Source organism: Mya arenaria, chromosome 5 (assembly GCF_026914265.1).
Source record: "Mya arenaria isolate MELC-2E11 chromosome 5, ASM2691426v1".
Classification (NCBI taxonomy): Eukaryota; Metazoa; Mollusca; class Bivalvia; order Myida; family Myidae; genus Mya; species Mya arenaria.
This window is the reverse complement of record NC_069126.1, coordinates 21558322-21687054: the sequence shown is the minus strand read 5'-3', so window position 1 is coordinate 21687054 and position 128733 is coordinate 21558322. Positions and strand designations below refer to the sequence as shown.

Genomic DNA, 128733 nt, shown 5'->3' with positions numbered 1-128733 from the left:
CGGCGTACCATGTATACATGTTGGACAGGCCAATATAAATGCCATTAAGGAAATAGTCAAAGCTCTATCAGACATCGTCCTTGAAAAATTCATCGCCTCTATAGATATCAAATACATCTGGGTTATATCTTCAAGGAATGTTGCCGGAAATTAAAGACGAGGTCCAACATCGTTAGAGTGCCTAAAAGTTATTTCATCCGTATAATAACCGTGATGTCCGGTGAATTATCAGTTTGAAGCATTATTTTGGTCTCAGATATTCTTTGCTTTAATAAAAATTAAAATATGACTGTTGTTTCGGCGCACCTACCGACTCCACTAAATACACAAGGACATAAAGAGGAACGCTTAGTGCCTATGCAGTCCACCCATGAGAACCATGTACCAAACATGCTAAAACAGAACACCAGACCTCAAAAATCTTCTGGAATAACATAAGGATAGTTTCGGTGTGTTTATCATCAAGAAAGACGAGTTGACCTACAGCGATAGCAAACAGAAAGTTTAACTACTTAATGGCCTGTTTACCTCTGTTTTCACATCAGAAGAGTTGGCTCGAAGTCCAACTATTCCAAAAAGTTGCATAAAAACTCTCCACCCTATATGTGTTACGATCCAGAGCGTCTGAAACTTGCCTCAGTAGAGTTGTCTCCTAGCCTAGCCAAGTTGTTCCAACTGTCACTGTACCAAGGTCATGTCCCACTCACATGTCTTCAAAGAAAAGCTCGTCACCATCAAACTAAAGACCCTCCTCTTTAACATCAGTCTCCGGCAAGGTTTTAGAACACATTATCTTCAGAAACATCGTGTGTTACTTCGATTCACACAACATTCTCTTAGACTACCTGAGACACTCAGCTCTTCATAAGCATTAATGATCAAGTTATAGGTATCGAAAACAATTATTTAAACGACGCAAACCGGATCACCATGGAATTAGGGGTACAACCCACTCCTGGATTGATTACATTCTCTCTCTTCATGCTCTCAACATGTTGTGTAAGAGGGCTCCTTCTCGGCTACCTCGCCTGTAACCTCCAACAGCGGAGCGTCCTTCGACCCCTTCTCTTTCTGGACTACGGCAATTTTCTATCAGCCGAAGCTCGACTTTTCGTTGGTGATTGCCTCCTATATCGTATCATCAATAGCCGAGAAGATTTAGGCTAACTACAACATGACTTTGATAGTCTCCAATCACGGGGAATCATATGGCCGACGACGTTTAACCAAAACAGATTTGAAGTCATCCACAACTTCACAAAGAACAAACATCATCACCTACACCATTCATGGCACGGAACTTCAAACAATTGTTTATTATAAATATTTTGGTGTCACCATTTTTACAGATATCTCATGAAGTCCACCATGTCCTTCATCAGGCGTTAAAAAGTATCCATTCCCCCGAATGCCAAAGCCAATCTCTTCAAGACGTATGTTCGCCCTTCTGTTGAATACGCATCCTGCTTGTCACACCAACCAACTAGAAATGAGTTAACGCCGTGCTGTGAGATTCGTGAAATCCGACTGCACCGGAACTTGCAGCATGTTCCACTCATTACGGCAGTAATGCTAAATCCACCACTGGGTACAATCAAAACCAATGTTCAAGGGGAGATCACTGTGATTACAGCATTGGAGATTTCTTCGTTCTGAAAACAACTTTGGCCATTTAAAGTGTTTTGAGGTGTCAAGTAGGGCCAATGGTCGGAAGTTGACATAATTGCCAAGGTTTCTGCACAAAATAATTTAAAAAGAAATTATTGGTTAATCCCAAAACGAGTAGCATTGAAAATTTTAGTAATTGTTATATTTTTAAACAAATGAACCCATAGTTGATTAATAGAAATTGAAAATTACATTATGTTATACATTTTCGTGACAACTCGTTCTGAGCACCCTTTTTAAATTTCACATATCTGCATCGTTCATGAACTAAGCGCGAGACCATAGGAACTTACATTATGATAGAAAAAAGACTGAAAAGGTTGACATATAAAGGAAGGAAGAACATTCTGATGACTGTTGTTGAAATATAAATGATGCATATGTAACGTCAAAGACGCGACAGATCCCTTCAGAGAAAAGCATGCCCGACCCTGAAGGGGTCCACTGGTCTTTATATACAGTAAATTCTCAATTCACACGGAATCTGGGCTTTGCTAATTTGCATATTACCAACCAAGCACATCAGCGTACTATGAACTGCTTCTGTCTATAACGGAATGTTATACTATGAACGCACATCCGCCTACAGCGGACCGTTACACATAAAAATGAAAATTTAAAGGGACTCGCCCTTGTATCATAAATGCACATTTTTATGAAGAAATATTTTGTCCCTAATCATTGGGATTGTTAAAACTACATTACACACAGCTGGAACCCTTCAACAAATGTTTATATACATGTATATGATCAAATATTGTCTTTAAAGTCAATGATTTTGAATAGCATTAGAAACACTTGTCAAAAATGGTTTTTAAGGTTAAATTATCGCTTGGTTTATGTAAGAGTCCTTTTGGACCAGCACTTTTGTTGTCAGTTTTCATTTTTTACTTGAATGTACAGGCATGGGTTCGTTTCCCACTAAAACTAGTTGGGGTGTTTATTATACTATAATTGTGATTTTTTCTGCAGTTTCATAGAGTAAAATTATTATAATATTAATTAATTTCTGTTTTCAGATGCATTATCTTAAAAAAAAAAATTGGTCCAAAGACATGAGCGATCCCTTTAAACTTTCATATGTAATTGTTTTGGCACTTCATCCTTATCAGTAGATTAAAAACAATCATAGAAAGGTAGTGCCGTCACTGTCATACACTGTTTAACGACAGCCTGTCGTTAAGAGGCAAAACTAATGAAGTTGATAGAATTAAAAACATGACATAAACATACAAGTATGAACATAAAAGTATTATGGATCATAAGTGATTCAGAAGCATATTATAAATTCTATAATATTTCATAGTAATAAGCAAACAAAGTGAACTATGAAAAATATTTGACTGTATTAAATATCATATAGAAGTATATTATTGAGAGTTTTCAGAATTAGATGTTTAGTTCATGTGTAGTTCTCACTAGGCTTCCATAACTTTAAAAGTCGGGACATAAATAGGTCCAAATAAGTTGAAGAGAACAGAAGTTTATTTCGACATATATGCAACAAGGCATCTTGTCATACAAATATATACAAGTTAACAAAATACATGTATTCATGCGTGTGATCATCAGGACAAAATAGACAATGTTGATAACAAGTAAAAAATTTAAGTATAGCTCTGATAGGAATATAAAGGAAGTTCATCTTTGGCAATATTGTGAATAATAACAGATATCAGCAAGCTGTATTGATAGTTAATTAGATATATTATGAAAATGTCAGTGGTTAATGCTTCTAACAATGATTATATAATTGAAACATTAAAAATTTAAACAATGTCATTGATTAACAGATTTCTTAAAAAACAGGTCCAAATTAGCACTATAAAACTTGTTGCTGAAGTTCTTTAGCTAGTTTAAGTGTTGAAAATGTTTCCTTGTATAAACTGTTATTAACAACATCTATGGAAAGAAAAGAAAAATCAGATATTCAACATAAATTACCTAATTACCTGAAAAGTGTAAAAAAAAAATAACAAATATATGTGAATTCATTCTATGGGAATATTTTCATTTATATTATTATTATTTATTTTTTCTTTGTTAGATGGGCAGTGGGCCAAGCAAACCAAAGACAAGTGGAGCTCCAAATAAATCTAACAACAGTGGAGGGGAGACTTTAGCAGACACACAGAAAACCTCGAAGGTTCCTCCAGCAGACGAGAAAATGTCAAAGGTTCCTTCAGCAGCGGAGAAAAACCCACAAGTTCCTCCAGCAGAAGAAAAAATCCCCCATAGTACAGGTACACCTATCTCTTCTAGAAATACATTATTCCAATAAACTCACTTACTTAAAGCCTGGGACAAGTAAATACATGTAATCAATGGAATAGTAGCAATTCCAATCAAAATTCCTGAATGAACAAGTCAACTTTAACTTTGGGCTTCATCGCAAATATTGCCAGATGGCGAATTAATAAAGATCTTACAATAGCCATAGATTTAAATTTTGAAAAATCGTCTTCCTTGATTCTATTATTTTTGCATTATTCTCATATTAGTTTTCTGTATGTCATTCAAAAGTGTCTTGTATTCTTCAATTACCAGAGCAACTGGCTGGATTCTTGTTTTGATGTCTTTATTGGATGCATTTTTCCTGAACCTCTGGCATAAAATTTATGCATATTGTAGTATAATGCTCTTGACCAACATGCACCATTTTTTCTGTTTTCATTCATCTTAATGTTCATCCAATTAATTTATGTTTGTTGTATTACCCATCCCTTGTTGTTTTAGCTCATCTGTTTTTGGAAGAAAAAAAGTCAATGTATTGTGTAAGCCTTTGTGTCCATGTCAGTTGTGTTGCCCGCAATGGTGGAAAAACATTAACCTTGGCTATTACTCCAAAAAATGATATTCAACTGCTAATGATGTAAGAAACAATATGCACATTTAGTGATCATGTACAGCTACTCTGGCTTAAATAATTGCTGTGTTATGCCCCCTTTTCTACTGTCAAACAATAACAGACCAGTATTTGTATTTGCTCTGCAGCCCTTTGTTAGCAAGTTGGTATAAATAAATATAATACCCGGTACTTTGTTTTCAGATGAGAAAACCAGTACAAAGGCACCAGTAGCAGTCACTTCCTCAACAGCTACTCCTATTGAACCGAAGTTAAACCAAAAGCCAGAGCCAAGCACAAACACTTCAGAGAAGCTCACTGAGAGCCAGGCAGAAGTTCCTGTAGAAGAAAAGCTTATTGATGAAGGACCAAAGGAGCAACTGAAGTTTGATTGTGCTCTCAAGTCTGCGTGTTTGCTGGTAAGAATTGTGATATATATAAGTTTCTTAACTTTTGCTTGTATTTTTAGGACTGATTCTGCTTCTATTGACCTGAATGCCTTGAACTAAATAGTTATGGTAGATAAGTATCGCATAGGACTGCAAGATTTCATTTTTAAAGAATGAAATCTTAATTGCCATTATTTTTATTGTTTTTCTTTTGTAAAAGTTTTTATTGGTCCAGCTTAAATTTTACCAGACTTGGCTGATTGGTCAGGCATTTTAATAAAACCTGTGTTGTCTGTTTCTTCAACATGTAAGAACTTGCTGGTAATCACATATGGCTATCTTTCTAGTGAAATTTTGGATGGTTCCAATCCCTACCCTAAAAAATTCATTTTCTTTACCAGATCCTCTCAAAATTTACCAGATTGGACTGGCAGAAAGGTTTTACATATTATAAACATGTCCTTACTGTGGCTTACAGATGAAGCCTGAGAGCGTGTATAAACATGTGACCAGGAATGTGACCAAGTTGCACCTCCCCAGGGCCCTGCCTCGACACTTTGACCTCATGACCTTGCTCAACAAGTTTGAGAATCTTAAGGTAAGGTTGTTTTTTAAATGCTGCTTTCAGGTTGGGATTGAAAACAAGAACATTTCTGTGTTCAATAATAAAGACAATGGTGTGTTAGATTAAAACATAAAAAGTATAACATTCAAATTAAAAAAATAAATAAAAAGTTAATGAATAACCTTTGAATAATCCTAAAGTGGTGATTACATCTTTATTATTTGTTGTCCTACCTGAAAAAAAAATATAAAATACATTCTCCCCCTTTTGAGTTAAACAAAATTTGATTTCAATTATATGTAACACATGTCATTTTCATTTTGGTTTATAGTTTTGTTTTTACAATAATGAGCATGTTATGCTTTATCAATGCTGATCAATGTTCTGTTGTGTTTTTACAGGACCTTGACCTGTCCTTCAACCAAATGGGTCCCCAGTGTTTGCGAGCCCTGTGTTTGGCCATGTGTTACAATACCTCCATTCTCAGTCTGAATCTGGCCGATAACAAATCAGACACAGACACTGCAGTAAGATTTTAGAACTGTGAACAATTTTCAGTTATTTTACTCTGTGACTGAGGGAAAACATTTTGATTTTACAATTTTGTAGTAATTTTGAAACAAGTACTTACAGCCTAATAATAATTTTATTATTCTCGTGAACAAATGTTGTTGGAGAGTTATGACAGTGGTTGTGCCTTTTGGGGGGTAAACAGGAGTACCCAAAGGAAACTTATATTTCTGGCTTGCAAAACTCACATGTGCCCTTCATGGAGCTTGAAGCCAAGTATGCCTTGTATATCAACTGCACTTTGCTATTCTAACAACACTAGCCTACCACTTGCTATCTTGTATTATTTTTACAACAATTCCTATTTCTGCCTTTCACTGTTGATTGTAAAGATATTGTGTAAACATCATAGGAGTGTATTGGTAAGCTGTTGACGGAGAACAAGACATTACAGTACCTAGATGTGTCCAGTAACTATCTGGGGAAGGACTTCTTCTCAAGAAAAGTTGGGCCTGCCTTAAAAGCAAACAACGCTCTCAAAACGTTAAGGTACTGTCATTTTGTATAAACAAAGTTACTATGTTTCTTTTTAATATAATCAGTCATGGTATTTGGATGGCCTTTGTGTCATTGACATCAGCTTCCGAGTGCAAACACTTTAACCTTGGCCATTACCGTTCAGTATATTCAAAAGAAACTTATGTATGTGTTATGGATTTTGGGTCCGAAATACAAGAATCACATTAAGGCAAAATATCTGGTGATACAAATCAGGTTTCTTCTAGAGTGTTGCATGATGGTTATAAAAATGGATGTGTATATCTGTGTGAGGGTAGAGGAATGACAGACATTGCACCTACTTCAGGTGTGAGAGTAGAGGAATGACAGACATTGCACCTACTTCAGGTGTGAGAGTAGAGTAATGACAGACATTGCTCATAGACATTGCTCCTGTTTTAGGTAGGAGATAACCGAAATGGCAGACAAGGCTCCTGTTTAAGGTGTGGAGTAGAGGAATGACATACATTGCCCATAGACATTGCATTGTTTTATGGATGGGATTATAATAACAGACATGGCTCCTGTTTCTGACCAGTGCAAATGTATAGGAATGACAGACATTGCTCCTGTTTCCCATGCAAGATTATAGGAATGCTTCTGTTTGGGTTTGAGCGTATAGGAATGAAAGACATGGCTCCTGGATTAGGTTTGAGAGTACAGGAATTACAGACATTTCTCCTGTTTTAGGTTTGAGAGTACCGGAATTACAGACATTTCCCCTGTTTTAGGTTTGAGAGTACAGGAGTGACAGACATGGCTCCTGTTTTAGGTTTGAGGGTATAGGAATTACAGAAATTTCTCCTGTTTTAAGTTTGAGAGTACAGGAATTACAGACATTTCCCCTGTTTTAGGTTTGAGAGTACAGGAGTGACAGACATGGCTCCTGTTTTAGGTTTGAGAGTACCGGAATTACAGACATTTCTCCTGTTTTAGGTTTGAGAGTACAGGAATTACAGACATTTCTCCTGTTTTAGGTTTGAGAGTGCAGGAATTACAGACATTTCTCCTGTTTTAGGTTTGAGAGTACAGGAATTACAGACATTTCTCCTGTTTTAGGTTTGAGAGTACCGGAATTACAGACATTTCTCCTGTTTTAGGTTTGAGAGTACAGGAATTACAGACATTTCTCCTGTTTTAGGTTTGAGAGTACAGGAATTACAGACATTTCTCCTGTTTTAGGTTTGAGAGTACCGGAATTACAGACATTTCTCCTGTTTTAGGTTTGAGAGTACAGGAATTACAGACATTTCTCCTGTTTTAGGTTTGAGAGTACAGGAATTACAGACATTTCTCCTGTTTTAAGTGGGAGAATATAGGAATGAAATGCAGTCCTCCTGATTTAGGTGCGAGAGTATAGGAATGACAGACATTTCTTCTGTTTCAGGTGGGATAGTATAGGAATGACAGACATTTCTCCTGTTTTAGGTGCAAAGTATAGGAATGACAGACATGGCTCCTGTTTTAGTTGCAAGAGTATAGGAATGACAGACATTTCTCCTGTTTTAGGTGCAAAGTATAGGAATGACAGACATGGCTCCCGTTTTATGTGCGAGAGTATAGGAATGACAGACATGGCTCCTGTTTTATGTGCGAGAGTATAGGAATGACAGACATTTCTCCAGTTTTAGGTGCTAGAGTATAGGAATGGCAGACATTTCTCCAGTTTTAGGTGCGAGAGTATAGGAATGACAGACATTTCTCCTGTTTTACGTGCATAGTATAGGAATGACAGACATGGCTCCTGTTTTAGTTGCAAGAGTATAGGAATGACAGACATTTCTCCTGTTTTATGTGCGAGAGTATAGGAATGACAGACATGGCTCCCGTTTTATGTGCGAGAGTATAGGAATGACAGACATTTCTCCAGTTTTAGGTGCTAGAGTATAGGAATGGCAGACATTTTTCCTGTTTTAGGTGCAAAGTATAGGAATGACAGACATGGCTCCTGTTTTAGGTGCAAAGTATAGGAATGACAGACATGGCTCCTGTTTTAGGTGCGAGAGTATAGGAATGACAGACTGTCGACTGCTGATAGAAGGATTGCTGGAGAATTCCAGTATTACTGACTTTGATATGAGCAGGAATGATGTCTCAGATAAGGCTGGCTTTGGAAAGGCAATGGCGCAATGCTTGCTTAAGGTATTATCAAATAAGTTTTACTGGTAAAAAATATCTGGCTATTTCTGTGTTGAAAAAAAGAGTGTTAGGCTGTTAAAGGTTCAAATTTCAAACAGTTTCAATGAAAGCATAAATTTAACATCAGTCATCACATTAATCATGACATATTGTATATACATACATTAATCATGACATATTGTATATACATACATTAATCATGACATATTGTATATACATACATTAATCATGACATATTGTATATACATACATTAATCATGACATATTGTATATACATGTATATGTACTGGCCTCAATTTAAGAATTTTGTTAAAATTCATTGAAGAAGTTTCATTCGTTGAAATTGTTAAGTTTGCTGCAAAAGACTTAATCAATGAGATTCATTAGTTCAGCATACAGAATCTAATTTAACATTATTATGAACTGTGACTTCTCTTTAGACTGATTGCTGCCTGTCAAGTGTTTGTCTGAGTCGATGTGAGCTGACTGGAACAACAATCTCTGAGTTACAGAAAGGACTATATGGCAATACTTCACTGTGTGAGCTCAACCTCACAGGAGCACAGGTTAGCTTTATTATTTGTGGCAAACCATTTCTTTATAAGCTCACCCTCATAGGAGCACAGGTTAGCTTTATTATTAGTGGCAAAAACTTCCTGTTCTAGCTCAACCACTGTACACGCTCAAATTCACTGTAGCACAGGTGATATTTCTGTCTTGCTTCCATTGTTTTGTTGTATAAGAACCATCCTAACCAGCCGGGATGCCATATCAGCAATTCACCATATCAGACCAATCTAATCTTCACTCTTGGCAATGTTTGCTGCAAAGCTGCTAGTGTTGTCACTGGCCAGTCTAACTGTAATAGTCTATTGTGCATTGCAGATGGACAGTTTGGGTCAGTTGGCAGGCTTTGTTATCATGGCAGCTTCCCATCCATGCCTGACCAATCTAAGTCTGGACAGTGTCCGCTGCAAGTCTTCATCCCTTACTGGTGGTCAGTAACATTTTTTCTTAACATCTGAAGCTGTATATTAATAATATTTAGCTTCAAGTACAATGAAAAAAACTGTGATTTATATAACGATGGAACAAATAGATGTAAAAAATACAGTCATATCCTGTTCTGTTACATCTTTTTCTCTATCTTTTAGATTTTACATCATGTGCTTCCCCATCCAAGCTTCAAGTATTGAGCCTGAATGACTCCAACCTTATGGATGGTTTTCTTACCTCCTTGGAGAAGAGTTGCAGAGGGAAACTACTCAACCTGGTGGAGATTGACTTGACATCCAACAAGGATCTTACAACAGACTGTTTGGACTGTGTGGCTAGCATTACCTCAGGTTTGTCAGTTTTTATGCCCCCTCGAAGAAGAGGGGGTATATTGCTTTGCACATGTCAGTCGGTCCGACAGAAGACCAAAGCTTGTTCAAAAATTCCTGGACCTATGGTCATCAAATTTGACATGAAGTTTGGGCATGACCAGTATATGACCCCTCGTTTTTATCACTTTTAAATGAACTTGTTTAATAAATTTGATACAAAATAAACACTCATTTGAGATCCTCTATATAATGCATGGAATCAAATGCTATCAAATCAAATCATGTAGTTTGGCATCATTTCAGGTGTAAAAATGTCAAGAACCTTTAAGTATTGTTTAAGCAATGGGAAGCAATGAATTGCTACTTTCCATTGCATTTTATATATATGGAAAATTATTCAATATTTAACATATACTTTTTCCATAGATGGAGACACCCCTAGCAACCTTAGAAAGCTTTGTTATGGCCTGAATGAAGGAGATGGACTATCACCTAAAGTAAAGTTGTTCCCAAATCTTCATTACCTGAACATTAGACTCTGTCCAATACTACACGAGGAAGTGGCTGAAATAGGTAACTTTGATTAAGATATAAATCACAGCATTTTATTTAAATCAAAATTTTCCTGAATATATTTGATTTATACATATTTTATTCAACATATACAAACAAACTACACTGAATATACACACACACACAAGTTGTCTATAATATTGAAATGGATTGGAACGAAAGCATAGCTTATAGAGTTCTTCTCTTTTTCAGTTCACATTGTTTAACAATAGCTTTAGTTCTTGACTGAGTAAAATAATAGGCTGAACAATATTTTTCATTTACGTTATCTGTAATTCTGTTTTTTGCAGGCCAGTATATCTCAGGAGCGAGTTCCAGTATCACAACTGTTGTTCTAGATGGCTTGAAACTGTCTTCTGTTGATGTCATCAAACATGTTGTTGGTATGTTTCCTATTTTGGTTTTAAGTTACTTAAAGAGCCTCATTTCTGCAAATAAAATACAATGTTGTACAGTTAATAAGAGCTCCGCAAAATGTTGTGGGTGCCCTATAGTAACTGAATGACTGTGTGTCTGTCCCCATTTTTGTATGATTTTTGTTAATAACTTATAAGTCATTCATGATTTTAAGTATCTTCCATTGCCGAGAGTGTAAGATAGGTTCATCCTTCCCTGAGCGTATGGTGTTTTGTGGAAACGAGGTTTACCGAGTTTCCGCAAAACACCCTGCACAAGGGTTGGGATGAACCTAACTTACACGAGCGGCCATGATAGATGCTTTTTCTTTCACCTCAGATAAACAAAATAAAGAAAAAATGTAATTTTTTTGCTGGGACTCTTTTGTGTGTAGTGAAAATAATTGCGTATGGATATTTCATAATTCGTGGTTGTCATTGATATGCACACAGTGATTGAGATTATATGTTAACTGTCAAATCGGTCTTTAAATAGTTCTGATAGAGTGCAGCATTATTTCTTGAATGGTGCTTGAAAACTTTTTTGCGGTGTCATTTGAAGTGAGAAATAATTAATTAGCGTTCTAAATATTGCCACAAGACAAGGTTTCCATAATGTTACAGACGACAGTCTTCAACAAGGGAGGTAATTGTGTGATGACAATAAAAAAAGGAGTTCCATACAGGTACTTGTTCTATCTTTGCCCGTGGACAAGATAAGAATTTCTAGCATGGTTAAATTTTGGTATCTACATATCTGAGGTGGGAGAAATAAAATTCATACTTTCTAAACTTCCTCACAGTATCAATTTCTCTTCTGTAAAATGTTATGTTACTTATGCTTAAATATTGTCAGATTTATATTTGTATACTAAGAAACAATGACAATTGTAATGGTTTTGTTAACAACTTAAACACTGTTTAAGATATTAAGTTCAAACTTTCTTTACTTGCTTACAGTATATACTTTAATAATAACATGCCTTCAAATTGCAACCCTTTCAAATATGCTATCATTCAAGGTCAAGGTCACACTTAGAGATTAATCATAATGGAATGTTGTTTATATATTTACATACAGCATATTCCCTTATCTTCCTGTGATGGCTCTAGTTTTTAACATAATTGTGTGTTTTGGAGTTTTTTAGTTGCATTCATCTATCATATGCTATTCTCCCCTTATATTTAAAATGCATTAAAGTAACTATCATTCAAGGTCAAGGTCACACTTAGAGATTAATCATAATGGAATGTTGTTTATATATTTACATACAGCATATTCCCTTATCTTCCTGTGATGGCTCTAGTTTTTAACATAATTGTGTGTTTTGGAGTTTTTAGTTGCATTCATCTATCATATGCTATTTCTCCCCTTACATTAAAAATGCATTAAAGTAACTATCATTCAAGGTCAAGGTCACACTTAGAGATTAATCATAATGAAATGTTTTTTTTTATATTTACATACAGCATATTCCCTTATCTTCCTGTGATGGCTCTAGTTTTTAACATAATTGTGTGTTTTTGAGATTTTTAGTTGCATTCATCTATCATATGCTATTCTCCCCTTACATTTAAAATGCATTAAAGTAACTATCATTCAAGGTCAAGGTCACACTTAGAGAGTAATCATAATGGAATGTTGTTTATATATTTACATACAGCATATTCCCTTATCTTCCTGTGATGGCTCTAGTTTTTAATATAATTGTGTGTTTTGGAGTTTTTTAGTTGCATTCAACTATCATATGCTATTCTCCCCTTACATTTAAAATGCATTAAAATAACTATCATTCAAGGTCAAGGTCACACTTAGAGATTAATCATAATGGAATGTTGTTTATATTTACATACAGCATATTCCCTTATCTTCCTGTGATGGCTCTAGTTTTTAACATAATTGTGTGTTTTTGAGATTTTTAGTTGCATTCATCTATCATATGCTATTCTCCCCTTACATTTAAAATGCATTAAAGTAACTGTACAACAATAATGTTTTTCCTATCATTTCAGCAAATCCAAAGACAAACAAGTTGCAAACCTTAAGTATAGGTGGCTGCTCTCTAGATGACTCTGACCTGATCCCCCTCTGTGACGCATTCAGGAATGGCCTACCACTGAGCATGCTCAAACTGTCAGCCAATCGGATTACAGATGCAGGGGTCACAACCTTGGTGGAGGCCATTTTGAAATGCAAGTCACAGACACTGGGTGTCTTAGATCTATCAAATAATAGGGTGAGGCATAGGTCTGAATTTTATGTTAGAAAAGTTTTAAAAGCCCCAAAAGGTGGTTATATTAAAATCATCTGTCTGTGCATCTATCCATTCTTCTGTCATTTTTTGTGTGTCTGGGTTGTTACTTTTTCAGGGACGTCACAAAGGTCAAGGTCACTTTTAGAGGTTAATCATAATGATATATTGTATATAATTATACACACACAGTAAAGGTGGTCTTGGCTGTAAGTTTGTCTTGCATAGGTGGATTTTAAATAACATGCTGTATTTGTTGACTTGTTGCCTGCAATATCCATGTCCCTACGTCCAAGGTCAAGCTCACACCTAAAGGTTAATCACTGCATATATGCACATACAGTATAGGTGTCATGTCTGGGATGTGACATTGTCATGCACTGGGGGAGTTTTAAATAACATGATAAAGATGTTCAGCACATATTGACAAAGAACATGGAGTATGAAAATAAATCATGTCTGATTAAAATATTTGTATGTGTTGTTCTATTGACTACGTTCCGTTCTCCAATTTCCAACACCATGGGTTCTTATGGGGATGGAGAGCTTTTAACTTTGTCTTATTGTACATTTGTAAATTTTGTTTTTGCTTCGACATGTGCAAAAACAGTAGGAAATACCTTGAAATTATTACAAATGACTTTGGGTACAATTTTCAAAGGGGTTTTAGTCCCATTACCCTGCTTTGGCCATTCTGTTTGCAGAACTGAAGGTTGTCTAAAATATTGTTTATTTCTGTTCTGTTTTTAGCTAGGAGATGATGGAGCTAAGACCCTAGCAAAGCTATTCACTTCCAAGTCCAAATTACACAGTCTCAACATCAGTGCAAACAACATTGGTAAGTATGTAATACTGTAATTTTAAACTGACTAACTGACTTCCATTGGTAAGTATGGCATAGAATGTCTCATGTTTGGAAAAAAACTCACAACAATACTGCCACTTTTGCTGTGAGTATTGGTAAGGTTTTGTTATTTGAATATTTATAAAACTCATGTTGTTTCAAACCCATATAAAAAATTTAGCAGACATTTATTTTATCGATATGTCCTTACCCATCTGGTTAAATAGCTTATTGATAATTTAAGACATTCCAACCAGAAATTATGTATTAAAAATTTGACCAAAAACATGAGAATTTATATACTACCAATATTAGCTTTCTTTTTTCAGAATTTTAGTTTCATGTACAAAAAGACTCTGAGAAACAATGAACGTAATATTCCTTGTATTCTAGGCTAGAAAGGGCTGATAACAGTTTTAAGCTTACCGGTATCTCTTCTCACAACTCTGCACATCTACAACCAGCCTGAAAATTGCACCATATAAATGTTTTTTTATAGGCAAGATTGGGCTGATGTCAGTGTGTGGGTTGGTGGCAGGCAAGTCTCCTCTCACAACTCTACACATCTACAACCAGACTGAAAAGCTGGATGAGGGCCCCATCAACGAAATATACTCACAGCTGGCTAAGAGTTTAGGTAATGTTGTGATATTGTTCGAGAAACTAGTATAACTGGCCTTAAGGGTTTGAAACATGAACATATAATTATCTCAGGTATCATGGCAGACATGCAGAGATCATGTTGTCAGGCTGCGGCAGTCACCGCAGTGTCATACTTTCATGTCCGCAGTCTAACTCATGCATTTGTAATTCTATCTTTACCAAACTTGGTAACAATGTTCATTGGCATAATATATTGACTGAATATGATCAACAGCCAAATCTCACGATTCACTGTTGAGTAATGGTCCTTGAATTGTGGAATTTGACCAAATTGTCTTTCTCTGCTCTCTAACTTAAACACTTCTATCCAATTTTATTGAAACTTGTTTTCAGTATTTATGAGCATTATATCTCAACCAACTTCATCACACTCTTAATTCAAGTGTGACAGCCCTTTAATTTAAAACTAATAACAACCAAGTTCACCTTGTATTATACTCTATCATTTCTTAATCAGTTATCAGTTATGTGCTTAAGCACACTTTATTAAATACAATTGTGGAAGATAATAATCTGTGTATATCAGTCCTACTTGTATTATTTCCCATTTAAAAATGGGTCTTATAACATATTTATTTAAATCTACAGAATTCTAGATATCCTATGAACTAGAGATGTGACTGATTTATTTGTTTCTTTTAGAAGAATATCCCAAAGGTACAGTTTGAGTACAAGTTACAATAGTTCACCCATGCTAAGATCTAACATATGACCTCCTGTCAAAATGGTCTTCACCTGTTAAATGTCCTCTTGCCATTTTACAAATGCCAGCCAGGTGTTGTTTCTTTTTATTTTGTATAGACTTGAATGGCTTGATTTGCAGCTTTGGCCTTTCTAGATGGCAGCAAAATAAGGTATGGACCAGGACTTGACATTCCAAACATTATTCCTTTTACATTCATGCAGGTTACAAGGTGCAGTTTGAGTTTGACAAGGTGAAGGTTGGCTGTTGTGATTTTCCTGCCAACCTTCCTGATGGACTTCTAGTCAACCTGACAGACATGGGAGGACATACTGGTGAGATCACTAAATTTTTAGGGGGAAAAATAAGCTTATTTTTCTGTAGGGAAGAGGCCGTTAAATGTCCATTAAAAAAACCCTGCTTCTGTACCTGTATCTATTCAAGGCTAAACTACATTATAACTGACAGGATTCCAAAACCTTGTTTAAAGGAACTCGCATACAGATTTATGTCAGCAATGATTATCATAACTTTGTTCATATTGAGTTATGTTACTAAATTTTATGAATAAATACCATTGAAACAACTACTGGCAGATACTCAACAAAATAATACAAGTCTAAAAAGTTCTTAATACAACTATTTTCATTCATTATTCATAGAGTTTTATCCATTGTGACAAATCCATATGTTTCTAACAACTTCATGTTGTGTTTCTCTCAGGATGTGTTGGCCAGGCCATGGATAGCCGATGTATACAGACAGATTTTATACAGGACCGCTTGCCCTACCTCGACTTCAATAACATTATGAAGATTTCCTGCTTTCTCAAAGGCCATAGTAAGTGACACAGAGTAGCAACAATGATCAGTTACAAGCCTCTCCTTCAATAATATCAGGCAAATGGCCTGCTTTCCCAAAGGCCATAGTAAGTGACACAGAGTAGCAACAATGATCAGTTACAAGCCTCTCCTTCAATAATATCAGGCAAATGGCCTGCTTTCCCAAAGGACATAGTAAGTGACACAGAGTAGCAACAATGATCAGTTACAAGCCTCTCCTTCAATAATATCAGGCAAATGGCCTGCTTTCCCAAAGGACATAGTAAGTGACACAGAGTAGCAACAATGATCAGTTACAAGCCTCTGCTTCAATAATATCAGGCAAATGGCCTGCTTTCCCAAAGGACATAGTAAGTGAAACAAAGTAGCAACAATGATCAGTTACAAGCCTCTCCTTCAATAATATCAGGCAAATGGCCTGCTTTCCCAAAGGACATAGTAAGTGACACAGAGTAGCAACAATGATCAGTTACAAGCCTCTCCTTCAAATAATATCAGGCAAATGGCCTGCTTTCCCAAAGGCCATAGTAAGTGACACAGAGTAGCAACAATAATCAGTTACAAGCCTCTCCTTCAATAATATCAGGCAAATGGCCTGCTTTCCCAAAGGACATAGTAAGTGACACAGAGTAGCAACAATGATCAGTTACAAGCCTCTCCTTCAATAATATCAGGCAAATGGCCTGCTTTCCCAAAGGACATAGTAAGTGACACAGAGTAGCAACAATGATCAGTTACAAGCCTCTCCTTCAATAATATCAGGCAAATGGTCTGCTTTCCCAAAGGCCATAGTAAGTGACACAGAGTAGCAACAATAATCAGTTACAAGCCTCTCCTTCAATAATATCAGGCAAATGGCCTGCTTTCCCAAAGGCCATAGTAAGTGACACAGAGTAGCAACAATGATCAGTTACAAGCCTCTCCTTCAATAATATCAGGCAAATGGCCTGCTTTCCCAAAGGCCATAGTAAGTGACACAGAGTAGCAACAATGATCAGTTACAAGCCTCTGCTTCAATAATATCAGGCAAATGGCCTGCTTTCCCAAAGGACATAGTAAGTGACACAGAGTAGCAACAATGATCAGTTTCAAGCCTCTCCTTCAATAATATCAGGCAAATGGCCTGCTTTCCCAAAGGACATAGTAAGTGACACAGAGTAGCAACAATGATCAGTTACAAGCCTCTCCTTCAATAATATCAATATCAGGCAAATGGCCTGCTTTCCCAAAGGACATAGTAAGTGACACAGAGTAGCAACAATGATCAGTTACAAGCCTCTCCTTCAATAATATCAGGCAAATGGCCTGCTTTCCCAAAGGACATAGTAAGTGAAACAAAGTAGCAACAATGATCAGTTACAAGCCTCTCCTTCAATAATATCAGGCAAATGGCCTGCTTTCCCAAAGGACATAGTAAGTGACACAGAGTAGCAACAATGATCAGTTACAAGCCTCTCCTTCAATAATATCAGGCAAATGGCCTGCTTTCCCAAAGGACATAGTAAGTGACACAGAGTAGCAACAATGATCAGTTACAAGCCTCTCCTTCAATAATATCAGGCAAATGGCCTGCTTTCCCAAAGGCCATAGTAAGTGACACAGAGTAGCAACAATGATCAGTTACAAGCCTCTCCTTCAATAATATCAGGCAAATGGCCTGCTTTCCCAAAGGACATAGTAAGTGACACAAAGTAGCAACAATAATCAGTTACAAGCCTCTCCTTCAATAATATCAGGCAAATGGCCTGCTTTCCCAAAGGACATAGTAAGTGACACAGAGTAGCAACAATGATCAGTTACAAGCCTCTGCTTCAATAATATCAGGCAAATGGCCTGCTTTCCCAAAGGACATAGTAAGTGACACAAAGTAGCAACAATGATCAGTTACAAGCCTCTCCTTCAATAATATCAATATCAGGCAAATGGCCTGCTTTCCCAAAGGCCATAGTAAGTGACACAGAGTAGCAACAATAATCAGTTACAAGCCTCTCCTTCAATAATATCAGGCAAATGGCCTGCTTTCCCAAAGGACATAGTAAGTGACACAGAGTAGCAACAATGATCAGTTACAAGCCTCTCCTTCAATAATATCAGGCAAATGGCCTGCTTTCCCAAAGGACATAGTAAGTGACACAGAGTAGCAACAATGATCAGTTACAAGCCTCTCCTTCAATAATATCAGGCAAATGGTCTGCTTTCCCAAAGGCCATAGTAAGTGACACAGAGTAGCAACAATAATCAGTTACAAGCCTCTCCTTCAATAATATCAGGCAAATGGTCTGCTTTCCCAAAGGCCATAGTAAGTGACACAGAGTAGCAACAATAATCAGTTACAAGCCTCTCCTTCAATAATATCAGGCAAATGGCCTGCTTTCCCAAAGGCCATAGTAAGTGACACAGAGTAGCAACAATGATCAGTTACAAGCCTCTCCTTCAATAATATCAGGCAAATGGCCTGCTTTCCCAAAGGCCATAGTAAGTGACACAGAGTAGCAACAATGATCAGTTACAAGCCTCTGCTTCAATAATATCAGGCAAATGGCCTGCTTTCCCAAAGGCCATAGTAAGTGACACAGAGTAGCAACAATGATCAGTTACAAGCCTCTGCTTCAATAATATCAGGCAAATGGCCTGCTTTCCCAAAGGACATAGTAAGTGACACAGAGTAGCAACAATGATCAGTTACAAGCCTCTCCTTCAATAATATCAGGCAAATGGCCTGCTTTCCCAAAGGACATAGTAAGTGACACAGAGTAGCAACAATGATCAGTTACAAGCCTCTGCTTCAATAATATCAGGCAAATGGCCTGCTTTCCCAAAGGCCATAGTAAGTGACACAGAGTAGCAACAATGATCAGTTACAAGCCTCTCCTTCAATTATATCAGGCAAATGGCCTGCTTTCCCAAAAGACATAGTAAGTGACACAGAGTAGCAACAATGATCAGTTACAAGCCTCTCCTTCAATAATATCAGGCAAATGGCCTGCTTTCCCAAAGGACATAGTAAGTGACACAGAGTAGCAACAATGATCAGTTACAAGCCTCTCCTTCAATAATATCAGGCAAATGGCCTGCTTTCCCAAAGGCCATAGTAAGTGACACAGAGTAGCAACAATGATCAGTTACAAGCCTCTCCTTCAATAATATCAGGCAAATGGCCTGCTTTCCCAAAGGACATAGTAAGTGACACAGAGTAGCAACAATGATCAGTTACAAGCCTCTGCTTCAATAATATCAGGCAAATGGCCTGCTTTCCCAAAGGACATAGTAAGTGACACAGAGTAGCAACAATGATCAGTTACAAGCCTCTCCTTCAATAATATCAGGCAAATGGCCTGCTTTCCCAAAGGACATAGTAAGTGACACAGAGTAGCAACAATGATCAGTTACAAGCCTCTCCTTCAATAATATCAGGCAAATGGCCTGCTTTCCCAAAGGACATAGTAAGTGACACAGAGTAGCAACAATGATCAGTTACAAGCCTCTCCTTCAATAATATCAGGCAAATGGCCTGCTTTCCCAAAGGCCATAGTAAGTGACACAGAGTAGCAACAATGATCAGTTACAAGCCTCTCCTTCAATAATATCAGGCAAATGGCCTGCTTTCCCAAAGGACATAGTAAGTGAAACAAAGTAGCAACAATGATCAGTTACAAGCCTCTCCTTCAATAATATCAGGCAAATGGCCTGCTTTCCCAAAGGACATAGTAAGTGACACAGAGTAGCAACAATGATCAGTTACAAGCCTCTCCTTCAATAATATCAGGCAAATGGCCTGCTTTCCCAAAGGACATAGTAAGTGACACAGAGTAGCAACAATGATCAGTTACAAGCCTCTCCTTCAATAATATCAGGCAAATGGCCTGCTTTCCCAAAGGACATAGTAAGTGACACAGAGTAGCAACAATGATCAGTTACAAGCCTCTCCTTCAATAATATCAGGCAAATGGCCTGCTTTCCCAAAGGACATAGTAAGTGACACAGAGTAGCAACAATGATCAGTTACAAGCCTCTCCTTCAATTATATCAGGCAAATGGCCTGCTTTCCCAAAGGACATAGTAAGTGACACAGAGTAGCAACAATGATCAGTTACAAGCCTCTCCTTCAATAATATCAGGCAAATGGCCTGCTTTCCCAAAGGCCATAGTAAGTGACACAGAGTAGCAACAATGATCAGTTACAAGCCTCTCCTTCAATAATATCAGGCAAATGGTCTGCTTTCCCAAAGGCCATAGTAAGTGACACAGAGTAGCAACAATGATCAGTTACAAGCCTCTCCTTCAATTATATCAGGCAAATGGCCTGCTCTCCCAAAGGCCATAGTAAGTGACACAGAGTAGCAACAATGATCAGTTACAAGCCTCTCCTTCAATTATATCAGGCAAATGGCCTGCTTTCCCAAAGGACATAGTAAGTGACACAAAGTAGCAACAATGATCAGTTACAAGCCTCTCCTTCAATAATATCAATATCAGGCAAATGGCCTGCTTTCCCAAAGGACATAGTAAGTGACACAGAGTAGCAACAATGATCAGTTACAAGCCTCTGCTTCAATAATATCAGGCAAATGGCCTGCTTTCCCAAAGGACATAGTAAGTGACACAGAGTAGCAACAATGATCAGTTACAAGCCTCTCCTTCAATAATATCAGGCAAATGGCCTGCTTTCCCAAAGGACATAGTAAGTGACACAGAGTAGCAACAATGATCAGTTACAAGCCTCTCCTTCAATAATATCAGGCAAATGGCCTGCTTTCCCAAAGGACATAGTAAGTGACACAGAGTAGCAACAATGATCAGTTACAAGCCTCTCCTTCAATAATATCAGGCAAATGGCCTGCTTTCCCAAAGGACATAGTAAGTGACACAGAGTAGCAACAATGATCAGTTACAAGCCTCTCCTTCAATAATATCAGGCAAATGGCCTGCTTTCCCAAAGGCCATAGTAAGTGACACAGAGTAGCAACAATGATCAGTTACAAGCCTCTCCTTCAATAATATCAGGCAAATGGCCTGCTTTCCCAAAGGACATAGTAAGTGACACAGAGTAGCAACAATGATCAGTTACAAGCCTCTCCTTCAATAATATCAGGCAAATGGCCTGCTTTCCCAAAGGACATAGTAAGTGACACAGAGTAGCAACAATGATCAGTTACAAGCCTCTCCTTCAATAATATCAGGCAAATGGTCTGCTTTCCCAAAGGACATAGTAAGTGACACAAAGTAGCAACAATGATCAGTTACAAGCCTCTCCTTCAATTATATCAGGCAAATGGCCTGCTTTCCCAAAGGACATAGTAAGTGACACAGAGTAGCAACAATGATCAGTTACAAGCCTCTCCTTCAATAATATCAGGCAAATGGCCTGCTTTCCCAAAGGACATAGTAAGTGACACAGAGTAGCAACAATGATCAGTTACAAGCCTCTCCTTCAATAATATCAGGCAAATGGCCTGCTTTCCCAAAGGACATAGTAAGTGACACAGAGTAGCAACAATGATCAGTTACAAGCCTCTCCTTCAATAATATCAGGCAAATGGCCTGCTTTCCCAAAGGCCATAGTAAGTGACACAGAGTAGCAACAATGATCAGTTACAAGCCTCTCCTTCAATTATATCAGGCAAATGGCCTGCTTTCCCAAAGGACATAGTAAGTGACACAAAGTAGCAACAATGATCAGTTACAAGCCTCTCCTTCAATAATATCAGGCAAATGGCCTGCTTTCCCAAAGGCCATAGTAAGTGACACAGAGTAGCAACAATGATCAGTTACAAGCCTCTCCTTCAATAATATCAGGCAAATGGTCTGCTTTCCCAAAGGACATAGTAAGTGACACAGAGTAGCAACAATGATCAGTTACAAGCCTCTCCTTCAATAATATCAGGCAAATGGCCTGCTTTCCCAAAGGCCATAGTAAGTGACACAGAGTAGCAACAATGATCAGTTACAAGCCTCTCCTTCAATTATATCAGGCAAATGGCCTGCTTTCCCAAAGGACATAGTAAGTGACACAAAGTAGCAACAATGATCAGTTACAAGCCTCTCCTTCAATAATATCAGGCAAATGGCCTGCTTTCCCAAAGGACATAGTAAGTGACACAGAGTAGCAACAATGATCAGTTACAAGCCTCTCCTTCAATAATATCAATATCAGGCAAATGGCCTGCTTTCCCAAAGGACATAGTAAGTGACACAGAGTAGCAACAATGATCAGTTTCAAGCCTCTCCTTCAATAATATCAGGCAAATGGCCTGCTTTCCCAAAGGCCATAGTAAGTGACACAGAGTAGCAACAATGATCAGTTACAAGCCTCTGCTTCAATAATATCAGGCAAATGGCCTGCTTTCCCAAAGGACATAGTAAGTGACACAGAGTAGCAACAATGATCAGTTACAAGCCTCTGCTTCAATAATATCAGGCAAATGGCCTGCTTTCCCAAAGGACATAGTAAGTGACACAGAGTAGCAACAATGATCAGTTACAAGCCTCTCCTTCAATAATATCAGGCAAATGGCCTGCTTTCCCAAAGGACATAGTAAGTGACACAGAGTAGCAACAATGATCAGTTACAAGCCTCTCCTTCAATAATATCAGGCAAATGGCCTGCTTTCCCAAAGGCCATAGTTAGTGACACAGAGTAGCAACAATGATCAGTTACAAGCCTCTGCTTCAATAATATCAGGCAAATGGTCTGCTTTCCCAAAGGCCATAGTAAGTGACACAGAGTAGCAACAATGATCAGTTACAAGCCTCTCCTTCAATAATATCAGGCAAATGGTCTGCTTTCCCAAAGGACATAGTAAGTGACACAGAGTAGCAACAATGATCAGTTACAAGCCTCTCCTTCAATAATATCAGGCAAATGGCCTGCTTTCCCAAAGGACATAGTAAGTGACACAGAGTAGCAACAATGATCAGTTACAAGCCTCTCCTTCAATAATATCAGGCAAATGGCCTGCTTTCCCAAAGGACATAGTAAGTGACACAGAGTAGCAACAATGATCAGTTACAAGCCTCTCCTTCAATAATATCAGGCAAATGGCCTGCTTTCCCAAAGGCCATAGTAAGTGACACAGAGTAGCAACAATGATCAGTTACAAGCCTCTGCTTCAATAATATCAGGCAAATGGCCTGCTTTCCCAAAGGACATAGTAAGTGACACAGAGTAGCAACAATGATCAGTTACAAGCCTCTCCTTCAATAATATCAGGCAAATGGCCTGCTTTCCCAAAGGACATAGTAAGTGACACAGAGTAGCAACAATGATCAGTTACAAGCCTCTCCTTCAATAATATCAGGCAAATGGCCTGCTTTCCCAAAGGACATAGTAAGTGACACAGAGTAGCAACAATGATCAGTTACAAGCCTCTGCTTCAATAATATCAGGCAAATGGCCTGCTTTCCCAAAGGACATAGTAAGTGACACAGAGTAGCAACAATGATCAGTTACAAGCCTCTCCTTCAATAATATCAGGCAAATGGCCTGCTTTCCCAAAGGACATAGTAAGTGACACAGAGTAGCAACAATGATCAGTTACAAGCCTCTCCTTCAATAATATCAGGCAAATGTCCTGCTTTCTCTAGTGTGTTTTTTAAGGGTAAGCTGTATCTGAATGTCATTTTCAAACAAAGAACTGTCATCATTTAGTCATGGACAGTATTAACTAAAAGCTTTTTAAAACAATCATGGGTCTTGCCTAATTAAGAAACTACCAAAAAGAAACTCCCTAAAGGAAAAAAAAGGTTGAAGAAAGTTTGACGCCAGGCAATAAAAAAAATAGTGTCGGGTGCCAAAAAAGTTTTAGGACTGAAAAATGGAATTATTGTTTTTTGTAATGCCTTAACCTTTTAAAATGCCACATTATCAGTTCCCTACAAATTCATCCTTGTGAAAAGTTAATGGTCTGAAGTGAACCAATATAATGAGATAAATGCATGACAATTAACATAATATGAGATGATTGTTCATTTTCAGGCAGTGGTGAGTGTGTATGGTCTGAGACTGAGTGGAAGATGATCACCGGTGCAGACAGACCCACTACTGATGCTCCATCATGGCTACAGGTATCAGAATGCATGTTTGTTGGACAGGTGGTTTAACGGAGGGAAAGCCCGTGGGGATGTGTAAATAATGGTGTTAAAGACATGAGGGAGTGTATGATCTAAGATTGAATTGAAAATAATAACTAGAACAGACATAGAAGATTCTCCTTCCTGGTTACAGGTTTAGTTCAGCTTGTTGAGTTTGATGTATAGGGTATTGCCAGTGTTGAGTGAGTGGTGTAGGATGGGTTTCTGATGGGAGATGTTGGCATTGAATGGTGTTGAGGGTTTGCAGGAGAGAGGAAAATGATAGCTGATGGACCCTCTACAGGAGCCTCTTTCTGCCTACAGGTACTGGATTGCTTATTGAGCTGGGTGGGTGTGGAAAAAAAAGTTGTTTATGGCATTTGGTGGTGTAGGGGATGGAAAGCGTTTATGGTATGAGACTGAGTAGAAAATGATCACTGGGGCTGATAAACCTTTACATATAATACCCGCAGAAAGCTTGTTGTATTGAATGGGTAGGGTAGTTGGATGGAATTGAGGGGTATGATTAATGATTGGAGATTCAGGTACTGGCGAGTGTTAATGGTTGGTTTGTGATCTGAATCATGGAATAAAGTTGCTCCAAGGTTCCTAGTTAAGAAAGGGTCATTTTGCAATCCAGTGCTACAATTACGTGTGATACAATGTATGATGTGTTAAGTGCTTTTATAATCCATAGGTGCCCAGTCAACATGACAGATGTGGGTATATGGACTGTCAATGGGAAATCTTACACCAGAAGCTGTTTATAATAATATAGGCTCATTTTGCAATTACGTGTGAAAAATCATGTTTTATTCTCAATAAAGTATCAATTTTCAGGTTCCCAATATGCGTGATCGGTGTTTGTATATCAGTAACTTGCCGGGGACTGCCACCCTACAGAAGTTTGAGGCCATGTTGGAGATGGACGCTGACTGCAATGTGGAGGAAACCAACCTTATGAAGGTAGGAGGTCTTCCACATAAGATCAAATAGATTCTCATCCTGATTTTGAAACAGAATATAAGGCGGTCGAGCAGATGTTATTTTTTTATTTAAAAAAGATTGCGGTGCGTATAATTTTTTTCACTGTTTATCAGATTTATCACCACTTTTTGTCAAAGCCAAATCTTTTAAATGTTGAGTGTATTCGACTCTGAGTCAGAGAGTACATCATTTGAACCTTTGTTGAAGATAAGAACTGATTATCATCCAGGAATGATAAGTGTTCTCAATCACTTGTACAATGCTGATAATTCAATGTACTATTAAAGTTCTTAGAGAGATATTACCTATGTTTATCACTGCTCATAAAATAAGGCTTGGCTTTTAACAGGGGACGGTGAGATGAAAATTTTCAATAAATTTTTCGCTTGCCAAAACCTCATATGTGTAATTATAAGCTCATCTATGATGTTTTATTACAGCCTTGATTGGCATCATTCTCTTTCAAAACATTCAAATTTAGCGTTATTCTGAAACTGTTCAAGATGTTCTCGTGAAAGTTTTTCATAAATCAATACATTTCTGTAATGCATGCTGTATAATCCAGGACCCAGTGACTCGAAATATCAATGGTGTGGGCTGGACAGTGATGGGTGACCAGGGGTCAGTTCAGAAGGCCATGGACTACTTTAACAGTGGAGAGGTTAATATTCAGTATATAATATAGTATATACAGGTATGAAACAACAGCGTGGGCTTGTCAGTGATGGCAGACAAGGAATCAGTTCATAAGGTCATCATGTACTTTAAAGGTGCATTGTTAACTGACAACTTTCATGTTCTTTTTTATCTCATTAGACACAAATTTAAAATAGTCAATGTCTGGGCCCTTTTTATTCATGTCCATAAAGATTGATTGATGAAATGATTAATGTATTGATTATGATATGAATGACTGTTTTCAGGCAAAGATTTTTGGGCAGGCCATAATGTTATCAGAGGTCAAGGTCAAGGTGGACAATGAAGCCAGTGCTGAACTGGAAAAACTGGCGCAGTATGTATCCTCTACTATTGTAGTCCATGTATACATACTTCATTCAATTATTCATTTTCAGAAATAATCAAACTAAAGTGTAAACACTTATTTAATACTTATTTTCATAGTGGCCTTATGATAAGGCCTCTGTTCTTGCTGACTCTTGTTTTGCCAATACATTTGTATATAAAAATATACTAGACAATTGATTGCCTCAAAAAAAAATTGCCACCACATGTTCATGATTGTGCACTCTTAAGTCATGGATAAATGTTATTATACCCCCGACAAACGAAGTTTTAAGGGGGTATATTGGAGTCACCCTGTGGTCGGTATGTCGGTCAGTCCGTTGCAATTTACATTGTCCGGAGCATAACTTAAAAACTACTGGATGGAATTGGATTAAACTTCATACAATGGTAGAGCATAATGAGAGGATGTGCAGTGTACAATAACCATAACTCTATTCTTGCTTATTACTGAGTTATTGCCCTTTGTTACTTTTTTGTCCGGAGTATAACTTGAAAAGTAGTGGATGGAATTCATTGGAGCTTCATACAATGGTAAAGCACAATGAGAGGAAGTGCAGTGCACAAGAATCATTACACTATTTTAGCAAACTACCGAGTTATTGCCTTTTTCTGTGTTTTGTTTTTGTCAAACTTTTGTCCGGACGATAACTTGAAAAATACTGGATGGAATTTCATAAAACTTTATACAATGCAATGCACAACAATTATAAAAGCGTTATTTTCTAATTTTAACAATAACAATCCGAAATTGTACAAAACAAAAATAACCCCATCCATAACATTTTATGTGTTTTCCTTTCTAACTATGTTTATATAAACCATTACTTTTAAACTACTGGTATAAAAAAAGTAACTTAACTCATTTATAGAATGGTCATAGGCAATCGTATATTCTTGTGCTTTAGAACATCAAATATATCAGTAATAACATCTCAGTATTAGCATCACTGATATTGTTTAAAGCCTTTTTTCTAACTTTTAAAAACATAATCAAAAAATGAATAACTGACGATAGTCCATAAAATAAAGTTGTCATTTATAGGTTGGCTTTCCAAATAGTTGACTGCAATTTCATATCAGGGCAGCAAGGCTTGTCTGTGTTTTTTATTCAAACATGGAGATTAACTGCAGAATTATTTAAGCCAGAGATGTGGGCCTTGCTGTACATGTGCCTCTTGTCTCCAGCAACATGTGTACCAAGTTTCAGTACCAAGACAACACCAAGACTATCACAATTCCACAACTTTCTTCTTTGCGAAGCAGACAGGCTAAAAAGCTGAGAAAAAAAAAAAAGTGCAGATTATTTACTGACTATTTGGAAAATGATGATATTTATGACAATTCAATCGCCCATTGTTGGAAGAAGCAGCAAAAAATAGCAGTTCAAAAATCTGTTTTATTAAAGCAAACATTTTTTTAATTATGGCCTTAACTTTTTAATCCTTTTCTTTGAAGGGCTGACAGAGAGAAGCGTCAAAAGTTACGAGACAAGGAGGAATCTGAGCATCGAACACTGATCATCAACACAACTGAAGCCTCGTGGAAACGTCACGCGTACCGACTGGCACACCCAGCATACGCTGACGGAAGAATCTGGTGAATAGCATGTTCCATTGGACGGGCCGTGCTTCAGAGGAATGAAAATATGCTTGAAGTTATTACCTCCCCTTGTCAGACACAGCTCTTGTCTATTTCAGTATGTTTAAGGTATTCCATACTTTATTCAGATTCCTGGTAACCCACATAAACTTGGCCACATTTGGAAGTCATTTGTGAACAGAATAAAAATGTATTTAATATGTGATTACAATAAAAAAAAACAAGTGCACAAGTATGTACCCTGATTGACTGAATATAGAATGTTTTTCTAGCCATGTATTTGATATTTTCATAACCTTGACGATTGTAAATGAAACAGACATGATAGTGAGTGATCAAAATCTAACCTTTCAGCCAATGGAAATATGGAAAACATTCCATTAATGATGGATGAAATGCCTTAAAGTATACCATGTACAATTAAATGAATTGTGGTTTTCTGGTGACCATTGATATTAAAAACAAGCTTATTTGTTATTGAAATATGAAAAACAGGCCATTTCAAGTCAGAGTTTTGTTAAAATAAATAACCAAAATACTAACTGCCATAAGTTTATCTGTAGTGTATTTTTAGTACTTTAGGTAACATATAAGTTTTCAGCAGGCTGTACAGTTTTAGATTATACCGGAAGTATATTTGGTCACCAGGAATCCAACTAGAGCATTATTGTCAATGGCTGGATTAGATGACAAACTCATCTTACATCTGATACCTCAATGTGTTATTTAGGTGATTCTTTTATGATAATGTTGACAACTTAATTTGTAAGACAATTTTATTTGTCACGATTTGTGGTCAACCTGTAAACATAAATCTATTTAATTTGTAAGCAGTACATTCCGCTTCAAATAACGACATTACTTATGTAGATGTATACTGTATGAAAGATGCATGGTATGCATTATAACAAATTCGTAACACTATCATATTGTCAATGATCGTACATGACAGTGTTGAATAGAGTTCTCAAATTGAAAGACAAGAGTACTTTCTTTACATGTGACTGTGATAAAATTGAAACCAAAGTATTATGCTAGTATTATACTTAACAAGTTGATGATTATTATTGACATTGTGTGTGTTGTTGTTAATTCTGCATTTGCTTTTTCCATTTATTTAATTATTTAGTGCGTCCATCTTAAATACTCAATTTGTATTTCTACTAGTGTCTTGACACTGAAGTGCCTTTGATCATTTGTGACATTAATATGACAGTTATCTGTTTATTTATGAAAATGAAATATTAATGAAGCATATTTTTAAGGTATCGTATGACATTGATTTAATTAGCAACTGAGAATTTGTAGGTATTCGGCCGTAAAATGACACTTAAACTTGTGCTAATAGTTTATACGAAGTGGTAATGGTAACTTGTGAGGTCCAGTGCTATTTCATTCATTCCTCATCTAGTTGTTTTGATCGCTTTTTACTGTGACAGAACTTGTCCTTTCTGGACTTCTATTTCATAAACACCAACCATACAAGTGTACATGTCTTTGTTATTTTAAAAACCTGTACTAACAAGAATGTAAACCATATGTTTACCTGACACGAGACAAGATTTCTTGTTTATTTATGGGTGTAGCTGACTGGTTGTTTTAGATATGTACTGTTATTTTAAAGTTCAATTTTAAAATATACATGTATAACTACTTGTTACTCTTGAATTTCCATTTAGATGACATAGTGTTACAACTAAAAAAAACATGTTTATCTCGCGTTATCGTTCTTATTTTGTTATAGAAAATAAATAAATATCATGTTTTGAAATGTTCAAATTTCGGATTATTAAACGCCACTTCACAAAGTGAAGTGGGGGCTATATAGAGGAATCACGCTCGTCCTCATGTCCGTCCGTCCGTTCACAAAGTGAAGTGCGGGCTATATAGAGGAATCACGCTCGTCCGCATGTCCGTCCGTCCGTTCACAAAGTGAAGTGGGGGCTACTGTGAAATCATTAATGTTCGTGGGGCATTAATGTTCGTGGTTTTCGTGGGTTGGGTGATCCACGAATTCAAGATCCCACGAAATATAAACCCTTTATTCACTTTTTCAATTGCCTTGTTACGTACATACTCTAGTATATTATTTACAGAGGCCGCAGTATACAGTGTTAAAACCTGTCTCACTGTATAACTTACGATCATTATTCTGTTAATATATTATAACTGCCTTTAACAAATAATGAACGAAATCAATTAAATGTGTTTTATGCAGCAAATGACAGTTATAAGCACGTGTTTAAACGTGTGCTGTAAATAAAAAACTCCAAGTTTACAAGATGTGCGTGATGAGTGTCTGTACTCGATTTTTTTTATTTAATGAAATAATTAATCGATTACTAGTACATTGAAGGTTACTAAGCACCGAACGTGACAATATACGCACCTTTTCGGTGTTTTCACAGTTTGCAAAATTCTTAATTGGCATTCAATGGCTTCCCCTATCTGTATTTATGATCAGGGTACATCCTCTTTTATTACCTTTATTTCCAATTAAATCGATAAGTGACATGGGTATATGCACTAATTGGCATGTCGTACCACATTGGCGAGTGTCATAAACCGAGTGACGTAGAAGACGGAAATCACGGGCCAGCCCGTGGATATTATGCAGACGATCTAGGACGATCGCATCTTCGATTTTTTTTTTTCAAAAATGAAAATCCACGAATTCAAGTACCCACGAAATTGTTTTTTTTCGGCAAACCACGAAATTTCATGCCCACGAACATTAATGATTTCACAGTATATAGAGGAATCACGCTCGTCCGCATGTCCGTCCGTCCGTTCACAAAGTGAAGTGCGGGCTATATAGAGGAATCACGCTCGTCCTCATGTCCGTCCGTCCGTTCACAAAGTGAAGTGGGGGCTATATAGAGGAATCACGCCCGTCCTCATGTCCGTCCGTTCCGTTTTTGCCCGGTTCATATCTTTATCATTCATGGTCGGATTTTAAAATTATTTGGCAAGTTCTCACCGTAGCATGACGATGTGTCGCATACAAGACCCGTGTCCCTACCTTCAATGTCTAGGTCACAGCAACCAGTCTTACTGGTAATTGTTCGAGTCCGGTCCATATCTTTTGCATTCATTGCCTGATTTTAAAATTGTTTGGCAGAAGTGATTGCCACAGCATTTGCACGTGTTGCGCACAAGTCTAATGCCCCTACCTTCAAGGTCAAGATCACGGAAGCCTTCTGAACAAGGTAGAGGTCCGTCGGTACATTCTGTTTTTGTCCGGTCCATATCTTTCTCATTCATGGTCTGATTATAAGATTTTATGGCAGATGAGACCACCATAGTATGAAGACGTGTCACACACCAGAAACGTGTCCCTACCTTCGAGGTCAAGGTCACAGCAACCTTCTGAACGTAGTATGTTTTGAGACTTGCTTGTGATCAACAATATTTTCACATCTTCCTTATGTCTCTGCATTATTGACAATTGCGTGGCATGTTTACCTTGAGTGAAACCCGTTTCACCTGATATTTATTCGATCCAGGAAGTACATGTATCTCCGACCCTTGGGCTTGCGGGGGTATTAATCACATTCTGTGATAGCTCCGTGTTTTGAATAATGTATCATTTATATATGAGGGGTGTACACTTTTTATGTATATGAATTTAAATCAAATATTATATCATATGTGTCAGTGATATGCAATAATTATTTTTGGTACATTGACCTTCCATAACAAGAATCATATAATCAATACCTAGTAGGGTTCATCCTCGATGAAGCACCCCCAGTAAGGTCAAATCGTACATGCTTTGATGACGCAAAGCAACTTTTAAATTTAACGGAATCCGACTTTCGAGTAAGCTTGTTTCCTAAAAGTTCCATTAAAGCTGCACTCTCACGGATATACCATTTTTACAACTTTTTTTTATTTTTTGTCTGAATGAACAAATTTTTGCAAACCAATGACAAAAAAAATCAGATCGCAGATTTTCATATTTCCGTTCGAAAAATAATGTTTTATGGCTTAAACCGTTAACAAAAATGCATAAAACATCAATTTTAGAACTTAAATATAAAAATCTGCGATGTCATGTTTTGTCAGCAGTCATAACTGGTTTCCATAGATTTTCCCAAAAATTGGCTCGTTTCAAGGCAAACAAAAAAAAAAGTTGTCAAAAAGTTCAATCTGTGAGAGTGCAGCTTTAACCTTTGATGGTATATATTGACGCCTGGTGTCCCCAGCTGACATTGGTTTCATTTTTAAGGTGTTTGCGTACTGATTATTTAAATAATTTTTTTTGACAGAATGTAAATGTTAACAAACATAATGTTACAACAGTTTGTAATTATGCACTTTATTTCAACTGAAATCCGATGTAAACGCCATCTTGATTGATGTATGATTCCCGGTAGAAAAACCCAGAGATTATCTTTGTCTGCACTCATCTACCTTTCAAAAAACACCAAGATAATATGGGGTCATTGCGGGCATCTATAAGTCACATACTTGTGACTCAGATATTAATAGTGAATAATAGTTTACGTTCATATTTTCGAATAAAAAGATGACTGGGCTAATTGAAAGTTGCACAACAAAAAAATAATCTATTCGGTCCTATTTTGAAATGGACCAATTGAAAGCTGCACATCAAAAGAAAATGAATCTACTCCTACCTATTTTGTAATTATTCCATGTTCGAATCTCGCTTAAAGAGCTATGTTGAACATTATAATACCTGTTTGTATGCTTTCCACAGAACAATCAAATAATTCTTCGTGACACCTGTCAATGATTATATTGCATATATTATATTTTAAACAAGCGGTCAATCGTTCAGGACAATGCTAAAGTTAACAAAGTTGTTAACTGGATCATCGTGAACTTCGAAATCTTTATGAGAGTTGCATTGACACACGCGTGATCTGTGGTACTTTACACAAAAATATTGAGAAATCTGATTTAGCTATGCACGCAATAAAGTATTTCGACTTTAAAAGTTAAAAGATCTGAGTAATCGGCCTTAGTTAGAATTAAATATCATCTGGCCTTAATTATTATATATCTTAAAAAGATAAGTGCACTATTTTTTTTATTGCAGTCCTGTTTGGTGATAGATAACACTTTAGTGAATATCTAAATGCGTCAACCAAACAAGACGTACCGAAACACGTCTACGAACTTCTTGAACTGCTCTCGTATAAAGATAGAAAAAGTTAATAAATACACCGAAATCTTCTCTAGACAAAAATACAAGGGTATTGTAACAGCAATACAACACTGTTCGACAATTATAATATGATTTATCATCTGTTCATTGGTAACAAACTCACCCCTATAAGTGAAAATATGGATAATATACCCATATAATAACATAATATATATACAATATAAACATGCAACTTGTATGTACATATACAGTTAAAAAGTGAACATTTAGCACCAGGATCAACCACTGTTGGTTACCCTATTGCCATTACAAAATGTATATAAGATAATAATTGCCACTCCCCACCCAAGCCAACCCCCCCCCCCTACACCCCCCCCCCCAAAAAAAAAGAAAAAAAGAAGAGGGGACAGGAAGTATATAATTTTAAATATCCTTTGACTACTTAAAGAAACTTAAGGTTGTAAGTTTGTTCTCGTTGGTTTATCTTGTATCAGGCTCTCCAGCCGTTACTAGTTTTTTTAAGTACTCCTAGTTTTTCTAAAATGCTCCTAGTATTCCTAGTTTTTCATTTGCAGCATTATGACTGAATGTTTCAATTTTGTGTTTTCATTGTGTAATGAAGATTTTCTTGCAGACAGCAATGTAGAGATGTTCAGCTGACTTGCCTATATAGATGCTACTGGCAGTAGTGGTCTCGTGTCACTTACACATAGTTTGGCCTTCACCCATGGTGATTTAAGGTTGGACTATGCTAAAGTGACGCCAAACAGAAGCAAATTTACAATCAGCTGAACACTTATATGTAAGGTAATTGGACTGTACAGCAGAAGTAAGGTAATACTTTATCTAAAAATACCTCCTAGTTTTGTCTCAGTATTCCTATTTTTTTCCTAGTTTTCTGCTTGAAACACTCCTAAATTTCTCCTAGCTTTTTCCCAGATATATGGCCGGAGAGCCTGTTATGTAGAACGTGGTTTAATTTGATAACCCATTCGCCGTAAATCTTTCAAATGCTGGTCTTTCCCATTTGGTCCATTTTAAAATGTGTGTTTAATGTTGTATTTGTTCCTGACGTCCGAGACTGCTGTGTAATGAAATATCCAAGTGAGGTAATATCAGTGTTTAGCACCTTGTCTGATTTCACTTCCCGTTTCCCGCACTCACAACATGTGCTCGGCCTCTTGGTCTTTCCGGTCCTGCTTTCTGGGCGCCCTACGGCGTCTCTTCCGGCAGAGACTGAATGAGCAGCCGTTCATTGCTCGGGCAGAGAACAACTGGGTGTATGTCAGGGATCCTGCAGCGCCCCCTAGTAGTGGACCCACCCAGTACAGCTGAAAATATACACATACTATGATCAAACATACAACTAGGACTATTATTAAAGAGATGATAAGCATTCAGGATAGCGGCCTTTCCCTGCACGGACGGGGAGCAGCTGGGTGTACTGACACCAGTAGTTCTGCAGCGCACCTGAAAGCGGGCCTACCAAGTATTTCAAACTTCACTTAGTCACAAGAAAAGAAACACTGGTCTAGTAGTTTGTATGTTTTTGGTAATTGTGTGTATATATGTACCCGAACTACTTACTGACAATCTGCCCCTGGATAAATCACACATGCGCGATTATTTACAAGTATGTATCAATCAATTGCCTGTTTTGAGAACAAACGCCTATTATTTAATACTAAAGAAATGTACGGTTACTGAACCTGCCACTGTAGTTTATCACTGGAGCCACATGGATCAGACCAATACCATATTACCATTTACGCAAGTTGATCCCACACATATGCAGTTTATTCAACCTTCTCCGAATGCAATTTATTCTTAATTGCATAAAAATGAATACCGCAACGTTTTTGGTCAGTGAAGTGTATGGATTGGTGAGACATTTAGAGCCTGAAAGGTACTGGTGGAGAAGTCATGGGTTTGTATTCAACATTAGTCTTAAATGGATCTAAGAACGATGTAGCTAACCGGATTACTTGTTATCAATAACTGACCAATAGAGTGAATGAAGTCAATGATGCATGACCATACTATTTACTTCAGTTAAATATTTACAACCACCCCAGGACTCATAATTCGTTACAAGAATGCATTCCTATAACATCAGGGCATCCACCAATATGATTTTAGGCATTAAGGTGCTTAATCGCTCACCTATACTCAATCCACGGGTTTTTTGGGGGTCGTGATATAAAAAGCATCCTCTGGTATGGAACTGATTCAAATATATTTAACACAGAAAGAAGCTGAAAGTCTTAACTTACCCACTGAAGGTGAAAGTCTGCGTTTACGATTGCTGGGCCAAAGTTTCTGGCGGGGTTCATGCATGCACCAGATATTCGGGCCTGAAAGAAACAACGTGAAAGTTGCATCCAAACAGATACAGTTTAGATATTAAAAATACATAATATCCAACAAAGAGGTGGTTAAAGATTGTTACTAGTATGAACTTAAAAAATAGATAGCTTGATGCGACTCATGATGTAAGTATATACATACTAACAATCTAGTGTTTATTTATATACATTATATGGTGTAAACTATCCACTAACTGGTTCAACCACTGTTTATATGTACGGCTTCACCTGATTAAAGTCAATAACGAATGACTGCTGATTAACTGGGAAAAAAATGGAAAACTTGAGAAATACTGCATTCTCATTGGACAAAATATAATGCTGACCAATAAGCTCAGGTTGTCTGCACTAATTGAAATCAACAATGACATCATAAAGCCGATCAGTTCATGCAAACTGCTCTAGATAGAAACAAGTAAGGTAAAAGTATTCTGATATCTATATAATTTGAAAATAATCGTCTACATTAAAATGATTTGTGTAATCATTATAGAGTATTAGGTTAATGTGTTTCATGTGCTCTTAATTTCAGACGAACTTGGAATTATGGTTCAGTCATCGAAGCATTCATATGAACACTAGTTGATATTTGCTTTGTAAATCACACCATTAAGCTGGTTCTGTCAGGTTGTATTCCATACCAGATTAATAAAACATGAAACACGTGTTAAAATAACAATGGGGTTTAGATACGTTAAATCAAGTATGCTAGTATTTCTATTTTATACATATATGAACTACTAGTGACCGACCTCGGATTATCTAACTACATGCCTGAATTAAGACCAAACATCTCGGTGAAATACATGAATTATTTTATTTTTCGGTTAAGGTAAATGGTATTCATAACCCTAGGCCGGAAACTCGTATCCTATATCAGCTAATATGGCCTTGATGACGAACGTTTCTCGTTTGTATTTTAGAAATATGAGAATGTCTTGTGAATATTAATGTCCATGAATATAGTACAAGGATCTATACCATACATAACAGCATGTTGTCGCCTGAAACCCGAACCCTTCGCCTTTGACTTAAAAGTCTTGAGGGTTATCTTAAGTATTTTTTAAATAATTTAATACTATAAATGTACAGATATTGCACAATTTTGATTGAAAACATAGAAGCGTGTACGTGACCGTGATATTCTAAAAGCTGTCATATTATCAACAATAGCATCCTTCGATTGTTCATAATAGTTTTCGAATCATTTATTCTTGGTTTTAAAGACCACAGCGATTCCACACCTCACATTATTAATTGCCTAAAAAACTGCGACATTTGAGCCTTACATTTTCGCATCTGTTTTTCAAATTTGTAGTATTTTGTGCAGGAAAGCTAAATTATTATTTTTTCATTTAAAATTCGAATGTCATTTCACATTTACTTTGGTGCATCTTTTTTAATAAGTCTGCCTGGAGAAGAAACGCGATATTTAATATTGCATCGGCGCTTCTTTTTCATTGACTACCTATGTATTATTATATAAAGTACTGTATAAAAAGAGACAAAAATAATGGGACATTTCAGCAAACAATTTTTCTTGAACATTTTCGAAAGGTGAGGGCGGGACTTTTTAAATAAAAAAAGATACTCTTGACTTTTCAGATTTATGAGTTATTTTTTTTAATTTTATTTTTGGCAACCTCTAAGCATTAAAAGCCGTGCTGTTGCGATATTGTGTCGTTCACCCGTGGATAAGATGGTACCATCTTTAATGAAACGGGTCCTATAACCACAGACCCGAGACGGGCGCGGGTCCCTGACACCTACAACCTCAGACCGGAGCCGGGCCTGGGCCCCTTATACCTACAACCTCAGACCATCGACGGTCCCGGTCCCTAATACCTACAATCTTAGACCAGAGACGGGCCCGTGTCCCTAATGCCTACAACCTCAGACCAGAGACGGGCCCGTGCCCCTTATACCTACAACCTTAGACCATAGACGGGCCCGTGTCCCTGATTTCTACAACCTCAGACCATAGACGGGCCCGGGTCCCTGATACCTACAACCTCGGACCAGAGACGGGCCCGGTTCCCTAATACCTACAACCTCGGACCAGAGACGGGCCCGGGTCCCTAATACCTACAACCTCGGACCAGAGACGGACCCGGGTCCCTAATACCTACAACCTCGGACCAGAGACGGGCCCGTGCCCCTGATTCCTAGAACCTTAGACCAGAGACGGGCCCGGTTCCTTAATGCCTACAACCCCAGACCAGAGAGGTGCCCTGGTCCCTGATACCAACAACCACAGACCAGAGACGGGCCCGGGTCCCTGATACATACAACTTCAGACCAGATACGACCTCGGGTCCCTGATGCCTACAACCCGGGCAACACTGATCATGCAAATCTGTATATGTATTTTCACTCGCATGTATTATATTTATTTACATGATTGTATGGATACATGTTTCAAAAAACAAATGTAAAATTATTTCAATTATATTTAATCATTTAAAAAAATGAACTGAGGCACGGGCCCATGAGTGGACATTTTCCCTCCAGCAGACCTTTATTTGCTGAATATATTACAAATAGAAAGCGTTTATTTTTACTAATAAATACACATGTTTTAGCCTGGGACTTTTGCAACAATATGCACAGGCACATGCAGTTTCGCGACTTCTGATTGATTCTAAATCCTACGTATATTGTAAATGAAAAGCAAATAGGTTCTGAATATTTCGAGTTATTTTCGAGTTAAGTATGTTTAGCGTTTTAGCCATGTTTTTAAACCGGACAGGCTACCGCAAAAGAGGGACAGGGTGATATGGGAGTAAAGGACACATTATATCGGAATGCGAAGTTTTTGGACATTATGAACTTGACATAAAATGGAAGCCATTGAGTTTTAATGGGATATTCGCTTAATAGGTTTTAACAGCCAATTATGTTAAAGCTGGTCTGTGTTTATAATCCTAGTATAAGTTTTAATACAAAAGATTGATAGTCTTAAGCCCCTGGTTCTATTAAGGCTAAGGATCTCCATACGGGAAAAAGGGTGCTTCCAAAAAGGGATAGGATGCAGCGCCCTTCCATAACCCTTTAACTTAAACCCTGAGTGATTGATGCATGAGTGATTGAGCAAGTATTTTCAAGTATTTTCGAGAAACTTCCTTAATTAAGGTATTAATCTTAATCTTGATTTAGCGAAATGTATCGTGATTATCATGAGCATATTTGCTAAAGAAGACACAGAACTCAAGATAATTAATGAAACACAAATTTAACCAAAACAAAAAAGGGTTGTTAGCCTGGTATGGTAGTCTAGAATAAGTTCAGCTTTATTACCTATTAAAGGTGGCCAATGTAGGCTGATGCAAAAAAGTACATTTTTCCCTTAAATTTTAATGCATAATCATGTTTTACTCATTTGACTTTGATGATCAAAACAAACAAAAATAGTCAGGTTTGGTTTACAGATACACAAAAACATATAAGCGATATTTTGGCGTTTTTTTTTACGGAAGAGTTTGAAGCCTGGCACGTAGCTATTAATTAAAAACAAATATTTATAAAGGATTATGTTTGTTTCATTTGTAAACAAATAGTTTTTTTTATATAATTAACGTCGAATCTGTTAAACATGTTAATGCATCAAAAATGCATCAACTTCGCGGTATACTGTGTTCTTTTAAAGCTGCACTCGCACTTATTGACCGGTTTGACAACTTTTTTCTTTTGTTTCTTCGAACTCGCTGACTTTTTGGCATCAATGCTTTCAATTCAGCCATATGGGATAACTCACCATAACACAGATATTAATTGTTTGATTTTTTTTTCATTTTTTCTTAAGGCATTAATACTCTGTTAGCGATAAAACACCAATTTTCGAACTTAACTATTAAAAACTGTATTTTGATCTTTTATCAGCAGTCTTATATCACCGGTTTTCAGACATAAACGCAAAATTTGGCTTCTTCCAAGACAATAAAAAATAAAAAGTTGTCAAGTGAAAGTGTAGCTTTAAGGTTGTACGAGAATTTGGAGCTAGATGCAGTTGAACTAAATCTTACCCCACAAAGTATATTCGAAGCAACAATCATGCCGACATAAATTGGCACAGGCGTCGTATTGTCCGTTCGCTCTTCATCTATAAACGCAAACGTCCCAAACAAAAGCATGAACGAAATAAAGAACTCCATCACGAGCGCCTGACCGGAAGTGATTCCTTCCCCAGGAAGAATAAGCCCAAGATTCCCGTGCATCTCTGCGGGCACAAGCTCCCGGATGACAAGTACGGCTGTGATACTCGCGCAGCATTGGGAGACAACGTAACACAGGAAGCGGATCAGTGTGAGCTGCCCGGCCGCCAGAAAACCGATCGATAGAACGGGGTTGATGTGTCCGCCGCTCACGTTGACAAGAGAGTTGATTAAACATCCCACAATGAACGCGGTTCCGATGGCACCGGCGAGGAGCGTCGTCGGATCGTGGGTGTCGGGGTTGTAGAGTCCATATAAGATCGTATAAAAACACAACAAAAACGTTCCGACGTACTCTGCAAAAAAAGCTCTCCAGAAATTTAAACTTTTTACATCCTTTAATTCTCGACTTGCAAACGTTTCCACGTCCGACGTGTCATTGCGCTCATATTCCGGCAATGGATTTTTTTCGTTGTCTGTCATTATGTCATACAACTAACAGCTATTTAAAATGTTTCCAAATAGTTACGACGTAAATGTTAAATTATATGAATTAATTATAAGAGGCGGTGTACTTCCAACTGTCACGGTGTATTCAACGCCAACTTGGAGTGATGTTAGTTTAAAACTCCGCGTCAATGCATGGTTGAATTTATTCTTCTTATTGCAAAGATTGATCCGCCGCTTTTAAAGTTCATAAGTGTATTACATATAATGCCGAAATTAAATCTACCTTGTACGATATAACCAGACTCAAGCTTTCTTGATCAGCAAGCCAATAAATGCCAATTGCGTTTCAAGTCAATTAACTTGGGCAACAAGCAGCAAAGCCTGTTGCAGAAATATAAACATTTTACTAGTCATTTAAAGCTGCACTCTCACTCATTGAACGTTTTGACAACTTTTTAATATTTTTTTGTCTTGGAACGAGCCGATTTATGCGAAAATGCATGTAAACCAGTCATATAAAACTGATGACAAAAATAGATCGCAGTTTTTTTTATTTAAGTTTAAAAAATTATGTTTTATGCATTATTCTTGAACCATTAATAACGTTTTTACCCATAAAACATTAATTTTTGAACGGAAACATGAAAAACTGCGATCTGATCTTTTGTCAGCAGTCTTAAATCACTGTTTTGCAGATCTTTACGCAAAAAGTTGCTCATTCCAAGACAAAAAAAAATAAAAAAAAAGTTTTGAAAACGGTAAATCTGTGAAAGTGCAGCTTTAAAGATATATTTATAAAATAAGGTAAAAGCCCGATTGTAACTTTTTATATAACTGATAAATGAATTTCATCCTGAACAGTTGGGAACGTCAAACATAAGATATGCTATCTGTCCAGTTTTTTACTATTACTATCTTTCAGCCGTTAGGCTGTCTTAAATCACCCTGACTTCCTCTCAAATTCACAGAAATGAATTGAATAAAATTAAGATTGACATTGTTCATTAATTATTAAATATGAATTATAAAAAAAACCATTGTTCAATTTAAATGAGTCAAATAAACATGGCCGCTAAACGCCAGCTCCACAACTTATCGGTGGTAAAAAGATAATGAGCTGTCGACACTTCCGTGGTGCAGGTTGTGTTTACTTCTCACTTGCGCATGATTTATGATTTATTTGACAATTTTAAACGGACATATTTCAAATATCAGAGAATGTGGTACCGTATAAGAATACTTTAACTGCAGGTTGGCTACGATTTCGTTTCAATTATACCGTGTTTGAAATTACCTGCCCTTTAATGACGTCACGAGGGGATAGCCGATTACAGAGCGTTTTTAATGCGAGATGATCAATTGATATGTTTTCTAGCAACATGTGTTCCAAGTTTGATATGGATATCTTGACCTGTTTTTGAGTGTGTAATAAGTATCTCATTAGCTTGATTTTCTTTAATAAGAGACAAGCTAAAAGGACAGAATAAATAAGCTTGGCTTTCTTCAATCATGACGAGACAAGCTAAAAAAAGGTTCGGGGGGGGGGGGTAAATTTGCTATTTTTAACGCAAGAGTTACGCGCGTTATTAGTCATGTTATATGGAACCGGTATACTTAGTTAAAATTGAAAAACCTCAGCACTATGGGTTTTTTTTAATGGAAATTAGGTTGATATTTAGCAAGAACTAAAAGGAAAGGTACATGAAAATGAGTTTATTGCACAGCATGGAGTAGTAAAACATCATTACGATGCATAATATTGATTAACAGTACATATGCATGTTCGTGTATGTTATCACAAGTTAAAAGAAAGACAATTTGATAATTGTGATACAAATACATAAATATATATTTTAAATGCAGGATCGTATATTTTTAACTTGAAAACAAGAATATGAAAGGAGCAAATACGAGCACTGACAGTTAAATAATAATTAAACATACCGAGTTCAGAAAAATTAGAACAAAACGATTTTCAATAAAACTAATATAGAACATAAACATTCACTAAAATAATAACCACACATAGAAATTCCAGTTCCAGTACAATAATAACAGTACATTAGATTTCAGTGAACGTTTTACAGCACATACAGATCAAACATTCCTAAGCAAGAACACCAGAAGTGCTCATCTTTTAAATCAGCTATTCATCATTATATTTAAATAACTTCTTAGCTGGAATAGCTGAACGGAACAAGTTCCATTTCTTATATACTTCTGGGAGTAGGATTTGTTATTGGTCCTTGTAAACATGCATCTGTCATGGTTCTCAATTTAATGCAAGATCTTGATAACATCACCGGTACTTTATTTAATATATTCATTGTGGCAATGAATTTTGCTACATTCCCTGCAGAGCAGTACGTGGTTGTGCGTTGCACTGACGGTAGTACAGGCTAGCGGTTACAAGCACATGGATTAAGGTAGTGCATGAAGCAAAGTATGGTAGATATATAACAAAAATGAATGATCATATCTATCCCCAAAATAAAACCTGATGTACTCAAAAGTATTTAGTTTATTTCGATGAAATAGTCAAGAAACTATCCGAAATCCAAAACCCATAACGATTACGGGATCTCTGATAAAGTACAGTTTTCATCTTATTTGTAGACGTGGTTTACTATGAAAACAAAAGCAAAACTAAAACAAAACACTTACTAAATCCGACAAGAAACAGCGCGCATATGATTGATTTTTTGTTATGTTCAGCGATAATCAAAGCAGAAATCGCCGTATTGGAAACTTTTTATCCTCTACCTTCGTCATTTCCGGTAAGGGGCGCAACTCTTCTGCGCTAATATAGCGATTAATTAAAAGGGTGTATAATTTGAATTGCTAACAGATCTCAAAATATGCACAAGCCCGATTCGGGAAAAAAGCTCATGGCAATACAGTTCGCACAATATTGAAACGGAATCGTAGTCAACATGCAGTAAAAGTGTTCTTACACGGTACTACATTCTCCGTTTTTCGAAATATGTCCTTTCAATAATAACATAAATTATAAATCCTACTCTCATGTGAAGAAGTACACAGCTGCACCACGGAAGTGTCGACAGCTCATTTTCTTTCAAGTGGTGGAGCTGGCGTTTAGTGGTCGTGATAAACGAGTATCGGAAACGAGCGCTTCAGAAATCCGATTGTTTAAAATAATTTTATTTCCCCGCAAACGGTTTTTTCCAGAAAAGGAAGACAGATCATCTTATTGTGATAAACAACGAGTAAAACACCAAAAATACACATTGTTTTCGGACTTGATTGCTCGCTCGCCCAAAACCTCAAGATGACATGAACTTTTTAATGATTAATTCATTAAAGTATTGTATCAGGTCATCTTACTGCCTTAAATACTTCCTCATCGGTACACATTGTCAACGCAAAATCTGACGCAGGGACTGTGTACCGTATGAAAAGCAGTAGGCGAACGTTTAAACATCCACGAGAGTTGAAATTCTTTATGATCACTCACTCACTCACTCACTCACTCACTCACTCACTCACTCACTCACTCACTCACTCACTCACTCACTCACTCACTCACTCACTCACTCACTCAATCAATCAATCAATCAATCACCCAATCAATCAATCACTCACTCACTCACTCACTCACTCAATCAATCAATCAATCACTCAATCAATCACTCAATCAATCACTCACTCACTCACTCACTCTTATGTCTGATGAAATCCAGAAGTCCACGATGCTGTATTGAATAGAAGTGTTTGAGAAATACCAACGAAATCACTAACTCGGCCACTGACTGAGATGAGGAAGATAGGTGGTCGGAGCATTGCGCTTTACTTACTAGAGAAATAATGAACATTTTCAAAAGAAATTCCACATGAAGAAATAATGCTCCTGTTTCTAAAGTAACTGTGATTATTTTCGAATGAAAAAAATATCAATGTTGTTTAGTGCAAAATCGCAGATTTAATGAGTCAATACAAATTGTCTTATTACCTCGCTATTTTCAATTCAATATAATTTAGCTTTCAAGTGAAATTATGTATGAAAGTAACTGTACATGTATGATTATTTTGTTTAAAAAATCTTCACACCCAAAACTTCTTAGTTAAAAAATGGAAATCATTATCATATAAAGAAACATGGAATTTTTGGCATTAAGAAAGTCACGTGATTTGCAAATTTCGTAATGAAGTTGTGCGCGCTAAACCTAGATTTTACTTTCGGTTTATTGCATTTTGTAATTGCTATGAATGTATTTTTTATCATTCTGGGGGTTAAAAATGTCGAAAAGGTTATGAGAAGTCATTTGGATATACATACAATTAATAAGTGTTCATCGCTTAAAAATGGGGCCATAAAGCGACTCATTCTCGTACACCAGAGTGATGATGCTATGCGCACCACAGATAAAATTTATCACTATCAAACCTCCGATTATGAATGAGAATGAAAGGGACTAGACACCAGATTGTCCCAAAAAATGGAAATACAGTATTTCCTGTAAGAGCCAGCCTAGAATTGTCAATGGAAACTAGTATGATGAAGATAATGCATCATTTTACATGCTATAAAAGAATAAACGCATTAATCATCTCGCTGTCTCAGCTAAGTTTTTCCATTTAAACATAGCGTATAATGATTTTCCAGTTAAGAAAAAACGCGGAATGTTTTTTTTCCGAACAACTTGCAAGTAATGTGATCGTTTCACACGCTAAATTGTCAATAAGCTTTTGAGCGACTCGCTGTAAATCTTAGCAGAGTTAACCTCTTTCAAAAGTTGCCATTGATCAATATCATCAACGATGTTGTTCTGTCGGACTCTGTCTCTACATTGTTTCGCAGCAGTATTCCGCTTTATTACAATGGCTGTTCTTCCGGGAAGCCATTACGTGTGTAAACAAACCATGTGAATGTTACGTGATGGGTACATACAAATATACAGACGCAATTTGTTGTATGTAGGTTTTTGACAATTTTCTTTTTTCTTGCAATTGTATCATCTGGTGTCTAGTCCCTTTAAATAAATAGAGTATAACAAATTATTTACAAATGTACATATTCAGACGAATTATCCTTTGCAATACTATATGAAAATGAGAATCATTGAAATGTTTACAAGCAAAACTTACAACGCAAGTGTGGATATGTTTTTAACTTGCACAAAACACATAGCAATGCAGAGGAAAATGATCCAGCTTACCAAGAAGTCTGAACGCCAATATATATTTGCACAATCTGAGGAATATATTAATGGAAAATAATAAAGGATATATGTTTTCAATCTATCATCCAAAGCTACTGTGACTAGTTCTTCCATTGAGTAACTTTCACTGTAAGAGCATCGCAGAAGGGAGAAATCCGAATTGTATTTAATATGTATTGTATCTGATTTACCTCCCATGACGTGGTATACTACTTATAGACTGATTACGCAATAAAGTTCCAATGAAGTCAAAGCCAGAACTGTTAGGAAGTTTATAGGCGTTTTCCCCTTCATGTCTGTGTTTTATACGTGTGTATATAAGCAAAATATTACACACTCAAGATGAAGATTTCATTTGAATAAACTTATATTGTAAATCAAACACCAATCCATGTATGTTTCACAAACTGATTTCCATTGCTATATATATCTTTCCAGAACTCCACATTGACTCCGTTGATTTCTGATGTCTTTTACAAAAGTCGTGAGCTAAAGCTCAAACATAAAAACATAATTTCGGGTCGTGTTAAAAGGCTGACCAATTAGCTGACTATATAGAAATAGAAGAACACTGTTGACTAATTGCTGACCATATAGATATGGAAAATAAGGAACTTCTTACTTTGAAATGAAAGAAGTATGAAGAGTTATTTTATGTTCTATGGTGTTATTAAAAGTCGATTTATATTAATATATATGTGGATCAATCGAACTATTTGCACACTAGTCATCCCGCTAGTTTACCATGGCCGAGTATCTTTTTTAAAGATATAACTGGTTGTATGTGATGCTGACATAATAGTATGCTGTTCATTGTATATTGGTCGCGTCTATAGGGATACATGTTTGCATTTTTCAATGGAGAAATGTCTTTATATAAAGTGTATTTATATAACAGAACTGATTTCTCGGACAAAATAACAATTCTCATTCAACTTTATATAAAATGTGTGATCAGAAGAAGTTTTACTTAGAAATGATATAAAACATATTATTTGTATGTACGTGAAGTTAGCGGCCTAGCGGCCTAGCGGCGTGAAGTTAGCGGCCTAGCGGCCTAGCGGCGTGAAGTTAGCGGCCTAGCGGCGTGAAGTTAGCGGCCTGGCGGCCTAGCGGCCTAGCGGCGTGAAGATGGCGGCCTAGCGGCCTAGCGGCCTGGCGGCCTAATTATTTTTTTTCTATTTCCAAGCAATTGTTAATGCGTTTTTTTAAAACAATGATAAATCAAGGTTTTTTATTCATATAGTTACATAGCGGTCTTAAATTGTTATATATTCAGAATATTTTTCTTTACCTTTTATTCTAAAACAATTTTAAATTAACTGTTTTATGCACAAATTATCACTCTGAAGCGTTTTTCAACTTTTTTTCAAAAAAGTCGATCGAGCACTTCAGCGGCCTAGCGGCGTGAAGTTAGCGGCCTGGCGGCATAGCGGCCTAGCGGCCTAAAATGGTATCCTATTTCAAAGCATGTATACATGCATTTTCTTCTGAAACAATGACATATTAACTGTTTTTATGCACAAATTAACACTTTGAAGCTATTAGCGATTATCAACATTTTTTTAAAAGCGTCGATTAAGCAGTCAGCTATTTCAAAGCATTAAACATGCCTGATCTTCTAAAACAATGATGTATTTACTGTTTTATGCACAAATTATTAATCACTCTAAAGTGTTTTTTATTTTTTTTTTCAAAAAAGTTGATCGAGCACTTCAGCGGCCTAGCGGCGTAAAGTTAGCGGGCTGGCGGCCTAGCGGCCTAGCGGCCTAAAATGGTTTCCTATTTCAAAGCATGTATACATGCATTTTCTTCTTAAACAATGACATATTAACTGGTTTTATGCATAAATTAACACTTTGAAGCTATTAGCGATAATCAACATATTTTTTTTTCAAAAAACCGATTAAGCAGTTAGCTATTTCAAAGCATTAAACATGGCTGATCTTCTAAAACAATGATGTATTTACTGTTTTTATGCACAAATTATCACTCTAAAGCGTTTTTTATTTTTTTCCAAAAAAAGTCGATCGAGCACTTCAGCGGCCTAGCGGCGTGAAGTTAGCGGCCTGGCGGCCTAAAATGGTTTCCTATTTCAAACCATGTATACATGCATTTTCTTCTAAAACAATGACATATTAACTGTTTTTATGCACAAATTAACACTTTGAAGCTATTAGCGGTTATCAACAGCTTTTTTCAAAAGCGTCGATAAAGCAGTCAGCTATTTCAAAGCATTAAACATGCCTGATCTTCTAAAACAATGATATATTTACTGTTTATATGCACAAATTATCATTCTGAAGCGTTTTTCGTTTTTTTTCAAAAAAGTTGATCGAGCACTTCAGCGGCCTAGCGGCCTAGCGGCGTGAAGTTAGCGGCCTGGCGGCCTAGCGGCCTAGCGGCCTAAAATGGTTTCCTATTTCAAAGCATGTATACATGCATTTTCTTCTAAAACAATGACATATTAACTGTTTTTATGCACAAATTAACACTTTGAAGCTATTAGCGATTATCAACAGTTTTTTTTTCAAAAGCGTCGATAAAGCAGTCAGCTATTTCAAAGCATTAAACATGCATGTTCTTCTAAAACAATGATATATTTATTGTTTTTATGCACAAATTATCACTCTGAACCGTTTTTCAACTTTAAAAAGTCGATCAAGCACTTCAGCGGCCCAGCGGCCTAGCGGCGTGAAGTTAGCGGCCTAGCGGCCTAGCGGCCTGGCGGCCTAAAATGCTATCCTTTTTCAAAGCATGTATACATGCATTTTCTTCTAAAAAAATGATATGTTAACTGTTTTTATGCACAGACTATCACTCTGAGGCGATTATCAACATATTTTTGAGAAGGATAGGCATGTTCACATGCTTTGAAAAGCTGACTGCTTTTTCGAAAAAAAGGTTGATAATCGCCTCAGAGTGATAGTGTGTGCTTAAAACAGTTAATATATCATTCTTTTAGAAAAACAATGCATGTATACATGCTTTGAAATAGGATAGCATTTTAGGCCGCTAGGCCGCTAGGCCGCTAACTTCACGCCGCTAGGCCGCTAGGCCGCTGAAGTGCTCGATCGACTTTTTTTGAAAAAAACAACGAAAAACGCTTCAGAATGATAATTTGTGCATAAAACAGTAAATATATCATTGTTTTAGAAGATCAGGCATGTTTAATGCTTTGAAATAGCTGTCTGCTTTATCGACGCTTTTGAAAAAAAATATGTTGATAATCGCTTATAGCTTCAAAGTGTTAATTTGTGCATTCAAACAGTTAATATGTCATTGTTTTAGAAGAAAATGCATGTATACATGCTTTGAAATAGAATACTATTTTAGGCCGCTAGGCCGCTAGGCCGCCAGGCCGCTAACTTCACGCCGCTAGGCCGCTAAGCCGCTGAAGTGCTCGATCGACTTTTTTTGGAAAAAAAATAAAGAACGCTTCAGAGTGATAATTTGTGCATAAAAACAGTAAATACATCATTGTTTTAGAAGAACAGGCATGTTTAATTCTTTGAAATAGCTGTCTGCTTTATCGATGGTTTTGAAAAAAAACTGTTGATAATCGCTAATAGCTTCAAAGTGTTAATTTGTGCATAAAAACAGTTAATATGTCATTGTTTTAGAAGAAAATGCATGTATACATGCTTTGAAATATGAAACCATTTTAGGCCGCTAGGCTGCCAGGCCGCCAGGCCGCTAACTTCACGCCGCTAGGCCGCTAGGCCGCTGAAGTGCTCGATCAACTTTTTTGAAAATAAAATAAAAAAAACGCTTGAGAGTGATAATTTGTGCATAAAACAGTATATATCATTGTTTTAGAAGATCAGGCATGTTTAATGCTTTGAAATAGCTGACTGCTTAATCGACGCTTTTAAAAAAAAATGTTGATAATCGCTAATAGCTTCAAAGTGTTCATTTGTGCATAAAAACAGTTAATATGCCATTGTTTTAGAAGAAAATGCATGTATACATGCTTAGAAATAGGATACCATTTTAGGCCGCTAGGTCGCTAACTTCACGCCGCTAGGCCGCTGAAGTGCTCGATCGACTTTTTTGAAAAAAAGTTGAAAAACGCTTCAGAGTGATAATTTGTGCATATAAACAGTAAATATATCATTGATTAAGAAGATCAGGCATGTTTAATGCTTTGAAATAGCTGACTGCTCAATCGACTTTTTTGAAAAAGAAATATGTTGATTATCGCTAATAGCTTCAAACTGTTCATTTGTGCATAAAACAGTTAATATGTCATTGTTTTAGAAGAAAATGCATGTATACATGCTTTGAAATAGGAAACCATTTTAGACCGCTAGGCCGCTAGGCCGCCAGGCCGCTAACTTCACGCCGCTAGGCCGCTGAAGTGCTCGATCGACTTTTTGGGGGGAAAAATGAAAAACGCTTCAGAGTGATAATTTGTGCATAAAAACAGTAAATACATCATTGTTTTAGAAGAACAGGCATGTTAAATGCTTTGAAATAGCTGACTGCTTTATCGACGTTTTTGGAAAAAAAACCTGTTGATAATCGCTTCAATGTGTTACTTTGTGCATAAAAACAGTTAAAATGTCATTGTTTTAGAAGAAAATGCATGTATACATGCTTTGAAATAGGATTCAATTTAGGCCGCTAGGCCGCTAATTTCACGCCGCTATGCCGCTAGGTCGCTGAAGTTCTTGATCGACTTTTTTGAAAAAAAGTTGAAAAACGCTTCAGAGTGATAATTATAAAAGTATAAAACAGTTAATTTAAAATTGTTATAGAATAAAAGGTAAAGAAAAATATTCTGAATAGATAACAATTTAAGGCCGCTATGTAACTATATGAATAAAAAACCTTGATTTATCATTGTTTAAAAAAAACGCATTAACAATTGCTTGGAAATAGAAAAAATAATTAGGCCGCCAGGCCGCTAGGCCGCTAGGCCGCCAACTTCACGCCGCTAGGCCGCCAGGCCGCTAACTTCACGCCGCTAGGCCGCTAGGCCGCTAGGCCGCTAACTTCACGCCGCTAGGCCGCTAACTTCACGTACATATTATTTGTTAAAAAATGGTCAACATGACCCATGATTGAATCATTGCACTACATACAAAATATACATTTAAAACAATTATTTGGACGGACATAAAATTGTATATACTATATACACATGTATTGAAAGTCCAAATATGTGATATGTACAGTTATAATCTTGTTAGAATGTGTAAATGAATTATATAATTTGTATGTAACGTTAGATTGTTTTTATATATTATTTCTAACAATTCTAAATTGTACAACATGTTCAATATCTACACGCTGTGGACTCGAATGCTCACTATCATTTTTGGCACAATTTGGAATTATATTTGTTATAAAGCACTTTAGACCAGACAAAGACCGCATTGAAATACAGTCAAAACTCGCGATCTCAAACTATTTTATACCGATGTTCTGGTTAAGTCGAATGTGTTTTTTGATTAGCAAGACATGTTTCGTATTTCGGTTATATCGAATGTGTGAAGTAGTTCGCGAGTTCTCAACGATCGCGAGTCCGACATAGCTAGTTTGGTCTGCAGTGTGATATATTGCAATAGTTGAATTTCTTTATTTAGACATGCAGTTCTTTCATATTCATTTTAATACGAGAACGGGTAGATAAGTTTGCATAACAAATACATACGTATATATGACGTTCGTGTTTCGGTAGAGCCATTTTCGGGCAAAGCAATAAATAAACATACTTGTTTGGGTGACAAATTGCCATTTATGATAAACAACATGTGTTACAGTTCGTGTCTTACTTTCACTTCTAATAACGCACACGAGGGTGTGTTATGCTGATTCAGCACTGTACAAAAACTGAATAAAACTTCCACGGCAAACATTTAAGGGGTTAAAATGTAAGAAGTTGGCCATAAAGTACCCATGTTCATTGCACAAGCCGTCGTTAAGAAATACATGCAAAAGCCCGATAATGATAGGGTGCGGGGTGATACAGGAATCCAGTGGATTTCACGTGAAATCCACTCAAAACGTGAAATCCACTCAGAACTCAGTTATTTTAATTAATAATTTATTTTTTTTGTATACATATTAGAAAGTGCCTCATGAAGGGTTTATATTTCAAATTTTATTGAAATTGGTCAAAAAATAAAGAAGTTAGAGCAATTTTTCATTTTTTTTCAAAAATAGATCGGAAATCGAGGTGAAATCCAGATTCCGATAAGTGAAATCCACTCATAACTCATTAATTTTAATAAATAATTTTCTGTTTTTGTATATTTATTAGAAAGTGCATCATAAAGGGTTTATATTTCAAATTTTATTAAAAATGGTCAAAAAATGAAGAAGTTAGAGCAATTTTTCGGAACTCGAGGTGAAATCCAGTTTTCGAGAAGTGAAATCCACTCACAACTCATTAATTTTAATAAATAATTTTCTGTTTTTGTATATTTATTAGAAAGTGCATCATAAAGGGTATATATTTCAAATTTTATTGAAATTGGTCAAAAAATGAAGAAGTTAGAACAATTTTTCGAAAATAGATCGGAAATCGAGGTGAAATCCAGTTTTCGAGAAGTGAAATCCACTCTCAACTCAGTTTTATTAATTAGAAATTTTTATTTTTTGTATACATTTTGGAAAGTGCCTAATGAAGGGTTTATATTTCAAATTTTATTGAAATATATCAAGAAATGAAGAAGTTAGAGCAATTTTTCGGAAATCGAAGTGAAATCCACATTTTGACAAGTGAAATCCACTTTTTCAGACGTGAAATCCACTCACAACTCATTTATTTTTAACAAATTAATTTTCCAAAACTAAGAAAGTTGTAGACCTATTTGAAAAAAAGATCGGAAATCGAAGTGAAATCCACAAGAATGATAATTTGTGCATAAAACAGTAAATATATCATTGTTTTAGAAGATCAGGCATGTTTAATGCTTTGAAATAGCTGTCTGCTTTATCGACGCTTTTGAAAAAAAATATGTTGATAATCGCTTATAGCTTCAAAGTGTTAATTTGTGCATTCAAACAGTTAATATGTCATTGTTTTAGAAGAAAATGCATGTATACATGCTTTGAAATAGAATACTATTTTAGGCCGCTAGGCCGCTAGGCCGCCAGGCCGCTAACTTCACGCCGCTAGGCCGCTAAGCCGCTGAAGTGCTCGATCGACTTTTTTTGGAAAAAAAATAAAGAACGCTTCAGAGTGATAATTTGTGCATAAAAACAGTAAATACATCATTGTTTTAGAAGAACAGGCATGTTTAATTCTTTGAAATAGCTGTCTGCTTTATCGATGGTTTTGAAAAAAAACTGTTGATAATCGCTAATAGCTTCAAAGTGTTAATTTGTGCATAAAAACAGTTAATATGTCATTGTTTTAGAAGAAAATGCATGTATACATGCTTTGAAATATGAAACCATTTTAGGCCGCTAGGCTGCCAGGCCGCCAGGCCGCTAACTTCACGCCGCTAGGCCGCTAGGCCGCTGAAGTGCTCGATCAACTTTTTTGAAAATAAAATAAAAAAAACGCTTTAGAGTGATAATTTGTGCATAAAACAGTATATATCATTGTTTTAGAAGATCAGGCATGTTTAATGCTTTGAAATAGCTGACTGCTTAATCGACGCTTTTAAAAAAAAATGTTGATAATCGCTAATAGCTTCAAAGTGTTCATTTGTGCATAAAAACAGTTAATATGCCATTGTTTTAGAAGAAAATGCATGTATACATGCTTAGAAATAGGATACCATTTTAGGCCGCTAGGTCGCTAACTTCACGCCGCTAGGCCGCTGAAGTGCTCGATCGACTTTTTTGAAAAAAAGTTGAAAAAACGCTTCAGAGTGATAATTTGTGCATATAAACAGTAAATATATCATTGATTAAGAAGATCAGGCATGTTTAATGCTTTGAAATAGCTGACTGCTCAATCGACTTTTTTGAAAAAAAAATATGTTGATTATCGCTAATAGCTTCAAACTGTTCATTTGTGCATAAAACAGTTAATATGTCATTGTTTTAGAAGAAAATGCATGTATACATGCTTTGAAATAGGAAACCATTTTAGACCGCTAGGCCGCTAGGCCGCCAGGCCGCTAACTTCACGCCGCTAGGCCGCTGAAGTGCTCGATCGACTTTTTGGGGGGAAAAATGAAAAACGCTTCAGAGTGATAATTTGTGCATAAAAACAGTAAATACATCATTGTTTTAGAAGAACAGGCATGTTAAATGCTTTGAAATAGCTGACTGCTTTATCGACGTTTTTGGAAAAAAACCTGTTGATAATCGCTTCAATGTGTTACTTTGTGCATAAAAACAGTTAAAATGTCATTGTTTTAGAAGAAAATGCATGTATACATGCTTTGAAATAGGATTCAATTTAGGCCGCTAGGCCGCTAATTTCACGCCGCTATGCCGCTAGGTCGCTGAAGTTCTTGATCGACTTTTTTGAAAAAAAGTTGAAAAACGCTTCAGAGTGATAATTTGTGCAAATTATTTTTTCTGTAGAACAAATAATGGGTTTATATTTCAAATTTTATCCAAATTGATCCAAAAATAAGAAAGTTGTAGACCTATTTTGAAAAAAAGATCGGAAATCGAAGTGAAATCCACATTTTGACAAGTGAAATCCACTTTTTCAGACGTGAAATCCACTCATAACTCATTTATTTTTAACAATTTTTTTTTGTTGAATAAATATTGAAAAGGCATTATCATCGGTTTATATTTAAAATTTAAATGGAATTGGTCCAAAAATGAAGAAGTTTGATAAATATATTTAAAATTGAACATGTAGTGCTGGATATACGTATTATTTGATATTTAAACGGATAATTAATTGTTTCTGTGTATTTTGTTTTATTATATTTGGATATTTAAAAGGATAATTAATTGTTTCTGTATATTTCTGCTGTATTTTTCATAAAATGGGAACCTTTCCGTGTAGTGTATGCCTTGAGGCATGTGCGCTTGACTCAATTTATTGTGATAATTGTAAGTTGTGGTGCCATCGTACATGTTGTCAAATGAGCAAGCTTGAGCTTAAGTCTTGGGACCAACGTCATCTCAAGTTGTATAAAGTGTGCTTGTGTCGGGGATGAGTACAACTACACAGCAGCACTGAATCGGTAAGTGTAATATATACTTAGCATATTTTATAATATGCTTATTATTTAAAACGGAGACGTTTTATATGAGTTAATGCAATATTTATTCATTTCAAAAATAAGTTTAAAAGTACATTAACAATCATGAATAGATATTATTACACCTTTAATGAATGAATGAAGCACATTTGAAAACATAAATAACAACTATATAACAACAATAAATTAATAACTACGTGTTTTTATAAGCACATTTGCGAACTACTACTACTATTACTACAACAATAAGCATATTTATAACTAACATCACAATAATTGCTTTTAGCTCGTATTAATCTGTGAAATTACGTAATATGTTTCCTGATGGCGTGAAAGTATTTAATGTGTCCTTTGTTGTTGTAGTGCACCTTGTCATTGTGATAGTCCTTATGAAATCTTATGTCCTTCATTTCAATGCATTGTACACTTTTTCGAACAAGATTATTGATGCGTTTTCTCTGTGCGTTGAAACTTTTTTTGCTTAGAAATTTGTCTTTGAAGTTCCCCTTTCTGTTTACTTGTGTATATTTTTTCATATTTTGCTATTGTTTATTTTGTGTAATTATTTTCCTTAACTGTTGTGAACATACCTTTTCATTATCTCTCATTATTGCAAACCAAGTTAAACATATGATTTCACTTGGTGTAACTTTGTTCTGTTGTATTTGTTTGTTTCGTTTTTTATTTTTTATGATTACGTATATCAACCAATGTACCTGTATAAATAACCATAAATAAATGTCTGGCATTAACAAATAATACAAAACAATTTTCGGATTATTTATTTAATTTTTAATATTTTCAAAATTCGAAAGTAAAAAAGGGCCATGATTGAGAGCGCCTCCACGTGGTATGGCCTGGATGTTTATGGATATTGTGTTTATCATGAAAAAAAATAAACAATTATGCATACACAACAAAACGCCCTCACAATATAACTTTAACTTTCTTATTTTATTTATCAAGTTGAATAAAATTTGAAATATAAACCCATTATGTAGCCTTTTCAATCATTTGTTCAACAAAAAAAATAATTTGTTAACAATAAATGAGTTATGAGTGGATTTCACGTCTCAAAAAGTGGATTTCACTTGTCAAAATGTGGATTTCACTTCGATTTCCGATCTTTTTTCAAAATAGGTCTACAACTTTCTTATTTTTGGAAAATTAATTTGCTAAAAATAAATGAGTTATGAGTGGATTTCACGTCTGAAAAAGTGGATTTCACTTGTCAAAATGTGGATTTCACTTCGATTTCCGATCTTTTTTCAAAATAGGTCTACAACTTTCTTAGTTTTGGAAAATTAATTTGTTAAAAATAAATGAGTTGTGAGTGGATTTCACGTCTGAAAAAGTGGATTTCACGTCTGAAAATGTGGATTTCACTTCGATTTCCGAAAAAATTGCTCTATCTTCTTCATTTCTTGATATATTTCAATAAAATTTGAAATATAAACCCTTCATTAGGCACTTTCCAAAATGTATACAAAAAATAAAAATTTCTAATTAATAAAACTGAGTTGAGAGTGGATTTCACTTCTCGAAAACTGGATTTCACCTCGATTTCCGATCTATTTTCGAAAAATTGCTCTAACTTCTTCATTTTTTGACCAATTTTAATAAAATTTGAAATATATACCCTTTATGATTCACTTTCTAATAAATATACAAAAACAGAAAATTATTTAATAAAAATTAATGAGTTGTGAGTGGATTTCACTTCTCGAAAACTGGATTTCACCTCAATTTCCGATCTATTTTCGAAAAATTGCTCTAACTTCTTCATTTTTTGACCAATTTTAATAAAATTTGAAATATAAACCCTTTATGAGGCACTTTCTAATAAATATACATAAAACAGAAAATTATTTTTTAAAATTAATGAGTTATGAGTGGATTTCACTTATCGGAATCTGGATTTCACCTCGATTTCCGATCTATTTTTGAAAAAAAATGAAAAATTGCTCTAACTTCTTTATTTTTTGACCAATTTCAATAAAATTTGAAATATAAACCCTTCATGAGGCACTTTCTAATATGTATACAAAAAAATAAATTATTAATTAAAATAACTGAGTTCTGAGTGGATTTCACGTTTTGAGTGGATTTCACGTGAAATCCACTGGATTCCTGTATCACCCCGCACCGATAATGATATAGCTATAAAAGGTCCAATGAATGGTATATATTGACTAAAAAGACACGTTTCAAGTCCGGCAATTTTCAATTTTAACTTTGTAAACAAGCAATCTTTCAGCTTATACATTCAATAACTTTTTTGTAAAGGCTTCAGGGTGCATAGGTTAAAGCCGAGAGGAGCTTAATTATACGTCTGGCCTCCAGGTAGGCGTATTTATATTGCGATAAAATATCCTTCGAAAGTATACCAAAAGAATCGGCCATTTTGTTCCTTACTGAACAATTAACTCACTTAAAATTCCTTAGATATAGTGTACGTTGATCCCCCTGACTGTCGTCTTGATATTTTTTTTATAGGCATTGCATGTTTGTGACATTAATTACATAACGTGCAACTGATGCTTCCGGTGAGGTCAAGCTAGTTGGATAGTGGTGAATTTAGAACATCTCGTATGTATCTATTATCCTAATACTATCGAATCAAGTTCTTGAACTGTTTCTATTGTAGCCATAACGCCAGTCTGGTTGAGGCAGCTGGTCTTGCACATTTTGATTTCTCGTTATGCTTTTCTAGTCTAATTGGATATATATATATATATTTGTATTTTATTCCCGTTTTTTACAGTATAGTATTCTTGGCACCTTATCACTCATACGAAATGTTCCGGGGTTGTACATCCTGGTTCCATCTAGCCGCCGTTCCTAATGGAGGTTTATTTTGTCTAGATATGAAAATTTCACTTCAAAAGAAGCATTATAATTTCAATTCAAACATGTGTTGTTATTCTTTCCATACATAGTGAAACCAAGTTGTCCATTATCTTCTCTGGAAACGACAGAAGAAATTTTATTAGCATATAAAAGTAATAATGTCGTCGTTTATTATTCAGATGTATAATTAGATCAACATCATCAGAGTCAATCGACTTAGTGCTTTTAAACACATGACTATAGTACTAGCCAATCAGTGCACTCTTTCTTCCATAGCTATTAGTACGGTCATAAGGCATAGAAATATTTTGTTTATGGTAATATCCCTAAAATAATTAGGTAGGGCAGATAGGGACTTTTTTCCCAAATATACTTTGTCATGATCATTTTCGTGCAAATAGGACTATTTCTTGAAAATGCCACTTATATATTGCTGTTTTTAGTGAGCTTTATTCTCTGTCAACCATATATATGTAGGCCTAAGCGGAATAACGCTTTGAATTTTCAGAATCCGCCTCCTTCTCCTCTCCTCCTCATCTGATCGCATAAAGCTCCCTTTTGATACAAATTATATTATTACGGCAGTTTATTGAATTTCAAAAGGCATTCTAAAATGAATGCCTATATTTCAAATCAACGCATGTTGTTATTCTTTCCATACATAGTGAAACCAGGTCGTCCATTTCTCCGAAAACAACAGCACGTAAGTACTCTGGTACTCGACGTTCAATCAAATACATTAGAGTCTACTAAGCTGACACGACCCATTCGGAGCTCCTCGGCCATTTTTTCAAAAACAACCTCGGATGTATGCCGGTACATCTGTTGAAGTAGTCCGTATTTTTTTTAATAAAAGCATTAATTAAATGTAGTGTTTAAGAGTTCTATTCATTGCTCTCAGTTTAAATTGATTGCCAGTGAAGTGTATTATTGCAAACATAATTACGATTCCCAAGAGTTAAGTCATAAATTTTAACTACTAAATAAGATTACTACGCGATCTATTTGCAGCGGACTTAAACGTACCACTTTTTAAGTATGTAAACCGTCCATATACATCCGAGGTTGTTTTTGAAAAAATGGCCGAGGAGTTCCGAATGGACACGACCATGCGGTTTCGCTTACCGTCTTCGTGTTTTCATGGCAGACAATCGGCGGTGCCACAATACTTTGTAATTCGTTGAAAACGATCCAGCGCGTCATCCGCTGAAGTGGCAATGGGTGGAACTGGGACATAGATGGTTCGTTTGGTCTTTTATTTTTCCTTTTCAGTGCTGTAAACGAGTAAAATTATATCAATCGGGAAGTTCAGTTCCTGATAGTGAAAGTCTGTTGACTATGGGTTGTGTTTAATATAAAGGTTATAAACAACATTCAAAAAACCTGGTCGTCTATAGCTTGTAAAACTTGCTAGAGCGTATTGTTGACAATGTAAAAATCTGGATTTTCATGAAAAATGTCGGTATTTCTTCAAATATGTGTAGCGTTTGATTGACAAAAGGTTGCCTCGTTAAAATAAGTTTATTGGCTGTACTAGGCTCGATTCGATGAACGTTGACTCGCAGTAACGGTCATGATGTTGGTTGGCTCAAACAACGGTCATGATGTTGGTTGGCTCAAACAACGGTCATGATGTTGGTTGGCTCAAACAACGGTCAGTTGGTTTGTTTGTTCGTAACAACGGTCAGTTGGTAGGTTTGCTCGTAACAACTGTCAGTTGGTTGGTTTGCTCTAAACAACGGTCAGTTGGTAGGTTTGCTCGTAACAGTGGTCAGTTGGTTGGTTTGCTCGTAACAACGGTCAGTTGGTTGGTTTGCTCTAAACAACGGTCAGTTGGTTGGTTTGCTCTAAAAAACAGTCAGTTGGTTGGTTTGCTCTAAATAGCGGTAAGTTGGTTGGTTTGTTCGTTACAACGGTCAGTTGGTTGGTTTGCTCAAAACAACGGTCACTTGGTTGGTTTGTTCGTAATAACAACGGTCAGTTGGTTGGTTTGTTCGTAACAACGGCCAGTTGGTTGATTTGCTCTAAATAGCGGTCAGTTGGTTGGTTTGTTCGTTACATCGGTCAGTAGGTTAGTTTGCTCTATACGACGGTCACTTAGTTGGTTTGTTCGTAACAACGGTCAGTTGTTTGGTTTGTTCGTAACAACGGTCAGTTGGTTGGTTTTATCTAAACAACTGTCACGTGGTTGGTTTGTTCGTAACAACGGCCAGTTGGTAAGTTTGTTCGTAACAACGGTCAGTTGGTTGGTTGGCTCTAAATAACGGTCAGTTGATTGGTTTGTTCGTTACAACGGTCAGTTGGTTGGTTTGTTCGTAACAACTGTCAGTTGGTTAGTTTGCTCTAAATAACGGTCAGTTAGTTGGTTTGTTCGTGACAACGGTCAGTTGGTTGGTTTGTTCGTAACAACTGTCAGTTGGTATGTTTGTTCGTAACAACTGTCATTTGGTGGGTTTGCTCTATATATCGGTCAGTTGGTTGGTTTGTTCGTAACAACGGTCAGTTGGTAGGTTTGTTCGTAACAACGGTCAGTTGGTTGGTTGGCTCGTAACAACAGTCAGTTGGTTGGTTTGTTCGTAACAACGGTCAGTTGGTTGATTTGTTCGTAACAATGCTCAGTTGGTAGGTTTACCCGTAACAACTGTCCGTTGGTTGATTTGCTCTAAATAGCGGTCAGTTGGTTGGTTTGTTCGTTACAACGGTCAGTTGGTTGGTTTGCTCTAAACAACGGTCATTTGGTTGGTTTGATCTTAACAACGGTCACTTGGTTGGTTTGTTCGTAACAACGGTCAGTTGGTAGGTTTGCTCGTAACAGGGGTCAGTTGGTTGGTTGGCTCGTAACAACGGTCAGTTGGTTGGTTTGATCGTAACAAAGGTCAGTTGGTTGGTTTGTTCGTAACAATGACCAGTTGGTAGGTTTGCTCGTAACAACTGTCAGTTGGTTGGTTTGCTCTAAACAATGGACAGTTGGTTGGTTTGCTCTAAACAACGGTCAGTTGGTTGGTTTGTCGTAACAACGTTCAGTTGGTTGGTTGACTCGTGACAACGGTCAGTTGGTTGGTTGGCTCGTTACACGGTCAGTTGGTAGGTTTGCTCGTAACAACTGTCAGTTGGTTGGTTTGCTCTAATCAATGGTCAGTTGGTTGGTTTGCTCTAAACAACGGTCAGTTGGTTTGTTTGCTCTAAATAATGGTCAGTTGGTTGGTTTGTTTGTAACAACGGTCAGTTTGGTTGGTTTGCTCTAAACAACGGTAAGTTGGTTGTTTTGCTCTAAATAACAGTCAGTTGGTTGGTTTGCTCTCAATAACAGTCGGTTGCTTGATTTTCGCGTAATAACTGTCAGTGCATTGGTTTGCTCGTAACAACGGTCAGTTTGGTTTGTTGATTGTCTCGTAACAACGGTCAGTGTGTTGGTTTGTTCGTAACAACGGCAAATTTTTCGATTGGCTCGTAACGACGGTCGGTTGGTTGATTTGCTTGTAACAACGGTCAGTTGGTTGGTTTGCTCTAAATAACGGTCAGTTGGTTGGTTTGTTTGTAACAACGGTCAGCTGGTTGGTTTGCTCTAAACAACGGTCAGTTGGTTGGTTTGCTCTAAATAACAGTCGGTTTCTTGATTTTCTCGTAATAACAGTCAGTTGGTTGGTTTGATCGTAACAACGGTCAGTTTGTTGATTTTCTCTTAACAAAGGTCAGTGTTTTGGTTTGTTCGTAACAACGGCAAATTTGTCGATTGGCTCGTAACGACGGTCGGTTGGTTGATTTGTTCGTAACAACGGTCAGTTGGTTGGTTTGCTCGTAACAACGGTCAGTTGGTTGGTTTGCTCTAAACAACGGTCAGTTGGTTGGTTTGCTCGTACCAATTGTCAGTTGGTTGGTTTGCTCGTAACAACGGTCAGTTGGTTGGTTTGTTCGTAACGACGGTCAGTTGGTTGGTTTGTTCGTTACAACGGCCAGTTGCTCGATTTCAGCGCTCGTTACAACGGTCAGTTGGTTGGTTTGCTAGTTACAACGGTCAGTTGGTCGAATTGCTCGTTACAAGGCTCGGTCAGTTGATTTGCTTGCAACAACGGTCAGTTGGTTGATTTGTTCGAAACAACGCTGAGTGTTTGGTTTGCTCGAAAAAATGGTCAGTGATTGGTTTGTTCGAAACAGCATTCAGTAATTTATTTCCGTGATACTACGTTCAGTGTTTGGTACGCTCCAAACAATGGTCAGTGATTGGTTCGCTCGAAAAACAGGTCACTGTTTAATTAACACAATATTACAGCCTCTGTGTGCCGGTTGGCTGAAAAATGTCTTTCGGATTTGCCGGTTGGTTGCAAACAACGGGCAGTGCTTGTTGAACTCAAATTGGAGGTTAGTATTTGGATGGCTCAAAACAGTGGTCATGCAGTGTTTGTTTAGTTTGAAATTGCACGAACCAGTGTTTGGTTGGCTTTAAATAATGGCCAGTGATTCATGATTGGTCCGAAATATCAGTCAGAGTATGGTTTAATGTTGTTTTTTTCTAAAATGCACATAATATATATAAAATGTCTCTTAAAAAGACAGTTTTTGTATGTTTTGATGCAACTATAACATATTCCTACTCCCAGCTAGTATTGATGTTTAAGGCGGGAAGAAACATAAACCTTGGCGCGTAGTTATGTGATACAGTACATGTAATTGACTAGCATGTCCTTTAATTGTTTCAGTCAAAGTTTAAGTCGAAGTTACAACAATACTACATCCACAGGCCCAGCAGCACAAAATGTACAAAGACCCTGTGTGTGTTTTTAACTATTTCATGGTGTATAAAATGCCTTAAAGTTAGTATCATTTTTCTATTTTCTTGACTGTGCCGGTGTGGGTTCGCTCCCGACTACAACCAGCATTTTTAGATGAAGATGATGATGATGATGATGATGATGATGATGAATGATGATGATGATGATGATGATGAGTATTTGGTCACGTTGGCAGCGATGACATGTTGGACTTGACAACGATGTTGCGAGCCGTTAATTTTCGACGATAATGCTGTTTTCTTTCGTTAATAGGTTGAAATTTACGTACATGTACACAGCTATTATTTATCTGAAAAAAAACTCAGCTTGCATGCAATTCTTGTATCGGTAAGTCATGATTTCCTTTACTATCCAACAAAATTGTATAAGCAAAGTCACCAAGCAACCTTTCCTTAGCTCAATATACTCATTGTTCGAAATAAAAAAACTCAACTGGTCAGCAGTCTCATTCGACCATAACTTTTGGCATAAGGCATGACGCCTAAAGCGAGTGGCCATCTAGTCATTCTTAAATGCCGTCCAGGGTAATGGTTTAACCTAAACATCATTAAAATTGAACCCAGGACGGCATGTTAGAATGACTACTGACGAACAACTTAAAACTGCTGACCAGAAACAGAAGAAAAAAACCATTTAATTGTTCTTTTTTGTTTATTTTGAGTTTATGCACCAGTCAATTGCAACCACGCCCCTCCCAGGTCTGGGGATAAGCGGGGACTTTGACTTTCGGTCCAGCCAACCCAGGCTAAAATCTCCGCCCTGCGGAAATGAACAGATGGTAAAATCCCTGCCAAATGCCCCGCACCCCAGGGACCCTAGGTAAGGCACATTCCCCGCTATATTTAAAGCGAAGACAAAACCACTGCATTCACCCGGCACTGGCGGGCCACCTGTTAGGTAAAAACACGGCCCATTTCCCCTGCTATCCCCGGTATATCCCCGGACTAGTCTAAAATAATAGACGTGTTATACGGGATTCTTCCAATCCCTAACGTCTAAACGGGAATGTGCAAAAAACGGGGGTGTTATTTGAAAATATTGAAATTGTTTTTAGTGAAGTATTTTATGGTTAAAATTGATCATAAAGAGTTATATTCATATTTTACCATGTAAGTGAAATGTTATTTTGCACTAAACAAGCATTTAATGCATTAAAACAAGTTGTTTACCTTTCAAATAAAACAAAAGTTGACTGACACAGACAACAATTATGCGAAGGGGAACAACTCGATACAATATTAATAACTCGGCCTCCTCCGACAAAGCTTCGAGATAGACCTCGTTATATAATTGTAACAACTCGGCCATGGCCAAAATGTTCCGAGCGATTTAAAACTGTGCCCTGAAGCCTTGCAGGTGCCCTTCATGTATATATCGTTATGTTTTGACAGAATGAAATGAAGAAAAGCCGTCAAACTCATAATTATAAGTTGGATATTTACTTTTGGTGTAAGTAATATAAAATAACATGATCTGGTAATATTTCTTGTTTTCATGATATTTTATAGACGCTATTTGCTTCAACCCTGAATTCTTATCGGAACAACTACCCACTTTTGATACTAAACAATTTGTACGTGAAGGATTTGCCATATCAAAAATCTAAAAAAAATCCGTCAACGTACAATTATTTGGACTAATCCCCGGACCTGGGGGAGCTGTGGTTACAATTGACTGGTGCATTATCAATGTGTGCCCGCAACCATTGGCTGCATTATGGCTTGACCCCGCTGTAATGCCATTGCGACTAAAATTCTGTTTTCATACCATAAGTGACATGAGATAGAAGTGACAAGGATTCACAGTCAAATTCAGACATTGGAAGACTTGAAGAAACAATTGCAACAACCCTTAATCAGTGATAATGGTCATTAAAGAAGAATTCAGGTGTTTCCTAATTAAAGGCAATAATCCAGTTAAGTCCCTTTTCTCATAAGATTCTATTTAAATACCTATTTACAAAAATGTCCTCGTCCAATGATAAAATGGAATGAGGGGACATATTAAATTTAACCAATTAAAATTCTTTAAACAAAATTATGGAAAAGGCCCCCTGGCCAATTAATAACTTACTATATAATTATGCAAATACGACAAGAGAGTTAGACTTGTTAATTACTATAAAAACCTTGATGTCTAGGTGCCAAATGGCTTACTGCACCTTACAAAGAAATGTGCTAAAAATACTGAATAAACAATAAGCCAAAATCAAGATTAAACAATTTCGAAAAAAATCAATAGTCCAGATTCAATTCATAGTATCATCTGGCTTTCCACACTCTAAAAGAAACTAATTTCTTAATCAACACAAAAGAAATTAAAACTGCAATTCCAGAAATAAAGTCAAGATGTCTTTTGAAAAATAAAAACAGCAACAACTGACACAATAAAAAATAGCAATTTTAGAAAGTTGAAGAATTATGCATTAAAAATATTCACAAATATTTTTACCTCCAATTTGCCTTGCTACAGATAACTCAACCATTCCTTGACCTATGGTCATCAAATTTGCATGGAGGCTGCGCATGACCAGTAGATGACCCCTACTGATATTATGGGTCATTGGGTTAAAGGTCAAGGTCACAGTTACCTTAAATGCTAAAAAATTGTCCGAATGATAACTCAACAAAGCCTGTACCCATGGCCCTCAGACTTCACTTGGAGGTTGGGCATGACCAGTAAATGACCTCTATTGATTTTATGGGTCATCGGGTCAAAGGTCAAGGTCACAGTGACCTTAAATGGGAAATAGTTGTCCTAGTGATAACTCATCAATGCTTGCACCCATGGCCCTCAAACTTGACTTGCAGGTTGGGCCTGACCAACAGAAGAACCCTATTGATTTAAGGGGTTAAAGGTCAAGGACATAGTGACCTTGAAGGCAAAAAGCTACATGTAGTCCGTGTGACAACTCGACATTCCTGCACACATGGCCCTCAAACTTGACATTTTGGTTGGGGGTGACCAGTAGATGACCCCTATAGATCTTTAAAATTTGCGTCATATTTACTTTTTCCCTGCTGCTTAGAGGATACATGTACCTGTTTATCTGCAAATATCAGTCATCATCTGAACATGACTAAAAACTGTACCTACTATCCGCACACTTTGAATGGTTGTAATTTTAAGACTGCCTCAAAGGCATCCACTGTCAATAACAAATCAGCTGTCAGTTCAGTCCATGCATTTTTCATTAAATTGTCCAAATATCTCTAACAACATGGTGCTAAGGGGGGTGGGGACAGACTGTTTGACAGACATCCCTTGTTATTCTTTTGAATCGGCCAAATAATATATATCAATACAGACATGACTTTAGATTCATAAACAGACTTTATATGAACAATTAGATCAATCATTTAGTAGTTCATCATTATGTGTATTCAATTACCAGTAAAGGAAATAAATTATTGTTTGTAACCAAAGGCAGTATGGCAAGTAAACACGCAAGGTGCTAAGTGAAAATTGTGAAGTTTTTTTGGGGCTAAGTGTTACAATTCTGGAATTATTTCTCATTATTAATCTAAATGAACAAGATAAAAGTTGTAAAATTTATATGAGATTATGACGTGTGCTTAGATTTAAGTTTCAAACTCATCAATATACATATCATATCATCGTCAAATCGAATAAAAAAAATGAAATGATCTTATTGCTTACTTACTGACTTTTCTGGAAACAACTTGTAAAACTCTCCAATTTTTTTGGTTTTGGGTTGTGACTCTACATTGTGTCATAAAACACATTGAACAATGCATTGAGCAATGTTTGTACTGGAGAAAATTGTTACGAATAAAATTATTTTGGGGACTAGCATCCTCAAGTTTTACATATATTTATATTACTTTTGTCTTTTGGCTGTTATTGAAGCAGACTGGCATACATTTGGTTGACTGCCAGTTGGAAGCTGAAAGGATTGACCCAATCACTTTAACAGCAACATTGGCACATTTATATGCATTACTTACTCCATAACATCACCATATACTGTACAAAGGTAATGCTATAGGTGTTGCTAACAGCTATAACTGTTACTGCACATATTATATTGCATAAAATACTGGAATACAATGGTTACAATTTATATACCTTCAACATGGTTCCAGGAAGATCTTAACCACACTTTGCAAATTAGATAATGGCATGTTATCAAATTTGTATCAGGAGTATGAATCATTCAATATTTTTTATTTTTTTGATAAAATATAACCCATTGATTTAATGGCCAAAAGTATTATTTAACTATGAATTGACAAACTCCTGAGAAACTTTGCATGTTGAGAATACAGCGATTCCTAGATTAAAACCAGTGGTCCAAATTAACACAAGCCCACAAGCCCTGCAATGGTAGAAAGCTTTTTGGGCTTGCTCAAAATCTGGGTGTTATACAGCATGGCTTGTTCAAAAATGTAATGCCAAGCAGTAGTATATGAATTCAAGCCTGTTTATCAAAAATACTAATTTTGATCTGGAAAACTTGTCTGAGTAGTGCTTCAAAAAAATAAATGAAAATATTTGACAGCATCAACATAGAATTCATGACTTCATTCCTAGGTTATAGCCAGTACGAACCATCGGTGAAGCTCCCAGTGGGGATCAAACAGTGGGACCCCCTGATCCAGAGTCTAATATGCTGACCACAAATCAGTGTGGGTAGAGAGGTCTAGTGGTAAAGGTGTTCACCTTTCACTCGAGAGGTTAAGGGCTCAATCCCCATGAGGAATACCTTCTCAAGTACTCTGTGAAGACACCAGTCCTGGTTTCTACCCAGGAAACTGACTCGAGGGTGATTGTTTAAGCTGTAACAGCTATAACCACCAATCCATTGTAACTGTGGATGTCACAACTAAGTAAATGACAAACTGAATCATAAATTTGAAATACAGTCGAAACTCGTTGGCTCGATATCTCATGGCTCGATATCCTCGTTGGCTCGAACCAAATTAAAAGGACCGATTTTTATTTACTCTTTGTTCATATAAATTTCGATCGGATGGCTCGATATCTTGAGGGTCGATATTTCTCCACGCTCGAAGTCGTTTTTGTGGTCCCAAGCAAGAATTTCACACTTTGATTTGGTTGCTTGGGTCGATGTCATTTTCGCGGGTTCAGTTAAGAATCTCACGCCTTGATTTGTTTGATTGGCTTCATTTAGCACAATGCGCTAATCGATTAAAATTGCTTGACTGATATTATAATTATTATCGAATTTAAATGGTTTAACAGTTTGAATAAACATGCCATCACTTTAAGTTATGTCTCTAATTGTTATCCATCCCTAAATTACTATGCATTTTGATATAACTTTTAAGCTATGTTTGTGTTACCCACTGTTTACAATTGCTTGTTTTCGCATAAATGTATTTTTATTATAAGTAAAAAATAAAATGATATTTTCTAATAATCGAATAAGTCATATTACGAAATTTAGGGTGCGTAACTATGCCCAATAAATACTCTTCCTTCTCTTGCGGAGATAGCGTAGCCAATAACAAACGAAGTAAATAAGACTTTATGTAACAAATGAAAAAATAACATTCTGTAAGCAATCTCGCTTGGCTCGATATTCTCGAGGCTCGAAGTACTTTGGCCGGTCCCTAGAATATCGAGCCATCGAGTTTCGACTGTAGTTTTGTTTTAGGGCTATTACTAATTCATAAAACTAGGTCTGGTTGAAACTGGTTTGCTCATATATGTTTTTATTTTTTATTTATACTTTTGTATTTACATTATTTTTATTTTATTTTAAGGTTGATCATTGCTTGTTGTGATGAACTGTATACTGAGTGATGAAAGTAGATAAGCAGTTAACTTTTCTGAATATAAATCATTAACATGATCATAACATGTACATGTACACTCAAAATTGATGTGAAAATGTGACCTTATCTTCACAGTAAAACAGCTTTGAAAATGGCCCTACCAAGAATCGCAGTGAGTTCAACCAGGTGGAAGTAGAGAGCAGCCGTGACACGCATCCTGATGTCACATACAAGCAGTTGGAAGCCGTTGCCGGCGGGCAAAATCAAATGGGGGGATATGCAATGGCATAAGGATGTCGTGGGAACTCGACAGAAATCAACATGTGAACAATGTGGAAAATCCTTCAAATCGCTTGAGGATCTCGCCATTCACCAGTCAATAGAGAAAGGACATTTAAATTCCAGTAATTGTAAGAGAATTCTCAATTATGTTTGATATTTTTGTATTATATAGTAAATGGTGGAAAAATATCATTATATATCATATTTAAAAATAGAAACTTTTGATGTCATACATGAATCATAGCATTGTAAAGGGTAGTTGCTATAAATAACCGAATTAGTAATTATGCTATAAATAGAATATATCACATTTGTGGTCATTTAATAAGAAATTTATTAAAAAAATTATTTACTTAAAAAGATTAACACTTGCCTGCCAAGCTTTGTTTTGGTTTTATTTTAGAAAACTAGTTTATTTATTAGCAAAATAGTCTTCAATTTTGAAATTAAGATAGCTTTGTTTTCAACGTTTATCAGCAATTACATTCAAAATGCATAATTTAGTTCAATAAGGCTAATCATTGACATTCAAAATGCATAATTTAGTTCAAAAAGGCTAATCATTGACTAAAAATAGCAAGCTACATTAAATAACTGTGACAGAAACACACTGTCTAACATGTAATAGACTAAACATAGTCATAGTTAGTACATGTACATAGCATTCTGTGCACATGACTTGAACCATTTTATGTACACAATTACATGTATGCACCTTTCAGTGAAAAAACCCACATCAGTGGAAGTGAAGGCAGCAAAGAAAAGCTGCATCCAGCTGTCCTGGAGCGTCTCGGCCCTTGAAGAGAAGCATGTCAGTAAATACCATATCCAGTCTCGCTCATCTCAACGTAGCAATGGGGTGTGGTCAAATCTCGGCATGGTCCACCCACAAATGGCCACATTCCACATCAACACGGCTCTGCTTGCAGCCATGTGTAATCCTACTACTCAAATAGGTAAATAATGAAATAATAATAAGTACTTGCCTTTGTATTTGCTCATTGTTTGAAAAAGGGGGTAGGGTGAATTGCATCGCTTGAGAGAAAAATTGAGTTTAAACTTCATACAATAAACATACATATGATTTTAGCTCATCTTATTTTTCAATTTTTTTTTTCAAGGTATTGCCTTGTTGTCATCGGCAACTTTTACCTTGTCCATCACAGAAACTTTGTATCTGCCTTGCCTGTGACAATACAAACATGTTCAGCAAGACCAATTACTCTGGTTTTAATAATCAAGTTATGCCCTTTATCCTACTGGAAAACAGCAACAAGTGCTCAAATTACCTCCACCATTCATCTTTAACCTTAAGAAAAAGTTACATCTGCGTGTGGTGCTCCTGTGATTTTCTGGTCTGTTTAGTTGTGGTACTAGCAAGGTTTCGTTTTAGTTGTATACAGGGATGTGATTTGTCCGGGGATTCGCGGAAATCCGCGGATCTAATTGCCCTAGAGACCCCCCCCCCCCCCCCAAAAAAAAAAAAAAAAAAAAATTGTTTTTTTTTTTTTTTTTTCCTGAATTCCTGAATTATTTGGTTGCTTTTAGTTGTTTAAGTTAATATTCAAGTTTGCTTCTAATTTAAAGTCAGGAGAGCCCTCAAAAGAGCTTGTAAAAGCCATTTTTTTCTTCTACAGCAGTGCGCTTTTGACCCCAAGAGCGCCCCATAAACCCAAGGCCGAAAATGTTTCAGCCCCCCAGCTGCCAGGTCAATCACATCCCTGTGTATGAGACTAGAATTTATTAAGTATTCAAGTAATTATGAAAGAGGTTTATTACTTTGTTTTGAAGTACTTTGTTACTGTAATTTATGCATAAAATTCCACTCGTGAAGTTACAAGTTTCAGAGTTATCACCCCTTTTATTAGGTCTTTAGCTTTGAAGTTTTGTAGTATACTTATACAAAGTACTGTGTTTATAATGCATGTCTTAGCAAATTAAAATTGTTCTTACACACAGAATTACTTTGCTTTTGTTTCCAGGAATTGTAGCTGTAAATGAGAAACAGCAGTATGGAATTCGTTATGTTATCCAGTTTCAAAGAACAGAACTTAAAATCAAGAAAAGAAGAATAAATGTTTATGAGTATAAACTTGAAGGGATGCCCTGGAAGAAACTAGACTGGGATACTGACAATGACCAAAGTATAGAATTAGCCAAATACTTGTTCACCAAGCCTCACACAGGTAAATAGAGGTTTTCTGTTGCTCTAGCTCGTAGCTAGGGATCATGTTATATGCATTGTTTGCACCATAGCCATCACAGTCATTTACAGTGTATTACTTTAGTTTCTGCTGTCTTACTTTTTTTCAGCAAGTCTTAATTAATTTTTATACAATTATTATTGGTGTAAAATTATATTAAATTTAAGGTATTATAATTATTATTTGGGTATTTTTGTCACTTGTAAAGCGGTATAACAGTTTTTTTAATCGTAAATAACAAAAAGACAATGACTAGATACTTGACAATTGCTGTTTGAGTAACATTCTCTTTTGAATGTGGGCTATATACATGTATTATGCTCTTTTTAAGATGATATTGGTACCCCGCAAAATTTGACGGCTTATATGAATGTTAAGCATAACATTGTCGTTAGCTGGTTTCCGCCTCTTGAAAAGAAAAATGAGAAAACCAGGCAGTTGTCCACTGAGGAGAGTTCTTTCACAGGATATTCGGTTTACTATTCAAAAGTGGATAGCAACGTATGGTCTTGGATAAAGAGTTTGGGCAAGGATGCAAGATGCACTGTCATTTCACACAACAAGATTCCGCGGCCATCTGAATACCTCGTAGGCCTCACTGCAAACATAGGTTTACACATGGGACCCATGGTTGTTATGTGCTTCCATAACTGGCAACCTGGTGTGCTGGTATTCCAAAACAAGTGTTGCAAAATCTGCCAAAAGTCGACCAGAGGTAAAATGACGATATCGAGAAATGATGGTAGAATGATGGTTAGCGAGGAGGATAAAGTCACCAAAGGAAATGTCAAGTTTAAACAATTAGGTAGGTTGGAAACTTGTCGAAAATTAAAGTTTGACAGAAACAAATGGATGGATAGATATATGTGTACGGTATTTGATATAATTTTTATGTTTATTATCGTTTCAATGAAACATGATATTATATGAAAGTTTCTTTACTAACCATGTGTGAATTGCTGAATTTGTTGGATACAGGTAACAACAAAATGAAATGATACATAATGGTACTTTTAACCATACGATACCATAAGAGATCATGTCAAAATTTGTGCGACAATTTATTCAAATTAAGTTGTTTTATATCATAAATGGTAGGTCCCATGTTTCATGGTGGTCCTATGTTTAATGATGGCTGCCATGTTTAATGGTGGCTGCCACGTTTAATGGTGGATGCCATGTTTATGGGGGGCTGCTATGATTAATGATGGCTGCCATGTTTAATGGGGGGGCTGCTATGATTAGTGATGGCTGCCATGTTTAATGGGGGGCTGCTATGATTAATGATGGCTGCCATGGTTAATGGGGGGCTGCTATGATTAATGATGGCTGCCATGTTTAATGGGGGGCTGCCATGTTTAATGGTGGCTGCCATGTTTAATGATGGCTGCCATGTTTAATGGGGGGCTGCCATGTTTAATGGTGGATCCCATGTTAAATGGTGGATCCCATGTCTTAAAGTATGCCATGTTCAATGATGGCTGCCATGTTCAATGATGGCTGCCATGTTTAATGGTGGCTGCCATGTGTAATTGTGGCTTCCATTTTTTCTTTACAGAAACAATATACTAAATTTTAAGCTTTTTTATGGTCAAGTTTCAAGTGTTGTTTTTTTTATTTCACCTGTCTATTTTTAGGAAATATCAGTAAATTTTTGTTTTTTATTATCAATGAATACTCATTGGTACTAAATAAAAAGATTCTTGGTACAAGGGACTAATTTCCAACTGTAATTAAAGGTTGTATTCATCATAAAATTCACACGGTCCATAAGATTATCATATTCAAATCCCCCCCCCACACACACTCTGCATCAGTTGCCTGAGACCATGTTCATCAAAATAATTTTTATATCAAATTTAATAATTCAGTAATGTTTTACGTTTAGCTAAATATCTTTCAGATAGAAAAGATGTTTTCCTTTCTGCAAACCATTTCTACCAGTCCTATGAAGAGCTTGCAAAAGGAGATACCTTTAGTGGTGAGAATTGAGCAATTTGGAAAATATGTCATCTTGAAATTAAATTGAATTTAAAAATCTCCAACAAAAGTCTACCAGAAATCATATTGAATCTTGAAAATAAAAATGAATTTACAAAATGTCTCTAAAAATTATTCATTATTTGCTATCAGTAAAAATACGGAAGCTACTTCTTCAAACATAAAAATTGTTTTATTGAACTTTTCAGATGGAAAAGCATTACACATGTATGTCTTCCTCAGTGTTGCATTATGGGACAACCTTCAGAATGCATTGTAAGTGGTGTTTTCATTTTCATCTTTAAGTTTATCTAAATATAGATTTGTGTTTGTTGACAAGAAGTTATCCAGTTAAAGGTAAATATGATAATTGCAAGTAGATATACATGAATTGACAATTCAGTATGGTATTTATAAGTGTGCCTAGGGTATCGGCTATTTCCTCTCTCTTGGGTAGATATTATTATCCCCCCTCGATGGAAGGTTTCTGGAGAGGGATTGTGTGTTGGCATTTTCAGCCATTTTGTCTGTCACCCCATTTCTTGGTGGGGTTGGTCAGATAATGTTTAAACTTGGTCAGAATGTTCCTCTTGATGAAATTTCGACTGCTTGTTAGAGTGGGTAAAAAACAAGGTCACTGGGTCAAATCTTAGAAAAGTGGAACACACTAGAGACATTATATTGGTCCAATATTCATGAAATTTAATGAGAATGTTTCCTTTGATGAACTATTGGACAAATTTTAAATGGGTCATTTGAGATAAAATAAAAAAAAGGTCACAAGGTCAAATCATCGATTGTTTTGTCTGTAACCATATTGGAACCATACCTTGGTAGGCATTGGTCAGATTATGTTAAAACTTGCAAACAAACATGAATTTATCACAGTTATTAAAGAGGATTTATGTCACTCTATCTGTAGAACAACATTGATCCAGATTATTTGGAACATAGCTTCAACATAGGACCTCAAAATAGTACATAATGGAAATAAATAGACGTTTTTTTCGACATGCGTGTGTCCTGATATTGAAATATATTGTCAGTAACATCTTTTAACCCTTAAGCCGCTATATATATGATATACCCCCGGTACTGATAATCTGTCTCTGCTGGATTAATTGAGCTAAAACAATAGCTGGATACCCTAGTTACAAGAATGTGTGTAAATCCTTTATTATATGTGATAGACACATAAAAGTTATATGCAAATACATCCTCAATGTTTGAACTTTTCAATGATATTTCTCATTTGGCGACTTGATAAAAATTTGCACCTATACAGGTAAGATTATTGTAATCAAGGTAAGTAAATAAAAACAAATACACTATTCACATTTATTTTTCACCAAAATGGTTAAAAATACAGTAAATAAACAATGTATAACAGTACAGAACAACATTTTGGTAAAAATTCATTACTTACTGTATGAAATTACAGGTAAACTAATTACAGGTGAGCTTAGAAATCTTGCCGAAATTTCAGGCATAACAAAAATCACTGCATTCAGTTTTTTAGGAATTCTAATAGATTCAAATGCTCTTTTACAAGTATAAAACAAACTAATTACATAAATAAATAAATATTTACATAAATAAATAAATAATGTAAACAATGATACACAAATGGCATATTATACCTTCAAAATTTTCAATATATACAAAAACAGTTATACACAGTTCTCCTGTTCAGATTTCCATTCACAGTCACACCTTGTACACATCTTTTTTCATTTGTTATTGACAAAGTCACTGAATCAGAACATTCTTATAGTCCTGAACTGAATGATACACTTGAAAGCATCTTGGATGGCACAATGCCACTTTACAGTCTGGGCACCAGAAAGATGTCTGTTGCCGCTTGAAACCAACCCTGTTCTCTACCTTGACATTACAAGCCACACAGTCTCTGAGGGGCCTGGCTCTCTTTGTCCCAGCTTTAACAGGGATGAAGTCAGAGAAGTGTCTTCCAGTCAATCGTGAAGGCTTCTCACCAAGGACAGGACGCCCGCGTCTGACCGATTGTCCTCTGGGACCACCGCCTTCTTCAATCAAGGATTCGAGGACTGACTGGCGGAAGCTCTCATGGTCCTTCTTTGGCTGGTTTGTGGTAAACTTCTCATACAGCCTGTATGAATTCACCAAACAAATGTTCATGATATGAAAAAAGAGTTTGCGCCACCACTTCTTTGTTTTGCGGGCAATGGAGTTGTACTGGTTGTACTGGTCCAGCAAATCTACCCCACCCATGTACTTGCAGTACTCAACAATACATGTAGGCTTCTTCACATGCTCACGAGTCCCATACTTGGTCTTCCACAACACACTCATTTGTGGGGGATGAATGTTTGTCAGCATAGTGACATCTCGCTTCTCGTGGAATCTCAATGCTGTAGTGGCCCCATTCTTGCGGTAGACGCACTCATACTCGGCAAGCTTACGCTTTTGTTGGACAGCTTTCGGTACACCGCGTCTGTTTGCCCGTAATGTTCCACAAGAGTAGGTGCCATGTGCCTCAAGTTCATCAAACAGTTCTGGAGATGTGTAGAAATTATCCATATACACATGATGGCCATGACCTAAAGTTCCACACCTAGCCATCAGACCAAGCACATATTGGGAAGAGTCTAATATGGGACGTATAAATTAGGTATAGATTATTATAGCTTATGCTCAGACTTTCTGATTCAGGCCTGCTGGTTTATCACAAAATGATAATACTTCATCCTTATATCCTGATCATTTTGTTAAATGTAAATGTTTCAGGGATGACCAGGGCAGACCAATTCATCGTGTGTTTGTAAGGTATGTATTTTGCATGTGTGATGTAAGGTATGTATTTCGCATGTGTGTGTGTAAGGTCTGTATTGTGTTTGTTTGTTTGTTTGTTTGTTTGTTTGTTTGTTTGTTTGTTTGTTTGTTTGTTTGTTTGTTTGTTTGTAAGTTATGTATTGAATGTGTGTGTAAGGTATGTTTTGCATGTGAATGTGTGTGTGTAAGGTGTGTATTGTGTGTATTTTTAAGGTATGTATTGAATGTGTGTGTGTGTTAGGTGTGTGTTGCATATGTTTGTAAGGTATGTATTGCATGCTTGTGTGTAAGGTGTGTATTGTGCTTGTTTGTAAGGTATGTATTGCATGCATGTTTGTAAGGTGATTATTACATGTGTGTGTAAGGAATGTATTGTGTTTGTTTGTAAGGCCTGTATTGAGGGTTTTTGTTAAGTATATAATGCGATACTGTGAAATCATTTATATTCGTTGGCATAAATTTTGTGGTTTGCTGATAAATTACAATTTCGTGGGTACTTGAATTCATGGTTTTTCATTTTGGAAAAAAAATCGAAACTGCGATTGTTCTAGATCGTCTGCATTATCGCCACACGCTGGCCCATGATTTCGGTCTTCTACGTCACTCGGTTTTTGACACTCGCAAAAGTTGTACAACATGCCAATTAATCAGTGCATAATTATACCCATGTCAATTATCTATTTAATTGGAAATTAAGGTCATAAAAGAAGATTTACTCTGATCATAAATACAGATTTGAGAAGCCATTGAATACCAATTAAGAATTTTGCAAACTGTGAAAACACAAAGAAGGTCCGTATATTTCAGTGAACAATTCCTTATATTGCAAATTCAATGACTTGAATATCATCTCATTTCAGTATTTATTCACACGTTTTTGTTTTAAGTATATTGAATGCGTTGTTTTGTACATTGTCACGTTGGGTGCTCAGTAACCTCCAATGGAATCGATTCATTATTTTATTAAAGAAAAAAATCGAGAACCGACACACATTACTCACATCCTGTTAACTGGAGATTTTCATGAACAGCACATGTTTAGGCACATGCTTCAGTCATTTGGTTAAAAAAAACCATTAAAATGATTTGGTTTATTATTTGTTAAAGGCTGATATAAAACATTAACAAAACAATGATAGTAAGATATACAGTGGGACGGATATTTACGCTGTATATTGCGGCCTCTGTAACAAATAAACTAGCATATGTATATAACATGGCAATTGAAAAAGTGAATTAAGGGTTTTTATTTTGTGGGATCTTGAATTTGTAGATCACCCAACCCACGAAAACCACGAACATTAATGCCCCATGAACATTAATGATTTCACAGTAGCTTGTAAGGCAAGTATTGTTTGTATTCAGGTTCCAAACGAATGGTAAAATTGATATTCAAATATTTGGTTATCCTTCAGAATGAATATTCAATTACTAAAATGAATCATTTGGAAGTTATATTAAACTATAACTATTTGATTTAGTAATAGCCGGGACGTTTTGACCCTTCATTAACAATTTGAAATTAGGTCGGTGAAGATTGTAAATTTCCCATTTAATAAAGTTGGGTTGTTTTGTTGGCTTCTTATTGACAGAAAACACTTTGGTGTGACAGCCGATGCTGTAATCATTTAAGTTAAAATAATTGGAACCTGAATAGCCAGGTATTGTGGTGTGCAAGCTTATTGCCCAGCTATTGTTAAATTACAAGGACTGTTGATAGTACCTGAAGATATGTCCCTAATTGACATATGACGCATGTATAGCATATTGTCATCATATTCACACCTTTAGCAGTAGGGGCCAATCATTGTTAAAACAAGACATATAAAATTCATATAAAAACATATTATATTTGAATACTGATTTTTACATTCGATTACTAAACATTCAATTGAATATTCGTTTGCATCCCAAGTATAAGCATGCATCCTGTCTAAACTATATGCAGTCTGAAGGCATGTTTATACACTAACTTGGAAATATGGTAAAGGAAAGCATCCTTTAATAATATCCTTTTATGTTTAAAAACATGTCAACATTGGAACAAAAGTTGTCAACTTTCAAATATTTATTTCATTGTTATGTGATTCAAACATACCCAGAAACTTAGTTTATCTGTTAAAGTTATCTGTTAAGATGACACTTCTATCAGGCAAAAGGTTTTTTAGGAATTTTCAAGAGGCCAAGTAACACCAGTTTTATATGAATATAAAAAAAGAAACAGTCCAGAATGGGGCTTGTATTTTTGTTATGCGAGACAGCAATCAATTTGATATTTGATTGACTTTCTGTATCTGCACTAGGGCTTCTCGATGTGGACAAAGCAAAGATAAGGTTGAAGATGAACTCCCAGAGTGCATTATATGGGTCAACGGCAAACCAATTAAAGTTCAGGTAGGCAACTGTCTTACAGGGAAGACTTAGCAGTAATAACAGTAGAGTTTCTTACTGTTTTAATTCTTGAAACATGCCACTGTTGTCATCTATTAATTCCAACATCTCACACTTGGTAACTTTGTCAAATAAAGTTGATGAAACTTAATAAAACATAGCATGTTGGAAATGTTTAACGTAAAACATCTCCTAACCAGTCTTTTTCAATATTCCAGGTGCACAATGGAGCCTCAACCTGTAAAGATTTGCGTGTTGATATCACAGGAAAATTGCACCTGCATCTAAACACTGTTCTTTTGGAGATAAAGCCAGGCTGCATGCAGGTGAGGTCAATGTTTGGTCAAGTAACTGTAAAGATTTCAGATCATTATACATATTAATGCATTCTGTACGATGTTTTCATTATTTGTCAATGATATCTCTTTGTTCTTTGTACACAAAATCAGCAGGATTGTACCCACCCACAGCAGTCGGAATCATTCTTAACCAACTTAGTTCTTTTTACACAATGACAAACATAGAAAAATCTTTAAAACAACGTTAATACCATTGGAAATTCCATTCGCTTTTCAGAGGTACACAGTGTGTGTAGATATTGCCCGCAAGCTGGGAATCAAGGCAACTGTCCGCCATCTCTTGAAAGAGAAGGTTATACCACAGTCAATAACAAAAGGGCTCAGTAAGTGATATGCCCCAATCTAGTTGTGTTTTCCCGTCACCTGCATATCAACTCAGACATTTAGAGATTATGTTTTCTCATATTTGTTCAAACATTTCTTTGTCTATTGTATCACCTACATGTAATTGATGTATACCATGTTAACATGATGTTGAAGACTGGTTATTTCCTGGTTAGAAACCAGTACTGGTTTCTGTTTTGAGGGCTCAAGAGAATGGTCCCCACCACTACCCCTGTGTTGGCTCAAACCCAAGACCTCTTGGATGAGAGATGGACACATTAACCACTTTCAACCTCAGACCTTTAATTGAACAAAATACCTCCATGTAGATTCAGTTGATACACTTTTTTTTTCAGTCAAAAACTTGCTGACAGAAGACAGAGCTGGTATTAAGTATTGCAGCTATAAAGTGAAGCTCACTTGCCCAGTAAGTATAACTGTAGAAGGTCAAGGTGAGCTGTTGTGATCGCCAAGTGTCCAGCGTAGTCGTCCGTCTTGACGTTAGCAATTTGACTGTTAACACTCTAGAGCACACTATTTGGGCACAATCTTAATGAAACTTGGTCAGAATGTTACCCTCAATAAAATCTTGGACGAGTTCGCTATTGGGTCTTCTGGGTTTAAAAACTAGGTCACCAAGTCCAATTAAAGGAAAAGTTTGTTAACACTATAGAGGTCACATTTATTACTGTATCTTCAGGAAACTGGGTCAGAATGTTAATATAAATAATCTCTAGGCCAAGTTTTAATCTGGGTCATGTGTGGTCAAAAACTCGGCCATAAGGTCAAATCATAGGAAAAGCTTGTTAGCACTTTAGAGGTCACATTTATGACTGTATGTTCATGAAACTTAGTCAGAATGTTTATATTGATTAGCTCAAGGCCTAGTTCGAATCTAGGTCATGTGCGGTCAAAAACTAGGTCACCAGGTCAAGTAATGTTTACACTCTAGAGGCCACATTTAGGACCATATGTTCATGGAACTTGATCAGAATTTTATTATTGATGATCTTTAGGTAGAGTTTGAAACTGGGTAATCAGAGGTAAAAAACCAGGCCAATAGGTTAAATTATAGAAAAACTTTTTAAACACTGTAGAGGTTGCATTCTCTCTTTAATCACGATGAAACTATGTCAGAATGTTTGTGTTTATGAAGTCTATGTCAAGTTTGAAACTGTGTAACCTGAGTTCAAAAACTAGGTCACGGAGTCAAATCATAGAAAACATTGTTAAAACACTGTTGAGGCCATATTTTCTACTTTATCTTTACGAAACCTGGTCAGAATGTACTTATTATAGCAAGGTAATTGAATTGGATCAGTTGAGCGATACAGGGCCTTCAGGGCCCTCTTGTTTCAGTGAAATATGAGTTTCATCATGGTCAGTGAACTAACAGCAGTGAAATGTCACTGAAAACTAATAAGTGGAAATATCAGCTTCAAAAACTACTTTAAAATGAAATGTAATTACTTCCCTTTCATAAAAGCTGAGTGCTTTTCTTACAGCTAAATATATAAGAATAAATAAAAATGATTCTGTATGTTTAAGTGAAATATTTATTGGATCAAAAATAACTTACCATTTACTGATATTACGGAAATAGTTTTCTCCCACCTCAGATAAGTAGATCTAATAATTTGTCCATGCTAGAATTTGCCCAAGTGCGAAGAAAAAAGGCTCATATGAAACTCCTTTTTTTATGCTCACCACATTGTAATTACCTACCTTATTGAAGACTGTCGTCTGTAGCATCATAGAAACTTGTAGCATCATAGAAACTTGTCTTGTGGCAATATTTAAAACGCCAATTAACAAAATGCACATAAATGTTGGTCGGTCAGTACATCGGTAGACTAAAGCTTGACCGAGTGATAACTCAAATATCCCTGGACCTATTGTCGTCAAACTTGACAAGTAGGTTAAGCCTGACCAGGAGTTGACCCCTATTGATTTTGGGGGTCATTGGGCCAAAGGTCAAGGACACAGTGACCTTTAATGGTAAATTAATTTTAAAGCTTGTCTGAGTGATAACTGAAAAATGCCTAGACCTTTGTCATCAAACTTGACATGGAGACTGGGCCTGACCAATAGACGACCCCTATTGTTATAAGGGGTCATTGTGTCAAAGGTCAAGGTCACATTGACCTTTAATGATAAAAGGTTGTCCAAGTGATAACTCCAAAATGCCTGCACCCATGGCCCTCAATCTAGACTTGGCGGTTGGGCCTGACCAGTAGATGACCCATAATGATTTTGGGGGTCATCGGGCCAAAGGTCACAGTGACAATGAAGGCAAACTGAACAATTCCTAGACCTATGGTCATCAAACTTGACATGAAGGTTGGGCCTGACCTTTAGATGATCGCCAAAGGTCAAGGTCACAGTGACCTTTCTTTAATGAGAAAACTTTAACAAAGCTTCTCCCAGTGACATCTCAATAATGCCTGGACCTATGATCATCAAATTTGAGATGGAGGCTTGGCCTGACCAAAAGATGACCCCTTTAGAATTTAGGGGTCACTAGGTCGAAGGTCACAGTGACCCTGAATGATAAAATGTTGTCCAAGTGATAACTCCACAATGCCTGCACTCATGGCCCTCAATCTTGACTTGGAGGTTGGGCTTGACCAGTAGATGACCCCAATGGGGTCATATAACCAAAGGTCCAGGTCAGAGAGCCCTTGAATTTGTTCAAGGGGGGGGGGATAATGTTTGTCAAACATATCTTGTTATTTCTTGATTCAAATGTCACCATAAAACAGTTTTCATGCACCTTTTAAGAAATAATACTTCACTCTCTGTAGAACTATTTAAGACTGATTTGACTATCAACATAATCTGAATTACTGCCACATATCCATGACAATCACGAATGATCGCATATCCATACCAAATTATTTTCACTAAGCACAAAAGAGATCCAGCAAAAAATACATTTTTACTTAATTTTCTTAAACTGAGGTGGGAGAAAAAGCATCAACCATAGCTGCTTGTGTAAGATAGGTTCATCCCGACCCTCGTGCAGGGTATTTTGCGCTAAACCTCATTCGGCAAAAAATCTCATGCTGTGTTCTGGTGTGACTATTCATGCTGACCCTCTTATCTCATGCTGTCTCTGTCTCTGCTCTGTAACAATAAATAAATAAAGTAGAAATAAATACATACTTATGAAGCAAATCTTTCTACACTGTCCAGAGTATTCTTGAATAATGCATTCAATAAAGAAATAGACAACTGTTGACTTTAGTCTGTGATGGTTTAAATAAATTAAATTGCAAATCTCTTGCAGATCAGTCAGCGTCGCCTGGAGGCTCCTTGCAAAGGAGACCGATGTAGACATCTTCAATGTATGGAGGTTGGCACCCTGATCCAGCTGAATGAAACCAAGAAAGAAAGACTCTGTCTGCTCTGTAAAGAACCCTACACCAGCCTGTGCATTGATGGGTAGGTTAGGGTGGTTCACATTCTACTGCCTTGCTTGGTTGTATTGTCATCATTAAATGGTTTAAAGCCTAGTAATACAGTCAGTTGGGTCCTTTTGTGGGAATTTTAAAGTAATTTAGACCTAGATTTTGATTACATGAAACATGGAAGGTTGTTAGCTCAAAGGGCAAGGTCACTCTTAAAACATAAACTCAAAGGTCAAGGTCATGCAATAATGTTCATTGTGAACTAGCATATTATATTGAAACATCACCTAGCATTTGCATGTAAGTGTTCAAAGTAGAGAAATTTCTTGCTACAGTCATAAAGGTAAGTTTCTTGGATGACCAAGTCTGAGTTGGTATACTACTCGTGATATTTTTGGTATACTGTACTGCTCGTGAGCACTTACATTTTTTCAGCAAGCCTTCTATATGAAATCCTGAGTAAAGGAAACCGAAGGCATTTAACCTTGATGCAAGGTGTTTAGGCTTTGAAGTTCATTTGAGCACAATGTGCTCAGCGTGAGCTATTTTGATGGTATGATTGTCTCTCATCATAGGTCCGTCCGTTGTCAACACATGTCTTCAAACAACTTCTCCTAAACCACTGGAACAATTTCAACCAAACAGGAATGTTCCTTGGGTGGTCCTTTTTCCAGATTTAAAACAAAATTGGTTCTCTGAAGAAAAAAACTTCTGCTGGCCTCATTTCCAAATCATTTCACTATTTTAATTCATAAAAATCATGGCAGCCAGAGGGACATTCTTTTCACTGTATAAATTTATCGAAAACTTTTCTCAGAATCAGCTGGCCTAATTTAAAAATGAATTTTACATAAATGTTCCTTAGGTGACCATCTTCAAATTCCTCCACCTCATATTTATTCGAATAAAAAAAGTCTACCAGGGGTAGGGCTAGTTAGTACTGTTTCTGTTTGTCTATAAGGAAAATTTGAAAATCTCTTTAGGAACCATTGGCCCAAGTTCTTATTTTTCATGTTTAATACTCTCCTTTAAAAACAGGAAAAAATATAGTTTCACCTGGGGAATACGGGTGGGCAGGTGTTTTGGCAGACATCGTCCATTACATTGCCTGATAAATAACATCAGAACTCTATGTTCATTCAGATTTATAAGCTATATAGGGCCATTTTAGCCCACTTGTTTCTAATTTCGAACACTTTTTCTTTCTTTTTTTAAATACAAGTGACAATAATAGGTTGACATGAATCGGAAACCTTTAATTGAAAGTCAACATTTTCCAGGTTATTTCTAGAGATACTACGGACAGTTCCAAGTTCAGTGACAGAGATTGAGTTTAATCCAGAGGGGGAGTGGAAGCCAGTCACTAACACAGCAGAGAGTGGACCCTCTGTCAGCATTGGTATGGAACTCTCAGCAATGATAAGCCAGAAATGTGGTCTATTTAAGAACCTGAGAGAGGATGATAATGAAAACCTTCAAAAATGGCACATAAAACTCAGAATGTATGACATATCACAAATGTTTTTTTAACCAGGTTTTCACATAGTGAAACCTGGTTATTAGAATGACGAACGTCGTTGTTCGGGCGGGTGGCCGGGCGGCGTCAAACTCACCTATGAAACTGAATAACTTTAGTAAGGGTTGACATATCTTGACCAAACTTGGTCTTTAGAAAGAGTTTATGGGTACCTTTCAGGGGATTGTGTTTGGGGTCCCTAGGGTCAAGGTCAAGGTCACTACTACTAAAAATAGAAAAACGGTTGTAACTGAATAACTTTAGTTAGGTATGACATATCTTGACTATACTTGGTCTATTGGAAGAGTTTATGAATACCTTTCATGGGATTGCGTTTGGGGTGCCTAGGGTCAAGGTCACTATTACTAAAAATAGAAAAACGGTTGTAACTGAATAACTTTAGTTAGGTATGACATATCTTGACTATACTTGGTCTATAGGAAGAGTTTATGAATACCTTTCATGGGATTGCATTTGGGGTGCCTAGGGTCAAGGTCACTATTACTAAAAGTAGAAAAACGGTTGAAACTGAATAACTTTAGTTAAGGTTGACATATCTTGACTTAACTTGGTCTATAGGAAGAGTTTATGGATACCTTTAATGGGATTGTGTTTGGGGTCCCTAGGGTCAAGGTCACTGTAACTAAAAATAGAAAAACGGTTGAAACTGAATAACTTTAGTTAGGGTTGACATATGTTGACAAAACTTGGTCTATAGGTAGAGTTTATGGATACCTTTCTTGGGCTGCATATTGGGTCCCTAGGGTCAAGGTCACTATTACTCAAAATAGAAAAACAGATGAAACTGAATATTTTTAGTTAGGGTTGACATATCTTGAACAAACTTGGTCTATAGAAAGAGTTTATAGATACTTTCATGGGATTGCGTTTGGGGTCCCTAGGGTCAAGGTCAAGATCACTGTTACTAAAAATAGAGAAAAAAAAAATGAAACTGAATAACATTAGTCAGGGTCCACATATCTTGACCAAACCAGGTACAAAGGAAGAGTTTATGGATACCTTTCATGGGATTGCGTTTGGGGTCCCTAGATTCAAGGTCAAGGTCACTGTACTAAAAATAGAAAAATGGTTGAAACTGAATAACTTGTTAGGGTTGACATATCCTGACCCAACTTGGTATGAAGGAAGAGTTTATGGATACCTTTCAATCGATTGCATTTGGGGTCCCTAGGGTGAAGGTCACTGTTACTAAAAATAGGAAAACAGACACAGGCTGAAGTTCTTCTGTCAATCATTAAAAACCTGCTTTCGTCATGTTGTATTTTCATGTGAAGAATGGTAGACACATTAAGATAACTTTGTCATTGTCAGATCAATAACTTTTAGAGACTCATTGTAGAGTCTTCTGACTTGGTATATATGTTGGTCATAAACAAGTGATTTTTTGGTTAGTGTGTCAAATATCAAGGTCATGGTCAATTTTACAAGAACAATTATTGCTGTTGCAAGGCAATACATCTGGTTTGCAGAATACTATTAAAAATTATAAAATGGTCAATCTTCTTCAATGATATAGTGATTTCAGCTGTGCTTTGGTCTGTGTACAGGTTTAATGATGACTGTCATTATGGCCCGTGAATTAAATGTATCATAAATTGAGTGTGCACTGTTTGTACTAGATACAAAATATTACATTATAAACAATGGTCATTTCTGCTTTTTAAGATGATGATGCTGGGAAGCTGACAGAAGACAAACAAGGTGAAAAGGTCAATGGGGATGAATGCATTCAGAATGAATATGAGTATGAGAGTGGAGTCAACAGTGGCTGGTTTTTCTCTCAGTATGGTTTGGAGATGGATGACGATGACATTGAATTGATTAACATTAATGCTGGAAACACTACAAGTGAGATGGAAGCAATTGAGAGAAATAGAGTCGTTCTAATGGATGAAACAAATGGAATGGTGTGTGAAAATTCCCAACCGACATCATTAATTGAACCCAATGTCTTGGACAATTCAGATTGTGTGCTGAAAGATATCAACTCAGTTCAAAGTAATTCACATGGACAAGGAAAACATCATACACTCAATAGATCACATACTGAGAGAAACTCTCAGAACATATTTTCCTCACAGATTATGATCGAAGATCAGAATACCGGAAGGAGCGTTAATCTCCATGAAATGGTCCCTCTTGACTCAAACAAGATAACAGAAGAATGTAGCAACATTAATGACCCAAGGAATCAAGATGTCATGAACATGGGATCCAATTTACATCGGGTGTCATCATTCTCAAATAAACTCAGCATAGAAGGACCTGTTGCTATGGATACCAGTAGAGATGGTATTGATGTCGAACGGGAATCACCCTGCGGTGTTGTTATGGGCCTTTGTGATAAACTGCTCAGTAAAAGGTAATGCTTTATACTGAATGCACTGCATTTAGTTTAAATTTATAATAATTTGGGTTACTAATATTGTTTTTTGCTGTCATAATGTAAGGATCATATGATATTACAGATATGTCATGAGGGGTTTATTTCATAATTTGTTATTAAAATTCAAGGGATAGCATCTGGATGTCATAAGAGTTGGCATTTTCTTCTGAAACAAATACTCATCTTCAGTAATTACATTATATCATTTAAAGTAAGTACCAGCTTTGATTGGTTTTGTATGATATACTATTAAATACTCTTTATTTATTTTTTTCCTACAGCTCTCAGCATGAAGGTCATTCCGAGAAGGGAGGTTCTCAGACAATAGGTTCAGCTAAGAACAAAACACCAAAAACTGTTGGCCGAGGCCTATATCAAGTCACATTGAATCCTGCTACATTTAACATTGACCATTCATTTACCTGCTCTGAATGTGAGTTTGTGTATAGTAGTTCTCAAATGTTCGAAGGTGCCAATAAGAAGATGTGTCTAGAGTGTGCCCTAGAGCAAAATGTCATCAGCAAAAATCTGTATACAGTGTTAAGTACTGGGCACTTGCAACCAAGAAATTTTCAATTCAGAATCAATTATGATCTGTTTAAGTGTACAGAATGCAAGCATAATTATGGAATGACAAAGCTGTACCGAGTGAAAGGATCTGAATTTTGCTGCATAAATTGTGCCTTAGAATTGAATCACATTAGTCATGAAACTTGGCACAAGCTCTCAAATAAGAAATCCACTAGCTTTGTGAACGGCATAAGATATCAGGACAAAGAAATCACTGATAAATCTCAAGCTAACTTGAACGCATCGATTCCAAAAAAAGATGAAGTGATAGACATCATATTTGCTGAAGACAAAAAGCCCCCTATTCTTGAAAATAATGGGTTGACGAAGAAATGTTACATTCCAATGTGTCAAGTAAATTGGCTATGTCCTGATTGTAATAAAGGTGGAATTACAATGAGTGAAAACCTGAGGTGGAGGAAGAAAGCATGTACAGATTACCTGAAACAGAAAACTAAAAAATGGAGAAGAAGGGCTGAGAAGATGTATTGGAGTCCTCAGAAAGCCAATGTAGGTAACCATGGTGATGGCTGTGGTTCTGGTTCCACAGTATATCAGCAAATTGCGCAATCAAGTAAACCGTTTCAAGATAGCATTTCAAATGTTTGTTTTAAGTGTCATTCAACGCAAGGTGGAATAAAAAATGCAGTGTGGTACCAAATCAAATTTGAGGTGTTCTGCCCAGCGTGCTTTCAAAAACAGTTTGTGGAAATAAGGTCGGCTAAAGCAAATGGTCCAATTGATAATGAAAATGAGCATGAGGATTTAGAAATAGAGGGTCAATGTAGGGTTTTAAGGAGTCATCAGAATAACAGACAACATGGCAATACCACAGATACCAATGAAGACAACCTGGCAAATGTACCAAATGAAAGGCAAAGTATTGCACAAGGGCATTGCCTAAGTGAAGTAAGAAGAGCCTCTGTTTTTGATTCCTGTTCTGCTACACTGGAACAGTACACAGATATGACAAGTGACATAACTGGACTTGATCTGAACTCGGACAACTCCAGTAACATAGAGGAATGTCAAGTTATAAAATCTGAAAAAAATCTTGATTCAATGGAACTTTTTAAAGGTGATAACATGAGTTCTAATCATTATAATTTTGAAGCAAATGAAGTAACGGTACTTTATCAAAGCAATGGTGCTACTGTTGAATGCATTGTTCAGGAACAAGGGGCAGAACTAGTTTTGGAAAATAATTTCAAAGAAAAAAAGGTTATAGAAATCGATGATGATGATGAGGAAGATGATTTTGATTTCTTTAAGCACTGGGGCTCTGTTGATTTAGGTAAATCAAAAAATGAGAAAACAAACTTTCGGGCCAATCAAAGAAATAGAAAAGAAAACATGGAAGGTGAAAGTAAAAGATACGTTACTAGAGCTAGAAAGGAAACCTCTCCATTGCTGGAACAAAGGAATCATCGAATTAAAAAGATGGATCCTTTTGAATTTGATGATTAAATGAAGATTTATATGTGTAGCATAGATGTGATTATTGAAAATGTGTATGTTGTTAAGTATCACTTAAATTAAGTGCTTTATCATATATCGGGTATGTTATGTTGGGCATTTGTTAGTTATACGGGTAATAAAATACATGAAAACCCTTATTGTTGATTAATATCATATGTAAATATCAATACACCATTTGATTGGTAATGCATTATAAAATGCAGAAATTTTGAGCTGGCATAGCTATTCAAGTGAAATACTCTGATTATATGTCTTTCTCCATATATGTAAATTTACTAATGCATTCTTCAATATTTCTTGAAAGTTCCATGAACCTTAGTTTAATACATTTTTACTGTTGTCCAACAGTAAATGATGACTTGTGCACCAGTTTTAACCTATGGACAGAATGACATTTATAAGTTTATGTTGCCATAGCAACTGATTGTTATAGCTGACAAAATTAAACTACTTGTCTGTTCATGTCACCATATAAAATTAAGCCATTAATTTTAAACATAGGTCTACACATATATATTTTTTAGATTTACCAAGTTTTAAAGCATGAATATCCTATAAACAAGGGCCAAATATTTTCTCATTCATGTATCTAGGTCAAGTCAACATTGGCTGAAATCAAAGAAATAAATGATAAAACTATTCTATATTCGCTCCTTATTAGGATTAATCATGTATTGAATGTATATGCCCCCAAATAAAACTATTCGCCCATGTTTGTTCCAACAGTCGTCGGGACTTGCTTTCATTGGATGGTGGGCATGCAATAACATAGGGGAGGCTCAATGGGTAATGAAAATATGCAATGTTCAACACCTCGGTGTGATGCTTATTATGAGGACAGTTCTGTCCAACAGAAAGCATTGATGAATCATGTTTGAAGTCACTATGATCATTATATTTATAATTGCCTTAAACATAACTTTAGATCTATATCAAATATACTGTAACATTATGAAACACAGTCTTCCACTTAATCACTCAGTTATCAAAATATTTAATTTCAGATGGTAGCACATTGAGACAAAAACAATGGATTACAAACGAACTAACATTTAATGCTGCATATTTTTATCTAAGAATTAGCTGATTCCGGCATCAATTCTCGACTTTCCAATAGACCATAATCCTTTGCGGCAGGGTGACTTCCGCTTTAATTCATATAAGATAACACGCAATAAAACAGATCTCAATTGTTTAAAAAACGGCCAAAAAAAAAAAAAAAAAAAAAAAAACCTTTAAGCCTTATTGCCACTTTTAGCCATTATAATCATAAGCATATAAATCGAAAACTGCGATCTTTGGAGTATTTATGCTCGCAAACAAACGTGGCCCATACGGCGAGTGCTCTAGTAAGAGTGATGCGCATGTTATGTTTTAAGAGTATAGTGCATGGACAGAATGTAATCCTGGTTAAAACTACTCTGGTTCTTTAAACGTGCATCAGTGTATAGCACTGTCACATTGAACCCCCATTTTCTGTCCCTCCCGGAAGATTATTTTATTAATTTTAGTGGTGATGCAGGGAACGGAACCCTGAAAGTTGTGAAAACGGATAATCTGTGAGAGTGTAGTCTTACGTTATATTCAAATCCTATCTCATTAGCAAATTAAGGGCGGAGTTGCACATCCCCCACCCCGCCCACCCAAAAAATAAAATCTCCATTTTATATGTCGAAATTGTAGGATCAAAGTTATAAAAAAACGCCCGAAATTCACCATTTAAACTGTTAGAAAATTTGGTCCAAGTGTGGGAGTGGCGAATTTCAAAAGATTTTTCTCCTATGCGCCTTTAATGCCACTGTTACACCAAATGCCCATGCATGTATTCACAACCTATATGAACAAACAACATACACAATAAATCGAAGAATGCATTGATTTTTTTTTGTATACTTCATTAAAACAACAATCTATAGAATAAAGCAATATTCAGTGTTGTCGCAAACCACGAGAATATTTACAGTTGCAAAGCTGTGTAGAATTACTTCGAGGCCGGGTATGGCAAGGGGCCATGCGATGGGTTGGGGGGGGGGGACGACAAAGAGAATGGCCGATGAAGCAGTGATAGCTGGAAAAGTAACCATACAAGATGGAGAAGAATTATATCGATGGACACAATCACAGCAATGCATGTGCATTTCTTGTACGTGTCTTCAACAGAATGCCAGGAGAAGGCACACTCTTTGACTGAGTGGGACATCGAGCCAATCAAGGGCACAATGAGAGTGCACGCGGTCTTGGGAAAGGGGGATAACATGATCTTAACATCCAACGTCAGCTGCTACTGCCAAGATTGTTTCACTGATCAAACGTGTAAGTCGAATGACTTGACATGTAACACTTTAATCATTTCCAAGAAAACTGTTGCCGAGGAAGAAGAAAGGGAAAGACCGACAGTTGAAATGGAAGTACCACCGAAGCTCATTGCTGAAGAACCCTCTTTGCTGGCTGTAGGGACATTTGTTGCTGCTATGTATGATACAAAAGTGTATATTAGCAAAATATTGGAATATGACGGAGAGGTGGAGATAACATTCACGGAGAATGTTAGGAAGCTGCTGCAGTGGCCAAAACACGAGGATAGAATTTGGATAGATAGACAGAACATAATATGTAGCGTGTCACAGGGTGTTTTATTTGAGTTTATTGAGATTCATGTAACCCTCATTTGTATCTGTTGAAATAAAGAAACAACTATTTTATTGTCTCTTAAGTTATTATTTCCCTCATTCATAATCAACATTTAATACGTTATAATATTCTGAACAGTATTGTGTTCACTAGGGTGTTAAGCTACGATAATACAGTGTAGTTTCATTTAAGGTAGTATAGTACTTACTTTGTCACTTAATACCTGCATGCAAATACCATTGTTATTAACAGTATTATACCGTATCACCTTAATACTACAGTTGATCAAGCGTGAATAGGGTGGATCTGTGCCATTCTATGCTTGACACTTGACGATAACGCATCGTATTCAAATATATATATATTATACATATATATTGCAGTCGCTTTGTCCATGCAACCCGTCGTCAATAATACGAACCCGAGCTAGACATCCGGTAACACGTACTAGAACCAAGCATAACAAGAAAATCAAGACGGATGAATAAGTTAAGAGAATCTGATTTGGAAAACATTGAAAGTAAAATTTAGGCCAAGAAATAATACAACGAATACCGAACGAACCTTACACTAGATACGTCTGAAATCCTGATACTGTAGATACAGTAGAAAAAAATACTATAAATACTGTGTGTGAGAGACTGATATTTTACCATCTTAGTTTGCAGATATGACGTCATATACATGATAAAATTATTCTTATGACAAATGTTGCTCTCTAGATGTATTAGTTATCTTTCATATTTTTAAAAATACGGAATATATTGTAAGCGAGCCGAAGGCGAGCGCAGCAATATGTTCCGTATTTTTAAAAATATGAAAGATAACTTGCTTACAGTTTGTCACGTCCGCACACCCGGCAAAACGTTGACTGACAAACGCCGACTCCACCCAAAAATTGATTGACAAGCCAGGGAAATAATCTAGTGGCGCGGCACCGGTTCTTTGATGTCACGTGATGTCTGGTGCGGTACATGCAGACCTAAGAATTAAATTGTCGCAGTCCCGTGTTGGCTTTTGTTCTAAAAAGTTAACAGTTGTTTTGTTTTCATGTTAAAATATCGTTTTAATAAACACACAAGATATGTTGTTGATTAATTTTGGTTGCAAATCTAGGGGTAAAACAAATTATTGAACTTGTGTAAGTTATTTGACCCTTAATGACCTGTGCAAATCTGACGTTGTGTGGAATGAGCAGTTAAATATATTTTGCTCAGGTCAAAACAAAACACATTTCAAGGAACGTTTTTAATTGAAGATTTAATTTGTAACGAACCTTACATAAATCAGTTATGTGACTTCTAGACAGTTAACTGTGTGAAGATAGTTCAAACTTGATTAGTAATTACTATTTTTCTTTCATAAACGTCTGACATGTTTAGTGTACTAAAGGTGGTTACTTTCATAACAATGTGACGGTGTTTTCCAGTGTTGAGTTTTTCATAGTTGTGGTTTCTTTGTTCTTAGATTGTTCCATTAATCAGTTTACGTGTTTTATGTTTGTAACGGTCCGCTGTAGGCGGCGGATGTACGTTCATAGTCTCCACTTCTATGCTCTTGCTAGAAAGCTCAGCTATCCTGTGAGGCATAGTTTTAGTAAGTTGGAACTTCAACAATCTTTCAGAGAAAGCTCTGCTTTCCTGTTGGTTGAAGTGTAACGGTCCGCTGTATGCGGCGGAGGTCTACAGCGGCGGAGGTGCGTTCATAATAATATTCCCTATAAAACGGAAGTACGTTCATACCGGATGTAAACTTGGTTGGTAATATGCAAATCAGCAAAGCCCGGGCTATGTAAGAATAGAGAAGTTAGTGTATATAAAGACCAGTGGACCCCATCAGGGTCGAGCATGCTTTTCCCTGAAGGGATCTGCTGGTGTTTCATTGGCTCGCACGTTAAATAAGCATGTTTTGATTAAAAATAAATATGGCTTATTGTTCATTCTAAATATGTATGGTCTGTTTGAATCCCTTCTGTTCGTCATTACTTGAAGTAAGGTTCGTTACTTTGAAGTCATACTGCTCCATCAGAATTTACATAGGTTAATTAAAGGTAATGATTTTAAATATTTTATCATTTATTCGGCAAAGCATTTGGTTGCACACCGAAACAATATGTCGTACTAAAAAACTGTGAATATAAACAAAATATGTATTGATTTACTCTCTTTATTTAGCTACAGACATGTTTTTATAATTTTACAAAATACTCGTTACATTTTCCCGATGACTTACAATATTCTCCTTCGTTATAAAATTATAAAAGCAAAGTATTAAGTGTTTCATAAAATTCTACGGAGTTATAAATATCAGCAATATCGACCTCAAAATTAACGCAAGTCTATGGTAGTTTATCTTATAGAAAGAAGGTATCAAAGTAACTAATCTTACCAGGTTTTAAAACAGGGTTTGTTCAAAAAAGCATAAAATCAAAACCTCTTATTTCTTATTGAAAATATTTTGGTAACTAGACAAAGTTACTAGAAGCTGCATAAAAGTTTAAAATCCAAGGTTTAGTTTTTCGCATTTTGAAAATGCCATTGCACCGTTTTATTGAGAATGCATGTACATGTATACTGTATCTATTGATTTCAAAATGTCAAACAATACAAATAATCAAACCAAATGCGTAAATACGTTTTTTAAAAGCACCCTAGCTAAAGACCATACTATCGCGGTATTTATTATTTCCAAATAACGTTCAATGGAGGTTGACACTGCGGAGTGGTTAAAATCGGCAAACGTTTTTACAAGAGACGTTTTGGCCAGAAGAGTGTTTTTTTTTGTTATTTTCTGCAAATTTCAGATAAAAAAAATGCCGTTCATAACTAAGTTTCAAAGTATACGGTGGTGTTTGCATGATTATTGAAAGGAGGAGCATATTGATTTGATTTTTACCCTATTCAGAAGCAGGGGAAGAAGTGTGGTTGTAAAAATCTGCGAACGTTATGACAAGTGACGTTTTGACTTGATATGTTATTATTTTTCTGAAGAAAAAAAAATAGCGAAGAGATAGATGTTCAAATCTTAAGTTTCCATTGATATGGTGGTGTTTGCACATTTATTAATAAGAGGAGCATTTTGATTTTATAACAATGTATCAATTTTCAACTGCATTTCATGCATTGCGACTTACAGCTGACAGATCGGCAAGTATTGTACTGTCTTACATTTTAATGCGCACTGATTCATATGTATGTATGTATTTCTTTAGACCTTGCGATCAAGGATAACCCGTGAAAGTGCAAGCACTTATTTCCAACGGGGTCCTTTGTTTTTTGCTGAAGGGACAGCACGCTGAAGAGACAGTGGTGGGATACAAGGAAGTCCGGGTGCGAGACCCTAGCTCTTTTTCGAAGAGACCCCTTGGTTCTTTTACGTGCTCGGTGTAAAGCACTGATACACGGGGTACAACTTTCCTGGGTTAAACCAGTACTGAGTACACCACTTTTCCAAGCACTACCCTTTAAATGCCAAGCGCCAGGCAAGGGAGCTACTTGTACCAACTTTTAACATCTTTTGGTATGACGCGGCCAGGGATCGAACCCACGACCTCCCGCTCCGTAGGCGGACGCTTATCCACTAGGCCACGGAGACGGCATATATGTTATCACAATGCACCAGTCAATTGTAACCACGGCCCCCCCAGGTTCGAGGAATTGCGGGGAATTTGACTTTCGTTCCAGCCAACCCCAGGTAAAATCCCTTGGACTACACCCTGCGGGGACGAACTGATGGTAAAATCCCAACCAAATGTACCCACACCCAAGGGACCCTAGGGAAGGCCCTAGTCCGCCTAAATGGCCCTCAACGAGTCTTTTGAGGACTTTTTACTATGGCAGACTCGAGACATAAAATGTAAAAATAATAAAAAAAGGATCCCTGATCGCTCATTATTGTACATGAAGCTAGGTAAGGCCCATTCTCAGCTATATTTAAAGCGAAGACATAACCACAGCATTCACCCGGCACTGCGGGGCCACCTGAAAGGTAAAATTACGGCCCATATCCCCGGTTTATCACCGGACCTTGGAGGGCCATGGTTTTAATTGACTCTTCATTTTCAGATGGCAACACATTAAGACACACAAATTGAATTATTATTGTATCTAGGTTTCAGGAGAGGTCGTTCTAAAACAAACTTGTACATACCACAGACGTCTGACGTAGTTAAAATATTTGTATGTTGACAGATTTTTTTTACGATTTTTGATAAGGCAAATGATGCCACATCCTTCACATACACATTGTTTTGTATGAAAAGTGGGTAGTTATTCCGATCAGGATTCTGGGTTAAAGCATATTACATCTATAAAATATAAAGAAAAGAAATATTACCAGATAATGTAATTATATATTAGTTCCATCTGGGAGTAGGATTACTGGTCCCAGGTTCCATACACAAAAAATTAATATCCATAAATAATTATGAGTTTGACGGGTTGTTCTTCATTTTATTCTGTCAAAACATAACGATATATACATGAAGGACACCTGCAAGGCTTCAGTTCACAATTTTACCAATGTCAGATTTCGGCCATGGCCAAGTTGTTACGATTGTAGTAACGAGTTCTACCTCGAAGCTTGTCGGAGGTGGCCGCGTTATTTCTATTGGACCGAGTGGTTCAACTTTGCATAATTGTTACATCTGTGTCAGACAACTTTCGTTATATTGGAAAGGTAAAAACTGCATTAAGTGCTTGTTTTATGCAAAATAGCTCTCAACTATTAGACGAGTTGTACAGGATTCTTCCAATCCCTAACAAAGGAAGGATTTGCCATACCAAAAATTGTAAAAAAAACGTGTCAACATGCAATTATTTGGACTAGCATCCGACTCATTGTTTGTCTCTCAAATGTTGATTTTATTATCGTTTAGGGTACATGTATGTATATAACAAGGCAAACAGCAAATATATGAAGACATGTTATAAATGCCTTTGATACAAGAAAGAAACTAGGTATGTTACTCAAAACTTACAGGATTCCAGTTTTATTCAGATGTCTTAATCAACATAGAAACAATCAATTTGTAAATATTTACACCTCAACTTCCATTCCTTAACTGATCTGCCTTTCGGCAATTGCGTTTATCAATCGATGAATTTTGGTGGGAGACATGGTTGTCTAGTGGTTAGTTATGCTTGTATAGCAAAACTTTTTTTTATTTTAGTTTACATTTTGCATCCAAAAGTTTTAAACGAAGCTATTCCATTTGAAAAATTTAAATCCAACACCAATATCGGATGTATTTATTCATTTATTGTACTTTTTAGCTTGACTTTTCGAAGAATAAGCAGTGTACGAAATTCGGATTGGGATCCACTAGCCCATTCTGGCTACCAGATAGGAAATTTTACTAGCCCAAACCCAAATTCACTAGCCCTAACATAAACACTATAAAGTATCACACGTAATTTTTGGAAGTTTGAATAGGATTCTGCAATGATTCTGATCATCTAATCAAGCACGCTCATACAGTTTCAATAAATGCAACTGATAAATGTTGCCCAATCTGAACTATGCGTCAATAATAAATTATAGTCATAACGTATAAAAGTATAGTCATCAAAAGGTTAATAACTTAAGTTTTCCAAAATGTAATAAAAAAGAGAAATATTTTCTGAACATATCATTTATTTAAAGGAAAGAAGTATGCATGTACTTTAAGTTCTGTTATATCAAACCCCACCAGCGATTGTGCAATGACATTTTTCCCTTTTCAACTTTTAAGTTTCGGAAGTTACAACAAAATGTTCCGATGTTTATATTGCCAATATTCCTATTATTGTTCTTTAAAATAAATGGCAAAGCAATTCAAAGTTGTAAAATAGAATCTTACTGCACTGTACACTGACAACGAGTTAACTTTGTCCAACAGTTCTTGATTCACTTTGATTAAATTTGTTGCGCATTTAACTTTTGTAGAATGATTATTTTCTGTCCGCATTAAAAACTTAAATATCTTTCTTTTTATTTTAGCTAATAAATAAAATATATTTCAATGAAATAAATTCAATATCAATGTTCATATTGCTATTTTAGCATTGATGATTTTCATAGCCATCGTAGTTGTCGAAAACTGCCAACTATCTGTTCATTTACATAATGGGCGGAGTTATTGACGACATAGAGTTTGACTTTTGCTAATAGACACAGCGTCTGGTTAGAAACTGAAGGATAATTACTTGTCACTTCGGGCGTTTATTAATTTTGACATGTGTTTATGTTCATTGATTAAATAAACAAACATTCAGCAGCACATGGCTTGAGCGCTGAATTGCAGAGCAATTAGCTTTTTATTATTGTAAATTTTAGCAAATCCGACTTCGCCGTTGTCAAGTGGACTTAGTCGCTCCAGTTGCCTTGAAGGACGCATTCTTTAATGATAAGGCTTTGCGAAAAAAAAAACATGATGCGTTACACGTTGTTTAATTGACATGTTTTTTAAAATCACATATGAAAAAACGGTAGCCCGGTTGGGCAAGTTGTTGTGGATAATCAGTAGCCCCAGCTGAAATTTGGTAGCCTCAGGCTACCGGGCTACTGCGAATTTCGAACACTGAATAAGGAGAGCTATCCTAGTCACCCGAGCGTCAGCGTCGGCGTAACCATTTATGTTAAAGTTTTTGTAAGAGTTTGTGTACCACCTCAAATATTGACATATGGCTTTGAAACTTTGCACACGTGTTCACCATCATGCCTCCAGTCTGTACACAGTAGGAGGTAACTCTATCAAGCATTTTTACAAATTTATGCACCTTTATCTACTACGAATTTAGGTTAAAGTTTGCGTACCACCTGAAATATTTTCAAAGTCCATTGACATCTGGCTTTCAAACTTTGCACGCTTGTTCACTATCATGCCCCCAACTTGTACACAGGAGGAGGTAACTCTATCAAGCATTTTGATAGAGTCTTTTCGACTTAGAATTTATGTTTAAGTTTGCGTACCACCTCAAATATTTTTCATTCAATTTATGTAAATATCTCAGCACATCATGTATTGCATTGAAATCTAATCTAACAGTGATCCATGCAGGTTTCGCCTAAACTTTTCAATCCATACACCGAAAAGCGGCGGAATAGTCAAGCGACCTGTCTCTGCGACAGCTCTTGTTATTTCATTTTATCATTTCTGAGTATTTGCTTTAAATATTTAATTCATATTTTACAGAAAAAACTCAATGGTCAAGGTCGGAAATTCACAGGCATGAAGATGAATGGATTCGACGAGGGAGTTTCATCTAGATAATTCAACAAAGTTTAAGGAGTTAAACAAGCAATATGAATGAAAGGGGGAGAAAAAAAGTTACATGTGAACAGTGTGGAAAATCCTTTGTCTCGTTTGAGGATCTCACCCTTCACCAGTCAACAGAGAAAGGACACATAACGCCCAATTATTGTAGGAAAATATTCATACATAGTATTATAATATATCAAATAAAACATGGTTACGGTATGTCTAACCAATTGATTTATTGATCAATTTCTCTAAGTGCATGGAATTAAGTGTACCTGATATAACTTAACACTTTAGACCTTATTGTACACACAGTTTATGCAGGATCTTATTCAGAAATATTGTAGGCAACCAAGGTACTTACTTCTGTTACATACAGTGGGAAAATCGACTGACATAATCTCATTTTTAGCTTGGCTATTTGAAGAATAAGGAGAGCTATACTACTCGCCAAAGCGTCTGGGTTAAATAAGGTTTTGCATGTAAGAACCTTTAAGTTAGTAATTATCTCAGTAAATACATCATTTATTGCATTGAAACTTAAGATATATATGTATACCCAACTATCTAACCTACTAAATTAATGAAGTTAGATAAAACTTAAAGAATTTTATGCAAATAATGGGCCTTTATTATTTGACTTAGAAATTGTGGTAAAGGTTTTGCATGTAAGCACACATAGGTAAATATCTCAGCAACTACTTAATGAATTGCATTGAGACACAATGGTACTCAACCACCAAACCTACTTAAATAACCAAGTTAGATAACTGTCTTTTGAAAATAATTGGCCTTTATTATTACACTTAGAAATTCTGGTTAAAGTTTGCATGAAGCTACATTCATGTTTATATCTCAGCAAATATGTCATGTATTGCATTGGAATCTAATCTTATTTTACACTCACAGTGATCCATGTTTCGCCAAAACTTTTCAATCCTTACACTGAAAAGTGGCGTAATAGTCCAGCGCGCTGTCTCTGACAGCTCTTGTTTATAATCACTATATGTAAGGTAGGGAAAACAACTCTTCTTCCATTTTTATCACATGTTTCACAAAAAATACTCTTCAATAACCTTCAATATTGTCATTTTTCTCCACAGGTTAATGGTCTTAGTGGCTGTTTTAAAGTAATGTGATAAGAAGGACCGAGTTCATTTAGAGCTTTCATCAGAACCCTTTGTCTAAAGGAAAACATTAACATGAGTCTGCGCAATTTACCTTGTGAAACCAATGAAATTGCCTGCTATGATAATGAGATATTCTTAGCAAATTTGCCCACAGTACACTATGAAACATAGCACTATAAAAACTGTACAATGTACCCACTTTCTTTTTGGCCTTTTAGTATCAAAGCCAACATCTGTGGAAGTGAGGACTGTACATCAAAGCTGTATTCGACTAAATTGGAGCCCCCCTATGGGTATAGCAGTTCACCAATACTACATACAGTCTTACAACCCTGGAAAACAGGAATGGTCTTCTCTAGGTGTGGTGCACCCCCAAATGCCATCATTCATCATAAATTCAGATATGCTCTCTGACTTGTGCAAACCAGTGGCTGAAATTGGTAAATAAAAATAAACTTTATAATGTTATATAAATATTTATATATACCAGTAACATTTACATGAAGAATGTCATATTGTTGTTTGATAATTTCCTATAAATTACGTTTGAGTCTGTTCTAAAAATTGTTCACTTGATTGAATAACATTATATTGTCACACGGATTTGAGGTTTTTGCCTGTTGTACACCTGTATCAGTGTAATCCGACCTTTTTGTAAATGGGACTAGGGCTCTTAGAATTGTAAAATACTGACACAATGGCTCATTTGTTTTTGTGAATTTACCATTTGCTATAGTATATGTCAAACAAAGAAACAAAGCTAGCACATGAATAAGTTTCTGGGTTTAAAGAATTTGAAGAGAATAAGACTTCATTTTAGTATATCTGTACAGGTTATTTTTTTATTCGGATTTGAATTTTGAGTCCAATTTTTGTTAAAAAAATAATCCATTTAATGACTTTGAAAATGTCCTTCCCATTTTCGGTTGGAAACCTTCCACTGTGTATATTATGTTTCACTGACAAATTGAACTTCTTGTTGATTTTCCAGGAATTTGTGCTGTGAATGTACAACAACAGTGTGGACCTCGATATGTGGTGCAGTTTCAAAAAATTCCAATACAAGTCAATGGCATGGGCGTTTTAGAATACAAACTTGAGAAAACACATTGGCAGAAACTAGATTGGAAGATTCACCATAGTGCTCCGTATCAACTTAAAAACTTAAAAACTTCTGGTAAGGCAAGATCTTTTCATTAGCTCCTCTCTGTCAAAGAAATAATGTTGAAGGACTTTGTATTCTTGCCCTTATTTGTCCTAATAACATTACACAGTGGTTGGATAAAAGCATGGCATTGGCAAGTATTCAAAACCGTTAAAGTTTTTGAAATGAAACTTGGTACCCATATTGCCAAAGAAAATTATTCATTAATAAACCAAGGCACATAACTCTGACTCTGTAATAAATGGTGATTCTTTTTAAAATACAACATAATTGGCTTTCACTATGTAGCAGTTCTCGTTGAAATGGAAAGTGTGCATAGTCAGCAATTAATACTACTGAGGGCTTTTAGTTTTAAGACATCTCATTAAAATCAGATTCTCAATATTCATTTCACCAGGGTACACAGCACAATGAAAGAAAGCTCATGTTATGCTATGATTTGAATGAGGTTGTTTTTCTGCTTTTCTTACTTTATTCAGGTTATATTATTATGTGAAAAGCACTATAGAAGCCTAATTGAGGACCGATGTGACCATTCTTGTGATAGCTATACAAAAATAAGCAAATAAAAATCACTTCATAATGATTTATTTATTTTATGGTTTAAAGAGCAGTTTTTTTTCAGTCTCACAGTGATAATTATAAATGTCTTCTTCAGGTCCTGTTGGTACCCCAGAGAAACTTGCTGCACGTCAAACTGCGAATAAAGATATTCTCCTTTCATGGTGCGAGCCTGGTGTCAATAGAGATGAAGACCAAGATTTGGCTATATCATCACATGGAAATTTTACAGGATATTCTATTTTTATTTCCAAAGTGAACAGTGATACATGGGCTTGTGTGAAGAATTTAAATGAAGAGGTATATTCTACTGTTATACCTCACGAGAACATTCCCGAGCTATCTGAATACCAAGTAGGTATCAAGGCCAAAAAGGGTTTTCATACAGGACCAATGGCTATTCTTTGTTTCCATCACATGAAGCCAGATGGTTCGGTATTTGTCAACGAACTTGAGCCTTGCAAAACATGCAATGCCCTCAAAACAAAGTCAGTCAGGTCATTTGTTACGAAGGGAACTGGAATCAACAGGATGGAAGTTGATAGTGATGACGATTTACAGGTTGATGAAGATGTCTTTTGTTTGGAAAAATCGAGCAAAACAGATGTTTTTCAGACAGCAAACCATGATTTAAAAAGAGCAATGGGTAAGATTACTTTTAGGACAGAATTTAAATAACAGGTATTGGAGTCCAATACAGGGCACACTTATAGTTTGAATTGAATGACAAATGAATGATAAAAAACATTTTTTGGTTATCATTGAATTACTAAATAATGTAATGATTTGATTTTCAACCAGGAAACAGCTTATGACTTAAGTTTGAGGTTGTCAGGTAAAATAAATAGAAACTAGATGAAAATAAATCAAGTTTCTAGTTTAACATGCGATATATTTTAATATACTTTTAGTAAGCATGAATCAAATATATATCATTCCAGGTAGAAAAGCTGTTTTCTTCTTTGCCAACCATTTCTACCAACCAGTAACAGAGTTACCCATATCAATTTCAAATGTACACAGTGGTAAGTGTTTTTACCTTTTTGTCATGTGTTTTTTTCAATCATTTGAAAAGTTTGCGCAAAAAAGAAGTTTTGGAAAGAAATTATGACATGCTGTAAAATAAACAATAAACTGAATGAACTTGTTTGTTAAAGGGACTGTATACCAGATTGGCACCAAAGTACCAAAATGTAAAAAAAAAGTTGTGTCAGAGACCGGGTTTGAACCCGTGTCGCCAAAATTGCAGTCCAGCGTCATATCCACTGAATTTTGATGGCTTACTCTGACTGGATGACATAATTAAGCTATACACCAACCACAGTAATATCACGTGATAACACCGACTAGCCAATCACGCATAAGGAATGAATTCTACCTGGAAGACATACCCAGTAATCTTTTTTAATGGAAAAATACGAAATAACTGCTATACTTAAATAAATTGTTAACTATGTGGTACTTCAGTTAATAAGTTTCAATGCATTGTACACATCGATGGCAAGTTTGTTAGTTTTCGACAATTTTCTCTCTTTTTTCGCTATTTTATCCTACAGAGTACAGCCCCTTTAAAGGAAATAATCATGCTGAAGATTGTCATTCAACCATTCATATGACCAGTTAAGAGATTGAATTCCATCAATGAATTATAATTGAACCTCATGTGACTGTGCCTTTATAGAATTAACTATAGTCACCATTAGTTAATCTGTAATGTATGGTGTAACAACTTTTAATACTACCCTCGTATGCAGTCTTAAAATAGCTCTCATGCTTTCTCAAGTGCCTGGGCACAATAGGCCCTTATAAAATATATTTGCAAATCCATGGTAAAATATCTCAGTACAATATATTCAGTTGGTATTATATAAATATCAGATGCCATGGAGGGTGATAGAAGATAATTTTAACCTGAGAACAGTGATGTTATCCTAGGCGTTAGCCGAGGTTGACATTTATGCTTCGATGGTTAACATTATATGCTAGCACAGACCCTCCATGGCATCTGATATTTATTTTATTATACCAAACAACTACAATTGTCTGAAAATATTCATGGAGTAAACAAGAACAAAATGATCAACTATGATAATGAAGTGATTTTTTTTTTGGCATTATTATTACGTTATATGATAAACTGTCCAGTTCATTGAAATTCTTATTGCTAGTTTTTTGCGTCTTCTTACACAGATTTTTAATTTAACAAATTCACTGGTACATTCATAAAGAGATTTAACACATAAATACTGAGTAACTTCATTCATTTTAAAATTAATGATACATGAAATTACAAATTTGTTGGTTAGTTTACGATCAGTTTTTTTTTTCACAGGTAAGTTTTTGGTACAAAAGTTTATTTTCTGCAAAAGGTAAACTCAATCTATTGGAAATTCCAAGTGTCTATTTTTAGACCCACACTATGGTTATCGTAATAATATTGCCAGGTGAAAAGGGTGATGTCAGGATAACAGTAATTATTGGCTAATGTCATGTATATGAGAATTTAACATGGGCAGGTCACGTGAGGTTTAAGAAAATAAATATAAGACACCTAAGATGACATTAACATTCTTGGGTTCACATAATATGCATCACCCTCAGGCCTAAAAAAAAATACATTTGGTTCGGGTTACCCGACCCAACCTACGGAATAGGCGCCGACCCTACCGTTTTTATAGTCAGTTTGAAAAAAAAATGAAAAAATAAAATTTTTTTTTTTTTTTTTTTTTTTTTTTTTAAATTGCTTTTTAGCTCGTCTGTTTTTCGAAGAAAAAAAGTCGAGTTATTGTGATAGCCTTGGCGTCGTCGGCGTCGTCTGCGTCTGCGTCTGCGTCTGCGTCGTCGTCGTCGTCCAAAAACTTTAACCTTACCTCATAACTCAAAAACCGTTCAACATTTTCACATTAAACTTGCTACACGTGTTCCTATTAACACTATGCATGTTTATAGCAGGTCATATAATTTTGCCTTTAATTAATATTGAGTTATCCCCCCTTTTCGACTTGGAAAAAAAACAGACGAGCGTTGGCACCCACTCCGCGGTGCTCTTGTTAATATTAAGTTTAAACCTTAAATGCTTGTACAGAAGATAGCTTTAACACCATTCTCCAATGATGAAAATTATATTCTTATATAAAACCTAATAAAAAAAATAAATAAAAAAAAAATAAAAACCCTACCTACCCTACCTATTTTTTTTAAGGATGTAACCCTAACCAAACAATTTTTAGCTCCACTGGCCGAAGGCCATGGAGCTTATGTCGTCACAGATTGTCCGTCGTGAGTGCATGCGTGCATGCGTGCGTAAACTTTTACTTTAAACGACATCTCCTCTGAAACTGATAAGCGGATTTTGACAAAACTTCACAGGAATGTTCCTTTGGTGGTCCTTTACCAAAATTGCTCAAATGGTTCCGGTCCATTGCACAATATGGCCGCCAGAGCTAAAAATAGCAAAATCTTTAAACGACATCTCCTCTGAAACGGTTTGGCAGATTTTGATGAAACTTGACAGTAATGTTCCTTGGGTGGTCCTTTATTAAAATTGCCCAAATGGTTCTGGTCCATTGCACAATATGGCCGCCACAGCTAAAAATAGCAAAATCTTTAAACGACATCTCCTCTGAAACGGATAGGCAGATTTTGATGAAACTTGACAGAATTGTTCCTTGGGTGGTCCTTAACCAAAATTGCTCAAATGGTTCCGGTCCGCTGCACAACATGGCTGCCAGGGCAAAAAAATAGAAAAACCTTTAAAGAACATCTTCTCAGAAACCGATGATCAGATTTTGATGAAACTTAACAGAAATGTTCCTTGGATGGTCCTTTATCAAATTTGCTTCAATGGTTTCCGTCCACTGCACAAGATGGCCCCCAGAGGTAAAAATAGAAAAACCTTTAAACGACTTCTCCTCAGAAACCGATGATCGTATTGCAATGAAACTTGACAGAAATGTTACTTGGGTAGTCCTTAACCAAAATAGCCCAAACAGTTCTGGTCTGCTGCACAACATGGGCACCAGAGCTAAGAATAGAAAAAAAGGTTAAACTACATCTTCTCAGAAACCGATTATCAGATTTTGATGAAACTTAACATAAATGTTCATCGGGATGCCCTTTAACCAAAATTGCCCAAATGGTTCCGTTCCGCTGCACAACATGGCAGCCAGAGCTAAAAATAGGAAAAACCTTTACACCACTTCTCCTCAGAAACCGATGATCAGATTTTGATGAAACTTGACAGAAATGTTCCTTGGGTGGTCATTAACCAAAATTTGTTAAATGGTTCCAGTCCACTGCACACCATGGCTGCCAGAGCTAAAAAATAAAAAAAACTTTATACGACTTGTCGTCGAAACCGATGACCTTTTTTCGATAAAACTTGACAGAAATGTTTGTTTGGTGCTCCTTTACTCAAATTGCCCAAATCATTTCGGTCCACTGCACAACATGGCAGCCAAAGAGCTATTAAAGTAAAAAAATTTTTTAAATAACTTCTCCTCAAAAATTGATGATTGTATTTCTATGAAACTTGACGAAAATGTTCGTTAGGTGGTCTTTGCTTGAACCTTTTGGCCAGTGGAGCACAGGCACTGATGTGCCTCTTGTTTTTTTTAGGCCTCAGGCATCTGATGAATGTGAAAAAGATGAAATTAGCTTGTCTTTTATTTACAAAGATAGAGTGTGGAGAAATTGTGAATGCTTGGTGCTGTTGGTGATTGCATCTTAGTGCAAAACCTCTAACCTTTGCTTAAAAAAAGATATTAAAATTGAATATAATTTAATATTAAAGCTATTCAAGGCGTGCATAGTCTGTTTTGTGGTGTTTGTATTTGTGTATGGGGTGTTCATACCCGAGTACCCCTAGTTCATTGTTGTTTGAGACCATGCCTTGTGCCCCTAAATAGGGTAATTTTTAGCTCGTCTGATTATCATGCCTTGTGCCCCTAAATAGGGTAATTTTTAGCTCGTCTGATTATTTCATAAAATTATTGCATAAAAATGATGAGCTATAGTCATCACTTGATTGTCGTCAGGGGCGTCATCAGAGTGGTTGGTTAAGTTTTGCATCTAGTTTACTTAAATGGAAACTATCAAAGCCATCACTTAGAAACTTGGGGATCTAGTACCCTTCCTCACATTGTACCCTAAAGATGCTCAGTCTCACCTGGTTTTTTGGGAAAAAACATGAATTTTGGTTGATTTTGAGAAATGGACATAGCTTCTTCAATTTTTGTTGGGTTGATTTCATTTTTTTTCATAGACAAGAGATGATATGCATTTCAATATATCAAAAGAACTTTTGAGTCACACATTTTGAAAGGTATGTGGAGGGTGGGGGATATTTAAGTACTTTTGGAATTTATAATTATTAGCAAGTCTGATTCTTAAGTAATGTGCTTGGGTCACTTACATGCAATCTATCAAAGCTATCACTTTCAAACTTTGGAATACCTGTTCACTATCCAATGTACAATTTGAAATAAATAAACCGTAAGTGGATGAAATCAGACAAGCATTCAGCACCCACGGGCAGTGCTCTTGTTTGAATTTTCAACCACAGGGCTTTTCCCATTGCATTACTGGTCTTCATGTAGCCAGATGCAACAGACACATGTTTATCAATGCCCGTATTTCAGAGTTCATTAGTTGTTGAGTAACCGCTACTTCATTCTTTGACTAAAACAGCAACAATGTCACTTCTATTTCATCAAAATGCTGTTGTAATATCGTATACTTTAACATGAGTATGTGTTTTCAGATGGCTGTGGAAAGATACGTTTGAAGGTGTCTATCAGCCAGGACTTATGGAGAACATTGAATACCACGCTGTGAGGGAGATATGTTTTTTTATCAAATACAATAAAGACCAACATTTATCTAGTGCGTTTTTTTTTTAAGAAAAAGTTCAAGGTATCATCATTAGCAGTTTGGCTGTTCTCATAGTAATTATCTTGGCCAAATTTAAAAAAAACAACCTTCGGGATATTGAAATGAAACCAGACAAACATAGGAGTTAAATCAGTAAGGTTGTTTAGTTTGAATTCAAAACTACAATATTCAAACATTAAAACATAATTTAGTAATAAACACCTTGAAACACTTGTATTTCAATCCTCAATCCTAATCCCGTGTGAAAATATGTCCATATTTATTTTCAGTGATGACCAGGGGAAACCCTTATACCATGTATTCCTGAGGTATGTTGTACTTTCACGTTTACCAATACAGCTAGGTGCATATGAATGGGCAGATTTGAAAAATGACTGTAAGCGTATAGTTTATATTTATATCAGTCATTAAAATCAGACTTAAAATTTTAACAATAGTGTTTCACATTTTTTTGAACCAAGCCCTGTAGTATAAAGTCCTGAATCTGAGCAAGCCTTGAAACTGAATTACCACTGCAGGGCTTGTTGTTATTTCATCCACTGACATATGAGGGGAAACTTACATATAGTTCAAAATTATTTCTTAATTTTATAATATTTATTTTTTTCTTGAAAAACAAATGAGTTAATGAAAAATTCATTTTAATAATAATGATAGTTGATTTCATAGTTGTAAACTTGTTTTAGAATGGGTCGTCACTATGGTGACAAGTTTGAAGATGAAATCCCAGAATGCCTTATATCAGTCAACAAAAGAATTGTGAAGGTTCAGGTGAGGCAATTTAATTTTCTGCAAATCCTTCGACTTTCAGTTGACTTATTTATGATATCAAAAAGTCAGACTGTTTTTTTTATAGTTTTCAACCAGGATATTAGAATGGGGATGGGGCTGTGCTTTAAACATCGCTTAAGTTCAAAGATCAAACATTTATTGCATGAAGACCTCCAGCCAATATATAACTGAGCATTGATGAAAAGTAATGAAAGTTGGCGAGTAGGTAGCCTATGTGAAGAGCTAGCTTGAGATTGCTTTTAAGGAAGTTGGGGTCAAGGTTAAGGTCACTGTTACAAAAAATAGAAAAAAGGTTTTTTGTCCTACAACTTTATTTTTGGAATTGATGGAAATTAAACACATAAGATACTTACGGTAATAAGAGTAAATTTTAGTTACAACTTTTTTGATAAAAGTAAAGATAAAGGATGCTACTTTTTCCTAACTCATACAAGAAATTAATAAACTAAAAATTTCTGATTGCCCATATGAAAAAACTTGGTTTTATCTCATTGCGGCGCTTCTCGTTTATTACCATGTTGCATTAGCATCTTGATGCATCTTAAATGAATAGTGTATCATATATTAAGATACAAGAGCCTGATAATTGTGACATCATCAGCACGATGAGTACTTTGAATATAATACAGGCTTAAGTGGAATATAATACAGGCTTAAGTGGAATATAATACAGGCTTAAGTGGAATATAATACAGGCTTAAGTGGAATATTTTGCCGTGTTTCATGCCTCATGAGCAGGCAAAGCCAACTTAACATATTTTTGAAAGGTTCAAAAATTTAATTCTACACATTCTTATACCCATGTCATGTTACTATCTTTGTTGAAAATTGTTTTCTTTATTTTTCTGTGAATTCCTCAAAGGACTCATTTTAGCAGACTATGTCACACATGTGAATTAATTGCCAACTATTACCTGATGTCAACCATGTTACTACATCATTTCAGGTAGCCAATGGTTTGTCCCCATGTAAAGACGGCCCTGTAGACATAACAGGAAGTTTACACCCAAACAATAACAATATCATTTTGACCATCAAGCCGGGTTGCGAACAGGTGAGTTTATCATAACACATAAATTTAAGTGGTTTGATAAGTTGAAAAAAAGGAGGCCTAACAAACTTCCATTAACGTAAATTTGATATGCAAGTTTTAGGCTTAGTTGAAATTTATATTGAGTCAAATGAATATAGTTTCTTTCCGATGTAGGTGTCTCTCATTCACTCATTCACTAAAACATATTGATAGATTATCATAATCATTTTATAATCCAAACAGATGTATGCTGGAATATGAAAAGACAATTAACAAGAGTATTTAAATATCTTATAATAGTACATGTATCATATTGGGTTACCGGTATTTGGCACACTGGTTCAACAACCCACTCATAACTGTAATTTTAAGATTTCTTCAACAAAAAGCCTTATATATATATATATATATATATATATATATATATATATATATATATATATATATATATATATATATATATATATATATATGAATTTTGTTTGATATATTAGTTAACTGTAAACTTTAATCATCTCAAAAGAAAATCTGAAGGCCTGTTAATATTTGTACTGAAAAGTACCAAAAAAAAGCCTTGCCCATTGGACCTATCGCACTGAAATTTCATGAGGCCAAGAAAATATTCTATTGAACCTTCAGCTTACTTACTTTTAAAAGGGTACATAATTTTTCAGCCGTACATGGTGTACATACACATGGTAAGGAAGCTTGGTCCAAAGGCAACTGTCCGCCGCCTTCTTAAGGAGAGAGTCGTACCTCAGTCTCGGACCAAAAGGCTCAGTAAGTACAGCAATGAAGTTTCACCACCAGTCATGAATTAGTTCTTAGTACAATGAAAAACCTGATTTTGTTGCATTGCAGTGCCTCTTTTTTCTATCAGTACTGTAACATATATAAAACATGTACACAATTATTGATGCAGTAACTTTGTTTATTTCAGTCAAGAACTATCTGACAGCAGACAGGAATAGTATTAAATACTGCAGCTATAAAGTCAAGCTTACTTGTCCTGTGAGTAAAAGTATAAAATACCAATCTCAGGACAACAGTCCTGATGTCATCACCTCTACCTTGTGACAACAGTTTGAATGTTACCCAAACAATCGTGAAATAACTGTTTTATCACTAATTCAAAAGTTTTTTTTTCAAAAACAAAAAGAAATCATCTGATTAAAGTTTTGTTTGAACAAAGTGCTTAAACATTAAAAGAACTTAAATGATATGTCGTTTTGGGTTAACAATTTGTAGTGAAAATTTCAATGGTGTCATGGCACCAGAGGGGGAAAATTCGAACTGTTGACTAGGGAATATTTTAATCCTAGACATATTAATTTAAAAAGCAAAAAAAAACCCAACAGATTTGTATTTATATAACAAATCAGGTGAAATGTTCAAGTGGGAATTAACTGTATGCATAGTATCTTTCTCTCACATTGATATGTTACAATGCAAAAATAGTTTAAAACTTAAAAATTACATATATGTTTACATCAATTGTGAATCAAGTAACTACATATTCATTGTTTTGATCACTCCCATTTTCATGGAATTATGAGAGATGGTGGTCTTGTGTTGTTGGGGGCATGCATACAGTGGACACCCATTTCTCTGGCTTGGTGACAGCAAATTAAACTGACATATATATCTGCCCTTGGCAAGAAATGGGTACACTATCAACTACGCTAACAAACGAGCAAATGGGTCAGATTTTGGATTGAAAAAAAAAAAAGATATAAAAAAAATGGAAGTATGATCACTCCTTGCTATATGTTTCTTGTGTTATATCCCTTGACCAAGTGAGAGAATGATGCTCATAGGGTCCTGTCTTTACATACTTAATGGATATCCCTCACAGATCACTCAGGGTCGATTGGAAACTCCATGCCGAGGTGACCGATGCAAACATATTCAATGTATGGAGGCAGGCACTGTAATCCAGATGAATGAAACCAAAAAAGGAAGACGCTGTCTACTCTGTAAAGAACCATACAACAAGCTGGACATTGATGGGTAGGTTTCCTTTAGCATAAAGTGCTGATTGGTGTTTGCAGTGTGTCAGCTATACATTGCTTGCAAACATTTAACCAGCCGCATTTTGCAATGTTGCCCCACTGTGTTTGCAACTGCAACAAGCAATTTTTGTAAACTACAGACTTAGCCCGTTATTTTTGATGTATAGAAACCTGTGTTTGCAGACAAATACTGGTATGGTGTCCGATTCACCAACATATTTGCAGGAGTATTTCCTCCCAATCTTCATGATACATAGTTTAGGTTGTTTGTCTCCATAAGGTCTAGGTTCGTACACACTTTGCACGCTGACGTTCTTGTGAATGATATAATAAACATACATTGTCCCTGTTTGAGTAAAGATTGTGAGGCCTAAATTGAAACTTTCTAGCAGAAACTCCGTGTTTGGCGTAAGGTGCGTTACAATAAAAATGTGACTATGATCTTTATCACATAGATTCTGCCTGTAGCTTTACGGTTGAACCCAAGCACTGTTAAACAGGTTGCAACAAAGATATGAGATTGAAACACTCACAGAGGGTATATTTTCTACATTATCCTTATGGAACCAGGGGAGAAAGGCTGTTTGTGAAATCTATGTCATGTTTTATTACTGGGCATGTCAGATTGTCTGCTTAGGACTAGGTTACTTTTGAAATGTTTGGTTACATTTTTACGTCCTTTTAAATGAACACATATAATCCAGAGGCCACCTGAAGTTATGATTATGAACTTGGGTCCAAATGCTTGCTGACACATCATTTAATAGTATATCACATTGATCATCTTGATATTACTGAAATTTATACATCTTTTTGAACCAATGAAATTGCACTAAGATTTAACATGACATTTCCTGGAATGTGCATTCTGCAAATGACATCTTAAATTAATCACATTGAAAAGATTGAGTGCATTTTCTTGAATTAGGACAGTACTTAAAAGCTTTAAAACAATATCTATAGGAAATAAATCAGGATAGGGAATCAGCAACAATAGCATGATATGGATTTTTATGCCCCCACAAAGTGGCGGCATATAGGGTTGCCCTTGTCCGTACGTACGTCTGTCTGTCTGTACGTACGTACGTACGTCCCGAAGATTGTTTCCGATCTAATTCTTGAAAACCGTTTGTCCAATCCTCACCAAACTTTAAACACATGTTTGTGACCATAATATCTTGATCAAGTTCGATAGTCATGGAAATCGCTTTAGTCATTTAGGAGTTACGGCCCTTTTTTGCCAAAAATACTTCAAAAATATATGTTTCCAATCTAATTCTTGAAAAGTATGTGTCCAATCCTCACCAAACTTTACATACATGATTGTGACCATAATATCTTGATCAAGTTCGATAGCCATGGAAATCGCTTTTGTCATTTAGGAGTTACGGCCCTTTATTTGCAAAAAAAGACTTGAAAAATACGTCCCGAAGATTGTTTCCGATCTAATTCTTGAAAACTGTTTGTCCAATCCTCACCAAACTTTTAACACATGTTTGTGACCATAATATCTTGATCAAGTTCGATAGCCATGGAAATCGCTTTAATCATTTAGGAGTTAGGGCCCTCAGATTATCCTGAATAATCATTATGGCTTATTTTCTGTGACAAAAAATCGAAGTGGGGGCATCCGTGTCCTATGGACACATTTCTAGTTTAATATGGCAAGCTGTATATTTACTGTTGGATCTGGAAACTGAAATTGATAGGCATATAATGAATATACTATATTACAGGTTGTTCCTTGAGATACTACAGACTGTTCCAAGCTCAGTGACAGAGGTTGAGTTCAATCCGGAGGGGGAATGGAAGACAGTTTTAAACACAGATGAGAGTGGGCCCTCTGTCAGCATTGGTGAATTGGGGAATATTTATTATCTAATTTTTTTTCTAAAGACCAAAAAATGCTTTATTTGGCTGAAAAGAGTTGTAATGGAAATTGAATAAATTTAAGGTTTAATTTTCCAAAATTCAGTTCAAAAAGTTGCTGTTAAAGTAAGTAAAATAGCTCAATTTCAACAAAGTTTAAAAAGAAATGCAAAAAGTTAAGGATATAGAGGTTAACCGTTTGTTTCAGTGTAAGATCAAAATATATTTCATCGGGTGAGCTATATCACAAGTAAATTATTCATTTTGGGTGTTCATAAGGTTGGCTATATTTTCAATGTTACACTGAAACTATCATTTTTCTTCTAATTATATTCTTAAAAAGCATTTAACAGTTTATTGTTTTATTTCACTGATAAATTTCTATAAACAATTGGAAAGCACATAATAAACATTTAAGTGATATTGATTTCAGATGATGATGTAGTAATGCCTCAACTGGCTGAAGTATTGAATGATCACACTGAGGTTGATTCTGAATGTGAGGCAATAGCTGGTTTTCATAAAGATGTTCAAGGGAAAACAGATGATGTGCCGCAAGTGAAAATTGAAAATGTTGAGGGTGAAAGTTGGAGTACAGAAAATGGTGGTTGGTATTTGTCTCAGTATGGTTTGGAATTGAAAGACAATGATGTTGAGTTGGTTGATGCTGAAGTAAGACAAGATATTGGTATGCAATTTGCAACTGAATCTAATGTTAATCATTGTGCAGATCAAACTGATGGAATGATATGTGACAATAATTCATCAAACCTAAAAGTTGAAGACTTTAGTTATTCTAAAGATGACAATGAGGCTGAAGATATGAGTATACAAAATATTGACATCTTTCCACACAAAAAAGGTTCAGCACAAGACACATCTACCTCTCAGATTATGATTGAAGATCAGGAAAGTGGAAAGCGTGTTTACCTTTATGAAAACATTCTTTCTGAAGATGGAGATGAGTTTCTATCATGTGAAAGTGAACTAGAAAAAAGAAAAAGTGAATCTCTTGAAGGTGATCATAATGTAAACAATCATGATGCTCTAGGCCTGGCTTTCAACTTCACTCAAGCTACGTCATCATCACAAAATTCCAACGTTGAAGAAACTGTAACCATGGATACCAGTTGGAATGGCAGGGAAATAATTGAAGTAGATAAGGATTTATGTACAACTGAAGATATGAGTCTCTGCGATGATCTCAAAGAACCAAGTGACAGGTAATGATTGATGAATGAAGTTGACATTTTTATCTCCACTATTCGAAGAATAAGGAGAGCTGTACTACTCACTCTGGCGTCAGCATCACACCTTGGTTAAGGTTTTGCATCCAAGCACCTTTAAGTTTTTATCTCCGCAAATACATCATTTATTGCATTGAAACTTAGGATATGTATTCCCAACTATCTAACGTACTTAATTAATTAAAAAGTTAGATAACACTATTTTAAATATATTTGCAAATAGTAGGCCTTCATTATTTGACTTGGAAATTTTGGTTTAGGTTTTACATGTAAGCACACATAGGCTAATACGTCAGCAACTACTTGATGTATTGCATTGAGACTTAATTTATTAGTACTCAACCATCCAATCTACATAAATGACCAAGTTTGATAACTCTAGTTTGCATTTGAAAAATAATTGCCCTTTATTGCTCGTCTTAGAAATTCTGGTAAAGGTTTTGCCTGTTACCACTTTCAATACCTTAGCGAATACATCATGAATGCATTGAAACTTTATCTGATATTTAATATAAACTATCTTTCTATCATTTTTTACCCTTTATTATGCGACTTACTAATCTTGGTTAGCACATTTAAAGACTTTATACAATGGTATTGAACCACAAAACCTACTTGAATAACTGTATTTTGCAAATCATGGCCATTCATTATTACTCTCAGAAATTCTGTTTGAAATGTTGCATGTAACCACATTTATGTTAATATCTCAGCACATCATGTATTGTATTAAAATCTAATCTAACAATGATTCATGCATGTTTTACAAAAAATTTCAATTCTTACACTGAAAAGCTGTGGAATAGTCGAGCGTGCTGTCTCTGTGATGGCTCTTGTTTATTTTTCTTATTCTGATAACAGAGTTAAACATTATTATTTAAATTCATAACAATTCTCCTCAAGGAAAGCACTGGTTGAGTACGAGTTTTAGCCAGTATGTAAATGTTCGGCCACCAAAATAAACGTGTTTGCGCGCCACTGATTTTTCATTCGTTGTCACTACAGACGCTCACCTCATCAACGTAGAAGAAAGTGTCCCAAAACCAAGTAAGTATTAAACAAAGAATAAATATTAAGTATATTGGAAGGGAAGGATATACATGAAATATTTGAATTACTGAAAATAACATCATACTTCCCATTTAAAAGGAAAATTGTCTGTGACATATTTCTGTAAACATGCTTTTTCAGGAAAACAAATTATCAGCACAAAAAATCATATGAAGATAAGGCCTTAGAAAATGCAGTTTCCGCTGTACTGCAGAAAGGAATGAGTATAAGAAAGGCAGCACTTGAGTTTGGCATTAACATGTCCACTCTGCACCGACGCTGTCAACAGACAAGACCTAGGTACATCAGCATTTGGAAATTGGGCTGGCAATTGGAGCTCTGGTATAAACTGGAAGAGTCTCTGGCCATTTAAAACGTTAAAAGGGGGGATTTATGTCAAATTTTAAAATGACTTAAGAATGACATCATAATGGTACCTTCAGTAACATGTAACTTCATTGTTGCCATTTTAAAAATTTCAGATAAAACCCATCTGTGACATTTGTCCGTAATACTGCCTTTTCAGGAAAAAGGAATATCAACAAAAAAAAAAAAATAGAGATGAGGCCTTACAAAATGCAGTTTCCGCTGTACTGCAGAAAGGAATGAGTATAAGAAAGGCAGCACTGGAGTTTGGCACTAACATGTCCACTCTGCATCGACACTGTCGACACAAAGGACCTAGGTACATCAAAATTTTTGTAAACTGGGCTGGCAATTTGAGCTCAGGTATAAACAGATGGAGTCTCTATCTGTTAAAAAGCTGAAGGAGGGAATAGTCAAATTTTAAAAATTATTAAAAATATCATTAATATGTGACCTCATTGTTGCCACTTAAAGAGTTTAAAAGAAAAAAAACTTTGACATTTGTCTGTACACATGCCTTTTCAGGAAAAAGGAATATCCCCACAAAAAATCATATGACGATGAGGCCTTAGAAAATGCAGTTTCCGCTGTACTGCAGAAAGGAATGAGTATAAGAAAGGCAGCACTGGAGTTTGGCATTCCCCCATCCACTCTAAATAAACGCTGTCATCAGACAGGACCTAGGTACACAGGCATTTATAAATTTAGCTGGCAATTGGAGCTCTGGTATAAACTGGAAGAGTCTCCGGTCATTAAAACAGTTGTAAGAGGGGATTTATGTCAAATTTTAAAATTACTAAAAATAACAACATAATGGTACCTTCATTAACATGTTACTTTATTGTTGCCACTCTAATGATTTCAGAGAAAATTCATCTGTGACATTTGTCCATAATCCTGCCTTTTCAGGAAAAAAGTATATCAACACAAAAAATCATATGACGATGAGGCCTTAGAAAATGCAGTTTCCGCTGTACTGCAGAAAGGAATGAGTATAAGAAAGGCAGCACTTGAGTTTGGCATTCCCTCGTCCACTCTAAATGAACGCTGTCATCAGACAGGACCTAGGTACACCAGCATTCATAAATTTAGTTGGCAATTGGAGCTCTGGTATAAACTGGAAGAGCCTCTATCTGTTAAAAAAGTTGAAAGGGGGATTTACATCAAATTTTAAAATTGCTGAAAATACCGTTTACATGTGACTTCTTTGTTGCCACTTTTAACAATTTAAAGGCAAACATTCTTGATATTTTTGTCCGTAATCCTGCCTTTTCAGGAATGAAGAATATCAACACAAAAAAACATATGGAGATGAGGCCTTCGAAAATGCAGTTTCTGCTGTACTGCAGAAAGGAATGAGTATAAGAAAGGCAGCACTTGAGTTTGGCATTCCACCAACCACTCTGCATGAACGCTTGAAGAGGAAAGATCCTACGGACTCCATCGCTCGTAAAGTGGGGTGGCAAAAGGATTTCTCTAACAACCAGGAAGAGTGTCTGGCTGAACTCCTGTTATACATGGCTGCTCATGGATTACCAGCTACTCGGAAGATGTTACGAGATAGAGTGAAAGAGCTACTTCAAATTTCTGGTAATTAATTCAGTGTTTGATAGATCATTGTTTTTTTTATTAAAGTTTTAAAAATGACAACTTGGTATCGATGTTGCTGGCTCGCAAAAACTGTTGCCTTGGTGATAACTCAAAAATCATTTAAGAGAATTACATGAAACTTAATACACATATTGTCAGAGACACTATTCATATGTGTAGCAAGGCCAATAAGTCTTGTTTCATGAATATTAATTAATAGGGAATACTAGCTTCTGTTTGTGTTTCTCCTTTACTGGACTAATCATGGTTTTATCAATTTGCCCAGGCACAGCATGTAGGGTGAATATTGAGATGGGGCCATCAAACCATTGGCTGCGGGGATTTGTGAAAAGGCATCTCCTTTTTGATCATATGGCAGAGACCAGACCTCCCCTGGACCCACCTGAATCAATCAAGGAATTTTTTGATATGTATGAAAAAACAATTGTTGAGTGTGGATTGCAGAATAAAGATGATCAAGTAACTATACATGATTTATCAATATTTTTCTAATCTGGCTTAAAGAGCGAGTTAAAATTGGTCTTCATACAAAACGTAATTAAATATATGTATATGTTTTACAAGCAAGTATTTCTATTTATAGAGGTACATATTTGTCTCCCTGTTTCATCTCCCTTTTTGAAAAAAGGTAGTTGCATTGGTATGATGCCTGTACTCTGTTAATTTCAATTACTGATAACCATTGTTTTGGCAAATGACAACTTGCTTAAATTTAACAGATTTTCAACTGTGATGGAACACGCTGGACAGAGAAATCCTTCAAGCTTTGCCCAAAGACTGGGCACCAGCTTGAGATGAAGACAGGAACAGGGAGCCATGTGACTGCACACATGTGCATTAGTGCTGGGGGCCGCTTTCTGCCATCAATGTTGATATACAAGGTCTGTGTTGAATAACGGAAACATGTAGTCACCCTAGTAAATATTAAATGTGGAGAAATGTGCATGTTGGCTGGTAGGATTGCAATATATCTGTATTTAGTACTTTTTGTAATGTTTTCATCTTAAAATTGCTATCCTGATAAATGTTTGTAAACACCAAGTTGCATTTGGCAAACTATCTGTTTCCTGATAACTAAGGGAATATAATGTTACGTAGTAGGTTGTTGGCTTGTAAATATTTTTACAGAAGGATTTTAATTTGACAACAAGCAAAGTATTGTGGAGGTAGATTTTGGAATGCACACAAGGCTGTTGTGTGGTACGGAATACCAATTTTCCGTTCTAGTTTCCATATATTATGTTTAAACCATGCAATATTTTTGATAGAAATTGAACAGGTATGAATTAAAAAACAAAACATGAACGCTACAAAATTTGAAGAATACACTTTGTTTACTTTACAACAGGAAAGTTTACCCCTTGCGCCCATTGATGGAGTTCCTGACACGTGGCTGATCACAGCCAGCGACACGGGGCTTATCAACAGCGAGATATTCTCAGAATGGTTTACCAAGATTTTCATCCCCAACTGTGGCATGGAGAGACCGGTGTTGTTGGTGATGAACAACCTTTACAACCCAGTCTCCATTCCAACCATGCTGGCTGCCAAAGAGAATAGTATTATTCTTTTTGGTGTTCCGGGAAATAGCACACACATCCTCCATCCATTAGTTGTAGAGGTATGAAAACAAATTTAACCAAAAATATTTTTTATGCATAAAATAATGTAAGGTGACTAAGGTCCATTACAGTATAAAGATATAAATGCAAATCACAAAAGAAATCATTTCATGGGTAGGAATTCCCTGTTGTCCTTTTTTGACAAAGAGAATATTTTATTTCCCACCATTCTGCTTCATAAGGTTATACCCAACCAATATTGTAAACTTCATTATTGATACCTCCAGTGATACGCACCCTGTGCACGAGTGAGTCTAATAAGCCAGTGCCTGCAAACTTGTCACTTGATTATTTCATTGTAAGACAAGTCCAGATAGAAGTTATACATTTCAGCTTTTCATAATTCATTAAATCATATTACAGATATTCGGAGAACTCCAGGCAACGGTTCATGATATAAGTTCCAGCCAGCTTGATGCCAGCAAGAGAGTGGTCATAGAAAAGACTGAATACCCAGCCATCCTTAGTCAGGCAATTGACCAGACTGCCCCTGAATCTGTCCAACATGCATTTGAAGTCACGGGACTGTGTCCGGTCAACCGGGAAGCAATTGACATGTCCAAACTTGCTCAAGGTAGATTTTGAATTGTTTTATAAATCTTTTCAATTTCATAACTGTGGAAATGTTTATGTAGATGTAAATGTTTTGTCTGCGGATTAAGTTACTAGAGTGCTTTTGGTTGTTAGAGTTGATATTCCTGTGTGCTCTAAATTTCAAGTCAGAAAACCCCTCAAAAGAGCGTCTAAAAAGCCAGTTTTTCTTCTAAGGCAGTGTGCTTTTGACCCCAAATGGTTTCAGCCCTTCAACTGCCAGGTCAATCACATCCCTGATCTTGTGTTATTGTAATAGCCTTGGTCTTGGTATGGTCATCGTTTTTCAATAATACTTGTTGCTGAGCCATAACCAAAAGTTTTTAACGGGGGCATGTGAGTTTGGTGTGTGGTCACCAATATATTCAAGTGACCTCTAGGTTGTATGTTTTCTTCCACAACAGAAGACCACGCGTAAGATCTTGCCAACGAGAGTGATTAATATAATGTTGTTATAACTAGTTTCACAATTGTTGTAAAATAAATATGTTTAAACTAAATATTAAGAAGCTTTAATAATTATTTGGTCGTTTTTAACCAGTGAGGTAAACAAAAGTTTGTTACTCCTTTCACAAATTAATCAGTTTCCATTCAAGCTTCAAGAAAGTTTCTGTGAAAATATTACTCAGCATGATACTAACATTCTCGTTCACAAGAGCGATGATGCTTTGTAAACCTCTGATGAATGAGAATGGATACTTAGGACCAAAGTGAATATAGGATCATCTCGTGTGAAAAATTATGTTAGACTAGTGTGAATATAGGTTGACAACATTTACTTTTTTCGTCAATAAACATACATCTTAATGTGTTCCCCTAATAGTGCTTTCATGCTGGTAGGCAAAGAATTTATTTTCAAGTCGTCATGATGTCTTTTTCAGTGATATGAATTTGAAAAATTGTATGTGTTTATAGGCTACCATTGTTACATGAATTTCTTTATACAGTAAAGGATGAGCCAGAAGGCAGGATGGATTGCGCTGGACCAATGGTAGAAAATGAAAGAGAAGTAATCGATATGAACCTGTATCTCGCTTCTGATACTGTCTTTGGTCTCTGTGATGAACAAGAAAGTGAAAGGTATTTTCTTTTACCTGACATGAATATTTTAACGCTGTTTGATAACATGTAAGATGTAGGTTTATGATTAAATGAATGGTTGACTTGCTAGTAATATTAAAATTATAGGTTGATAAGAAATTACTCTATAAGGTCTTTAGCCCATTCTATTACATTTTAATTGAGTTTCTGTTTTGAAGTTCATGAAATAAATAATTCTTAAAGAGAGAAAATATTCAGAATGTCTGTCGCTGGCTGACTCCATTTTGTTTACATGGCATATTATTAACCATCACTACGTAAAACGAGATTTTGTTCACCAAAGGTTTTTTCCCTTGAATATTATTAAGTAAAGAGCCATTTCCAAACTACTTATTCTCTTGAATATCAACTCCTTTTTCCTCTAAACAAGCAAACTAGGATGGTGATGATTTATTTTTATTGGTGCCAGGTAAACCTCACATTATTGAAAAACAATCCAGAGCATGTGCCGACCTTATCCGAATAATGGCCCCCAAGCATCTCATTTTTGTGCATCAGGACGCATGACTGACAGATTGCTTCGTCTGGCTATAGTTTCTGTGTCATACTTTCATTTCCAATTTATACTTTTCGAATGACATTGTGTAAATTCTTCAAACCTAGGTTTTACATTTGTCATAGTTAGTAGATGACACCTATCTAGTTCAAAGACATGAGTTCAAGGATATGGTGTAGTTGGTCTATCGATCAAATTGATCATGATTTCATACTCTGTTCTTAGCCTATTGGTTTTAAAGTTACTACACAATGATAACATATCAATGTATAAACTAATGTTAACAAGTGATGTACTTTACTCAGTGGAATTCTGCAAACTAGAGTCACAAGGAGTGATGCATTGAAAAGGGCGATTTCAGTGTATCATAAGAGTATGATGAATCATGATATATATATATAAATAGTCGGTGTATTCAATAAGTTTAAGGTGTTCATAGCAATACAAATATGTATGGGAACATATTTTTTTCTAAAAAATACTTCGCCAACTTAGACCTGCTTAAAATATCCCCCTGAAAACTACCAAAATTCCCGTAAATATTTTTGGCTTTCTTATCAAATCCCCTGGAATGGACTTCAGGAATTTAAGATGTATGATGCTTGAACTATCTGAAACGTTATTGATAAAAAGTTGATTGAAAATTGTAATTGTTGCTTAATCATACAGAAATGAAGACGATAGAAGGACTTAAAGAAAATAGGAGCAAAAGTTCGAAAACTGTGATGGAGACAAGAGAACATATAGAGGAAGGACAGGAGCAAAAAGAAAAAGAGAGACACAGTGAATGACTTAGTGTGTGGTTGAATGAGTTACTGAATGAATGAATGAATGGATATTTAAGTTTCTGAATAAAATGAAATAAATGAAATTAGTTGCTTCTCATTAATTTATATCAATTGATACAAATACATTGATCTATTGCCTGCTGAGTATCACAAAAATATTTGGTAAATTGAATCAACTTATCCGAAGTTACTCACTCAACCGATATTCTATTTAAGGTTCGTTAATTGTCAAATTGTCATTTATTTAACACCAGATTGTATGTTCAATATATTTACTTGTGTTTGTTCTCACTTGATTGTGTTAGTTCTCAAAGTCAATTTTACAAATTTTACTCGGCAGTATAGTTTCCACAATCGGATAGTTTCCACAAATCGGATAATTTCCACAAATCTGATAATTTCCACAAATCAGATAGTTTCCACAATCGGATAGTTTCCACAAATCAGATAATTTCCACAAATCAGATAATTTCCACAAATCAGATAGTTTCCACAAATCGGATATTTTCCACAAATCAGATAGTTTCCACAAATCGGATAATTTCCACAAAAAAGTGTGTTCATGATACGGCCATTCTGGTTCCTATATAACAAAAGTACCCAATTTAAATCTCTATCACAGCCGAAACTCTTTTTTCACTTAAAAACATAGTATGATTCAATTTCTTCACTCTTATCAAAAGCATATTTTCTCAAGCAAGAACTAGTTCTAGAGCACAGATTGAACGAGTTAATGCTAAAAACAGTAATTGTACTGAATTGCATTTTTTCTGTAAAATAGTTTTGGAATCTTTAGCAAAGTTTATAATCAACATATTAAATGAAAAAAATGCGCTTTTAAAAAAGGTAAAAACATTTGCAATAACTTTTGATTTTATGTTTTCAAATGAGTTCTAATTGATCGCAGTGGCCGGACGTAAACTTTCTTGCAGTTTCATGGTGATGAAGAACAACCTAAGCAGAACAAACAAAATATTGCCAACAACATAATGAATTGTAAAGTTGAGTCATTCAGGCCAATACAAGACTTTAATGAATATATAGCATTATCCTTTATTAAATTTCTCATTAATTTATAGCTTTCTCCTTTATGGAATTTCTCATTAATATGAAGCATTATCTTTATGAAATTTCTCATTAATATAAAGTCTTGATAGTCGCCCCTCACTTACATTTAATGTTGTCATAATTTCCAGTTTTACAGAGACTGTGATCGGTAGCTTTTAGTTTACATAATCTTAGCAATGTTAAACTTTTTGCTACTGAGCTAGTTTCTGTAGCTTTTTGCATAAATTTTTATCCTTTTTGAATTTTCTCATTAATATATAGAGTTTTCCTTTATGAAATTTCTCATTAATATATAGAGTTTTCCTATATAAAATTTCTCATTTATACATTCAGGGGTAGCCTTATATTTATTGTATAACCTTTTTATTATGAAAATTATTTTTAGCTCACAGGAAGATGTTCAAATCCAGAAGGGACTAACTCCTTGTTCAACTCTGATTCAGGGCCAAAAGCGAATCATTACAACTCCTGCAGGGAAAAAAAAGAGAATAACATCCAGATATATTATTAATTCAAAAATATATCTTGATGAGGAGATCACCTGTAAGATTTTTACATGCTCAGAATGTAAGATGGAGTATAGTTACGCACGTATGTTTGAGGGCGCTGAACAGAAGATGTGTTTAGATTGTGCTCTAGAGCATAACTTTCTGAGCAAAGATCTGTTTACAGTGTTGAATACAGGTAACATTTCCCTACAGCCTTCGTATTCTCACAGTCGCAAATTTTGGTGTACAAAATGCAGGCATAAATACGGATTGTCAATGCTATATAAAGTAAATGACTTAAACATGTTTTGCAAAAACTGTGCATTAGAGTTGAACTACATCAGTCAGGGAACTGGGGACCAACTTTCAAGTATTAAACTCTGTAGCTGTTCGAAATGTAAAAAGCAGCAGGAGGACAAAGAAATTGCTGCTGAAAATAGCCGTTTGAAGCATAAAAAGCAGCATAAGGACAAGGAAATTGCTGCTGAAAATAGCTGTTTGAAGCATAAAAAGCAGCATAAGGACAAGGAAATTGCTGCTGAAAATAGCTGTTTGAAGCATAAAAAGCAGCATAAGGACAAGGAAATTGCTGCTGAAAATAGCCGTTTGAAGCATAAAAAGCAGCATAAGGACAAGGACATTGCTGCTGAAAATCAAACTAAATTGAACCAATCTAAGCAAAATATAAATGTTATCAAAAAATTACCTATTGACGAAGAACAAATGGTTGAGGAAAATAATGATTTGACAAAGAAATGTTATCTACCAATGTGTCCGGCCCCGAGACAATGCTCAAATTATAATCAAGCAGGCATTTGCATGAAAGACAATCTGACAAGTAGAAAAATAGCCTTTACAAATTTCGTGAAAAAGAAGATTGCTGCAAAGATGAAGCAGAAAGGTGTGGCACTTGATGAAAGTAATCATAGTAAAGAGAGTGAACTTAGCCATGTAGATGATCCACAGCATCCTGATTTGGGTAACTCTGCCAAAGGTACTTCCAAAGTTTGTGTAATTTGTCATACAAATCAAGATGGTAACAATGTGGTTTGGTATCAGAATGATTCTCAGCAGATTTGTCCCTTGTGCTTTCAAAAAAAATTGGTAGAAAAATGTATTGAAGCAAATCAGAAGAGAAGAAAGATAGCTGCTACAGATTTCAAGAGGAAGAAGAGTGCTGCAAAGATGAAGCAGAAAGGTGTGAAACTTGATGTAAGTAATCATTGTAAAAAACGTGGCTCTAGCCTTGTAGATACTAAACAGCATCCTGATTTGGATAACTCTGCCAAAGATACTTCCAAAGTTTGTTTTATTTGTCATATAAATCAAGATGGTAAAAAAACTGTGGTCTGGCATCAGATTGATTCTAAGCCGATTTGTTTCTTGTGTTTTAAAAAAAAAATGGTAGAAAAAGGTAAGAAAGAAAAACTGACAAGGAAAAAAATAGCATTTACAAACTTTGTGAAAAAGAAGCTTGCTGCTAAGATGAAGCAGAAAGGTGTGACACTTGATGAAAGTAATCATTGTATAGAGAGTGATTCTAGCCATGTAGATACTCCACAGCATCTGGATTTGGGAAATTCTGCCAAAGATACTTCCAATGTTTGTGTAATTTGTCATACAAATCAAGATGGTAACAAAGCTGCAGTCCGGCATCAGATTGATTCTCAGCCGATTTGTTCCTGGTGCTTTAAAAAAAAACAGGAAGAAAAAGGGTCCACTAATAAAGAAACTCCCTATGTTGCAGAAAATCATTGCAGAAATTATCAGAAAGACAAAGATTTAGAGAAAGACTGTAATGATGAAGTTTGCAAGAATACCAGTTCAAAGAAGAATGGAAAGTACAGTCCATTTGATTCAAAAGTGAACAATCTAAAGGCTTTAAATAAAGATAGACAAAACAATGCACTAAAGCATTGCCATAGTGATGAAAGTATTGTGTGCATTTTGGATTCCTCGACTGCTTCACCAACATATGCGATAGATATGGCATATGACATAAATGAACCTGAACTGAACTCTGACAATTACATTGAGGTGCTTGAATGTGATGCTGGTGAATTTGATAATGAAGGTGATGGTTCTAATGATCATCGCAATGTTCAAACAAATGAAAATAGTGCAATAAAACACATTTTGCAGAAGAAAGGCTCAGAAAGAGATATTGAAGTCACTGATAATGATGACAAAGGCTTTGATTTCTTTAAGCACTTGAGGTCCTATGGTATAGCCAAAGACAAGAAAACACCGTTTGATCCAAGGACTAGTAATCAAAGTAAAAATATAAATTCTTTGAAGAATCAAGGATTGCCGGAGGAAATGAAAGGAGCCAATCCATTTTGTGAAACTGAAGCACATACCAAACAAGAAATGATCACAGAGGTGTTGGTCTGCACACATTGTTCATTGAGGGATCAAGCAGGCTGTGTACACCACTGGTACAATGTGGGAGGTAATTTCTACTGTTCAGACTGTTTTTCTTTGTTCCAATCAGCTTTGCAGGATAACCATGTAAGTGAGAGGAATACCACTAAGTTCTGTTTATTCATCCGTTTTAAAAAGTTAAGTAATTCCAGTATATTTGATGTTGAGGGTGTTGAGTTTACAGCACAATTTGAAGAATTAGCTAAACATGAGCAGAAAGGTGAGATAGACAACACAAGTGTTAAAGATACAGAAACATCTCCCAATAAAAGCAATTCCCTTTCAATGAGATGTATATTGGATTACAAGGGTTGCTGTAGAAGTATGAAATGCTCTTCCCTCTGTCAACATTTTAGAGAATGGAGGTGTGGTCAGGTACCACTTTCTTTCATAAGTGACTGCCATGTGTCCTTGTGTAGGATCGATGGTGTATGCAAGCGCTGTAAAGTGAGACATATCAAAATTTCAGCGTTGGACAATCAAGGGGTTAACAAGAGAAAACTCAGAGGGAAGGAGTCTCAAAATTAAACGGGTCGTTTGTAAAAACTGCCGACATTTTTGTAGATTTGTCGAAGAAATAAGATGATAACAATAGTAAAAGGTATCGACTTTCAAATACATGTCATGAATTTTAAAAGCAGATAACTTCATTTCAAGTAGGGGCCATGCATGATATATCTGTTGTAAAAGCTTATGTGTAAAAAAAAATGTTTGTTTCAGGTTTACCAACCAACTCTATTTTTTGGCCCTGACCCTAAACCTTTTTATTGTATCTAGAAATATTTATTGTTATTTGTTTGATATTTTTTCATTTAAAGAATGAAAATGCATTGTTTCGGCTTTTAACAATACCAGTGATTCTGATAGGTGTTGTTAAGTATATAATTTATAGTTTTTGGTAACAGTAAAATCTCATGAAAACAAAATTAACTTACTTATCCTATTTTTTGAGGGGGCATGGCACCTGAAACAAAGACATATTTCACGCCTATGTGTCATTCTCAAACTACAATATTGTGTAAACATTTTATTCTTTGTTAGATTGCAATGTCAATGTAGTGTTCATTAGTATCACTGTATGTTTTTTCAATATCGAAAGTTCAGATTTTCACGTGGATGAAGTCAAGGCTATTGGAATTTTATTAGTATTTAAGACCGTCTTTGTCATTTACCAAAAGGCTTGTTCATTCTTTTTTTTATATTTATTTGATTTATTTGTATATGAATTTAAAACGGCTTTGTGAATATATCCATCAGGACTCGTTTAGTATAAGTGAAATTTGTTTTGTTTGTGAATGTTAAGGAATCATTTGTGGAACATTTTGATGTGAAGTTTGTATAAAAAACACAAGAAAATGATGGTGTATTTTATTTTATTCTTTAAATTCATTCATAGAAATTCACACAACATTATGCAGGGCGAGGCCATTTGAAATTTTGAGCCAAGCTATCATGGAACACAAAAACAAAATTTATGTCATGGTTATTAGAGCTTATATTTCTTGAAATGTGACCTTGAGGCCCTTGCTAGTGTTAGCTCTGTCTAAGGTTCAGCCAAGTTATATTGAAATCTACAGGATCTTTGTGTTCTACTATATTTAAGAAGAATTAAGAAAGCACTTATTGAGAATGACAGCAACCTTGACTTGGCACAAACACAGAATTTCCTGTTAGACACAGACTTCTACATACCATACAAAAGCTCATTTTAGTAAAAAATTTAACCAATGAACATCTGATACTCCTTGTATGTATGTATGTATTTCTTTAGACCTTGCGGTCAAGGATAACCCGTGAAAGTGCAAGCACTTATTTCCAACGGGGTCCTTTGTTTTTGCTGAAGGGACAGCACGCTGAAGAGACAGTGGTGGGATACAAGGAAGTCCGGGTGCGATACCCTAGCTCTTTTTCGAAGAGACCCCTTGGTTCTTTTACGTGCTTGGTGTAAAGCACCGATACATGGGGTACAACTTTCCTGGGTTAAACCAGTACTGAGTACACCACTTTTCCAAGCACTACCCTTTAAATGCCAAGCGCCAGGCAAGGGAGCTACTTGTACCAATTTTTAACGTCTTTTGGTATGACACGGCCAGGGATCGAACCCACGACCTCCCGCTCCGTAGGCGGACTCTTAACCACTTGGCCACGGAGACCTTAATTATGGTAAAAATCTTATTCTCTACTAAGATATATAGATTTGTTTGTCTGTCATGCTGCTCAACTGTGAGCAACAGTTGCAGGTAAGGGCCATAACTTCATGAAATGAAAATCTTTCATGTTTAATTATAATAAAAGTGGCGGATCCGTATCTAGTGGTATCACACTTGTCTATCAATCAAGGGGTTGCTGGTCGCATCACCAAAATCACTAATTGTCTTCTGGGCTGGAAGGACGTTGAATGGGGGGGGGGGGTCCCTGGTGACAGTGCTATACACTAGTGCATGTTAAAAGAATCAGGGTAGCTCTAAACAGAGTTCATTCTGCCTTGCACTATGCTCCATAAATCTGAAGTGAAGAACAATCTTAACAGAGCAGTCGCCGTATCACCTGAATTATATTAATATATGTAAGCAAAAGATTTATTATATATTCAATTGTTCTTGCCAAATCCAGTGGTAACAGGAAGTTGTGATGAAATAATAGAGGCTATTTAGTGCTTCCCAGTTTTTTATATAAGAAATATTATGTTAGTTAGGTGATATGTCAAGTCCAAAGGTTATGTTCTTCCATACAGTTGCAACAGAGACGATGCAGGATTAGGCGAAGTGGATCACTAGATGGTATGGAAATCAGGTTTTGATTAAATATTCCAACTGAAACATGTACTGAAGCTGCAGTTATGAGATATGAGTTTGTTTGCAACTGTTTGAAAAAACATGTATAGAATTAGTGTAGAATGAAGATTTGACTGTGTATCCTAGTTTTTCACCCAACATTATCCAGTTTCAAGCTACCGGTAGTAAAATATTACATCAAGGAAAAGTTTCATGAAGATGGGGCCAAAAATATAGCCTATGAGTGTTCCCAAGGTTTTTCTAAGATATGACCTACTGACTTAGTTTTTGACCACAAGTGACCCACTTTTATAGTCTACCAACATTACCGACACATCCAGGGGAACATTCTGACCACAGTTTGAATCAAGTTTGACAAATCAATACCAATATTTCATATTACATGATTTTTCTAGAGTTCAACAGTTGACTTATAAAAGTGACATAGTATCTGACCTCATGTTATCCACTTTCAAACTAGTCACTGATTTCATTAAGAAAAAGATTCTGATCAAGTTTCAGATGTATTGTATCCAAAGTGTTTCCAATATGTTTTCCAATATTTGACCTGGTGATCTAGTTTCTTCCCCCATGTGAACAACTTTAAAATGCAGTGAGATTTGCATTTATAAAAAATAACATTCTGTCCAAGTTTGAACAAAATCTGACCAATCATTTCCATGATGTGGCTCCTTGTGACCAAAGTTTTTATCAATGTGACCGTTTTAAATTATTTTAAAAAATGTGTTTGGACAACACCAAACAATATCCCCTTCCGAAATCTTTAGTCTGGCAGCGGGTATTAACAGTACGTGGAATCTGCAACGCTATGCCTCATTATGGTGACACTCCATGGTAAAGACTTTGAAGATTGTATAATGCATGATAAAGACCAGTCTTATCAACAGTACCCATTTTACATCGACATTGAATGTGACCTTGGCCTTCGAAGGACAGATCTGTGACTTGTATGTGACACACCACTTTAACTTCATCAACATTCAAGACATGTTTCTTGGAAATCTTAAATGCTTGGATAAGAAGCTGCTTGAACAAGAAGAAGTCCTATCAACAGTACTTATTTTGCACAACTTTTCACATCTAAGTAAGTACTTGACCTTGGACAGACCTGGGTCTTGTTCATGAAACACCGCCTAATCATGGCGAACCGTCATTGTTATTATTTTGTAAATCCTATAATAATGTAGAATCAACATAAAGGCTGGCCAAGGCTCAGTCCTATCAACATAACCCATGTTGACGTTTTAACTCTGTGTGAATTATGACTATACAGACTTGG

General features: G+C 35.9%; 4 protein-coding genes across 10 annotated transcripts; 3 read left to right on the top strand and 1 right to left on the bottom strand.

Annotated features, from left to right (window-relative positions):
* Window positions 1-2740: 2740 nt before the first annotated feature.
* Window positions 2741-29423, top strand: LOC128233605 (uncharacterized). Its single transcript, XM_052947358.1, has 22 exons — window positions 2741-2750; window positions 3716-3911; window positions 4718-4932; window positions 5381-5500; window positions 5869-5994; window positions 6390-6526; window positions 8533-8677; window positions 9115-9240; window positions 9560-9671; window positions 9829-10020; window positions 10429-10575; window positions 10866-10958; window positions 12984-13207; window positions 13973-14060; window positions 14566-14703; window positions 15636-15746; window positions 16135-16251; window positions 24229-24317; window positions 25164-25289; window positions 25876-25971; window positions 26234-26322; window positions 27792-29423. Exons 2-22 carry the CDS (start codon window positions 3716-3718, stop codon window positions 27934-27936), a joined length of 2832 nt encoding a protein of 943 aa, XP_052803318.1. The 5' UTR covers window positions 2741-2750; the 3' UTR covers window positions 27937-29423.
* A 4057-nt stretch (window positions 29424-33480) lies between these two features.
* Window positions 33481-40203, bottom strand: LOC128235198 (uncharacterized). Its single transcript, XM_052949954.1, has 3 exons — window positions 39458-40203; window positions 35343-35423; window positions 33481-34400 (listed from the first exon to the last, which is right to left on the bottom strand). Exons 1-3 carry the CDS (start codon window positions 40067-40069, stop codon window positions 34230-34232), a joined length of 864 nt encoding a protein of 287 aa, XP_052805914.1. The 5' UTR covers window positions 40070-40203; the 3' UTR covers window positions 33481-34229.
* A 22043-nt stretch (window positions 40204-62246) lies between these two features.
* Window positions 62247-87635, top strand: LOC128235534 (uncharacterized). 5 transcript variants are annotated; one of them, XM_052950344.1, is made up of 17 exons: window positions 62260-62314; window positions 66542-66636; window positions 67885-68159; window positions 68754-68987; window positions 70014-70217; window positions 70567-71040; window positions 72139-72216; window positions 72425-72491; window positions 74982-75020; window positions 77330-77420; window positions 77636-77743; window positions 77994-78099; window positions 78457-78527; window positions 81390-81544; window positions 82791-82909; window positions 84713-85409; window positions 85715-87635. In XM_052950344.1, the coding sequence occupies exons 3-17, from the start codon at window positions 67970-67972 to the stop codon at window positions 87468-87470; spliced, it is 4389 nt and encodes a 1462-aa protein (XP_052806304.1). In that variant the 5' UTR covers window positions 62260-62314; window positions 66542-66636; window positions 67885-67969; the 3' UTR covers window positions 87471-87635. The 5 variants fall into 5 exon arrangements, with proteins under 5 accessions (XP_052806305.1, XP_052806304.1, XP_052806308.1 ...); XM_052950345.1 differs by lacking the exon at window positions 66542-66636 and having other exon boundaries at window positions 62247-62314; XM_052950348.1 differs by lacking the exons at window positions 62260-62314; window positions 66542-66636 and adding an exon at window positions 66645-66656.
* Window positions 87636-93109: 5474 nt separating this feature from the next.
* Window positions 93110-126000, top strand: LOC128234657 (uncharacterized). 3 transcript variants are annotated; one of them, XM_052949031.1, is made up of 27 exons: window positions 93110-93259; window positions 97288-97515; window positions 98702-98923; window positions 99475-99660; window positions 100307-100855; window positions 101151-101234; window positions 105971-106040; window positions 106371-106409; window positions 106788-106872; window positions 107840-107947; window positions 108601-108706; window positions 108867-108937; window positions 109782-109936; window positions 111675-111793; window positions 112241-113030; window positions 114060-114101; window positions 114246-114404; window positions 114631-114789; window positions 114996-115154; window positions 115380-115538; window positions 115747-116060; window positions 116347-116540; window positions 116801-116962; window positions 117430-117702; window positions 118067-118277; window positions 119242-119374; window positions 122133-126000. In XM_052949031.1, exons 2-27 carry the CDS (start codon window positions 97398-97400, stop codon window positions 125185-125187), a joined length of 7722 nt encoding a protein of 2573 aa, XP_052804991.1. In that variant the 5' UTR covers window positions 93110-93259; window positions 97288-97397; the 3' UTR covers window positions 125188-126000. The 3 variants fall into 3 exon arrangements, with proteins under 3 accessions (XP_052804991.1, XP_052804989.1, XP_052804992.1); XM_052949029.1 differs by having other exon boundaries at window positions 97288-97569; XM_052949032.1 differs by lacking the exon at window positions 122133-126000 and adding an exon at window positions 120561-122124 and having other exon boundaries at window positions 97288-97569.
* The last annotated feature ends 2733 nt before the right edge of the window (window positions 126001-128733 follow it).

Excerpts from the sequence above, each read along its gene's own strand:
- LOC128233605 (XM_052947358.1), top strand. The coding sequence starts at position 3,716 with ATGGGCAGTGGGCCAAGCAAACCAAAGACAAGTGGAGCTCCAAATAAA. Across the intron at positions 5,995-6,389 it reads AATCAGACACAGACACTGCA|GAGTGTATTGGTAAGCTGTT; the intron begins GTAAGATTTTAG and ends TAAACATCATAG. Across the intron at positions 15,747-16,134 it reads AGACATGGGAGGACATACTG|GATGTGTTGGCCAGGCCATG; the intron begins GTGAGATCACTA and ends TGTTTCTCTCAG.
- LOC128235198 (XM_052949954.1), bottom strand. The coding sequence starts at position 40,069 with ATGACAGACAACGAAAAAAATCCATTGCCGGAATATGAGCGCAATGAC. Across the intron at positions 35,424-39,457 it reads CTTCGAATATACTTTGTGGG|GCCCGAATATCTGGTGCATG; the intron begins GTAAGATTTAGT and ends TGTTTCTTTCAG. Across the intron at positions 34,401-35,342 it reads CAGACTTTCACCTTCAGTGG|CTGTACTGGGTGGGTCCACT; the intron begins GTAAGTTAAGAC and ends GTATATTTTCAG.
- LOC128235534 (XM_052950345.1), top strand. The coding sequence starts at position 67,970 with ATGTCACATACAAGCAGTTGGAAGCCGTTGCCGGCGGGCAAAATCAAA. Across the intron at positions 68,160-68,753 it reads ACATTTAAATTCCAGTAATT|TGAAAAAACCCACATCAGTG; the intron begins GTAAGAGAATTC and ends TGCACCTTTCAG. Across the intron at positions 82,910-84,712 it reads TGGACCCTCTGTCAGCATTG|ATGATGATGCTGGGAAGCTG; the intron begins GTATGGAACTCT and ends CTGCTTTTTAAG.
- LOC128234657 (XM_052949029.1), top strand. The coding sequence starts at position 97,398 with ATGAATGAAAGGGGGAGAAAAAAAGTTACATGTGAACAGTGTGGAAAA. Across the intron at positions 114,405-114,630 it reads TGTCAACAGACAAGACCTAG|GAAAAAGGAATATCAACAAA; the intron begins GTACATCAGCAT and ends CTGCCTTTTCAG. Across the intron at positions 115,539-115,746 it reads TGTCATCAGACAGGACCTAG|GAATGAAGAATATCAACACA; the intron begins GTACACCAGCAT and ends CTGCCTTTTCAG.